This window comes from Haliotis rufescens, unplaced genomic scaffold, assembly GCF_023055435.1.
Source record: "Haliotis rufescens isolate VD_foot unplaced genomic scaffold, xgHalRufe1.0.p SCAF_13, whole genome shotgun sequence".
Taxonomy (NCBI): Eukaryota; Metazoa; Mollusca; class Gastropoda; order Lepetellida; family Haliotidae; genus Haliotis; species Haliotis rufescens.
Genome location: NW_025963813.1, coordinates 20,495,767 through 20,639,945, shown reverse-complemented (window position 1 = coordinate 20,639,945; position 144,179 = coordinate 20,495,767). Strand labels below are relative to the sequence as shown.

Here is a 144,179-nt window from a genome sequence, read left to right as displayed (position 1 = left end):
CACTCACGACACCACACCACACGTACATACACACATCACACCACACACGCTCACGACACCACATACACACACACACACACTCACCACACACGCTCACCAAACCACACACACTCACCACACTACACACACACACACACACACACACACACACACGCATACCACACCACACCACACACACTCACCACAACACACACTCACCACAACACACACACACACACACACACACACACACACACACACACACACACACACACACACACACACACACACACACACACACACACACACACACACACACACACTCACTCACTCACTCACTCACCACAACACACACACTCACCACACCACACCCGGAATATCCCATGGTCCGTTCATTATGGTATTTCTAAGCTGGGGTAATTAATTTTTTTTGAAAGAAACTCTTTCCTAAGTCAGTGCGACGTTTTGGTACAGATGCTAGTAGTTTCATCCAGAAAATGTCCAACAGCTGATCGGGACATGCTTCTGTAGTTAAGATTCCAATATTTACATTGTCTGACACTTTGTATTTGTGACTTATGACTTTCATAGCCTGAAGCCAATCGTTTACATTAGATCAATCCATCTGGCATTTGACTTCTGAATATATATCAGTGTTCTCAATTTGTCAATGCATGGATAGTTTAAATCGCCCTGTCTGATTGTGTTGCTGATGCCACTGAGATAGGCGAAGGCACTTGTTGCTAGATTTGTACGATGGTGGAAATACAGATATTCTCTCCAACTGTCAGTGTTGTGTGTGATCGTATCCACAAGCATATTATCAAACCTGGAGACGATGAGATTCACTCGCTGAAAAAAAGTCTCCTGGCTACATATTTTCACAGGTTATAAAATGGAATCGGCGTTGGAAGCTCAATACTTGTCACAGCAATGTATCAGAGATGAGGTTTTGAAGCAATGCGCGTGTATTTATAATACCATTGTTTCATCACTCATCATCCCGCACCAAGAGACCCCTGTACAGGCCTTTTGACCCTTGGAGGGATGCCGCCGCTTGTTACCTTGTGTCCACCTCGGGCACGGAGTTCAAATTCATTACGAGAGAGCACACATAAACCCAGTCAAACTCCGTATAAACAGCGAATCCCCAATGCGCCCTTCTATCATCCCCCAATTAGGAGAAAATAAAATGTCAATCATTATATTAACTTCAGAAGGCTACGGCTGTAGACACCAGCCTTTTGAAGCCTGGGTGTGGAGAGACTTGAGTAACATCCGTCCCTGCGGCCCGGGCATAAAAGAACCCTCAACTATTTATAGCACACATTGTATCAATGCTGAAATGGTGGGGGTGTTTGTGATATGTCGATTTACAGGTAGTCGTTAATTTATAAATATTGTTCACTTTCAATCATTATAGTATACTGAGTTATATAAATGATATGGCCTTAATAAAGTTATGGCGATATAATTTATTGGAAGTGAATTTTGGCAACTTCACTAGATTTTGAAATGCATGTTAAATTGGTCAAAATGCACCGCTGATTTTGTTCTTTGAAGTAGCTTTGAGTTAGAACATACTGCAGCTTGAAGATGAAGTTTAGAAGTATTTAAGATAGTTTACAAGTCACGTGGCTGAAATAAAAAGGGAGATAACCGCCTTCAATCGGGAATACATTAGGTAGATGGCGCACTTCTCTCACGTGGCAATGTACATATTTGTCAAGGAGATGAGACACGTCCCTCCTTTGATGTTACCGCCAACCTGTGAGTTACCTGCGTCGGTTGGCGCTGGAAACACTGTTTCATTTCGCAGAAATTAACTGTTTGATAAACAATTTCTCACGTCGCTTGTACACAAAAGGGAGTAGTGTGTGTAAATCCTATCGCTATTCGGTCGATCAAGAAACCTAATTATTTCTTCGAATTTGTGACAGAAACCGTATTGAGTTTTTATTGTTGTCGTTAAATGTCATGTACAAGAATGTAGTAAGATGATAACGATAACCTAGGTAATTCAAAGTTATATTCGGCATAACATTTCTCAGTCTACGCTGATATTGCAGGAGGAGGATGGAAGTCGGTACAAAACGTGATCTCACAGAACATTACCATTGATGGTTTGAAAAGTCATGCTGAACTTCTCCAGTTACAGTCGGGAAAGTGCTGACGAAAGCTCGATTCAATAGTTCATTGGGTTTTGATTCCGATACGCTAAAAAGTAGATGTTGTCTAACACTTCAGGGTCGTCTGAACACTCTGAAGTAAATCTGTCACGTTCCCAGTAGATAGTTTGCATGAACCGCACTGAAGAGAGGGTGTAATGTAATTAGATTATTAAAGATTCCAAACCCTCACCATCATCTACTGTCTCACATAACTACCCCGTCCCCAGTCTTATCGTTTCTCCCCGTCTCACCCCTACTATCATTCCAACCCTGTCCCCTGTTTCACCCCTGTCCCGTCTCATCGCTTTCTCTCGTCCCCCCGATTCACCCGTCTCACCTCTGGCGCCCTGTCTCACCCGCTTCACCTTTTTCACCATTACCTCAATACCCTATCGGGTGTCACATTTCTACCCTGCCCCAATGTCTCACCCTTACATCCACTACTCTCACCCCATCCCCACCCCACCGCACTCCACCCCACCCAGTCATGTGCCCCAGGTAACCGACGTGAGCCTCGTGTGATGTAACAGACGAGCCGGAGATGTCGCCAGGTCGCACACGACAAGATGGCGACAGGGACAGTTAGCAGACGACACGTGCGGAGACAGACGACAGACAGATTTGACGTGAAGGAAGGCAGGTTTGGTCACGGACTGACCATCCACTGATCGCCTCACTGGTCACCGGTACAAGGGACGCCGACGATCGAAGGGAGACTTACGTAACAGTACCTCAAGGCTACGAGTCGTGACCTGGGAGCATGTGAAGAAACTAATTGACGCATACATACTAACGGATACAAACCAATTGACCGACAGACAGACAGACAGACAATAATTTATTTGCGTCTCACCCATAAGGTACATTGTACAGTATACATATAAATCAAAACATGTTTAAAACTTACGGCCAGTCGTAAAACGACTTATGAATGGATGTTCAACACTGGACACACATTAGACTCAACATATATAAGAAGTACAAAGATACGATTGAATTCAAGTTACACACGGTTACACCATCACCACCCCACACCCATGGCTCACACACAAGTGATAAGTTTCAGTATGCATTAAAGCAATTTGTTTGTGTCTAAAGAATCATATTAACCCGACAAAATATGTGTTCAACAATATGTTACTGGAGAAAGGGGGATTAGTGTTTGCACCAGTTCTGATGAGAGCTTAGTGACTTTGTCCGTACAGAATGATTCTCAGATGATAAGAATATAAAAGATCTTTTGAAGTATGTTTGTATTGCAGACATTAGCCCTGTGTGGGGGAGCCGGGATCAGCGCGTGAGTTTCTAACACCTACCCTGATAGCGAAATGGGCGCCCGCAGGTGACAATTGACACAGGACTTCAAAGAAGTCGGTCTGCAGGAATTCGCCAATCACGGGACCTACACACGCACATACGAAATTCTACAGATGCTTGGCTAGAATAATTTACGTGTCCGCCACACGAGTTTTGCCGGACGCGAGCTCCCAACAGTCACCACTTAAACCTGACTGTGTCGCTTCCATAGAATAACCACAGCACGCTGAGAAAGTGGCGTGGACTTGCAGTCCCTACAGTTGGAATAGTGCGGGGATCGCTCTGCAGATCGTAATATACCCTCTCAACACCAGATAGGTCGGCTGTCTTAATTTCTTCGTTTACGAATTCACTGGATCAACGTTAAAAACAATAAGACACAAACCTGATTGTTCTGAACTACTACTACTACTACTACCACTACTACTACTACTACTACTACACCTAGACTGGCAACAGATCGTGTTACGCGTATAGATTGTCAATAGACCATGTAATACGTGTAGACTGACAATATATGTTGTGGCGCCTAGAGACAATAGCTCGTGTGATGAGTGTAGACTGGCAATAGCTCGTGTGATGAGTGTAGACTGGCAATAGATCTAGTGATGAGTGTAGACTGGCATTAGATCGTGTATCGCATAGAGACTGGCAATAGCTAGTGTGATGAGTGTAGACTGGCAATAGATCTAGTGATGAGTGTAGACTGGCAATAGATCGTGTGATGAGTGTAGGCTGGCAACAGATCGTGTGAAACATGTAAACTGGCAATAGATCGTGTGATACATGTAAACTGGTAATAGAACATGGTATACGTTAAACAGCCATCAGATCGCGTGCGGCGTGTAGACTGGCAATAGATCGTGTGACGCAGGTAAACTGGCAGTGGGCCATGATATACGTTTAAACAGCCATCAGATCGTGTACGGCGTGTAGACTGGCAATAGATCGTGTGACGCAGGTAAACTGGCAGTGGGCCGTGATATACGTTTAAACAGCCATCAGATCGCGTGCGGCGTGTAGACTGGCAATAGATCGTGTGAAGCAGGTAAACTGGCAGTGGGCCATGATATGCATTTAAACAGCCCTCAGATCGCGTGCGGCGTGTAGACTGGCGATATATCGTGTGACGCGTGGAGACTGGCAATAGATCGTGTGACGCGTGTCTAGTGGCACTAGATCGTGTATCGCGTGCAGACTGGCAATAGATCGTGTGACGTGTAGACTGGCAATAGACCATGGGATGTATGTGGGCTGGCAATAGATCGTGTGGCGCGTATAGATTGGTAAACAGGCCATGTAACACCTGTAGACTGGCAATATATTTTGTGGCGCTAAGAGACTGGCAATAGATCATGTGATGCAGGTAAACTGGCAATGGGCCATGATATGCGTTTAAACAGCCCTCAGATCGCGTGCGGCGTGTAGACTGGCGATATATCATGTGGCGCGTGGAGACTGGCAATAGATCGTGTGACGAGTGTAGACTGGCAATAGACCATGGGATGCATATGGACTGACAATAGATCGTGTATCGCGTGGAGACTGGCAATAGATCGTGTGACGCGTGTCTTGTGGCACTAGATCGTGTATCGCGTGGAGACTGGCAATAGATTGTGTGACGTGTAGACTGGCAATAGACCATGGGATGTATGTGGGCTGGCAATAGATCGTGTGGCGCGTATAGATTGACAATAGACCATGTAACACCTGCAGACTGGCAATATATTTTGTGGCGCTAAGAGACTGGCAATAGATAGTGTGATGCATGTAAACTGGCAATAGATCGTGTGATACACGTAAACTGGAAATAGATCGTGTGACGAGTGTAGACTGGCAATAGATCATGTGATGAGTGTAGACTGGCAACGGATCGTGTGATACATTTAAACTGGCAATAGATCGTGTGATACATGTAAACTGGCAATAGATCGTGTGACAAGTGTAGATTGGCAATAGACCATGCAACACTTGTAGACTGGCAATATATTTTGTGGCGCTAAGAGACCGGCAATATATCCTGTGATGCATGTAAACTGGCAATAGATCGTGTGATACATGTAAACTGGCAATAGATCGTGTGAAGCGTGTAAATTGGCAATAGATCATGTGATGAGTGTAGACTGGCAACAGATCGTGTGATACATGTAAACTGGCAATTTATCGTGTACGGCATAGAGACTGGCAATAGATCGTGTGATGAGTGTAGACTTGCAATATTCGTGTGATTCATGCAAACTCCCAATAGATCGTGTGATACATGTAAACTGGCAATAGATCGTGTCATACATGTAGACTGGCAATACATCGTGTGATGAGTGTAGACTTGCAATAGATCGTGTGATGAGTGTAGACTGGCAATAGATCGTGTGATATATGTAAACTGGCAACAGATCGTGTGATGAGTGAAAACTGGCAATAGATCTTGTGATGAGTGTCGATTGGCAATACATCGGGTGATACAGGTAAACTGGCAATAGATCGTGTGATGAGTGAGTACTGGCAATAGATCGTATGATGAGTGTAGACTGACGATACATCGTGTGATACATGCAACCTGGCAATAGATCATGTGATGAGTGTAGACTGACAATAGATCGTGTGACGTGTAGACTGGCAATAGACCATGAGATATATGTGGGCTGGCAATAGATCGTGTGGCGCGTATAGATTGGCAATAGATCATGCAACACCTATAGACTGGCAATATGTTTTGTGGCGCTAAGAGACTGGCAATAGATCGTGTGATGGATGTAAACTGGCAACAGATCGTGTGAAACATGTAAACTGGCAATAGATCGTATGAAACACGTAAAGTGGCAATAGGTCGTGTGACGAGTGTAGACAGGCAATAGACACTGTGATGCATGTAAACTGGCAACAGATCGTGTGAAACATGTAAACTGGCAAAAGATCGTGTGACGAGTGTAGATTGGCAATAGACCATGCAACACCTGTACACTGGCAATATATTATGTGGCGCTAAGAGACTTGCAATAGACCCTGTGATACATGCAAACTGGCAATAGATCGTGTGATGAGTGTAGACTGGCAATAGATAGTGTGATGAGTGTAGACTGGCGATATATCGTGTGATAAATGCAAACTGGCAACAGATCGTGTGATACATGTAAACTGGCAATAGATCGTGTGATACATGTAAACTGGCAATAGATCGTGTGATGAGTGTAGACTGGCAATAGATAGTGTGATGAGTGTAGACTGGCGATATATCGTGTGATAAATGCAAACTGGCAACAGATCGTGTGATACATGTAAACTGGCAATAGATCGTGTGATACATGTAAACTGGCAATAGATCGTATGAAACACCTAAAGTGGCAATAGGTCGTGTGACGAGTGTAGACAGGCAATAGATCATGTGAAACATGTAAACTGGCAAAAGATCGTGTGACGAGTGTAGATTGGCAATAGACCATGCAACACCTGTACACTGGCAATATATTATGTGGCGCTAAGAGACTTGCAATAGACCCTGTGATACATGCAAACTGGCAATAGATCGTGTGATGAGTGTAGACTGGCAATAGATAGTGTGATGAGTGTAGACTGGCGATATATCGTGTGATAAATGCAAACTGGCAACAGATCGTGTGATACATGTAAACTGGCAATAGATCGTGTGATACATGTAAACTGGCAATAGATCGTGTGATGAGTGTAGACTGGCAATAGATAGTGTGATGAGTGTAGACTGGCGATATATCGTGTGATAAATGCAAACTGGCAACAGATCGTGTGATACATGTAAACTGGCAATAGATCGTGTGATACATGTAAACTGGCAATAGATCGTGTGATGAGTGTAAACGGGCAATAGATCGTATGATACATGCAAACTGGCAATATATCGTGAGATACATGTAAACTGGCAGTAGATAGTGTGATTGAGTGTAGACTGGCAATAGATCGTGTGATACAGGTAAACCAGCAATAGATCGTGTGATACATGACAACTGGCAATCGATCGTGTGATACATGCAAACTGGCAATAGATCGTGTGATACATGAAAACTGGCAATAAATCGTGTGATGAGTTCAAACTGGCAATAGATCGTGTGATACATGTAAACTGGCAATAGATCGTGTGATGAGTGTAGATTGGCAATAGATCGTGTGATGAGTGTAAACTGGCAATAGATCGTGTGATATATGTAAACTGGCAATAGTTCGTGTAATACATGTAGACTAGCAATAGATCGTGTGATGAATGTAGACTGGCAACAGATCGTGTGATGAGTGTAGACTGGCAATAGATCGTGTGATACATGTAGACTGGCAATAGGTCGTGTGATGAGTGTAGACTGGCAGTACATCGTGTGATGAGTGTAGACTGGCAATAGATCGTGCGATACATCCAAACTGGCAATAGATCGTGTGATTAGTATAGACTGGCAATAGATCGCGTGATACATGTAGACTGGCAATAGATCGTGTGGTGGGTGTAGACTGGCAATAGATCGTGTGATGAGTGTGTACTGGCAATAGATCGTGTGAAACATGCAAACTGGCAATAGATCGTGTGATACATGGAAACTGGCAATAGATCGTGTGATACATGTAAACTGGCAATAGATCGTGTGATACATGTAAACTGGCAATAGATCGTGTGATACATGTAGACTGGCAATAGATCGTGTATCGCATAGAGACTGGCAATAGATCGTGTGATACATGTAAACTGGCAATAGATCGTGTGATACATGTAAACTGGCAATAGATCGTGTGATACATGTAGACTGGTAATAGATCGCGTATCGCATGGGGACTGGCAATGGATCGAGTGATACATGCAAGCTGTCAATAGATCGTGTGATACATGCCAACTGTCAATAGACTGTGTGATACATGTAAACTGGTAATAGATCCTGTATTGCATGGAGACTGGCAATAAATCGTGTGATACATGCAAACTGGCAATAGCTCGTGTGATACATGTAAACTGGCAATAGATCGTGTGATACATGGAAACTGGTAATAAATCGTGTGATGAGTGTAGATTGGCAATATATGGTGTGATGTATGCAAACTGGCAACAGATCGTGTGATACATGCAAACTGGCAATAGATCGTATGATGATTGCAGACTAGCAATACATCGTTTGATACATGTAAACTGGCAATAGGTCGTGTGATGAGTGTAGACTGGCAATAGATCGTGTGATGAGTGTAGACTGGCAATAGATCGTGTGATGAGAGTAGACAGGCAATAGATTGTGTGATTAGTGTAGACAGGCAATAGGTCGTGTGATGAGTGTAGACTGGCAATAGATCGTGTGGTGGGTGTAGACTGGCAATAGATCGTGTACTGATTGAATACTGGCAATAGATCGTGTGATACATGTAAACTGGCAATAGATCGTGTGATACATGTAGACTGGCAATAGATCGTGTGATGTGTGTAGACTGGCAATAGATCGTGTGTTGAGTGTAGACTGGCAATAGATCTTATGATACAAGTAGACTGGCAATAGATCGTGTGATGAGTGTAGACTGGCAATAGATCGTGTGATGAGTATGTACTGGCAATTGATCGTGTGAAACATGGAAACTGGCAATAGATCGTGTGATACATGCACACTGGCAATAGATCGTGTATCGCATGGAGACTGGCAATAGATCGTGTGATACATGCAACCTGGCAATAGCTCGTGTGATACATGTAAATTGGCAAAATGTCGTTTGGTGAGCGTAGACTGGCAATAGATCGTGTGATGAGTGTAGACTGGCAATAGATCGTGTGATGAGAGTAGACAGGTAATAGGTCGTGTGATGAGTGTAGACTGGCAATAGATCGTGTGATGAGTGTACACTGGCAATAGGTCGTGTGATGAGTGTAGACTGGCAATAGATCGTGTGATGAGTGTAGACTGGCAATAGATCGTGTGATGAGTGTAGACTGGCAATAGGTCGTGTGATGAGTGTAGACTGGCAATAGATCGTGTGATGAGTGTAGACTGGCAATAGGTCGTGTGATGAGTGTAGACTGGCAATAGATCGTGTGATAAGAGTAGACTTGCAATAGATCGTGTGATGAGTGTGCACTGTCAATAGATCGTGTGATACATGTAAACTGGCAATAGATCGTTGGATACCTGTAGACTGGCAATAGATCATGTGATGTGTGTAGACTGGCAATAGATCGTGTGATGAGTGTAGACTGGCAATAGATCGTGTAATACAAGTAGACTGGCAATAGATCGTGTGATGAGTGTAGACTGGCATTAGATCGTGTGATGAGTGTGTACTGGCAATAGATCGTGTGAAACATGCAAACTGGCAATAGATCGTGTGATACATGCAAAAGGGCAATAGATCGTGTGATACATGTAAACTGGCAATAGATCGTGTGATAGATGTAAACTAGCAATAGATCGTGTGATACATGTAAACTGGCAATAGATCGCGTGATACATGTAGACTGATAACAGATCGTGTATCGCATGGGGACTGGCAATAGACCGTGTGATACATGCAAACTGTCAATAGATCGTGTGATACATGTAAACTGGTAATAGATCGTGTATCGCATGGAGACTGGCAATAGATCGTGTGATACATGTAAACTGGCAATAGATCGTGTGATACATGGAAACTGGTAATAGATCGTGTATCGCACGGAGACTGGCAATAGATCGTCTGATACATGCAAATTGGCAATAGATCGTGTGATACATGTAAACTGGCAATAGATCGTGTGATGAGTGTAGATTTGCAATATAAGGTGTGATGTATACAAAAAAAAACAGATCGTGTGATACATGCAAACTGGCAATAGATCGTATGATGATTGCAGACTGGCAATAGATCGTGTGATGAGTGTCGACTGGCAATAGACCATGTAACACGTGCAGACTGGCAATAGACCGCGAGATGATTGTTGACTTGCAATAGATCGTGTATCTAAAAGAGACTGGCAATAGATCATGCTACACGTGTTGACTGACAATATATGTTGTGGCACCTTGAGACTGGCAATAGATCGTGTGATACATGCACACTGGCAACAGATCGTGTGATGAGTGTAGACTGGCAATAGATCGTGTGATACATGCACACTGGCAACAGATCGTGTGATGAGTGTAGACTTGCAATAGATCGTGTGATACATGCAAACTGGCAATAGATCCTGTGATACATGCAAACTGGCAATACATCGTGTGATACAGGTAAAACTGACAATAGGTCGTGTGGTGAGTGTAGACTGGCAACAGATCGTGTGATGAGTGTAGACTGGCAATAGGTCGTGTGAGGAGTGTAGACTGGCAATAGATCGTGTGATGAGAGTAGACTTGCAATAGATCGTGTGATGAGTGTGTACTGTCAATAGATCGTGTGATACATGTAAACTGGCAATAGATCGTGTGATAGATGTAGACTGGCAAAAGATCGTGTGATGAGTGTAGACTGGCAATAGATCGTGTGATGAGAGTAGACTGGCAATAGATCGTGTGATGAGTGTGTACTGTCAATAGATCGTGTGATCAATGCAAACTGGCAACAGATCGTGTGATACATGTAAACTGGCAATAGATCGTGTGATACATGTAAACTGGCAATAGATCGTGTGATGAGTGTAAACTGGCAGTAGATCTCGAGATACATGTAAACTGGCAATAGATCGTGTGATTGAGTGTAGACTGGCAAGAGATCGTGTGATACAGGTAAACCAGCAATAGATCGTGTCATACATGTCAACTGGCAATCGATCGTGTGATACATGCAAACTGGCAATAAATCGTGTGATGAGTTCAAACTGGCAATAGATAGTGTGATGAGTGTAAACTGGCAATAGATCGTGTGATACATTGAAACTGGCAATAGATCGTGTGATACATGCAAACTGGCAATAGATCGTGTGATACATGCAAAGTGGCAATATATCGTGTGATGAGTGAGTACTGGCAATAGATCGTGTGATGAGTGTTAACTGGCAATAGATCGTGTCATACATGTATCCTGGCAATAGATCGTGTGATGAGTGTAGACTGGCAATAGATCGTGTGATGAGTGTAAACTGGCAATAGATCGTGTGATATATGTAAACTGGCAATAGATCGTGTAATACATGTAGACTAGCAATAGATCGTGTGATGAATGTAGACTGGCAACAGAGCGTGTGATGAGTGTAGACTGGCAATAGATCGTGTGATACATGTAGACTGGCAATAGGTCGTGTGTTGAGTGTAGACTGGCAATACATCGTCTGATGAGTGTAGACTGGCAATAGATCGTGCGATACATCCAAACTGGCAATAGATCGTGTGATTAGTATAGACTGGAAATAGATCGTGTGATACATGTAGACTGGCAATAGATCGTGTGATGAGTGTAAACTGGCAGTAGATCTCGAGATACATGTAAACTGGCAATAGATCGTGTGATTGAGTGTAGACTGGCAAGAGATTGTGTGATACAGGTAAACCAGCAATAGATCGTGTGATACATGTCAACTGGCAATCGATCGTGTGATACATGCAAACTGGCAATAGATCGTGTGATACATGAAAACTGGCAATAAATCGTGTGATGAGTTCAAACTGGCAATAGATCGTGTGATGAGTGTAAACTGGCAATAGATCGTGTGATACATGGAAACTGGCAATAGATCGTGTGATACATGCAAACTGGCAATAGATCGTGTGATACATGCAAAGTGGCAATATATCGTGTGATGAGTGAGTACTGGCAATAGATCGTGTGATGAGTGTTAACTGGCAATAGATCGTGTGATACATGTATACTGGCAATAGATCGTGTGATGAGTGTAGACTGGCAATAGATCGTGTGATGAGTGTAAACTGGCAATAGATCGTGTGATATATGTAAACTGGCAATAGATCGTGTAATACATGTAGACTAGCAATAGATCGTGTGATGAATGTAGACTGGCAACAGATCGTGTGATGAGTGTAGACTGGCAATAGATCGTGTGATACATGTAGACTGGCAATAGGTCGTGTGTTGAGTGTAGACTGGCAATACATCGTGTGATGAGTGTAGACTGGCAATAGATCGTGCGATACATCCAAACTGGCAGTAGATTGTGTGATTAGTATAGACTGGCAATAGATCGTGTAATACATGTAGACTGGCAATAGAGCGTGTGATGAGTGTAAACTGGCAGTAGATCGTGAGATACATGTAAACTGGCAATAGATCGTGTGATTGAGTGTAGACTGGCAAGAGATTGTGTGATACAGGTAAAGCAGCAATAGATCGTGTGATACATGTCAACTGGCAATCGATCGTGTGATACATGCAAACTGGCAATAGATCGTGTGATACATGAAAACTGGCAATAAATCGTGTGATGAGTTCAAACTGGCAATAGATCGTGTGATGAGTGTAAACTAGCAATAGATCGTGTGATACATGGAAACTGGCAATAGATCGTGTGATACATGCAAACTGGCAATAGATCGTGTGATACATGCAAAGTGGCAATATATCGTGTGATGAGTGAGTACTGGCAATAGATCGTGTGATGAGTGTTAACTGGCAATAGATCGTGTGATACATGTATACTGGCAATAGATCGTGTGATGAGTGTAGACTGGCAATAGATCGTGTGATGAGTGTAAACTGGCAATAGATCGTGTGATATATGTAAACTGGCAATAGATCGTGTAATACATGTAGACTAGCAATAGATCGTGTGATGAATGTAGACTGGCAACAGATCGTGTGATGAGTGTAGACTGGCAATAGATCGTGTGATACATGTAGACTGGTAATAGGTCGTGTGTTGAGTGTAGACTGGCAATACATCGTGTGATGAGTGTAGACTGGCAATAGATCGTGCGATACATCCAAACTGGCAATAGATCGTGTGATACATGTAGACTGGCAATAGATCGTGTGGTGGGTGTAGACTGGCAATAGATCGTGTGATGAGTGTGTACTGGCAATAGATCGTGTGATACATGCAAACTGGCAATTGATCGTGTGAAACATGCAAACTGGCAATAGATCGTGTGATACATGCAAACTGGCAATAGATCGTGTGATACGTGTAAACTGGCAATAGATCGTGTGATATATGTAAACTGGCAATATATCGTGTATCGCATGGAGACTGGCAATAAATCGTGTGATACATGCAACCTGGCAATAGCTTGTGTGATACATGTAAACTGGCAATAGATCGTGTGATACATGGCAACTGGTAATAGTTCGTGTGATGAGTATAGACTGGCAATAGATGGTGTGATGTATGGAAACTGGCACCAGATCGTGTGATACATGCAAAGTGGCAATAGATCGTATGATGATTGTAGACTGGCAATAGATCGTGTGATGAGTGTCGACTGGCGATAGACCATGTAACACGTGTAGACTGGCAATAGACCGTGCGATGATTGTTGACTTGCAATAGATCGTGTATCGAATAGAGACTGGTAATAGATAATGCTACACATGTTGACTGACAATATATGTTGTTGCACCTTGAGACTGGCAATAGATCGTGTGATACATGTAAACTGGCAACAGATCGTGTGATGAGTGTAGACTTGCAATAGATCGTGTGATACATGCTAACTGGCAATAGATCGTGTGATATATGCAAACTGGCAATAGATCGTGTGATACATGTAAACTGGCAAAATGTCGTTTGGTGAGCGTAGACTGGCTATAGATCGTGTGATGAGTGTAGACTGGCAATAGATCGTGTGATGAGAGTAGACAGGCAATAGGTCGTGTGATGAGTGTAGACTGGCAATAGATCGTGTGATGAGTGTAGACTGGCAATAGGTCGTGTGATGAGTGTACACTGGCAATAGGTCGTGTGATGAGTGTAGACTGGCAATAGATCGTGTGATGAGTGTAGACTGGCAATAGGTCGTGTGATGAGTGTACACTGGCAATAGATCGTGTGATGAGTGTAGACTGGCAATAGGTCGTGTGATGAGTTTAGACTGGCAATAAATCGTGTGATGAGTGTAGACTGGCAATAGGTCGTGTGATGAGTGTAGACTGGCAATAGATTGTGTGATGAGAGTAGACTGGCAATAGATCGTGTGATGAGTGTGCACTGTCAATAGATCGTGTGATACATGTAAACTGGCAATAGATCGTGTGATACTTGTAGACTGGCAATAGATCATGTGATGTGTGTAGGCTGGCAATAGATCGTGTGATGAGTGTAGACTGGCAATAGATCGTGTAATACAAGCAAACTGGCAATAGATCGTGTGATGAGTGTAGACTGGCATTAGATCGTATGATGCGTGTGTACTGGCAATAGATCGTGTGAAACATGCAAACTGGTAATAGATCGTGTGATACATGCAAACGGGTAATAGATCGTGTGATACATGTAAACTGGCAATACATCGTGTGATACATGTAAACTGGCAATAGATCGTGTGATACATGTAAACTGGCAATACATCGTGTGATACATGTAAACTGGCAATAGATCGTATGATGATTGCAGACTGGCAATAGATCGTGTGATGAGTGTCGACTGGCGATAGACCATGTAACACGTGTAGACTGGCAATAGACCGTGCGATGATTGTTGACTTGCAATAGATCGTGTATCGAATAGAGACTGGTAATAGATAATGCTACACGTGTTGACTGACAATATATGTTGTTGCACCTTGAGACTGGCAATAGATCGTGTGATACATGTAAACTGGCAACAGATCGTGTGATTAGTGTAGACTTGCAATAGATCGTGTGATACATGTAAACTGGCAATAGATCGTGTGATATATGCAAACTGGCAATACATCGTTTGATACATGTAAACTGGCAAAATGTCGTTTGGTGAGCGTAGACTGGCAATAGATCGTGTGATGAGTGTAGACTGGCAATAGATCGTGTGATGAGAGTAGACAGGAAATAGGTCGTGTGATGAGTGTAGACTGGCAATAGATCGTGTGATGAGTGTAGACTGGCAATAGGTCGTGTGATGAGTGTACACTGGCAATAGGTCGTGTGATGAGTGTAGACTGGCAATAGATCGTGTGATGAGTGTAGACTGGCAATAGGTCGTGTGATGAGTGTACACTGGCAATAGATCGTGTGATGAGTGTAGACTGGCAATAGGTCGTGTGATGAGTTTAGACTGGCAATAGATCGTGTGATGAGTGTAGACTGGCAATAGGTCGTGTCATGAGTGTAGACTGGCAATAGATTGTGTGATGAGAGTAGACTGGCAATAGATCGTGTGATGAGTGTGCACTGTCAATAGATCGTGTGATACATGTAAACTGGCAATAGATCGTGTGATACTTGTAGACTGGCAATAGATCATGTGATGTGTGTAGGCTGGCAATAGATCGTGTGATGAGTGTAGACTGGCAATAGATCGTGTAATACAAGTAAACTGGCAATAGATCGTGTGATGAGTGTAGACTGGCATTAGATCGTATGATGCGTGTGTACTGGCAATAGATCGTGTGAAACATGCAAACTGGTAATAGATCGTGTGATACATGCAAACGGGCAATAGATCGTGTGATACATGTAAACTGGCAATACATCGTGTGATACATGTAAACTGGCAATAGATCGTGTGATACATGTAAACTGGCAATACATCGTGTGATACATGTAAATTGGCAATAGATCGTATGATGATTGCAGACTGGCAATAGATCGTGTGATGAGTGTCGACTGGCAATAGACCATGTAACACGCGCAGACTGGCAATAGACCGCAAGATGATTGTTGACGTGCAATAGATCGTGTATCGAATAGAGACTGGTAATAGATAATGCTACACGTGTTGACTGACAATATATGTTGTGGCACCTTGAGACTGGCAATAGATCGTGTGATACATGTAAACTGGCAATAGATCGTGTGATGAGTGTAGACTTGCAATAGATTATGTGATACATGCAAACTGGCAATAGATCATGTGATATATGCAAACTGGCAATACATCGTGTGATACATGTAAACTGGCAATAGATCGTGTGATGAGAGTAGACAGGCAATAGGTCGTGTGATGAGTGTAGACTGGCAATAGATCGTGTGATGAGTGTACACTGGCAATAGGTCGTGTGATGAGTGTAGACTTGCAATAGGTCGTGTGATGAGTGTAGACTGGCAATAGATCGTGTGATGAGTGTAGACTGGCAATAGGTCGTGTGATGAGTGTAGACTGGCAATAGATTGTGTGATGAGAGTAGACTTGCAATAGATCGTGTGATGAGTGTGCACTGTCAATAGATCGTGTGATACATGTAAAGTGGCAATAGATCGTGTGATACTTGTAGACTGGCAATAGATCATGTGATGTGTGTAGGCTGGCAATAGATCGTGTGATGAGTGTAGACTGGCAATAGATCGTGTAATACAAGTAAACTGGCAATAGATCGTCTGATGATTGTAGACTGGCATTAGATCGTGTGATGAGTGTGTACTGGCAATAGATGGTGTGAAACATGCAAACTGGCAATAGATCGTGTGATACATGCAAACTGGCAATAGATCGTGTGATACATGTAAACTGGCAATAGATCGTGTGATACATGTAAACTGGCAATACATCGTGTGATACATGTAAACTGGCAATAGATCGTGTGATACATGTAAACTGGCAATACATCGTGTGATACATGTAAACTGGCAATAGATCGTATGATGATTGCAGACTGGCAATAGATCGTGTGATTAGTGTCGACTGGCAATAGACCATGTAACACGTGCAGACTAGCAATAGACCGCAAGATGATTGTTGACTTGCAATAGATCGTGTATCGAATAGAGACTGGCGATAGATCATGCTACACGTGTTGACTGACAATATATGTTGTGGCACCTTGAGACTGGCAATAGATCGTGTGATACATGCACACTGGCAACAGATCGTGTGATGAGTGTAGACTGGCAATAGATCGTGTGATACATGCAAACTGGCAATAGATCGTGTGATACATGCAAAGTGGCAATAGATCGTGTGATACAGGTAAACTGGCAATAGGTCGTGTGGTGAGTGTAGACTGGCAATAGATCGTGTGATGAGTGTAGACTGGCAATAGGTCGTGTGATGAGTGTAGACTGGCAATAGATAGTGTGATGAGAGTAGACTTGCAATAGATCGTGCGATGAGTGTGTACTGTCAATAGATCGTGTAATACATGTAAACTGGCAATAGATCGTGTGATAGATGTAGACTGGCAAAAGATCGTGTGATGTGTGTAGACTGGTAATAGATCGTGTGATGAGTGTAGACTAGCAATAGATCGTGTGATTAGTGTAGACTGGCCATTGATCGTGTGATACAAGTAGACTGACAATAGATCGTGTGATGTGTGTAGACTGGCAATAGATCGTTTGAGACATGTATACTGGCAATAGATCGTGTGATACAAGTAGACTGGCAATAGATCGTGTGATGAGTGTAGACTGGCAATAGATCGTGTGATACATGCAAACTGGCAATAGATCGTGTGAAACATGTAAACTGGCAATATATCGTGTGATACATGTAAACTGGCAATAGATCGTGTATCGCATAGAGACTGGCAATAGAACGTGTGATACATGTAAACTGTCTTTCGATCGTGTGATACATGTAAACTGGCAATAGATCGTGTGATATATGTAAACTGGCAATAGATCGTGTGATACATGTAGACTGGTAATAGATCGTGTATCGCATGGGGACTGGCAATAAATCGTGTGATACATGCAACCTGGCAATAGCTCGTGTGATACATGTAAACTGGCAATAGATCGTGTGATACATGGCAACTGGTAATAGTTCGTGTGATGAGTGTAGACTGGCAATAGATGGTGTGATGTATGCAAACTGGCACCAGATCGTGTGATACATGCAAACTGGCAATAGATCGTATGATGATTGTAGACTGGCAATAGATCGTGTGATGAGTGTCGACTGGCGATAGACAATGTAACACGTGTAGACTGGCAATAGACCGTGCGATGATTGTTGACTTGCAATAGATCGTGTATCGAATAGAGACTGGTAATAGATAATGCTACACGTGTTGACTGACAATATATGTTTTGGCACCTTAAGACTGGCAATAGATCGTGTGATACATGTAAACTGGCAATAGTTCGGGTATCGAATAGAGACTGGTAATAGATAATGCTACACGTGTTGACTGACAATATATGTTGTGGCACCTTGAGACTGGCAATAGATCGTGTGATACATGTAAACTGGCAATACATCGTGTGATACATGTAAACTGGCAATAGATCGTGTGATACATGTAAACTGGCAATACATCGTGTGATACATGTAAACTGGCAATAGATCGTATGATGATTGCAGACTGGCAATAGATCGTGTGATGAGTGTCGACTGGCAATAGACCATGTAACACGTGCAGACTGGCAATAGACTGCAAGATGATTGTTGACTTGCAATAGATCGTGTATCGAATAGAGACTGGCAATAGATCATGCTACACGTGTTGACTGACAATATATGATGTGGCACCTTGAGACTGGCAATAGATCGTGTGATACATGCACACTGGCAACAGATCGTGTGATGAGTGTAGACTGGCAATAGATCGTGTGATACATGCAAACTGGCAATAGATCGTGTGATACATGCAAACTGGCAATAGATCGTGTGATACAGGTAAACTGGCAATAGGTCGTGTGGTGAGTGTAGACTGGCAATAGATCGTGTGATGAGTGTAGACTGGCAATAGGTCGTGTGATGAGTGTAGACTGGCAATAGATAGTGTGATGAGAGTAGACTTGCAATAGATCGTGCGATGAGTGTGTACTGTCAATAGATCGTGTAATACATGTAAACTGGCAATAGATCGTGTGATAGATGTAGACTGGCAAAAGATCGTGTGATACGTGTAAACTGGCAATAGATCGTGTGATACATGTAGACTGGCAATAGCTCGTGTGATCCATGCACCCTTGCAATAGATCGTGTGATACATTCAAACTGGCAATAGATCGTGTGATACATGTAAACTGGCAATAGATCGTGTGATAGATGTAAATTGGCAATAGATCGTGTGATACGTGTAGATTGGCAATAGATCGTGTGATACATGTAAACTGGCAATACATCGTGTGATGAGTGTAGACTAGCAATAGATCGTGTGGTGAGTGTAGACTGGCAATAGATCGTGTGGTGAGTGAAGTCTGGCAATAGATCGCGTGATACATGTAAACTGGGAATAGATCGTATGATGAGTGTAGACTGGCAATAGATCGTGTGATGAGCGTCGACTGGCAATAGACCATGTAACACGTGTAGACTGTCAATACATATTGTGGCGCCTAAAGACTGACAATAGATCGTGTGACGAGTGTAGACTGGCAATAGACCGTGCGATATATGTAAACTGGAAATAGATCGTGTTTCACAAAGAGACTGGCAACAGATCGTGTGATATATGCAAACTGGCAATAGATCGTGTGATACATGTTTACTGGCAATAGATCGTTTGATAATGTAAACTGGCAATAGATCGTGTGATACATGTAGACTGGCAATAGATCGTGTGATGAGTGTAGACTGGCAATAGGTCGTGTGATGAGTGTAGACTGGCAATAGATCGTGTGCTGAGTGTCGACTGGCAATAGGCCATGTAACACGTGTAGACTGGCAATACATGTTGTGGCGCCTAGAGACTGGCAATAGCTCGTGTGACGAGTTTAGACTGGCAATAGACCGTGCGATATATGTAAACGGGCAATAGATCGTGTATCGCAAAGAGACTGGCAATAGATCGTGTGACATGTAGACTGGCATTAGGCCATAGGATGCATGTGGACTGGCAATAGATCGTGTGACGCGTATAGATTGGCAATAGACCATGCAACACGTGTAGACTGACGATATATGTTGTGGCGCCTAGAGACCGGCAATAGCTAGTGTGATGAGTGTAGACTGGCAATAGCTCATGTGATGAGTGTAGACTGGCAATAGATCGTGTATCGCATAGAGACTGGCAATAGACCATGTAACATCTGTTGACTGACAATATATGTTGTGGCACCTTGAGACTGGCAATAGACCGTGTGATACATGTCAACTGGCAATAGATCGTGTGACGCGTGTAGACAGGCAACAGATCGTGTGACGCGTGTCTAGAAATAATAGATCGTGTATCGCATGGAGACTGGCAATTCACACTGTGTCGCGTGTAGACAGGCAATAGATAGTGGGTCACGTGTAGACTGGCAATACATCGTGTGACGCGTGTGCAACGCTTGTATATGTCGGCGCAGGAATATTCGCACTCACCACATGCTTTCGTGTTGTTCATTACATACATTATATCAAGTAATCATCACTAATAACAGCAACAACACAAACGCCCGATCTGTATTTAATTATGAGACTGATTTAACAACATGATACAGATTGCTTCAAGTCCTCATTCCTCAAGGGGTTCAATGTTTGTGTTATATATACAATGTATCCAAATGTGGCGTTCCAGGGCGCGCACCCACGTCTGTGTACACTCATGATACATGGAGACATTTCATCTGATTAGAAGGTAAGGTGCATTGCTAGTAGGGGATATGTTGTTCTTTGCTAATTCAGGTAGAAACAGCCCATCCACTCCAGCTTAAGAACACACGTAAGGTCGTTATTGAAACACAATATATACGACAGAATTCTATTATTTCTCTTCCGTTGAATTATATCTCGCTCTACAATGTCGTAGGCACATTGTAGACAGCTGTCGATTATAAGCAATCAATCAAGAAAACAGCATGTATGTACATTCTTCTAGAAATACTACACGGCTTCTGGATTTGAGAACAATAAATGGCTGGATTAAATACTTGCTATACAAACATTTTTTAACTCTAATCCTCCGAAATGTGAACACTGGAAAGGTGAATATTTGTGGAAATGATTCGTTGCACTGAGGGGAGACATTGAAAGCATGTGATATTATCTGTCACTTGTGAGTGGACAGGATGACATTAAGGTGTTACAAGTCTCACGTTTCGCTAACGGGGGAAAAGGAGATGCGTCTCCTGTTGACAAGCCTAACGTTGCCACGGAGATGATGTTGCAAGAAGCCGGCGTTACGCCATGTGACGTCATTGAGGTCTTCCTCTACTTGACACGTCACGACGTCAGGTTTTGGTATTGACTTGGAAAACTACAGAATACAGCAGTATGTACACAACAACAGCAACATCACTCTGTTGTCACAGCAACGGACTAATTTATTTGGCACGCTTTCCGCAATTGTATATGACACTTTGACAGGTACCATAAAACAATGCTTTGGCCCAGAGGAACATATATTACCCAACAGAGGGAATATAGATGGCACAGTCATTTAACCCAACTAGTGCTGGATGACACGAGGTATCTACATGTTTACTACACTTGACATTGGCGATCTATTAGCCCTCAAAATATCCATGCAGAGGTGCAGGACAGTTGATATCCCCTCGTCACTACTATTGTCTCGAAGTAAATTTCATGAGGCTGATTCGAATGATCCCTATTGAGGCCCTTCCACACCTACCTCGGTCAATTGACAATACAGATATAGATCATATGCAAGTTCGACATAGGTATAGCACAGTTAGACAGGATAATCTGACAGTAAAGGATATATCCTTGATATTCCATCCGTGTGTCTCATGTACTTACACGAGATCTAAATAGGCGATCTTAGGTATTTACTTGAAATCTATATAAAAGATCTGTCTCAACAAGATTAGTGACCTCATATATTTACGTGAGATGTATATAAGAGATCTCAGTCTCAACAAGTGACCTCATAATATATTTACTTGAGATGTAAATAGGAGCTCTGTCTAAACAAGTGATTTCATATATATTTACGTGAGATGTATATAAGAGATCTTAGTCTCAACCAGTGACCTCATATATTTACGTGAGACTTATATAGGATACATCAGTCTCAACAAGTGACCTCATATATATTTACTTGAGATGTATATAAAAGATCTCAGTCTCAACAAGTGACCTCATATATTTACGTGAAATGTATATAAGAGATCTCAGTATCAACCAGTGACCTCATATATTTACGTGAGATGTATATAAGAGATCTCTGTCTCAACACGTGATCTCATATATTTACGTGAGATGTATATAAGAGATCTCAGTCTCAACAAGTGACCTCATACACTATATAAATATGAGATCTCTGACAGAGTCTCAACAAGTAGTCTGGACTACTATTCGTGTGTTACAGAATTCTAAAATCTGGGCGCAGGACATATATCGCTTCACGTAGATAACGGTGTCCAGTAGTGATTGGATACCTGACCAGCTAATGGGAGCAGGGAGGTTCGCTGTAGGTGTGCGGAACTCGAGACTTGTGCCGGGCAGCACACTGGACATATTTTACTGTCGTTTCAACAGATTTACGCGACCCAGGGGCTCTAATTGTACATTCTACTAACAGTTAAGAGCGCCCCGTTTCAATGCATGCTGTCTTTATTGTTACCGGGTGATTTCCAAATTGACACACAAAGAGTAACCACAATATGGGGACGTGCAGAACTAATTTGTGAAATCAGACCACACAGGATCAATAAATAATCATTAAGTCATATCAGAACACACAGGTTTACGTTAACAATCACAAAAGGGTAATGGGTCAAATAACTGGCAACAGCAATATATGACATGTCCTAGAATACAGTGAGTGCTTTAAGGAATGTCCGGAATCAAAGTCATTTTTCTTTGCCACGAGAGTCAGTCGACGCAAAGGAAATAACTGTTTAGCGTGACACAGGCACAGCATATGACTGGCGCTGTTTTCCGTGCGCACAGTTACATATCTGTATGATTCACGCACCATTTCGAAGAGAGAGCACCCAATACCTGAATGATTTTGACACAACACAAGCTGCTGGCAGTCTGTTATTTTATGAAACACCATAGTATAATGTTTAAAATCGATATTGTTTACGTTTGATGGTAACTGAACTTAAGGTGACCTTGTCTGCCACTAAATGACGGTCTTATTCGACGCAGCCAGAAATATTTCGATGCAATACATATAATCGAGACAGGCAAACCAGTGATTGATAGCATGATCACCATCCACCGCCATCGGTGTCGTCACAGAGACTGGTCATCCGATCCCATTGAGAGTGAAGGCAAGGTGGACGACACAGTTGGGGAATCATCACTCCCACATAACAGCCTCCTGTTGGGAGGTGAGGTGAAATGGGGTTATTTCACATGGATGTGTGTGGCTGCTTGTACTAGTCCGTACTGATGCCTTTATATAGTGCTAGCCCACTGAGATACCATGCCGCAGTTTAATAATGATACCGCATCATGACACATGTGCTGATTCCGAGCCAACAAATCCTTGTTTTATCCCTGAAATGCCGAGCGCCAGGTAAGGAAACATCAAATTCCATTTCAATGCTTTTTGATACGATTCAGCCAGGGGATAGAACGACCGACCTTCCACTCTCTGGGCCGACGCTCTATCCACAACACCACGGAGGCGATCTCTGGGCCGACGCTCTATCAACAACACCAAGGAGGCGGTCTCCGGGCCGACACTCTATCCACAACACCACGGAGTCGGTCTCCAGGCAGACACTCTATCAACAACACCACGGAGTCGGTCTCCAGGCAGACACTCTATCAACAACACCACGGAGTCGGTCTCTGGGCCGACACTCTATTCACAACACCACGGAGTCGGTCTCCGGGCCGACACTCTATCCACAACACCAAGGAGGCGGTCTCCGGACAGATATTCTATCCAGTACACAACAGAGGCGGTCTCAGGGCAGATATTCTATCCAGTACACAACAGAGGCGGTCTCCGGGCAGACGCTCTGACCACTTGGCCACTACACATTTGGTGTCATAAATGCAACACGAGCTTAGTGATAATCTTTATTGCCAATATCGACACATATTACCATGAATACAATATTTTACTTAGTTAAGGAAAACTGTATTGCCGATATCGACACATATTACCATGAATACAATATTTTACTCAGTGAAGGAAATCTGGATTGCCGATATTGACATATATTATCATTTCCCTTTCATTGTCACGTCTGCTGTTCTGCACATCTCGTCAAGGAACTTCCTGACAAACCCCATGACGCGTGTTGATTTAACGACAACGTAACCATCTCCGTAGCTCCTGGAATGGTTAGAATGGCAATGTCTCGCCCCCGAACAGTGCGACTGTCCCTCGTAGAAAGTGACAGCTGCCCCCGCCCAAACTGCACTGTCACATCGTTATTTGCCGCTTTATAACCTGTTAGTTTGTTTGAAGACATTTTCTTCCAACTTGGTGAGTCCTTTCTCTATTGTTTACACAAGCGGTTGGACAGCTGTTTGAAAAAGGCGACTTTTCTTCTGTCGATACAAGTATTACTACACGTTATCAACTGTCGTAAATGTTGACTTGGTACAGTTTGTATGGTATCAAATATTATTCCAATTAATTAGAAATATGTTTGTCTTCAAAATGGCTGTATGAAATATGTTTTGCAACGTGTTTTGTTTGCTGTATCGTAAGCAAATACTCATGGACGTGGTTGAATGGATGTCGATTCGAGTAGTCATTACAAGAAGTAAAATCACGCAACAACTGCCTGACATATAATAAATATAATATCGTGTGATGGTTATCAAATATGCTGCTTACCTCATCTCGCAGCGCTACTCGCGAAAATATCAATTTTAACTACATCCCTCAACGAGATAAACAGCGTACATGATAACCTCCATTAAATATATACTGTAACAGAAAAGGGGGGTCATGAAATATAAATGTTAACACCAAGAATGAGAACCAAAATTACTACGGCAAACATCCTATTCAAGAATGTTTATGTCTGTAAAACTTATAAGACACCAAACACATCATATTGTATGCACGGGCCTCACGCTGTAGCGCCACACACGTGCGCAGAGTGTCATTCCTGATTCAGGCACTTTCAAGGAAGGTCGATTAATCTCTGTGGACTATTATTTCTGTCAGGATTGTACTTATCATACAGTTGTGATTTATTTCATTTCATTCATTGTTCGAAGCCTGACTAACTTTGAACTATTGGCCAGAACTTACTAAACTTGTCAATGTAGTACATTGTTTGAGTAGTTCATTGCAAGTGTATTTGGTCTGTTGAGGCCGTTTGTATATTACTGACAGCCAGTTGAACGTGATAGGGGTCCAAATGGTCACAGAAATGGTAAAGAACGAATACCGAACAGTCATCAAGTTTTTAACTTCAGACAAACGTACTCCCGAAGAAATTCATGACCGCATGTCACAAGTGTAAGGGGATAAGTCCCCTAGCTTTTCCACTGTTAAACGTTGGGCAGCTATGTTTAAGGCTGGGAGAACAATTCTAGGTATGGACGTCGCTCAACATCAATGAAGATTCAATCAAAGAAATAGAAAAACCTATACTGTCATGTAGACGTATTACCATTGCTGAACTTGAGAAAGACACAGGTCTAAGCCATGGGTCCATTGAAACTATTATTAATGATGAATTCAATGATAAAATGTAAAGATGAATACGATTTCTGCTCTTTGGGTGCCAACGTTTCTAAATTCTGACCTTAAGGAAAAGGGAACTGATATTGCCAGAGAAAATTTAGAGGTTATTGATGAGGATTTCGTCCAACTAAAAACGAGATTAGTAACGGGTGATGAAACATTGGTCTAAAACTATGATCCCGAGTCAAAACGTCAATCCATGGAATGGCACCACTCCACTTCTCCGGCACCAAAGCAATTCACGTCTTCAAGATAGGCGAAGAACGTTTTGGCCACTGTATGCAAAGGGCGTGATCCTTGATGATTACTTAGAAAGTCAAAAGACGATGACCGGTCCCTACTATGCTGATTTACTTCATCACCTGAGAGATTCTATCAAAGAAAAGCAGAGAGGAATGCTGACTGCTGGAGTTTTCCCACTTCATGACAATGCCCCCTCTCACACCTCTCGACTTGCAAAGGCTGCTGTGCGACAATCTGGGTTCGAAGAACTTCCTCATCCTCCATACTCGCCAGACCTGACACCAAGTGATTCCCACCTGTTTCCTAAACTGAAAGAATACCTTCGTGGAAAGCGCTATGACGACAACGATGACCTCAAAGCTGCCGTGAATGGGTTTTTCAGGGTGGCTTCAGAAAATTTATTCCTGACTGGAATTGAAAATCTTCACAAAAAAATCTTATTGAAAAGCAGGGAGATTACGTTGAAGAATAAAATTAAAAACACTTTCACAATTGTTTGTTTTGTTTGTTTGTTAGGCTTAAAACTTCATGACCAGCCCTCGTATGGACTAGCGATGCAGCGTCTACAACGCGCGGAGCGTCTGCAGGCTATTGGCATGCAGGAAACTGGCAGAAGTCAGCGTGCGGTGGCCATTATGTTCAGTATTTCAGTCTGTGATTAGACGACTATAGAACACGTACCAACAAATCCAAGAGGGCGTCCAAGGTCAACGACAAGAGTACAGGGTCGATTGATCCGAAACTAGGCTCTACGAAATCGACCTCAAACGGCGAACCAAATTGCTGCAAACTTCCATCAAGCTGCTGGAATACGAGTTACGTGTACATGTAGCTCATCTCCATGCTCGACGGCCACGTGTTGTGCCGCCCCTTGCAGATCGTCAGTATTGCCAACAGACGTCAATGGTGTATGCAACGTCGAAACTGGGTAATCGTCGCTGGTCACGTGACATGGGTTCAGATGAGTCCCGATTCACTTTGCACTTCCTTGATAGGCGTGGTCGTGTTTGGCGACGTTGATATGTCAAGCCAATGTCAACCTGAGTCCTCGTGACAGATTTGGCGGTGGATCGGTTATGGTGTGGGTGGCATCACTATTGCTGAGCGTACCATACTCCATATTGTGCAAGGCATGCTAGCTGGAATAACACGTGTTGGCAGGGAATATACAGTAGGAGACCTGTCAGCGGGGAATGGAGTGTATGAGACGTGTAGGCAGGGAACATACAGTATGAAACGTGTAGGCAGCGAACATACAGTATGAAACGTGTAGGCAGGGAACATACAGTATGAGACGTGTAGGCAGCGAACATACAGTATGAGACGTGTAGGCAGCGAACATACAGTATGAGACGTGTAGGCAGCGACATACAGTATGAGACGTGTAGGCAGCGAACATACAGTATGAGACGTGTAGGCAGCGAACATACTGTATGAAACGTGTTGGCAGGCATCATGCAGTTTGATACCAGTGAGTTAAGAGTGGCAATATTTAAGCCATATTAGACGAATTTATATATCAATAATAAAAACATTTTGACTATGTAAAAACCGGTCAACAAAAGACAGTAAAACAAACTAGATTATCACAGATATGTATATAAAACTAATATCGACCTATAAAAAGATGTAACGATACATAACAAGAACATGATAAAAACGGGCTTTTGATCGCCACCCTTGAAGGTAGATCACCATCCTGGGGACCATGGGCACTAACAGTACCTTTGCTACCTACATGGACCAAAGCAGAAAAGAAACCTTATCCTCAGTCGCTGGAGATTGTCCGCATTTTTAGCCAAGATTATAACAACAAATATTCTACGTCTACAAGACCTTGATGGTGGATAGAATCTAAACTTCTAAGATTGCTTTTGCAGGCTCCACCATAGATGATGGAGCCTTAATCGAGCTAAGAATAGATGAGTGATCTACACAAGTGAAGAAGGGCTGTCTGGCCCCCTCCCCACTTGTAATTAGAAACATTAGATAGACCCAGACCATTCAGACAATTAGCTTTAAGATATTAAATATGTGGTAAGAAAGTGGAGATTAAAAATTGTTCCTATAAACTTAGCTTCCTTTGAACTTTACTTGATGTGCCCGCTAGATGTAAAACAGATAGGTTTTTTTATTTAGGAAAATATAAAGCCATTACGTTCTGACCAATCCTTGATATGGCTGAGACAAAGCTGCAGCTGTCTCTCAATCGTGTGCATATGTTTACCTCAACATGATACATTAAAATCATCAACAAATAATAACCCATCAACAATCACTTAAGAACTTAGATAAACTATTTATTTTGATATTTAACTACGTTACTGATAATATGCTACCTTGTGGGACACCTTGATCGCGATCATGAATATCTATATAAGGTAGAACCCACACGAACCTGGAATGCCTATATGATAAAAATTGTGATATAAAATTATGTCCTTTCAATCCCGTCTCGTGAAGATCTTTTAAAAAGGTGTCATAAACATTTTCTAATTCGAAAAATATCGATAGGACATGTTGATTTTTAATTAATATATAATTTTTCACAAATGTCTCCAATCTAATCAAATGGTCAACAGTACTTCTATTTTTCCTAAAACCACATTGAATATTTGTCATAAGATTATATGTTTCAAAGTACCATATTAACCTGTTATTGACCATTCTTTCCATTGTCTAACAAACACAGCTAGTAAGTGATATTGGCCTATAATTAGATGGATTAGTATGATCCCGACTAATTGAAGGGAAATTTCAAGAAGTCCATATATTGTCAAAGAGACTTAACAGTACTTCGAGACACGTGTCAGGTAAATGTTTTAGTAGCTATTAAAGGATATTATCAGCCCTCGAGCAGTATCACGTGCTTGCCCTAAAGCAGTGTGCGGTTCCTGTAGGGAGAAAAGTTCATTATGGTCTTCACCATTGTCAGAATTAAAATACACTTTCCTTTTTTATGTTGTTGTTTACATTTCTGGAATTTCGATGTATAATGTGATGAGGAAGAATGGTTAGCTGATGATTCTCCGAGTCTATTTGCTATATCAGATTATCTGTTAGTAATGTGTCGCCTTCCTTCAGATGGTGGACACTAAATCTTCCTTTACGTTGTTGTACCATGTTCCAAACTTTTGACATTGAATTCATTTCAGGTTCATACGTTTGCCAAGAATAAAGTTTAGTTTGCTTAACGACGCGTCGGGCTTTAGCATTTGATATCTTAAATTCGTTTAAATTGTGGACTGTGGGATGTTTGCGGAAATACTCTTCAGCCTTCTTCCTAGCCTTTCTAGCTTGTTTATAGTCATCAATTTACCATGGTTTCCGTATATGTGAATTTGTAGAGGATGTAGGAATACATTCCTCAGCAATTGTCTTTAATGCAGCTGTTTTGAAAGTACTTTTGCATTATGTTTCAAACAAAGCCCAAGTCTAGGTGAAGTAAGGGTCAAAGTGGTGTATTGGGCAAAGGAACGCTATTCCTGGCTCCAGTCTCAACCATGTCTCCCGTCCTCCACCGACACAGAGGCGCAACCCACGGCAAAGAGGTTGCTCAACTCGGTCGCCTCTTACGACAAGCAACAGGATGCAGGGGACACATTCTACCCCGGGTGCCCACGGGGCACTTACAGTATGACACGTGCATGATGCCAATATACAGTATAACACGTATAGCACGACACATGTAGGGTGACCGCATACAGTATGGCACGTATTGGTAGGGAACATACAGTATGAGACGTGTAGAGTGTCAGTATGAGACATGTAGTAGGCTATGAATATGCAGGACGACGTCTTTAGAATAGGAATGTACATTATGTCACGATGTCGTGATGGTAGAGAATGAATGAATGAATGAATGAATCGGGATATATAGTATGACACATGTAATAGGAATGTACATAATGCTACGATGTCGTGATGGTAGATATATAGCATGACATGTGTAGAATATGAATGTGCAGTGTGTCACGTGTATGTTGGGGATATATAGTATGACACGTGTAATAGGAATGCACTATATGGCAGTGTATGTTAGGGATACTAGAATATAGTATGACACGTATGTACAGTATGAGACGTGTATGTTGGGAATATATAGTATGACACCGTGTAATGGGAATGTACATTATGCCACGATGTCGTGATGGTAGATATATAATATGACATGTGTAGAATAGGAATGTACAGTATGACGCGTGTATGTTGGGAATATATAAAATAACACGTGTAATAGGCATGTGCAGTATGACACGTGAATGTTAGGGATATAAAATATGACACGTGTGATGGGAATGAACAGTATGACGCGTGTATGTTGGGAATATATAAAATAATACGTATAATAGGCATGTGCAGTATGACACGTGAATGTTAGGGATATAAAGTATGACACGTGTGATAGAAATGTACAGTATGACGCGTGTATGTTGGGAATATATAAAATAACACGTGTAATAGGCATGTGCAGTATGACACGTGTATGTTGAGGATATATAGTATGAAACGTGTAATAGGAATGTGCAGTATGACACGTGTATGTTAGGGATATATAGCATGATGCGTGTCATAGGCATGTGCTGTATGACATGTGTATGTTGGGATACATAGTATGACATGTCTACTAGGAATGTGCAGTTATGACACGTGGGGATATATAGCACACCACGTGTAATAGGAGTGTGCAGTATGACACGTGTGTGATAGGGATATGTAGCATGACACGTGTAATAGGTATGTGCAGTATGACACGTGAATGTTAGGGATATAAAGTATGACACGTGTGATAGGAATGTACAGTATGACACGTGTATGTTGGGGATATATAAAATGACACGTGTAATAGGCATGTGCTGTATGACACATATATTTGGGGATATATAAAATGACACGTGTAATAGGCGTGTGCAGTATGACACGTATATGTTGGGGATAAAATAAATGACGCGTGTAATAGGAATCTGCAGAATGACACGTGAATGTTGGGGATATATTGTATGACATGTGTAATAGGAATGTACAGTTTGACGGCTTGACCGCCCTTGATTGTAATTACCATGGTGACTATATCAGTGATTGTTTATAATTTCTGTAGTAGTGGTTGTGTACTTTACCACTGATTTACATGACGGTAGCCGGCTGGCGCTATCATATTCGCAGTTGATACCGATACAGGACGTGGATCGACAGTGCTGTCACGCCCACCTGATCAAATCTACCGCCATGTCATAGGTTAAGGTCATCAAAATGGCTTCCACTAGTTGGCCCGTCGGTGCGAGGGATCGACTGCGGACTGATGAGAGTGGCACGGCCGACACTGAGGAGAGGGTAGGTTACTCTCACTGTCACTTACTCCAACACCAACCATTTCATCTTGTTAGTCCTATGTGTTTTCACCGTCAATTCATGAAGTATCGAGTTATGCCAGCACCCAAACGGCACGCCCCCTTGACTTCTGACCTACTTGGTAGGATGTCGTCTGCATCTGTAATCAATGAACACTGATATCATAACCATAGCTGATTTATATTAATTAAAACCGAGTTTACAAACTCGTGGGTAGCAAAGTCTTCCGAGGCTATGTTTCATGATTATTTCCGGTTTTCTAGACATATAATTGAATTATCTTTACAGTACAAATCCTGCCTGATTGCCGTTGTCTATGTTAAGGTATTGGAGTTACGATCACCTTAGTGATAAGATCGCTTTGTACAACGGCACCGTGGACATATAGGGAAACGAGTGCACTTAGATGTCTGCTTGGTTTTTAGGGCATTGATTAGGTGTGAAATGTTCTTTTGTTCGTTCTATTGTTCAACGCCACACTCAGCAGTGTGCCAGCGATATGACGGCGGTCTATAAATAATCGAGTAATGTCAACATAATTAACTGAAAAGAGTGAATTGCCTTTATCATACTAAAAATAATTATCTAAAAGCATAGAACTGTTTAATAGTTTATTCAAATACAATACGCTCAAATGGGATTCGCTTTGAACTAGGTGCAATCATGTCGCTAAATGTAACAGAGGGAATCTAATGTAAACACTAAAAAAGCATTTCGGCAGCTTACAACTCTTGTAAACAGTAATCTTTATGTAACTTAACGATAAACGATATTAGAAAGAGTGCTTCGAAATAATTGGTTTAATGTGCTGTAATATGTGGTTTAGCCCACGCGGTTATATTTTTTTCGTACAAACATACAAACCCACTCATCGAAATTATTTCATATTGTTTCTAAAATCGGGAGTATGATTAAGACACTTTTGATTAATTATTTCTCTGCTTTAACGTGTTTGTGTTTCAAAACGATTATCATTAGTGTGATATAGTTAGAGTTGATATGAAACGGTACACATGTATAAATGTACATGTGGAATAACATAAGCGACATGTATGCACACAATTAACGCTTATCTGTCAATACAGACCCCACTGTTGCCGTCTCGTCAGCCCACCCTCCTGACAAAGGACTTTGAAGTAAGTTTGTTTATTTTCCAGTTAAAACTATACAATTTGTCGATGACAAAGGTCACGTTAATTGACAGGTGTGTTCTTCATTAACGTTTAACACTGACAACCTTTGACTGCTTGGGGGGCGTGGGTGACCCAGTCGTATGTTTGATTGTTTGTTGTTTAACGCCGCTAGCAGCAATATACCAGCTACATGACGGCGGTCTGTGAATAATTGAGTCTGGACCAGATAATCCAGTAATTGACATCTTGAGCATCGATCTACGCGATTGGGATCGATCTGAGGACCCCCTGAGCAGACGTGCGTCCCTTGGACACGCCAGAAACCTATAATTCTGGGTTCGAATACCGGTTCGCCCCGTATATGTTTTTAGGTTCGACAGCATCATATTCGTGCTCGTGGTTTTCAACTAAGTGGTAGATGTCTAAGACCTGCATTACTTCGGGCTTTCCTCCCACGTGAATCTCACACGCCGTGATATAACTGAAAATTTGTTCAAATCGACGTTAAACCTAACTCACTCACTGTGTGTTATTCACGCTAGTGACCTTTGACTCAGGATGTCCGGCGATGATCTTCGAAGATCAGTCTGCTTGTGTAACTGTTATGATTGTATGTGCGCTTCAGAGGAATAGTGTGACAGCTCGCGTCAGGTGACAGGATTCATTGTGTGTTGTGTAACCCGCACTCAGTCGTGTTGCCGTTGCCTGTGTGGAATCGAGTCTGGACCAGACAAACCACTGATATTATGATAAACGTCCTACGCCGTCAAAGACACGCAATCAACCAAGCAACCGAGGTTGAAACCCCGACCACTTTGTATCAGGCCCCTCTTACAAGCAGCTCACTCTTATCCTCCAGACACCCGTGAAGATCCGGGGAGAGAATAGGTCTTTAGCAACCCATGTTTGCCGTTAAAGGCGACTATACTTGTCGCAAGAGGCGACTCACGGGATCGGGTGGTCAGGATCGCTGACTTGGTTGATGTATGTCATCGTATCCCAACTGCGTAGCTCGATGCCTATGATGTTAGTCACTGGATTGTCTGGTCCAGACTCGATTATTTACAGACGGCCGTCATATAGCTGGAATATTGCTGGGTTCGGCGTTAAACAACAAACAAACAGAACTTGTTCCTCAGTTCCAACCAGGACGTCCACGAACTTACGAGATAATGGTGCGGTTATTTGTGTTTACATCTGGTACTCTCTCAGTTTCTAATCTACCGTCTTCCTCCAGAGTTTGGATTACGACAGATGTTTCAACGAACCTTACGAGCTCCTCCTGAAAAGACAACAGCAAGAGCACGTGAGTGTCACACACGTTAACTCCAGACGAGACGCTGACTGTTATGGTAACGTTTTGATGTATGACTCTGAAGTGATCATTTTATTGATGTTTGTGTTAAAAGGTACAGATCGGAAACAGAATAGAGTATTAATATTGACAGTGGTATGCGTTTATGTTCCTTACGTCAAGACCGCCTCCGTGGACCAGTGGTAGAACGTCCAACAGGAGAGCGGGGGGCCCGGAGTTCGATCCCCGGCCACGTGGGTACTTGCTGTTACCATGCCTGGCGCCCGACATTAAGACTGTGTCTGAGTTGGGTATTCGTGTCAAACTGCGGCATGATATCTCAGTGGGCTAGCACTATAAAATCGGCATTAATACGGACTAGTACAAGAAGCCACACACACACACACACACACACACACACACACACACACACACACACACACACACACACACACACACACACACACACACACACACACACACACACACGTTTAACCCCATTCACCTCTCCTCACCTAACGTCAAACTACCATCTGTTTATCTAAAGCTAGGTGTCCTGTCTCTTGACAATGGTCTGATGTATGAATGTATACATATATGGGCTTATATGGAGTGTTAGTTTCACAGTTGGCAACTACGTCATTAAAATAAAATAAAACATGTGATAAAACAAGATAGAGGGTTATTTTTTTCAGTCCGACAACAAGATTGAGGCTATAAAATGGATTATTACGTTTTTGGTTGGACTTTTGACTGGAATGGTGAGTATGCATTCTCCACATTGCCAGGAATATGGAATAAGATGTATCTCAAATCATCAATTTCCTGTGATCATAGGAATGTATGTGGTTATAAAGCGCAGACATTGCAAGTCGGTGACCCTGACAGAGAAGCTAAGACTGAAACATAGGGAACATATATAATATAGCCTTCCTGGTAGCGATGCGTCTGTGTGTGTCCTGTACGTCATGTCGGTCTCCTGATAGTGTGTCTACTTCTTCTTTCAGGTTGCCCTGTATATAGACAGCATTGTCAAGCTCTTGTCTCACTGGAAGTTCAACACTATCGATGTGTGTATCCTTCACTGAAATGAGGCCGCTGCACGTGCTGTTTATGTGGCTGTGGCCGACGTCTAAGGCTCCGTAATTCTTGGTCGTAGTCCTGCCATGTTCCAGGGTTCGAATACCAACATCGCCATGGGTATCATCATTACTTGCCCGTGGTTTTCACCGCACAATGTAACGTAACACACTGACACATTCATGACATGGAAATATATCCTTGCAAGTTGTTCTCCCATACTGAATGGTCACATTGAGGCTAAGGTCCCCACAGATGAGATTAGAGAACACTTGGGCAGAGAGTCTGCAAGGAGGCTGGCTGTCTGTATTGGTGTATTTTCGTGACCGAACGTCATTATAGAATATATGGTTACACCATACAAACACGTAACACATGACACACAGGCTGACATTGATGAGGTATTCCTCATATCTAATATGTTCCGTACACACACGGTATCTATATTTGTCAGGTAAATTGTGTTTAGAAGTAAGCTGGTCTGTGCAATTTGTTGCTCAAGACTAGGTTAGACCCCAGACCGACAAGTATATCATTGACCGGCCGTTGGATTACCTTTAACGCACATGTTGGCGTGTGGAGCGTTCTGTGCCTTGACATGTCAGCCATACAGAAGTGTTCCAAAGAGGGGTGTCTGGTGGAGTCGCTGCTGTTCCTGCTGATGTTCAATGTGGGCTTTGTCATCATCGCCGCCTGTCTGACCGTGTATGAGGTAGGTGCACCCTCACAGTCACCGTGTACATCCACCCTCACAGTCACCGTGTACATCCACCCTCACAGTCACCGTGTACATCCACCCTCACAGTCACTGTGTACATCCACCCTCACAGTCACCGTGTACATCCACCCTCACAGTCACCGTGTACATCCACCCTCACAGTCACCGTGTACATCCACCCTCACAGTCACCGTGTACATCCACCCTCACAGTCACCGTGTACATCCACCCTCACAGTCACCGTGTACATCCACCCTCACAGTCACCGTGTACATCCACCCTCACAGTCACTGTGTACATCCACCCTCACAGTCACCGTGTACATCCACCCTCGCAGTCACCCATGTACATCCACCTTCACAGTCACCGTGTACATCCACCCTCACAGTCACCGTGTACATCCGACCTCACAGTCACCCGTGTACATCCACCCTCACATTCACCGTGTACATCCACCCTCACAGTCACCCGTGTACATCCACCCTCACAGCCACTGTGTACATCCACCCTCACAGTCACCGTGTACATCCACCCTCACAGTGACCCGTGTACATCCACCCGCACAGTCACTGTGTACATCCACCCTCACATTCACTGTGTACATCCACCCTCAAAGTCACCCTTGTGCATCCACCCTCACAGTCACCGTATACATCTACCCTCACATTCACCGTGTACATCCACCCGCACAGTCACTGTGTACATCCACCCTCACAGTCACTGTGTACATCCACCCTCACAGTGACCCATGTACATCTACCCTCACAGTCACCGTGTACATCCACCATCACAGTCACCGTGTACATCCGACCTCACAGTCACCCGTGTACATCCACCCTCACAGTCACCCGTGTACATCCACCCTCACAGTCACCGTGTACATCCACCCTCACAGTGACCCGTGTACATCCACCCTCACAGTCACCGTGTACATCCACCCTCACAGTCACCCATGTACATCCACCCTCACAGTCACCGTGTACAACCGACCTCACAGTCACTGTGTACATCCACCCTCACAGTCACTGTGTACATCCGCCAACACAGTCACCCTTGTGCATCCACCCCCAAAGTCACCGTGTACATCCACCCTCACAGTCACCCATGTACATCCACCTTCACAGTCACCGTGTACATCCACCATCACAGTCACCGTGTACATCCGACCTCACAGTCACCCGTGTACATCCACCCTCACAGTCACCCGTGTACATCCACCCTCACAGTCACCCGTGTACATCCACCCTCACAGCCACTGTGTACATCCACCTTCACAGTCACTGTGTACATCCACCCTCACAGTCACCGTGTACATCCACCCTCACAGTCACCCCCTGTACATCCACCCTCACAGTCACCGTGTACATCCACCCTCACAGTCACCGTGTACATCCGACCTCACAGTCACCCGTGTAATCCACCCTCACAGTCGCTGTGTACATCCACCCTCACAGTGACTCGTGTACATCCACCCTCACAGTCACCGTGTACATCCACCCTCACAGTCACCCATGTACATCCACCCTCACAGTCACCGTGTACAACCGACCTCACAGTCACTGTGTACATCCACCCTCACAGTCACTGTGTACATCCGCCAACACAGTCACCCTTGTGCATCCACCCTCAAAGTCACCGTGTACATCCACCCTCACAGTCACCGTGTACATCCACCCTCACAGTCACTGTGTACATCCACCCTCACAGTCACTGTGTACATTCACCCTCACAGTTACCCGTGTACATCCGACCTCACAGTCACCGTGTACATCCACCCTCACAGTGACCCGTGTACATCCACCCTCACAGTCACCGTGTACATCCACCCTCACAGTCACCCATGTACATCCACCCTCACAGTCACCGTGTACAACCGACCTCACAGTCACCTGTGTACATCCACCCTCACAGTCACTGTGTACATCCGACCTCACAGTCACTGTGTACATCCACCCTCACAGTTACCCGTGTACATCCGACCTCACAGTCACCGTGTACATCCACCCTCACAGTGACTCGTGTACATCCACCATCACAGTCACCGTGTACATCCACCCTCACAGTCACTGTGTACATCCACCCTCACAGTTACCCATGTACATCCACCGTCACAGTCACTCTTTTCCCACAACGATGTGTCCGACTGATGTTAAGCGCTGTTGTTGATTGTCATTACCCTTAAAATACACTTCTTGAAAGCCCATAACGGTAATTTCCAAATCATCAAAGGAAACATGCAGAGATTTTTACAACACTGCATTATGAACATTATGTTTACAAATGACGCTGAAGCGTGAAGCCGTGCGTCATGTTTTATTTATCGTGTTCACCTTTTTTAGTTGACATGTTTCAAGGCCGTGTTTCTCTGTTCTACTGTACTATTTAGTCGTCACTATGTGCTCTCTTTCCAGAAGACAATAACTGACAGTAATTACTTTTGAAAATTGTCCATTAACAGCCATCTATGCCTCCCTGCTCTGGAGACACACGCCGCTAGAAATATGCACACATTTAGGAGAAGTTAAAGTAGAAGTGAAACGCTACACTTAAATCGTGACATATAATTTTATTACATTTTTCCCGGGAGACGATGTTATAACGACTCACTGACTTAGGTGTATATCGTGTTTATCGTGAAGAGTAAGATGTGATCATGTAAAACAAGATACAGATTATTGTTTAATCTCCGATTTAAAACGCTCGTTCCCGGGATCCAGTACTCTACACAGCTCAAAAGCACTGGGAACTCAGAGACAAATGCACATTATGACATGTACACCTGCCTTCTGTGTTGTTTGTGTTCATTTCTACCTGCAAATGTACGCAGTTGTTGATCACTTGATACACCAATGTATAGATACACTGAATCTGTACCCTAACTATTGCAAGATACAGGGGACACAGATGTCCTACACTGTAAAATGTGTTTACAATATATGCAAATACAAGACATGTTTAGTGATGTTTAGGAATGTGTTTAAATCCCAAACGGAATACATGTTTTGTATGACTGTTCTATCTAAACACAGTTTGTGACATCAGTTGTCTGACAGTCTGAACACCACTTTAAACACAACATCCGCTTTATCTTAATATGTTTAGAATGTAAACTTATGAGACAAAGATTACACTAAGCTCTAAACATGTTTAAACACTAAACATAATTCATTAGGAGTGTATTATTAATTGTATTTAAACATGTTAAAATTCAAAACATGTTTAGGTTATGGGGATGTTGTGTGTACAAACGTGCCCATTGCAGGAGGGGGGTGGGGTGGGTGGGGGTAATCTAGTACCCCAGAGATCAAATGCTGTCTGACTGTTTCAGCCCGTCGCCGGGGGGTCTGGTATACCTGAGATCAAGTGTTATCTGAATGGCATCAAGGTCCCGCGTGTCGCAAGGTTCGCCACACTTCTCGCCAAGTCCATTGGAGTCCTCTTCAGTGTAGCAGGAGGTACGTTCCACCCGTCTAGTCCAATACCAGTACCTCGCGGTGTGAGATTTGTCACAGACGCAGACAGACGGAATACGCACGTAGACCGTGATATACAACGAACCCTCATAGTTCAACATACATAAGTTACGAAAGAACGACTCGAAACAGTCACTGACCAGTGATGTTTCCTGATTCTATCGGTGTCTTCTTCCAGGTTTGTTTGTTGGCAAAGAAGGACCGATGATCCATAGTGGCGCCATCATAGGAGCTGGCGTTCCACAGGTAGGTCAACCCCGCTGACACGCACTGGAGTGGTCTTTGTTTCAGACATTACAGCCGCATTACTTCTTGTCAAATCGAAATGAACAAAAACATTGAAACTGCAAGTAAATAATAACCACGTCAAGATTACTTCTCCACAAATTAGATCCCAGACAGTAACTAATGTATCAATTTTGATGTATAACTGTTTAGACACATCGGTCGACTGAACTATCGACGTGTGTCTTAAGGCGGGGAGCCGCTGCCGATGTGTGTTCAGTGTACGTGTTTAACGTGTTTGTTGGGATCTGACGTTTGTGTTCCAATATGCAATGTTCATTAAATCTTTAGAACTTAATATGAATTTTAATTAAGTTTTAACGTTCCTGCGACATTACTTGGGTTCTGTTCCTCTGATGGAGTGGCTAATCGACGACCTAGTTTTTCTGTTTCGCGGACGCCACATGGGTCTGCTATTGTTGAATCCTATACGACACTGTTACTACCTGAGCGAAAGCATCTATTCATATTCTGCCCTTGATAAAATAAACCACATTCATTCCTTCATTTAATAAGTCCAGGTACAGAAATAGTTTACACAAAAACCCATCAAGACCGTTTTAACTACAGATTTTGTATGGGAGATGGGGCTATGAATCCATGCAGCGATGCGAGAAAACGATTGACTAATGCGATGAAACGATGAAGCTATGCAATAAAACGATGAATCGATGTGATTAAATGATAGAGCAATACGATGAAACGATGAAGCTATGCAATGAAACGATGAATCGATGCGATTAAATGATATAGCATACGATGAAACGATGAAGCTATGCAATGAAACGATGAATCGATGTGATTAAATGATATAGCATACGATGAAACGATGAAGCTATGCAATAAAACGATGAATCGATGCGATTAAATGATAGAGAAATACGATGAAACGATGGAACAATGCGATGAAACTATGAAGCGATGCGGTGGAGCGATGATGCAAAATGATGGTGCGTTAACGCGATACGACGGGGCGATGCAATGGAACGATGAAGCGATGACTCCGTATGCTTTTTTTAATGAAAAGTGGTTTGGAAAGGGAGGTGACAGCAAATTCTCTCGACAGTATGACAGATAAGAAGACATTTTCTGCTTCCGAGTTATTGCTGAAATTCCGCCTAAAACGTTTTTCGTTCGTAATATATTAAGTCACGGAACACATTTTGTTCTATGATGTATTGAGGTATTGTACATTACGCGAGTGGCATAACTACCAGGTATCACAAAAAGCGAGTGCTTACACTTCGAAATCGTCACAAACATAAAATAAAATAAATAATTAAAAAGATGTACTTTGGTGTGGTCTTCTTTCAGTCGTTTGTTATAGTTACATGATCTTTTGTTAATTTACAGGTTGATCCGCCTCCCAGTGACACAAGTGTCGTTGATGAGTTGGTTTGATGTTGTTGTTTGCTTGTTACATTTCCTTTACCCATTTCGCGAACACCTGGTGTCATAACTGATTTTCAGTGGTCTATTCATTTAATTTTCACAGCTGGTTTACCTTTTACGCCAAATGTAATTTGTTCCTGTGGTTATTATTCATTTAATTTAATGAGGATATCTTGGTTTGATCACAAAAATCAAACTGTTTTATACTTAAAATGTGTTATGTACAGAACGTGGTGAGGACATTGCGTGATATCTCTGTTTTAGATATGCTACACGGGCCTGCTTGGGCTCGTGTTTGAAGCGTTATGAGAGTTCAAGAAAAATAAGTACTGCAATATGACTGCTTACATTTTATTTTCCCCAAGCTAAGCCCCTGAATGCCAACGTTCAAGCAGATGCCGATAATACTCTACGCTAGTGTCATGATAACCGAAATAACCCAAACTACTGTTCTCCACTGTAACCATATCATTCACGCCTTGCACACATGTATGTAAGATACTCTGAAAATAATCATTGGCTTGTAGTAATTTTGACAATCGGTCATATTTGAATTACTTATTTATCATTATTAAGTTGCATAGTTAGCAAACGTCCCCTGGTACACCGATTCCTGATAGTTTGAGTGAAGAGGTTGGGTGTAGCACTGCTCTGTACATTGGGTGGGGAAACACTGCTCTGTATATTGGCTGGTGTAGCACTGCTCTGTTAATTTGGTAGGGTAACACTGCTCTGTATATTGGCTGGTGTAGCACTGCTCTGTATATGGGTGGGGTAACACTGCTCTGTATATTGGCTGGTGTAGGACTGCTCTGTATATTTGGTGGTGTAACACTGCTCTGTATATTGGCTGGTGTAGCACTGCTCTGTATATTTGGTGGGGTAACACTGCTCTGTATATTGGCTGGTGTATCACTGCTCTGTATATGGGTGGGGTAACACTGCTCTGTATATTGGCTGGTGTAGCACTGCTCTGTATATTTGGTGGTGTAACACTGCTCTGTATATTGGCTGGTGTATCACTGCTCTGTATATGGGTGGGGTAACACTGCTCTGAATAATGGGTGGGGTAACACTGCTCTGTATATTGGCTGGTGTAGCACTGCTCTGTTTAAGGGTGGAGTAACACTGCTCTGAATAATTGGTGGGGTAACACTGCTCTGAATAATGGGTGGGGTAACACTGCTCTGTATATTTGCTGGTGTAGCACTGCTCTGTATATTGGCTGGGGTAACACTGCTCTGTATATTGGGTGGGGTAACACTGCTCTGTATATTGGGTGGGGTAACACTGCTCTGAATATTGGCTGGTGTAGCACTGCTCTGTATATTTGCTGGTGTAGCACTGCTCTGTATATTGGGTGGGGTAACACTGCTCTGTATATTGGGTGGGGTAACACTGCTCTGTATATTGGCTGGGGTAATACTGCTCTGTATATTAGGTGGGGTAACACTCGTCTGTATATTGGCTGGTGTAGCACTGCTCTGTATATTGGGTGGGGTAACACTACTCTGTATATTGGGTGGGGTAACACTGCTCTGTATATTGGGTGGGGTAACACTGCTCTGTATATTGGGTGGGGTAACACTGCTCTGTATATTGGGTAGGGTAACACTGCTCTGAATATTGGGTGGGGTAACACTGCTCTGTATATTGGGTGGGGTAGCACTGCCCTGTATATTGGGTGGGGTAACACTGCTCTGAATATTGGGTGGTGTAGCACTGCTCTGTATATTGGCTAGGGTAACACTACTCTGTATATTGGCTGGTGTAGCACTGCTCTGTATATTGGGTGGGGTAACACTGCTCTGTATATTGGATGGTGTACCACTGCTCTGTATATTTGGTGGGGTAACACTGCTCTGTATATTGGCTGGTGAAACACTGCTCTGTATATTTGGTGGGGTAACATTGCTCTGTACATTGGCTGGGGTAACACTGCTCTGTATATTGGGTGGGGTAGCACTGCCCTGTATATTGGGTGGGGTAACACTGCTCTGTTTATTGGCTGGTGTAGCACTGCTCTGTACATTGGGTGGGGTAACACTGCTCTGTATATTGGCTGCTGTAACACTGCTCTGTTTATTGGCTGGGGTAACATTGCTCTGTATATTGGCTAGGGTAACCCTGCTCTGTATATTGCTTGTGGTAACACGAATCTGTATATTTGGTGGGGGAACCCTGCTCTGTATATAGGGTGGGATAAAAATGCTCTGAATATTGGGTGGGGTAACACTGCTTTGTGTATTGCCTGGGGTAACACCTCTCTGTATATTGGCTGGTGTAACACTGCTCTGTATATTGGCTGGGGTAACACTGCTCTTTATATTGGATGGGTGTAACACTGCTCTGTATATTGGTTGGGGTAACACTGCTGTGTATATTGCGTGGGGTAACACTGCATTGTATATTGGGTAGGGTAACACTACTCTGTATATTGGCTGGGGTAACACCTCTCTGTATATTTGCTGGGGTAATGCTGCTCTGTTTATTGGCTGGGGTAACACTGCTCTTTATATTGGGTGGGTGTAACACTGCTCTTTATATTGGTTGGGGTAACACTGCTCTGTATATTGGCTGGTGTAACACTGCTGTGTATATTGGCTGGGGTAACACTGCTCTGTATATTGGCTGGGGAAAAACTGCTCTGTATTTTGGGTGGGGTAACACTGCTCTGTATATTGGCTGGGGAAAGACTGCTCTGTATATTGGCTGGGGTAACACTGGCCTGTATATTGGGTAAAATAACCCTGCTCTGTATATGGAGTGGGGTAACACTGCTCTGTATATTGGGTGGGGTAACACTGCTCTGTATATTGGGTAGGGTAACACTGCTCTGAATATTGGGTGGTGTAACACTGCTCTGTATATTGGGTGGGGTAACACTGCTCTGAATATTGGGTGGTGTAGCACTGCTCTGTATATTGGCTAGGGTAACACTACTCTGTATATTGGCTGGTGTAGCACGGCTCTGTATATTGGGTGGGGTAACACTGCTCTGTATATTGGATGGTGTACCACTGCTCTGTATATTTGGTGGGGTAACACTGCTCTGTATATTGGCTGGTGAAACACTGCTCTGTATATTTGGTGGGGTAACATTGCTCTGTACATTGGCTGGGGTAACACTGCTCTGTATATTGGGTGGGGTAGCACTGCCCTGTATATTGGGTGGGGTAACACTGCTCTGTTTATTGGCTGGTGTAGCACTGCTCTGTACATTGGGTGGGGTAACACTGCTCTGTATATTGGCTGCTGTAACACTGCTCTGTTTATTGGCTGGGGTAACATTGCTCTGTATATTGGCTAGGGTAACCCTGCTCTGTATATTGCTTGTGGTAACACGAATCTGTATATTTGGTGGGGGAACCCTGCTCTGTATATAGGGTGGGATAAAAATGCTCTGAATATTGGGTGGGGTAACACTGCTTTGTGTATTGCCTGGGGTAACACCTCTCTGTATATTGGCTGGTGTAACACTGCTCTGTATATTGGCTGGGGTAACACTGCTCTTTATATTGGATGGGTGTAACACTGCTCTGTATATTGGTTGGGGTAACACTGCTGTGTATATTGCGTGGGGTAACACTGCATTGTATATTGGGTAGGGTAACACTACTCTGTATATTGGCTGGGGTAACACCTCTCTGTATATTTGCTGGGGTAATGCTGCTCTGTTTATTGGCTGGGGTAACACTGCTCTTTATATTGGGTGGGTGTAACACTGCTCTTTATATTGGTTGGGGTAACACTGCTCTGTATATTGGCTGGTGTAACACTGCTGTGTATATTGGCTGGGGTAACACTGCTCTGTATATTGGCTGGGGAAAAACTGCTCTGTATTTTGGGTGGGGTAACACTGCTCTGTATATTGGCTGGGGAAAGACTGCTCTGTATATTGGCTGGGGTAACACTGGCCTGTATATTGGGTAAAATAACCCTGCTCTGTATATGGAGTGGGGTAACACTGCTCTGTATATTGGGTGGGGTAACACTGCTCTGTATATTGGGTAGGGTAACACTGCTCTGAATATTGGGTGGTGTAACACTGCTCTGTATATTGGGTGGGGTAACACTGCTCTGTTTATTGGCTGGGGTAACACTGCTCTGTATATTGGGTGGGGTAACACTGCTCTGTATATTGGGTGGGGTAACACTGCTCTGTATATTGGCTGGTGTAGCACTGCTCTGTATATTGGGTGGGGTAACACTGCTCTGTGTATTGGCTGGTGTAGCACTGCTCTGTATATTTAGTGGGGTAACACTGCTCTTTATATTGGCTGGGGTAACATTGCTCTGTATATTGGGTGGGGTAGCACTGCCCTGTATATTGGTTGGGGTAACAATGCTCTGTTTATTGGCTGGTGTAGCACTGCTCTGTACATTGGGTGGGGTAACACTGCTCTGTATATTGGCTGGTGTAACACTGCTCTGTTTATTGGCTGGGGTAACACTGCTCTGTATATTGGCTAGGGTAACCCTGCTCTGTATATTGGTTGTGGTAACACGAATCTGTATATTTGGTGGGGGAACACTGCTCTGTATATAGGGTGGGATAAAAATGCTCTGAATATTGGGTGGGGTAACACTGCCTTGTGTATTGCCTGGGGTAACACCTCTCTGTATATTTGCTGGTGTAACACTGCTGTGTATATTGGGTGGGGTAACACTGCATTGTATATTGGGTAGGGTAACACTACTCTGTATATTGGCTTGGGTAATACCTCTCTGTATATTGGCTGGGGTAATGCTGCTCTGTATATTGGCTGGGGTAACACTGCTCCTTATATTGGGTGGGTGTAACATTGCTCTGTATATTGGGTGGGTGTTACACTGCTCTGTATATTGGTTGGGGTAACACTGCTGTGTATATTGGCTGGGGTAACACTGCATTGTATATTGGGTAGGGTAACACTACTCTGTATATTGGCTTGGGTAACACCTCTCTGTATATTGGCTGGGGTAATGCTGCTCTGTATATTGGCTGGGGTAACACTGCTCCTTATATTGGGTGGGTGTAACACTGCTCTGTATATTGGGTGGGTGTAACACTGCTCTGTATAGTGGGTGGGGTAACACTGCTCTGTATATTGGCTGGGGTAACACTGCTGTGTATATTGGCTGGGGTAACACTGCTCTGTATATTGGGTGGGGTAACACTGCTCTTTATAATGTCTTGGGTAACACTGCTCTGTATTTTAGGTGGAGTAACCCTGCTCTGTATATTGGCTGGTGTAACACTGCTGTGTATATTGGCTGGGGTAACACTGCTCTGTATATTGGCTTGGGTAATGCTGCTCTGTATATTGGGTGGGATAACACTGCTCTTTATATTGGGTTGGTGTAACACTGCTCTGTATATTGGCTGGGGTAACACTGCTCTTTATATTGGTTGGGTGTAACACTGCTCTGTATATTGGTTGGGGTAACACTGCTCTTTATAATGGCTGGGGTAACACTGCTCTGTATATTGGGTGGGGTTACACTGCTCTTTATAATGTCTTGGGTAACACTGCTCTGTATATTGGCTGGGGAACAATGCTCTGTATATTGGCGGGGGTAACACTGCTCTGAATATTGGGTGGTGTAGCACTGCTCTGAATATTGGGTGAGGTAACACTGCTCTGAATATTGGGTGGTGAAGCACTGCTCTGTATATTGGGTGGGGTAACACTGCTCTGAATATTGGGTGGTGTAGCACTGCTCTGTATATTGGGTGGGGTAAGACTACTCTGTATATTGGCTGGTGTAGCACTGCTCTGTATATTGGGTGGGGTAACACTGCTCTGTATATTGGCTGGTGTACCACTGCTCTGTATATTGGTTGGGGTAACACTGCTCTTTATAATTGCTGGGGTAACACTACTCTGTATATTGGGTGGGGTAACACTGCTCTTTATAATGTCTTGGGTAACACTGCTCTGTATATTGGCTGGGGAACACTGCTCTGTATATTGGCTGGGGTAACACGGCTTTTTTGTTTTTTTGGTGTAACACTGCTCTCTATAATGGGTGGGGTAACACTGTTCTGTATATAGGGTGGTGTAACACTGCTCGGTTACTCGGCTGGGATAACACTCCTCTGTTCATTGCTTGGGTAAAACTGCTCTGTATATTGGGTGGGGTAACACTGCTCTGTATATTGGGTGGGGTAACACTGCTCTGTATATTGGCTGGTGTGGCACTGCTATGTATATGGGTGGGGTAACACTGCTCTGAATAATGGGTGAGGTAACACTGCTCTGAATATTGGTTGGTGTAGCACTGCTCTGTATATTGGGTGGGGTAACACTGCTCTGTATATTTGCTGGTGTAGCACTGCTCTGTATATTGGGTGGGGTAACACTCCTCTGTATATTTGGTGGGGTAACACTGCTCTGAATATTTGGTGGGGTAACACTGCTCTGTATATTGGGTGGTGTAGCACTGCCCTGTATATTGGGTGGGGTAACACTGCTCTGAATATTGGGTGGTGTAGCACTGCTCTGTATATTGGGTGGGGTAAAACTACTCTATATATTGGCTGGTGTAGCACTGCTCTGTATATTGGGTGGGGTAACACTACTCTGTATATTGGCTGGTGTACCACTGTTCTGTATATTTGGTGGGGTAACACTGCTCTGTATATTGGCTGGTGTAGCACTGCTATGTATATTTGGTGGGGTAACACTGCTCTGTATATTGGCTCGGGTAACACTGCTCTGTATATTGGGTGGGGTAGCACTGCCCTGTATATTGGGTGGGGTAACACTGCTCTGTTTATTGGCTGGTGTAGCACTGCTCTGTACATTGGGTGGGGTAACACTGCTCTGTATATTGGCTGCTGTAACACTGCTCTGTTTATTGGCTGGGGTAACATTGCTCTGTATATTGGTTAGGGTAACCCTGCTCTGTATATTGGTTGTGGTAACACGAATCTGTATATTTGGTAGGGGAACCCTGCTCTGTATATAGGGTGGGATAACAATGCTCTGAATATTGGGTGGGGTAACACTGCTTTGTGTATTGCCTGGGGTAACACTGCTCTGTATATTGGCTGATGTAACACTGCTCTGTATATTGGCTGGGGTAACACTGCATTGTATATTGGGTAGGGTAACACTACTCTGTATATTGGCTTGGGTAACACCTCTCTGTATATTGGCTGGGGTAATGCTGCTCTGTATATTGGCTGGTGTAACACTGCTCTGTATATTGGTTGGGGTAACACTGCTCTGTATATTGGGTGGGGTAACACTGCATTGTATATTGGGTAGGGTAACACTACTCTGTACATTGGGTGGGGTAACACATCTCTGTATATTGGCTGGGGTAATGCTGCTCTGTATATTGGCTTGGGTAACACTGCTCTTTATATTGGGTAGGTGTAACACTGCTCTGTATATTGTGTAGGGTAACACTACTCTGTATATTGGCTGGGGTAACACCTCTCTGTATATTGGGTGGGGTAATGCTGCTCTGTATATTGGCTGGGGTAACACTGCTCTTTATATTGGGTGGGTGTAACACTGCTCTTTATATTGGTTGGGGTAACACTGCTCTGTATATTGGCTGGTGTAACACTGCTGTGTATATTGGCTGGGGTAACACTGCTCTGTATATTCGCTGGGGAAACACTGCTCTGTATTTTGGGTGGGGTAACACTGCTCTGTATATTGGCTGGGGAAAGACTGCTCTGTATATTTGCTGGGGTAACACTGCCCTGTATATTGGGTAAAATAACCCTGCTCTGTATATGGATAGGGTGTAACACTGCTCTGTAAATTGGGTGGGGTAACACTGCTCTGTATATTTGGTGGGGTAACACTGCTCTGTATATTGGGTGGTGTAACACTGCTGTGTATATTGGCTGGGTTAACACTGCTCTGTATATTCGCTGGGGAAACACTGCTCTGTATTTTGGGTGGGGTAACACTGCTCTGTATATTGGCTGGGGAAAGACTGCTCTGTATATTGGCTGTGGTAACACTGCCCTGTATAATGGGTAAAATACCCCTGCTCTGTATATGGATAGGGTGTAACACTGCTCTGTATATTGGGTGGGGTAACACTGCTCTGTATATTGGTTGGGGTAACACTGCTCTGTATATTGGGTGGGGTAACACTGCATTGTATATTGGGTAGGGTAACACTACTCTGTACATTGGGTGGGGTAACACATCTCTGTATATTGGCTGGGGTAATGCTGCTCTGTATATTGCCTGGGGTAACACTGCTCTTTATATTGGGTAGGTGTAACACTGCTCTGTATATTGTGTAGGGTAACACTACTCTGTATATTGGCTGGGGTAACACCTCTCTGTATATTGGCTGGGGTAATGCTGCTCTGTATATTAGCTGGGGTAACACTGCTCTTTATATTGGGTGGGTATTACACTGCTCTTTATATTGGTTGGGGTAACACTGCTCTGTATATTGGCTGGTGTAACACTGCTGTGTATATTGGCTGGGGTAACACTGCTCTGTATATTCGCTGGGGAAACACTGCTCTGTGTTTTGGATGGGGTAACACTGCTCTGTATATTGGCTGGGGAAAGACTGCTCTGTATATTGGCAGGGGTAACACTGCCCTGTATATTGGGTAAAATAACCCTGCTCTGTATATGGATAGGGTGTAACACTGCTCTGTATATTGGGTGGGGTAACACTGCTCTGTATATTGGATGGGGTAACACTGCTCTGTATATTGGGTGGTGTAACACTGCTGTGTATATTGGCTGGGGTAACACTGCTCTGTATATTCGCTGGGGAAACACTGCTCTGTATTTTGGGTGGGGTAACACTGCTCTGTATATTGGCTGGGGAAAGACTGCTCTGTATATTGGCTGGGGTAACACTGCCCTGTATAATGGGTAAAATAACCCTGCTCTGTATATGGATAGGGTGTAACACTGCTCTGTATATTGGGTGGGGTAACACTGCTCTGTATATTGGGTGGGGTAACACTGCTCTGTTTATTGGCTGGGGTAACACTTCTCTGTATATTGGGTGGGGTAACACTGCTCTGTATATTGGGTGGGGTAACACTGCTCTGTATATTGGCTGGTGTAGCACTGCTCTGTATATTGGGTGGGGTAACACTGCTCTGTATATTGGCTGGTGTAGCACTGCTCTGTATATTTGGTGGTGTAACACTGCTCTGTTTATTGGCTGGTGTAGCACTGCTCTGTACATTGGGTGGGTTAACACTGCTCTGTATATTGGCTGGGGTAACACTGCTCTGTTTATTGGCTGGGGTAACATTGCTCTGTATATTGGCTAGGGTAACCGTGCTCTGTATATTGGTTGGGGTAACACTGCTGTGTATATTGGCTGGGGTAACACTGCTCTGTATATTGTGTAGGGTAACACTACTCTGTATATTGGCTGGGGTAACACCTCTCTGTATATTGGCTGGGGTAATGCTGCTCTGTATATTGGCTGGGGTAACACTGCTCTTTATATTGGGTGGGTATTACACTGCTCTTTATATTGGTTGGGGTAACACTGCTCTGTATATTGGCTGGTGTAACACTGCACTGTATATTGGCTGGGGTAACACTGCTCTGTATATTCGCTGGGGAAACACTGCTCTGTATTTTGGGTGGGGTAACACTGCTCTGTATATTGGCTGGGGAAAGACTGCTCTGTATATTGGCTGGGGTAACACTGCCCTGTATATTGGGTAAAATAACCCTGCTCTGTATATGGATAGGGTGTAACACTGCTCTGTATATTGGGTGGGGTAACACTGCTCTGTATATTGGATGGGGTAACACTGCTCTGTATATTGGGTGGTGTAACACTGCTGTGTATATTGGCTGGGGTAACACTGCTCTGTATATTCGCTGGGGAAACACTGCTCTGTATTTTGGGTGGGGTAACACTGCTCTGTATATTGGCTGGGGAAAGACTGCTCTCTATATTGGCTGGGGTAACACTGCCCTGTATAATGGGTAAAATAACCCTGCTCTGTATATGGATAGGGTGTAACACTGCTCTGTATATTGGGTGGGGTAACACTGCTCTGTATATTGGGTGGGGTAACACTGCTCTGAATATTGGGTGGTGTAACACTGCTCAGTATATTGGGTGGGGTAACACTGCTCTGTTTATTGGCTGGGGTAACACTTCTCTGTATATTGGGTGGGGTAACACTGCTCTGTATATTGGGTGGGGTAACACTGCTCTGTATATTGGCTGGTGTAGCACTGCTCTGTATATTGGGTGGGGTAACACTGCTCTGTATATTGGCTGGTGTAGCACTGCTCTGTATATTTGGTGGTGTAACACTGCTCTGTTTATTGGCTGGTGTAGCACTGCTCTGTACATTGGGTGGGTTAACACTGCTCTGTATATTGGCTGGGGTAACACTGCTCTGTTTATTGGCTGGGGTAACATTGCTCTGTATATTGGCTAGGGTAACCGTGCTCTGTATATTGGTTGGGGTAACACTGCTGTGTATATTGGCTGGGGTAACACTGCATTGTATATTGGGTAGGGTAACACTGCTCTGTATATTGGCTTGGGTAACACCTCTCTGTATATTGGCTGAGGTAATGTTGCTCTGTATATTGGCTGGAGTAACACTGCTCCTTATATTGGGTGGGTGTAACACTGCTCTGTATATTGGGTGGGTGTAACACTGCTCTGTATATTGGGTGGGGTAACACTGCTCTGTTTATTGGGTAGGGTAACACTGCTCTGTATATTGGGTGGGGTAGCACTGCCCTGTATATTGGGTGGGGTAACACTGCTCTGTTTATTGGCTGGTGTAGCACTGCTCTGTACATTAGGAGGGGTAACACTGCTCTGTATATTGGCTGCTGTAACACTGCTCTGTTTATTGGCTGGGGTAACATTGCTCTGTATATAGGCTAGGGTAACCCTGCTCTGTATATTGGTTGTGGTAACACGAATCTGTATATTTGGTAGGGGAACCCTGCTCTGTATATAGGGTGGGATAACAATGCTCTGAATATTGGGTGGGGTAACACTGCTTTGTGTATTGCCTGGGGTAACACTGCTCTGTATATTGGCTGATGTAACACTGCTCTGTATATTGGCTGGGGTAACACTGCATTGTATATTGGGTAGGGTAACACTACTCTGTATATTGGCTTGGGTAACACCTCTCTGTATATTGGCTGGGGTAATGCTCCTCTGTATATTGGCTGGTGTAACACTGCTCTGTATATTGGTTGGGGTAACACTGCTCTGTATATTGGGTGGGGTAACACTGCATTGTATATTGGGTAGGGTAACACTACTCTGTACATTGGGTGGGGAAACACATCTCTGTATATTGGCTTGGGTAATGCTGCTCTGTATATTGGCTGGGGTAACACTGCTCTTTATATTGGGTAGGTGTAACACTGCTCTCTATATTGTGTAGGGTAACACTACTCTGTATATTGGCTGGGGTAACACCTCTCTGTATATTGGCTGGGGTAATGCTGCTCTGTATATTGGCTGGGGTAACACTGCTCTTTATATTGGGTGGGTGTAACACTGCTCTTTATATTGGTTGGGGTAACACTGCTCTGTATATTGGCTGGGGTAACACTGCATTGTATATTGGGTAGGGTAACACTACTCTGTATATTGGCTTGGGTAACACCTCTCTGTATATTGGCTGGGGTAATGCTCCTCTGTATATTGGCTGGTGTAACACTGCTCTGTATATTGGTTGGGGTAACACTGCTCTGTATATTGGGTGGGGTAACACTGCATTGTATATTGGGTAGGGTAACACTACTCTGTACATTGGGTGGGGTAACACATCTCTGTATATTGGCTGGGGTAATGCTGCTCTGTATATTGGCTGGGGTAACACTGCTCTTTATATTGGGTAGGTGTAACACTGCTCTCTATATTGTGTAGGGTAACACTACTCTGTATATTGGCTGGGGTAACACCTCTCTGTATATTGGCTGGGGTAATGCTGCTCTGTATATTGGCTGGGGTAACACTGCTCTTTATATTGGGTGGGTGTAACACTGCTCTTTATATTGGTTGGGGTAACACTGCTCTGTATATTGGCTGGTGTAACACTGCTGTGTATATTGGCTGGGGTAACACTGCTCTGTATATTCGCTGGGGAAACACTGCTCTGCATTTTGGGTGGGGTAACACTGCTCTGTATATTGGCTGGGGAAAGACTGCTCTGTATATTGGCTGGGGTAACACTGCCCTGTCTATTGGGTAAAATAACCCTGCTCTGTATATGGATAGGGTGTAACACTGCTCTGTATATTGGGTGGGGTAACACTGCTCTGTATATTTGGTGGGGTAACACTGCTCTGTATATTGGGTGGTGTAACACTGCTGTGTATATTGGCTGGGTTAACACTGCTCTGTATATTCGCTGGGGAAACACTGTTCTGTATTTTGGGTGGGGTAACACTGCTCTGTATATTGGCTGGGGAAAGACTGCTCTGTATATTGGCTGGGGTAACACTGCCCTGTATAATGGGTAAAATACCCCTGCTCTGTATATGGATAGGGGGTAACACTGCTCTGTATATTGGGTGGGGTAACACTGCTCTGTATATTGGGTGGGGTAACACTACATTGTATATTGGGTAGGGTAACACTACTCTGTACATTGGGTGGGGTAACACATCTCTGTATATTGGCTGGGGTAATGCTGCTCTGTATATTGCCTGGGGTAACACTGCTCTTTATATTGGGTAGGTGTAACACTGCTCTGTATATTGTGTAGGGTAACACTACTCTGTATATTGGCTGGGGTAACACCTCTCTGTATATTGGCTGGGGTAATGCTGCTCTGTATATTGGCTGGGGTAACACTGCTCTTTATATTGGGTGGGTATTACACTGCTCTTTATATTAGGTGGGGTAACACTGCTCTGTATATTGGCTGGTGTAACACTGCTGTGTATATTGGCTGGGGTAACACTGCTCTGTATATTCGCTGGGGAAACACTGCTCTGTATTTTGGGTGGGGTAACACTGCTCTGTATATTGGCTGGGGAAAGACTGCTCTGTATATTGGCTGGGGTAACACTGCCCTGTATATTGGGTAAAATAACCCTGCTCTGTATATGGAAAGGGTGTAACACTGCTCTGTATATTGGGTGGGGTAACACTGCTCTGTATATTGGATGGGGTAACACTGCTCTGTATATTGGGTGGTGTAACACTGCTGTGTATATTGGCTGGGGTAACACTGCTCTGTATATTCGCTGGGGAAACACTGCTCTGTATTTTGGGTGGGGTAACACTGCTCTGTATATTGGCTGGGGAAAGACTGCTCTGTATATTGGCTGGGGTAACACTGCCCTGTATAATGGGTAAAATAACCCTGCTCTGTATATGGATAGGGTGTAACACTGCTCTGTATATTGGGTGGTGTAACACTGCTTTGTATATTGGGTAGGGTACCACTGCTCTGTATATTGGCTTCGGGTAACACTGCTCTGTTTATTGGGTAGGGTAACACTGTTCTGTATATTGTGTGGGTTTAACACTACTCTGTATATTGAGTTGGTGTAACACTACTCTGAATATTGGGTGGTGTAACACTGCTCTGTATATTGGGTGGGGTAACACTGCTCTGGTTATTGGCTGGGGTAACACTGCTCTGTATATAGGGTGGGGTAACACTGCTCTGTATATTGGATGGGGTAACACTGCTCTGTATATTGGCTGGTGTAGCACTGCTCTGTATATTGGGTGGGGTAACACTGCTCTGTATATTGGATGGTGTAGCACTGCTCTGTATATTTGGTGGGGTAACACTGCTCTGTTTATTGGCTGGTGTAGCAATGCTCTGTACATTGGGTGGGTTAACACTGCTCTGTATATTGGCTGGGGTAACACTGCTCTGTTTATTGGCTGGGGTAACATTGCTCTGTATATTGGCTAGGGTAACCGTGCTCTGTATATTGGTTGGGGTAACACTGCTGTGTATATTGGCTGGGGTAACACTGCATTGTATATTGGGTAGGGTAACACTGCTCTGTATATTGGCTTGGGTAACACATCTCTGTATATTGGCTGAGGTAATGCTGCTCTGTATATTGGCTGGAGTAACACTGCTCCTTATATTGGGTGGGTGTAACACTGCTCTGTATATTGGGTGGGTGTAACACTGCTCTGTATATTGGGTGGGATAACACTGCTCTGTTTCTTGGGTAGGGTAACACTGCTCTGTATATTGTGTGGGTTTAAAACTGCTCTGTATATTGAGTGGGTGTAACACTGCTCTGTATATTGACTGGGGTAACACTGCTCTGTTTATTGGCTGGGGTAACACTGCTCTGTATATTGGGTGGGGTAATACTGTTCTGTATATTGGCTGGGGTAACACTGCTCTGTATATATGGTGGGGTAACACTGCTCTGTATATTGGCTAGGGTAACACTGCTCTGTATATTGGGTGGGGTAACACTGCTCTGTATATTGGGTAAGGTAACACTGCTCTGTATATTGGCTTGGGGTAACACTGCTCTGTTTAATGGGTAGGGTAACACTGTTCTGTATATTGTGTGGGTTTAACACTACTCTGTATATTGAGTTTGTGTAACACTACTCTGTTTATTGGCTGGGGTAACACTGCTCTGTATATTGGGTGGGGTAACACTGCTTTGTATATTGGCTCGGGTAACACTGCTCTGTATATTGGCTTGGGTAACACTGCTCTGTTTACACGGTGGGTGTTACACTGCTCTGTATTTTGGGAGGGGTAACACTGCTCTGTATATTGGGTGGGGTAACACTACCCTGTATATTGAGTTAGTGTAACAGTGCTCTGTATATTTGCTCGGGTAACAATGCTCTGTATATTGCGTGGATGTAACACCTCTCTGTATATTGGCTCGGGTAACACTGCTCTGTATATTGGGTGGGGTAACACTGCTCTGTATAATGGGTGGGGTAACACTGCTCTGTATATTGGCTGGGGCAACACTGCTCTGTATTTTGGCGGGGTAACACGGCCCTTTTTTGTGGGTGTATCACTGCTATGTATAATGGGTGGGGTAACACTGCTCTGTATATTGGCTGGGGCAACACTGCTCTGTATTTTGGCGGGGGTAACACGGCCCTTTTTTGTGGGTGTATCACTGCTATGTATATTGGCTGGGGTAACACTGCTCTTTTACATTGGGTGGGGTAACACTGCTCTGTATATTGGCTTGGGTAACACTGCTCTGTATATTGGGTGGGGTAACACTGCTCTGTATATTGGCTGGGGTAACACTGATCTGTATATTGGCTGGGGTAACACTGATCTGTATATTGGCTGGGGTAACACTGCTCTGTATATTTGGCGGGGTAACATTACTCTGTATATTGGTTGGGGTAACACTGCTCTATATATTGGGTAGGGTAACATGCTCTGTATATTGGCTTGGGTAACACTGCTCTGTATATTGGGTGGGGTAATACTGTTCTGTATATTGGCTGGGGTAACACTCCTCTGTATATTGGGTGGGGAAACACTGTTCTGTATATTGGCTGGGGCAACACTGCTCTTTATAAGGGCTGGGGTAACACGACTCTTTTTTGTGGGTGTAACACTGCTCTGTATAATGGGTGGGGTAACACTGCTCTGTATATAGGGTTGTGTAACACTGCTCGGTAACTTGGCTCGCATAACACTGCTCTGTTAATGGCTGGGGTAACACTGCTCTGTATATTGGGTGGGGTAACACTGCTCTGTATATTGGCTGGGATAACACTGCCCTGTATGTTGAGTGGGTGTAACACTGCTCTGTGTAATGGCTGGGGTAACACTACTCTGTATATTGAGTGGGTGTAGCACTGCTCTGTATATTGGCTAGGGTAACACTGCTCTGTTTATTGGCTGTGGTAACACTGTTCTGTATATTGAGTGGGTGTAACACTGCTCTGTATATCGGGTGGGGTAACACTGCTCTGTTTATTGGGTGGGGTAACTCTGCTCTGTATATTGAGTGGGTTTAACACTGCACTGTATATTGAGTGGGGAAACACTGCTCTGTTTATTGGGTGAGGTAACACTGCTCTGTATATTGTGTGGGTTTAACACTGCACTGTATATTGAGTGGGTGTAACACTGCTCTGTATATTGGGTGGGGTAACACTGCTCTGTATATTGGCTGGGGTAACACCGCTCTGTATATTGGGTAGGGTAATACTGTTCTGTATATTGACTAGGGTAACACTGCTCTGTATATTGGCTGGGGCAACACTGCTCTGTATATTGGGTAGGGTAACACTGCTCTGTATATTGGGTTGGTAACACTGCTCTGTATATTGGGTGGGGTAACACTGCTCTGTATCTTGGCTGGGGTAACACTGCTCTGTATATTGGCTGGGGTAACACTGCTCTGTATATTGGGTGGGGTAACACTACTCTGTATATTGGGTGGGGTAACATTGCTCTGTATATTGGGTAGGGTAACATGCTCTGTATATTGGCTGGGGTAACACTGCTCTGTATATTGGGTGGGGTAACACTACTCTGTATATTGGGTGGGGTAACATTGCTCTGTATATTGGGTGGGGTAACATGCTCTGTATATTGGCTTGGGTAACACTGCTCTGTATAGTGGGTGGGGTAATACTGTTCTGTATATTGGGTGGGGTAACACTGCTCTGTATATTGGCTGGTGTAACACTGCTCTGTATATTGGCTGGGGTAACACTGCTCTGTATAGTGGCTTGGGTAACACTGCTCTGTATATTGGGTGGGGTAACACTGCTCTGTATATTGAGTGGGGTAACACTGCTCTTTATATTGAGAAGGGTAACACTGCTCTGTATATTGGCTTGGTAACACCGCTCTGTATATTTGGTGGGGTAATACTGTTCTGTATATTAGCTGGGGTAACACTGCTCTGTATATTGGCTGGGGTAACACTGCTCTGTATACTGAGAAGGGTAACACTTCTCTGTATATTGGCTTGGGTAACACTGCTCTGTATATTTGGTGGGGTAATACTGTTCTGTATATTGGCTGGGGTAACACTGCTCTGTATATTGGCTGGGGTAACACTGCTCTGTATATTGGCTGGGGTAACACTGCTCTGTTTACACGGTGGGTGTAACACTGCTCTGTATATTGGGAGGGGTAACACTGCCCTGTATATTGAGTGGGTGCAACACTGCTCTGTATATTGGCTGGGGTAACAATCCTCTGTTTATTGGCTAGGGTAACACTGCTCTGTATATTGAGTGGGTGTAACACCTCTCTGTATATTGGCTGGGTTAACACTGCTCTGTATATTGGATGGGGTAACACTGCTCTGTATATTGGCTGGGGCAACACTGCTCTGTATATTGGCGAGTGTAACACGACTCTTTTTGTGTGGGTGTAACACTGCTCTGTATAATGGGTGGGCTAACACTGCTCTGTATATAGGGTTGTGTAACACTGCTCGGTAACTTTCCTGGGATAACACTGCTCTGTTAATTGCTGGAGTAACACTGCTCTCTATATTCGTTGGGGTAACACTGCTCTGTATATTGGCTGGGATAACACTGCCCTGTATGTTGAGTGGGTGTAACACTGGTCTGTGTAATGGCTGGGGTAACACTACTCTGTATATTGAGTGGGTGTACCACTGCTCTGTATATTTGCTAGGGTAACACTGCTCTGTTTATTGGCTGGGGTAACACTGTTCTGTATATTGATTGGGTGTAACACTGCTCTGTATATCGGGTGGGGTAACACTGCTCTGTTTATTGGCTGGGGTAACACTGTTCTGTATATTGATTGGGTGTAACACTGCTCTGTATATCGGGTGGGGTAACACTGCTCTGTTTATTGGGTGGGGTAACTCTGCTCTGTATATTGAGTGGGTTTAACACTGCACTGTATATTGAGTGGGTGTAACACTGCTCTGTATATTGGGTGGGGTAACACTGCTCTGTATATTGGCTGAGGTAACACTGCTCTGTATATTGGGTGGGGTAATACTGTTCTGTATATTGACTGGGGTAACACTGCTCTGTATATTGGGAGGGGTAACACTGCTCTGTATATTGGGTAGGGTAACACTGCTCTGTATATTGGCTTGGGTAACACTGCTCTGTATATTGGGTGGGGTAACACTGTTGTGTACATTGGCTGGGGTAACACTGCTCTGTAGATTGGGTGGGGTAACACTGCATTGTATATTGGCTGGGGTAACACTGCTCTGTATAGTGGCTGTGGTAACACTGCTCTGTATATTTGGTGGGGTAACACTGCTCTGTATATTGGTAGGGGTAACACTGCTCTGTATATTGGGTTCAGTAACACTGCTCTGTATATTGAGAAGGGTAACACTGCTCTGTATATTGGCTTGGGTAACACTGGTCTGTATATTGGGTGGGGTAATACTGTTCTGTATATTGACTGGGGTAACACTGCTCTGTATATTGGGTGGGGTAACACTGCTCTGTATATTGGGTAGGGTAACACTGCTCTGTAAATTGGCTTGGGTAACACTGCTCTGTATATTGGGTGGGGTAACACTGCTCTGTATATTGGGTGGGGTAACACTGCTCTGTATATTGGCTGGGGTAACACTGCTCTGTATATTGGCTTGGGTAACACTGCTCTGTATAGTGGCTGTGGTAACACTGCTCTGTATATTGGGTGGGGTAACACTGCTCTGTATATTGGGTGGGCTAACACTGCTCTGTATATTGGGTGGAGTAACACTCCTCTGTATATTGAGGAGGGTAACACTGCTCTGTATATTGGCTTGGGTAACACTGCTCTGTATATTTGGTGGGGTAATACTGTTCTGTATATTGGCTGGGGTAACACTGCTCTGTATATTGGGTGGGGTAACACTGCTCTGTATATTGGGTAGGGTAACACTGCTCTGTAAATTGGCTTGGGTAACACTGCTCTGTATATTTGGTGGGGTAACACTGCTCTGTATATTGGGTGGGGTAACACTGCTCTGTATATTGGCTGGGGTAACACTGCTCTGTATATTGGGTGGGTTAACACTGCTCTGTATATTGGGATGGGTAACACTGCTCTGTATATTCGGTAGGGTAACACTGCTCTTTATATTGGCTTGGGTAACACTGCTCTGTATATTGGGTGGGGTAACACTGCTCTGTATATTGGGTGGGGTAACACTACTCTGTATATTGCGTGGGGTAACACTGCTCTGTATTTTGGTTGGGGTAACACTGCTCTGTATATTGGGATGGGTAACACTGCTCTGTATATTGGGTGGGGTAACACTGCTTTGTATATTCGGTAGGGCAACAGTGCTCTGTATATTGGCTTGGGTAACACTGCTCTGTATAATGGGTGGGGTAATACTGTTGTGTATATTGGCTGGGGTAACACTGCTCTGTAGATTGGGTGGGGTAACACTGCTCTGTATATTGGCTGGGGTAACACTGCTCTGTATAGTGGCTGTGGTAACACTGCTCTGTATATTGGGTGGGGTAACACTGCTCTGTATATTGGTAGGGGTAACACTGCTCTGTATATTGGGTTGAGTAACACTGCTCTGTATATTGAGAAGGGTAACACTGCTCTGTATATTGGCTTGGGTAACACTGGTCTGTATATTGGGTTGGGTAATACTCTTCTGTATATTGGCTGGGGTAACACTGCTCTGTATATTGGCTGGGGTAACACTGCTCTGTATATTGGGTAGGGTAACACTGCTCTGTAAATTGGCTTGGGTAACACTGCTCTGTATATTGGGTGGGGTAACACTGCTCTGTATATTGGCTGGGGTAACACTGCTCTGTATATTGGCTGGGGTTACACTGCTCTGTATATTGGCTTGGGTAACACTGCTCTGTATAGTGGCTGTGGTAACACTGCTCTGTATATTGGGTGGGGTAACACTGCTCTGTATATTGGGTGGGGTAACACTGCTCTGTATATTGGGTGGAGTAACACTCCTCTGTATATTGAGAAGGGTAACACTGCTCTGTATATTGGCTTGGGTAACACTGCTCTGTATATTGCGTGGGGTAATTCTGTTCTGTATATTGGCTGGGGTAAGACTGCTCTGTATATTGGGTGGGGTAACACTGCTCTGTATATTGGGTAGGGTAACACTGCTCTGTAAATTGGCTTGGGTAACACTGCTCTGTATATTGGGTGGGGTAACACTGCTCTGTATATTGGGTTGGGTAACACTGCTCTGTATATTGGCTGGGGTAACACTGCTCTGTATATTGGGTGGAGTAACACTGCTGTGTATATTGGGTAGGGTAACAGTGCTCTGTATATTGGCTTGGGTAACACTGCTCTGTATAATGGGTGGGGTAATACTGTTGTGTATATTGGCTGGGGTAACACTGCTCTGTAGATTGGGTGGGGTAACACTGCTCTGTATATTGGCTGGGGTAACACTGCTCTGTATAGTGGCTGTGGTAACACTGCTCTGTATATTGGGTGGGGTAACACTGCTCTGTATATTGGCTGGGGTAACACTGCTCTGTATAGTGGCTGTGGTAACACTGCTCTGTATATTGGGATGGGTAACACTGCTCTGTATATTGGGTGGGGTAACACTGCTGTGTATATTAGGTAGGGTAACAGTGCTCTGTATATTGGCTTGGGTAACACTGCTCTGTATAATGGGTGGGGTGATACTGTTGTGTATATTGGCTGGGGTAACACTGCGCTGTAGATTGGGTTGGGTAACACTGCTCTGTATATTGGCTGGGGTAACACTGCTCTGTATAGTGGCTGTGGTAACACTGCTCTGTATATTGAGTGGGTTTAACACTGCACTGTATATTGAGTGGGTGTAACACTGCTCTGTATATTGGGTGGGGTAACACTGCTCTGTATATTGGCTGAGGTAACACTGCTCTGTATATTGGGTGGGGTAATACTGTTCTGTATATTGACTGGGGTAACACTGCTCTGTATATTGGGAGGGGTAACACTGCTCTGTATATTGGGTAGGGTAACACTGCTCTGTATATAGGCTTGGGTAACACTGCTCTGTATATTGGGTGGGGTAACACTGCTCTGTATATTGGGTGGGGTAACACTACTCTGTATATTGGCTGGGGTAACACTGCTCTGTATATTGGGTGGGGTAACACTGCTCTGTATAGTGGCTGTGGTAACACTGCTCTGTATATTGGGTGGGGTAACACTGCTCTGTATATTGGTAGGGGTAACACTGCTATGTATATTGGGTTAAGTAACACTGCTCTGTATATTGAGAAGGGTAACACTGCTCTGTATATTGGCTTGGGTAACACTGGTCTGTATATTGGGTGGGGTAATACTCTTCTGTATATTGGCTGGGGTAACACTGCTCTGTATATTGGCTGGGGTAACACTGCTCTGTATATTGGGTAGGGTAACACTGCTCTGTAAATTGGCTTGGGTAACACTGCTCTGTATATTGGGTGGGGTAACACTGCTCTGTATATTGGCTAGGGTAACACTGCTCTGTATATTGGCTGGGGTAACACTGCTGTGTATATTGGCTTGGGTAACACTGCTCTGTATAGTGGCTGTGGTAACACTGCTCTGTATATTGGGTGGGGTAACACTGCTCTGTATATTGGGTGGGGTAACACTGCTCTGTATATTGGGTGGAGTAACACTCCTCTGTATATTGAGAAGGGTAACACTGCTCTGTATATTGGCTTGGGTAACACTGCTCTGTATATTGGGTGGGGTAATACTGTTCTGTATATTGGCTGGGGTAACACTGCTCTGTGTATTGGGTGGGGTAACACTGCTCTGTATATTGGGTAGGGTAACACTGCTCTGTAAATTGGCTTGGGTAACACTGCTCTGTATATTGGGTGGGGTAACTCTTCTCTGTATATTGGCTGGGGTAACACTGCTCTGTATATTGGCTGGGGTAACACTGCTCTGTATATTGGGTGGAGTAACACTGCTGTGTATATTTGGTAGGGTAACAGTGCTCTGTATATTGGCTTGGGTAACACTGCTCTGTATAATGGGTGGGGTAATACTGTTGTGTATATTGGCTGGGGTAACACTGCTCTGTAGATTGGGTGGGGTAACACTGCTCTGTATATTGGCTGGGGTAACACTGCTCTGTATAGTGGCTGTGGTAACACTGCTCTTTATATTGGGTGGGGTAACACTGCTCTGTATATTGGCTGGGGTAACACTGCTCTGTATAGTGGCTTTGGTAACACTGCTCTGTATATTGGGATGGGTAACACTGCTCTGTATATTGGGTGGGGTAACACTGCTGTGTATATTGGCTGAGGTAACACTGCTCTGTATATTGGGTGGGGTAATACTGTTCTGTATATTGACTGGGGTAACACTGCTCTGTATATTGGGAGGGGTAACACTGCTCTGTATATTGGGTAGGGTAACACTGCTCTGTATATAGGCTTGGGTAACACTGCTCTGTATATTGGGTGGGGTAACACTGCTCTGTATATTGGGTGGGGTAACACTACTCTGTATATTGGCTTGGGTAACACTGCTCTGTATATTGGTTGGGGTAACACTGCTCTGTATATTGGGATGGGTAACACTGCTCTGTATATTGGGTGGGGTAACACTGCTGTGTATATTGGGTAGGGTAACAGTGCTCTGTATATTGGCTTGGGTAACACTGCTCTGTATAATGGGTGGGGTAATACTGTTGTGTATATTGGCTGGGCTAACACTGCTCTGTAGATTGGGTGGGGTAACACTGCTCTGTATATTGGCTGGGGTAACACTGCTCTGTATAGTGGCTGTGGTAACACTGCTCTGTATATTGGGTGGGGTAACACTGCTCTGTATATTGGTAGGGGTAACACTGCTATGTATATTGGTTTAAGTAACACTGCTCTGTATATTGAGAAGGGTAACACTGCTCTGTATATTGGCTTGGGTAACACTGGTCTGTATATTGGGTGGGGTAATACTCTTCTGTATATTGGCTGGGGTAACACTGCTCTGTATATTGGCTGGGGTAACACTGCTCTGTATATTGGGTAGGGTAACACTGCTCTGTAAATTGGCTTGGGTAACACTGCTCTGTATATTGGGTTGGGTAACACTGCTCTGTATATTGGCTAGGGTAACACTGCTCTGTATATTGGCTGGGGTAACACTGCTGTGTATATTGGCTTGGGTAACACTGCTCTGTATAGTGGCTGTGGTAACACTGCTCTGTATATTGGGTGGGGTAACACTGCTCTGTATATTGGGTGGGGTAACACTGCTCTGTATATTGGGTGGAGTAACACTCCTCTGTATATTGAGAAGGGTAACACTGCTCTGTATATTGGCTTGGGTAACACTGCTCTGTATATTGGGTGGGGTAATACTGTTCTGTATATTGGCTGGGGTAACACTGCTCTGTATATTGGGTGGGGTAACACTGCTCTGTATATTGGGTAGGGTAACACTGCTCTGTAAATTGGCTTGGGTAACACTGCTCTGTATATTGGGTGGGGTAACACTGCTCTGTATATTGGGTGGGGTAACACTGCTCTGTATATTGGCTGGGGTAACACTGCTCTGTATATTGGGTGGAGTAACACTGCTGTGTATATTGGGTAGGGTAACAGTGCTCTGTATATTGGCTTGGGTAACACTGCTCTGTATAATGGGTGGGGTAATACTGTTGTGTATATTGGCTGGGGTAACACTGCTCTGTAGATTGGGTGGGGTAACACTGCTCTGTATATTGGCTGGGGTAACATTGCTCTGTATAGTGGCTGTGGTAACACTGCTCTGTATATTGGGTGGGGTAACACTGCTCTGTATATTGGCTGGGGTAACACTGCTCTGTATAGTGGCTGTGGTAACACTGCTCTGTATATTGGGATGGGTAACACTGCTCTGTATATTGGGTGGGGTAACACTGCTGTGTATATTGGGTAGGGTAACAGTGCTCTGTATATTGGCTTGGGTAACACTGCTCTGTATAATGGGTGGGGTGATACTGTTGTGTATATTGGCTGGGGTAACACTGCTCTGTAGATTGGGTGGGGTAACACTGCTCTGTATATTTGCTGGTGTATCACTGCTCTGTATATTGGGTGGGGTAACACTGCTCTGTATATTGGGTGGGGTAACCCTGCTCTGTATATTGGGTGGGGTAACACTGCTCTGAATATTGGCTGGTGTAGCACTGCTCTGTATATTTGCTGGTGTAGCACTGCTCTGTATATTGGGTGGGGTAACACTGCTCTGTATATTGGGTGGGGTAACACTGCTCTGTATATTGGTAGGGGTAACACTGCTATGTATATTGGGTTGAGTAACACTGCTCTGTATATTGAGAAGCGTAACACTGCTGTGTATATTGGCTTGGGTAACACTGGTCTGTATATTGGGTGGGGTAATACTGTTCTGTATATTGGCTGGGGTAACACTGCTCTGTATATTTGGTGTGGTAACACTGCTCTGTATATTGGATAGGGTAACACTGCTCTGTAAATTGGCTTGGGTAACACTGCTCTGTATATTGGGTGGGGTAACACTGCTCTGTATATTGGCTGGGGTAACACTGCTCTGTATATTGGCTGGGGTAACACTGCTCTGTATATTGGCTTGGGTAACACTGCTCTGTATAGTGGCTGTGGTAACACTGCTCTGTATATTGGGTGGGGTAACACTGCTCTGTATATTGGGTGGGGTAACACTGCTCTGTATATTGGGTGGAGTAACACTCCTCTGTATATTGAGAAGGGTAACACTGCTCTGTATATTGGCTTGGGTAACACTGCTCTGTATATTGGGTGGGGTAATACTGTTCTGTATATTGGCTGGGGTAACACTGCTCTGTATATTGGGTGGGGTAACACTGCTCTGTATATTGGGTAGGGTAACACTGCTCTGTAAATTGGCTTGGGTAACACTGCTCTGTATATTGGGTGGGGTAACACTGCTCTGTATATTGGCTTGGGTAACACTGCTCTGTATATTGGCTGGGGTAATACTGTTCTGTATATTGGGTGGGGTAACACTGCTCTGTATATTGGCTGGGGTAACACTGCTCTGTATATTGGCTGGGGTAACACTGCTCTGTATATTGGCTGTGGTAACACTGCTCTGTATATTGGGTTGGGTAACACTGCTCTGTATATTGGGTGGGGTAACACTGCTCTGTATATTGAGAAGGGTAACACTGCTCTGTATATTGGCTTGGGTAACACTGCTCTGTATATTGGGTGGGGTAACATTGCTTTGTATATTGGCTGGGGTAACTCTTCTCTGTATATCTCGTCTCCAGGTCAGTAATCCCTGTTTTGAAGAAGGTTGCATCATGGTCTGTCAACCATCCTTCCACAGCAGTAACAAAGTCTTGTTCTTCGTTAAATCTCGGTCCACACAAAGTTTTTATTTCATAATTGAAACCAGGTGACAGTCCTGAAGAGCTAGGTCGTGTACATAAGGTGCAGCTGCAATCCACAGTCCCGTACGTACAGCAGCCAGTGCATCACGACTGTGTCAACTGGAGCAGTGATCTGATAGTTGCTGGATAGTTTGGGGAGAATGAAAGAGACTGAAACATGCATTCTTGTTTGATTTTCGGACCAAGAACTAAATATCTCCAATAAAGACAAGTGTGGATTGATGCGGAGTGATGTGGATTGATGGCCTCGTATGTGTTCATGAACTCTTATAGTTTACAACATCGGTTTTGTACCTGTCTGTACAGGTAACAATGCATTTGCAATATTCTTTGAAATTCTGATATAATATATTTTCGGGTGTACCGTTAATTTCAAGACAACGTATGGACTTCGTTTAGTTGTCTCTAATAGTTTACACAATGACAAGCACATAACTGTATGCGTTATTATCTTCTAGTGAACACAGATTGGATATATCTAAAACTAAACTCAAGTAAAATATGCATGGGGGCTCGTCCTTAGTATATGTTTATGAATGTGTTAAATTTAAAAAAAGTTAAATACAGTTAACTGCATGTCGGTAACGTTTTTGGATGTTCCATGACAACGATTCTTCTTTGTCGAGTAGTAAACCTGTAGGCCCACGTATTTAATTTATATTTCAGACGTAATGTAACCGATGGCAACTAACATATTGTGGGAAGTAGGCCTTTTTGCAGTAATCATCATCTGCCTCGAAGAAGAGTCGTATTTCACGAAAACCTGACCTCCACTTATTGACTTAACATGTTTTCTTTATTTGAATCGGCTATAATTACAATATAATTTACTTTTGTCTTGTTCATATTGCGTGTAATCGTTATCGTACATATTTACAGCAAACTTTTGATATACTGTATGGGAATCACTACCGGTCGCGCATTTGAGATTTTAACATTGAGAATATACACCTGTCTTTTGACGATCAATTTGAATGTTTGTGAAATATATATAATATTTTTCATAAACATATTTACACCTATTGAGAATCTGTCCATCCCATCGAGTCATCGCTCCATCGTTTCATCGCAGCGCTCCATAATTTCATAAACATCGTCCCATGGGATATTGTCCATGTCCCATGTCAAAACTTGTCTGTCGTGCGACCCGGGGGAAGATCCGGGTAGAGAATAAAACAATCCATTCTTGTCGAAGGAGGCGACTATGCTTGTCGTAAGAGGCGATTAACGTAATCAGCTCGCAGACCTGGATGATGCATGCCATCGTATCCCAATTGTGCAGATCGATGCTCATGATGTCAATCACTGGATTGTCTGGTCCAGATTCGATTATTTACAGACCGTCGACATACAGCTTGAATATTACTGAATGCGACGTTAAACACCGAACAAACAAATAACCACAACAAATGTCTCTCGTGCTCACATGACCAAAACTGACATACATGTTTTTGTTGAATGCACGCGTTTCATTTGTGATGATATTTATAGTTCGAACATGTTTTTTAGAATCTGTATCTTATCGTGTCGTAGCCTTGATCTCGGAGAAACCTGCTCTCTTCATTGCCAGGTCGTACATGGAAAGAACAGCAGTCAATGGGCGAAACGCACCAATTCCAAATCTTGTATTAATCCGTCACCTTTAAACTTGTGATATCCTTTTTCAACGTTGCATAAGATGATGTTAAATATTGTCTGGAATAAAAATTATATTACTCGTCGTTACACACCGTCGTGTGCTTGAAACACATAAGTTTCCATACAAAGAATATCCAACGTGATCAATATACATCAACATGTTTCTTTTGGCTTCAGTTTCAGAGTCTGGCATTTCGAAAGATCAACATTAGAAAATATGCGTTCTTCAGGACGGATAGGTAAGATAAACGATTCACGGTTTTATTGTTCATACTGTTTGACGTTACATGACGTTGATACAATGTGACGAAATGTGAAACGGGATAACAACAGCATTCTTCAGATGGTATCATCGTAAAGATACAAAGTACCATTGTCATCATCAGGAAAATTTCGTACAGGTTGTAAATACGTCTTAAACATAAAATATAAAGAATAACTCAGACAACTATGTCACTTAAGCTTACACGATTTCCCCCAAGTCTTCAACAACAGTGACTCACGACAGACCTAGTGTGAACAGTGTCCCCAAGTGTAGTTCATTACCTAGAGTGACACACTTTACAGACCTAGGTACAGTGTGCACGTGTTCCCAAGTGTAGTTCATTACCTGGAGTGACACACTTTACAGACCTAGGTACAGTGTGCACAGTGTCCCCAAGTGTATTTCATTACCTAGAGTGACACACAGAACATATCTAGATACAGTGTGCACGGTGTCCCCAAGTGTAGTTCATTACCTAGAGTGACACACTTTACAGACCTAGACACAGTAAGCACGTGTTCCCAAGTGTAGTTCATTACCTGGAGTGACACACTTTACAGACCTAGATACAGTGTGCCCGTTGTCGCCAAGCGCACTTCATTACCTAGAGTGACACACTTTACAGACCTAGACACAGTAAGCACGTGTTCCATAGTGTAGTTCATTACCTGGAGTGACACACAGAACATATCTAGATACAGTGTGCACGGTGTCCCCAAGTGTAGTTCATTACCTGGAGTGACACACTTTACAGACCTAGATACAGTGTGCCCGTTGTCGCCAAGCGCACTTCATTACCTAGAGTGACACACTTTACAGACCTAGACACAGTAAGCACGTGTTCCATAGTGTAGTTCATTACCTGGAGTGACACACAGAACATATCTAGATACAGTGTGCACGGTGTCCCCAAGTGTAGTTCATTACCTGGAGTGACACACAGAACATATCTAGATACAGTGTGCACTGTGTCCCCAAGTGTAGTTCATTACCTGGAGTGACACACAGAACATATCTAGATACAGTGTGCACGGTGTCCCCAAGTGTAGTTCATTACCTGGAGTGACACACAGAACATATCTAGATACAGTGTGCACTGTGTCCCCAAGTGTAGTTCATTACCTGGAGTGACACACAGAACATATCTAGATACAGTTTGCACGGTGTCCCCAAGTGTAGTTCATTACCTAGAGTGACACACAGAACATATCTTGATACAGTGTGCACGGTGTTCCCAAGTGTAGTTCATTACCTGGAGTGACACACAGAACATATCTAGATACAGTGTGCACGGTGTTCCCAAGTGTAGTTCATTACCTGGAGTGACACACAGAACATATCTAGATACAGTGTGCACGGTGTTCCCAAGTGTAGTTCATTACCTGGAGTGACACACAGAACATATCTAGATACAGTGTGCACGGTGTTCCCAAGTGTAGTTCATTACCTGGAGTGACACACTTTACAGACCTAGACACAGTGTGCACGTGTTCCCAAGTGTAGTTCATTACCTAGAGTGACACACTTTACGGACCTAGATACAGTGTGCATGGTGTTCCCTTGCTTCCTTGTTGTTTAACGCCGCACTCTGCAGCTATTTGGCGGCGTCTGTAAATAATCGAGTCTGGACCAGTCAATCCAGTGATTGATATCATGAGCATCGATCTACGCATTTGGGATACAATGACATGCATCAACCAAGTCAGCGAGCCTGACCACCCGATCCCGTTAATCGCCTCTTACAACAAGCATTGTCCCCTGTTACGACAAGCATGGGTTGCTGAAGACTTCGTCGAGCCCGGATCTTCACGGCTCTCACAGTGTTTCAGAGTGTTAGTGTCCAGGTCGGGCGGCCATGATATGTACAACTTGTTCTATTGTTTTCTAGCACCTTTAGATGTCATTATGAACGATGCAAACAGTTACAAAAACATACACTGAACTATATAACATGAGAAAATTAAACACAACACGAAGTTTCTATGTACTGCTACTTAGAGTGAGTGTGCCAGTGAATTTAAACTTAACGTCGCATCGGCGATTGTTACTCAGATGTTTATGAATCATTCAATCACATCATCATCAACATCATTAATTTTACAGAGACAAGAGGGACTTTGTATCGGGAGGAGCGGCGGCGGGTGTGGCAGGTATGACGGGGTAAAATGTGATGGGGTGTGGCGAGCAGGAGGGTGTGGAATGTTCGAATATGTAACAGGTAGGACGATGAGGCAGATAGAGTGTGTCAGGAAAGATCGTGTGGCATGTAGGAGGGTGTGGCATGTAATAGAGTGTGACAGGTAATAGGGAGTGGCATGTAGGAGGGTATGGTAGGTAATAGGGTGTGACATGTAGGAGGGTGTGGCATGTAATAGGGTGTGGAAGGTATGACGGGGTAAAACGTGATGGGTGTGGCGAGCAGGAGGGTGTGGCAGGTAATAGGGTGTGACATGTAGAAGGGTGTGGCAGGTAATAGGGTGTGGCAGGTATCACGGGGTAAAATGTGATGGGTGTGGCGAGCAAGAGGGTGTGGAATGTTCGAATATGTAACAGGTAGGACGATGAGGCAGATAGGAGGGTGTGGCATGTAATAGAGTGTGACAGGTAATAGGGAGTGGCATGTAGGAAGGTATGGTAGGTAATAGAGTGTGACAGGTAATAGGGTGTGGCATGTAGGAGGGTATAGTAGGTAATAGGGTGTGGCAGGTAAAAGGGGGTGGCATGTAGGAGGGTATGGTAGGTAATAGGGATGTGGCATGTAGAAGGGTATGGTAGGTAATTGGGTGTGGCAGGTAATAGGGTGTGGCATGTAGGAAGGTATGGTAGGTAATAGGGTGTGGCATGTAGAAGGGTATGGTAGGTAATAGGGTGTGGCATGTAGGAGGGTATAGTAGGTAATAGGGTGTGGCAGGTAATAGGGTGTGGCATGTAGGAAGGTATGGTAGGTAATAGGGTGTGGCATGTAGAAGGGTATGGTAGGTAATAGGGTGTGGCATGTAGAAGGGTATGGTAGGTAATTGGGTGTGACAGGTATGACGGGGTAAAATGTGATGGGGTGTGGCGAGCAGGAGGGTGTGGAATGTTCGAATATGTAACAGGTAGGACGATGAGGCAGATAGAGTGTGTCAGGAAAGATCGTGTGGCATGTAGGAGGGTGTGGCATGTAATAGAGTGTGACAGGTAATAGGGTGTGGCATGTAGGAGGGTGTGGTAGGTAATAGGGTGTGACATGTAGGAGGGTGTGGCAGGTAATAGGGTGTGGCAGGTAATAGGGTGTGGCATGTAGGAGGGTGTGGCAGTTAATAGGGTGTGGCATGTAGGAGGGTGTTACATGTAGGAGGTCGTGGCGGGAAATATGATGTGACAGAATGGGGCTTGGCAGGTAGGAGGGTGTGGCATGTAGGAGGCTGTGACAGGTTAGAGGATGTGGCATTTAGGAGGAAGTATGTTAGCAATAGTTTGTAACGTTTTACTGTGATTGATACACAATCGTTCGTTGTGGCTGAAAGGTGTGACATGCCACTGTCGTGTCTGGTGGTGGATATAAACTGCATGCTGCCTCCATGTGATGTTTGTTACTATCTTGTACCATCTTTTGTGTATTCTCTAAGTATGATAACTGTATATGGTCGAATGATATAATGACAAAATGTTTTGTTCGTTTATTTTCAGCTGCTTTTGGAGCCCCCATTGGAGGTGTTCTGTTTAGTTTGGAGGAAGGGTGTTCGTTCTGGAACCAGAAACTGACGTGGAGGACGGTAACTTGACTTCACGTTGCCAATGATGTTATTGGTCTTAGACAACGGCTAAACAAGGATTGAAGATATGTCAGTCGAAATGTGGAAAGTCAACTGAAATTGGGGAAAGAATGACATGATGAGATTACATCGTGACGGATGTGGACAGGATATTCAAAATGCGATAAATTCTCACCCAAAACATGCTCAAAACGCGCAACATTATTACTTTGGTCATTGGATTCATTACCCTCTTCCTCTTTGCTCTTCTTCTTTGCTCTTTCTCTTTGCAAGGCAAAGGCTCAACAAGTCGTATAAGTTCGTATTCAATAAGCTTGTAATTTATTAAAATATATTGTTATTTCTTGTTTTTCCAATCTTAATAAAATTGTTTTTTTAACTTTTTTGTGTTCTGATTGTGACTCATTTTGTCTACTCCTAGTTCTTCTGCTCAATGGCCGCCACGTTCTCTCTGAACTTCTTTCTGTCAGGACTTGACAGTAGAGACTGGGGGTACTTCTACCTACCGGGACTCATCAACTTTGGAGAATTCAAAGTAAGTAATTTATAAAATACACAGCACTTCAAGACAAAGTGGGCATTAATACAAAGCTTTCAACATAAAAATGGGTAAACTGAACCTGTCACCGCGCATCTGTCACAATGAGAAGAAAAAATGCAATTGTCAAGGCAAAACATAACATGTGACTTTACTGGCTTTCTCTCCCGAGACGTGACTGTCAAATTGCCTGGATATTTAATAAAAATGTGTGTTTTGCCAACAAATATCTTTTTCAGGAACGCTGTTTTGGAATGCATTAATAATTAAGAACATTCTTTGATTCACGCTCCAATGAATGGGTTTACGTGTGTGTGGACGTGTGACCTTTGTTGTATTATCCGCGTCAACCAGAGCGTCATAATCTTTGGTTATCATAACGCAATAATGTTTTTTCACTGCTGGTTGACGGATGTTTAGTTTGATAAAACAATAAATTCCGTTGTGAGAGGCTTTGTATATAATCGATATGAACTTTTTTATTATCAATCATTATATTATATTATACGCTTGTGAATGTTGGGCGGAGCGTGTCATATAGTTTGTTTTACGCCGCTTTGAACAGCACTTCACATTAAGACTTGATGTGACACGAGAGCCAAATGTCTCAGGCATTCACCAGTTTGGTGAAACCAACGCGCACGGGCAGAACGCTGACAAACCCGCATGTTAATAGAGACAGCAATGAGAGTTTCCGGAAGCAGTGACAAGTATATGTCTATTCACCACAGTGCCAGAGCGAGGAAAGTGGAGGATGCCACTTGTGGAACGCTGTCGACCTGCTCATCTTCATCGTGATGGGTTTTGTTGGAGGACTTCTTGGTGCGCTCTTTAACGTCTTCAACAAAGCGTTGACTGTTCACAGAATAAAATATTGTCACACCAAGCATAAAATATTCAAGTATGTACCTACTCTACTTCATGAAGGACACACGCAATATACGAGGGTAAATCGATAACTTCTTGGCCTCACATACAAACTCGTTCGGAATACAAATTGTTTGACGTCAATACAACTGATCCAGCGATGCTCCAGCTATGTGATCTAAATCTGCATCTTGGTACTCCCTAACATACCCAATATACCTCACCTCGTCGTTAATGATAAAAACAATACCATACAGGTTTGATTTGAGATTAGGGAAGAAGTAAAAGTCCGAGGGTGCAAGGTCAGGAGAGTGAGGGCCATGGGGAAGTAATGTAAAGCCGTAATCTGCAGCTGGCAGCCACTGCCACTTGTGCCTTGTACAGAGGAGCATGGCCTACAGGGTATAGTACTTACGAACTGGCTATTCCTCGACGTTCTTTCCTTGGTTTCTCTCAACCGACGTTATTCTGTTGTATAGTAGTACCTATTGATGGTCTGGTCTCGTTGATCATATTCCATAATAATTGTCCCCTAACCTCCTTATAAGACCCACATGTCGGATTTCTATATCTCAAAAGCGAAGTCAAGCGGCTTGCTGTGAATGTAAACGATAAATGCCGCCATATTATGTTGTGGTGGATACGTTATGCACCCTGTCGTAGGTGGGCGCCATGGCATTTATACCCCACAACGGGAGAACCACAGGAGGAATAGTCAATATTCGCACTGAATGTCTTTCATCTCACAAGTATTTGGGTATAATATTTTCTGGAAAGTTTACCTGGAATAAGGACGTTACGAATTCTTCGTTGCAATCCAGAAAGGCATTATTTGGTATCTTAAAATAGCTGTCGAAACTTAGACCTTTGTTTTAGATAGTAAAGTGATGTCGATTTTATTGTAGGGTGCCGAAATAATGGGACAAGAAGTTGACTCAGATTGTAAGCTTAGCAGAGTTATTGAAGGCGTTCATGTTCAGGCATGCAAATATTTTCTTGGTGTGTAGTCGTCAACTCCAAATCATGTTGTACGTGGTGAATGTGGGAGATACCCTGATTATATTTATGCCAACAAGCGGTGTATAAAATATTGGTATAAATTACTATCCATGCCAGACTCGCAACTTCCAAAGAATCATTCATTTTTATCAGAATTTATGATGAGAGCAAAATGTATTTATCAGCAAGACTGGCATGCATCCTTGTCACCTGGTGCAAACACATTCAATTACTCTGTGTATAAACCTATAGTGTGTCAAGAGTATTATATTAAGTTTATTTCTATCCATACGTTTCGTGTAGCTTTAGCAAAGCTTAGATGTTGCTCTCGCCAACTAAACGTTGAGACTGGCAAGTATGCAAATGTTCCAAGAAATGAAAGGTTTTTCAATGTTTTAAAAAGGTTTCGTTCAGGATGAATACCATTTCTTGTTTGTATGCACGGTGTATGCCGTATTGCGTGAACAGTACATTCCAAGAAACGACACTGTACTATGCATTTCACAGATTACATAAATTAAATGTCTCGATCCCAATTGATAAATGTAATGTCATAAGACATTTATCTTTGTATATTTATAAGTCTATGCAATTAAGGACAAAAACTGCTGATGTAAATTTCAATCACAATAATGGCTGCTGTGCAGCTGTTGTGACATGGGCCGATGGCCTACGTTACCTTGCTGAATAAACATAATAATAAACATAATATTTATGTTCTGTGCAGTGGGGCAGGAAACACTCACCTTTTCGCGAACACCTGGAATCATCAATAATTGCAAGTGATTGAAAGACAAATGCTTATGATATAGTCGGAATCGTTATGTAAATTGTTTTGTCGCTTTAATTTATTATTGATATCTTTTTGACATCGAAATTTCCGAATCGAGGTGGAAAAGCTGACTTCTGATTGGCTAAAGAACCCACACATCCTTCATGTAAATTTAGGGCTTCACCTGACACGACCTTGTATGGAGGTGTGCTGAGATCGTTAAGGAGAGAGGTGTAGTTTAGGAGTAAAATATTTCCTTTAAATAACATTGATTTCTTAATGGAATAGGGATGGCAGCCATCCCCATGTGTGTATATCTTTGCCAGATGCCCTTTCCATGGCTCGTTTCTCAATTTTCTTCATTTTCGCAGCTCCTCAAACCTTTCAAACCCGCTCGCTGACTTCTCGACAACAGATGCACTCCGAAACGTGGTGTCGTCTAAAAAGAAATGATACTCTTCATACGCGTGTTAAAACCTCACATTACAAAATGCAATATCTCCAGAAGGCCACGAAATGTTCGAATTACTCTCGTATAACAGTTGATTGGTTGTTAGTTCCTGACAAATAGCACGACACCAGATATGTGCCTGATGTATGTACTGCTGATTGCATGGATCGCCATCACAGTATACGGTTCAATTACTGATCACATAATTCGTTTGCTTTATTGTATTTATAAGTATGTAGAATCACATTTACTTTTTGAGAACCGAAAATGAATTGTCCTAGGCTTGTCCCGCTGCATCTATACATTGACACAGTGTCACGTTTACACGATGTTCTTCTTCCAAACTCGATGTAATCACTCAGACCACAAGCATCCGCAACTCTGCACTGGAAGGTGGAGCATGCAATCTTATCAATTTTATGACATACAAGGGTATTTGGCCTTTCTTGTCTAATGACATGTTTATCTGATGGAGTGACCTGGCAAGATTGATATTTTCATGTGGCGCAGATTTTCCGGTCATAGGATGAGATATACAGGTTATTTGACGTGAAAAGACAAATGTTCTATTTCTTGTGTGTTGCTTTACTGATTTTTTCACGATCTTGCCCATAAAATCAGCGTGACGCTGACGCAGACTGAAAGCAGTGTCAACGCGAATAAAATATCAGTTTGATTTTTTTCATCAAAACATACACAATAAATACAGTTAATTTGGTGTCGTTGTTTGGTGATGAAGAAGATGCAAGCTCTTTGTATTGATTCAGTTACCCACAATGACGTATCTTAAAAACTGTATCCGTTATGTAGTAGACGACTGGACCAGACATCAACTGTATCCGTCTACTTCACGGTGTGGTAGACCGCTGGACCAGACATCAACTGTATCCGTCTACTTCACGGTGTGGTAGATAGCTGGACTAGACATCAACTGTATCCGTCTACTTCAAGGTGTGGTAGACGGGTGGACAAGACATCAACTGTATCCGTCTACCTCACGGTGTGTTAGACCGCTTGACCAGACATTAACTGTATCCGTCTACTTCACGGTGTGGTAGACGGCTGGACTAGACATCAACTGTATCCGCCTACTTCACGGTGTGGTAGACGGCTGGACAAGACATCAACTGTATCCGTCTACTTCAAGGTGTGGGAGACGACTTGACCAGACATCAACTGTATCTGCCTACATCACGTTGTGGTAGACGGTTGGACAAGACATCAACTGTATCCGTCTACTTCACGATGTGGTAGACGACTGGACAAGACATCAACTTTAACCATCTACTTCACGGTGTGGTAGATAGCTGGACCAGACATCAACTGTATCCGTCTACTTCACGGTGTGGTAGACGACTGGACAAGACATTACTGTATCCGTCTACTTCAGGGTGTGGCAGATGACTTGACCAGATATTAACTGTATCCGTCTACTTCACGGTGTGGTAGACGGCTTGACCAGACATCAACTGTATCCGTCTACTTCACGGTGTGGTAGACGACTTGACCAGACATTAACTGTATCCGTCTACTTCACGGTGTGGTAGACGACTGGACCAGACATTAACTGTATCCGTCTACTTCACGGTGTGGTAGTCGACTGGACCAGAGATTACCTGTATCCGTCTACTTCACAGTGTGGAAGACGGTTGGACAAGACATCAACTATATCCGTCTACTTCACGGTGTCGTAGACGACTGGACAAGACATCAACTGTATCCGTCTACTTCAAAGGGGGGTAGACCGCTTGACCAGACATCAACTGTATCCGTCTTCTTCACAGTGTGGTAGACGGCTGGACAAGACATCAACTGTAACAGTCTACTTCACGGTATTGTAGACGACTGGACCAGACATCAACTGTATCCATCTACTTCACTGTATGGTAGACGGCTGGACAAGGCATTAACTGTATCCGTCTTATCCACGGTGTGGTAGACGACTGGACAAGACATTAACTGTATCCGTCTACTTCAGGGTGTGGTAGATGACTTGACCAGATATTAACTGTATCCGTCTACTTCACGGTGTGGTAGACGGCTTGACCAAACATCAACTGTATCCGTCTACTTCACGGTGTGGTAAATGACTTGACCAGACATTAACTATATCCGTCTACTTCACGGTGTGGTAGACGACTGGACCAGACATTAACTGTATCCGTCTACCTCACGGTGTGGTAGACGACTGGACCAGATATTACCTGTATCCGTCTATTTCACAGTGTGGAAGACGGTTGGACAAGACATCAACTGTATCCGTCTTCTTCACAGTGTGGTAGACGGCTGGACAAGACATCAACTGTATCCGTCTACTTCACGGTGTGGTTGACGGCTGGACAAGACATCAACTGTATCCGTCTACTTCACGGTGTGGTAGACAACTGGACCAGACATTAACTGTATCCGTCTTCTTCACAGTGTGGTAGACGGCTTGACCAGACATCAACTGTATCTGTCTACATCACGATGTGGAAGACGGTTGGACAAGACATCAACTGTATCCGTTTACTTCACGGTGTGGTAGATGGTTTGACCAGACATTATCTTCATTCGTCTACTTCACAGTGTGGTAGACGGCTGGACAAGACATCAACTGTAACCGTCTACTTCACGGTGTGGTCGACGACTTGACCAGACATTAACTGTATCCGTCTACATCACGATGTGAAAGACGGCTGGACAAGACATTAACTGTATCCGTCTACTTAACGGTGTGGTAGACGGTTGGACAAGACATTAACTGTATCCGTCTACTTCACGGTGTGGTGGACGACTGGACAAGACATCGACTTATCCTTCTACTCCACGGTGTGGTAGACGGCTCGACCAGACATCGAATGTATCCGTCTACAAGACACCAACTGTATCCGTCTACTTCACGGTGTTGTAGACGACTGGACCAGACATCAACTGTGTCCGTCTACTTCACGGTGTGGTTGACGGCTGGACAAGACATCAACTGTATCCGTCTACTTCCTGGTGTGGTAGATGGCTTGACCAGACATTAACTGTATCCGTCTACATCACGATGTGGTAGACGGCTGGAGAAGACATTAACTGTATCCGTCTACTTCACGGTGTGGTAGACGGTTACACAAGACATTAGCTGTATCCGTCTACTTCACGGTGTGGTGGACGACTTGACAAGACATCGACTGTATCCGCCTTCACCACCATGTCGTAGACGAAAGGCAGGAAAGTAGGCCGACATACGTATCATAACACATGATGCACGGTGTCTCTTAGCGAGCTGTTTCTCCAGAGGATCATTTAGAAATATACTTCAAATACAATGATTTCCAAACATATTATTGACAGTGTCTCATAATCAGACGCCATGACGTCCGAAATATTTCACAGTCTTATATAAGAGAACTTATTGTGAGATTCCAGTATGAATTAATGGAGGGGAGGAGGAGAGGGTGGGGATGAGTATCTAGTGTGTCATTTACTTTACATTTAAAACACTGGCCATGAACGTTTGGAATATCATTTTAAGCAATGCTTATGTTACCACATACCTCCTGGTTATTAACCCCAGTATGGAGGAACAGTGCACGAGGAGAAGTCAGTGCTGTTGTCAGTGGTGTTTTCACTTTAGGGAAATTTTGTATCTGTATGATAAGAAATCTTGACTGTATTACATGGAATTAAAAGAACACATTTTCACCATACTGTCGTACGCAAACCCCCTGACACATGGGCCAGTTTCCTAGATAATATGTCTAACAACTGTCTCGTCTATTTAGAATTCTTGAGGCTGTTTTGGTTGCTATGGTAACAACAACGGTTGCATTTACTGCCGCCATGACCCTTGGGGAGTGCAGTCCTTTAACCGTAAGTTCAACAGCAATAGTCTGGAGAGTATTTATATTTTATATTTTGTTGAGTCGCGACCTCTTGCATGATACAACCTTGGACAAAAACACGCAGTATATGCCACAATGTAACTAAACTGTGACATAGTCTTGCTATCCCTTATGATCCCTGTTTTGCCTTGATTATGATCCCTGTTTTGCCCTGATTATGATCCCTGATTTGCCCTGATTATGATCCCTGATTTGCCCTGATTATGATCCCTGATTTGCCCTGATTGGGATCCCTGATTTGCCCTGATTATGATCCCTGATTGGCCCTGATTATGATCCCTGATTGGCCCTGATTATGATCCCTGATTTGCCCTGATTATGATCCCTGATTTGCCCTGATTATGATCCTTTTTTTGCTACTAGGATGCAACAAAAGAAAAATAAACGTCTGATACCTACATCACTTCGGATTTTCCTCTCACATTAAGCTGACATGCCGTGATATGAAATGTTGTTAACGTGGCTATTAGCTAAACTCACGGCGATGATCGTGAAGGATCGTGTCCATAGCATATCTGTAGTCAGGAATCCAAGCTGAGTAGAAGCATTACACTCTGACTCGTAACTTGGACGGAGACACCATTCAGCCAGAAGCCAATTTACTTCTTTTATCACATTGGTAATTTTGTATCCTCTTGTGTACAGATGCGATCTTTGTTACTTTAAATCAGCCATATATTACAAAAAAATATTTAAGCATTCATGGTTTGCTATTTTCCGTTATCTGGAAGGTGATATTGCTGACTGAGGACTGCTTGTGTTGCTAGGGTGATACTGAGGACTGCTTGTGTTGCTAGGGTGATACTGAGGACTGCTTGTGTTGCTAGGGTGATATTAAGGACTACTTGTGTTGCTAGGGTGATACTGAGGACTGCTTGTTTTGCCAGGGTGATACTGAGGACTGCTTGTGTTGCTAGGGTGATACTGAGGACTGCTTGTGTTGCTAGGGTGATATTAAGGACTACTTGTGTTGCTAGGGTGATACTGAGGACTGCTTGTGTTGCTAGGGTGATACGATGGACTACTTGTGTTGCTAGGGTGATACGGAGGACTACTTGTGTTGCTAGTGTGATACCGAGGACCGCTTGTGTTGCTTGGGTGATACTAAGGACTGTTTTTGTTGCTAGGGTGATACTGAGGACTGTTTTTGTTGCTAGGGTGATACTGGAGAGTGCTTGTGTTGCCAGGTTGAGGGCCATCTGAATGTATCTCTAGAGGAGAATGTGGAGACCACTGTCCGAACCTACTTCTGCGAGGACGGCTACTACAACGACATGGCAACGTTGTTTTTTAACTCACAAGAAGTGGCAATCAAACAGCTTTTCCATCAAGCAGGTACATGTACTGCAGATTACACGTATTTCGCTGATCATGAATATTTATCATAAAGGGTTTGGGATTTCACATGTCCCGTTAAAGTTACGTGCATTGTGTTGTTCATTCTATAGCTCAACAGTTAGAAATAGTTCTGCCTCGATTGATACTTACGTCACTGAGTCACTCTTAATACGAAGACGCAGTTACAAGCGTAGAATCCCCACCAGCACGTCACATGGCCCCATTTGGGGATAATGTGGGCCGTGAATAGGGCCCCAAATGGGGAGCCCTTCGGGGCTCGGTTCAGATTTGTCTGAGGGTTTTAGAATATGGTCCTGAGTTGACGTACGTGTATAGCCCACATGGGCCTCAAATGGGTGTTTGTGTTTTACCGTGCCTGAACCCTTTTGTGGCATCACTATCTTGTATCTTCACATACATATAACATTGTAGGTATATATTCCATATTGCATGTATATTCGAGTTTATAAATTGAAACCATTCTACAATTACTGCGCAGCTCACTTTATAATGTATTTTTAGCAAATATTATGATTCAGCATTACAATACTGTGGAAGAATGTATACTGGCTAACTAAAACGGCCTAATATATACCATCTTTCAGATAAACAATAAAGTTGTGCACAGGAACAAAAGGAGTACACTTCACCGTACCGTTATAATTGAGATGATTTATTATGAACTTAACAATATATATTGGTCAAGTTAATGTTCAATAAACACCCAGAGATTCATTCTAAAAACACCAACATTCAGGACAAGAGTTTGCAGTCCCCACAACTGTTTTGGTTGTAGTTTATTGAATTCCTTTATAACAATATGTTTTTTTAAAGATATTTTAAACTACTCCATGAAATGAAATATTGCTGGAATATTGCTAAAAGCGGCGAAAAACCATAATCACTCACTCACTCACTCATTCTATACGTTATATTAGCTTTTAACTGTACTTGTCTTCAATGTCAAAATTATAGTCTTACATTTGATGCCGAACGTCAGGGGCGTAGCTGAGCCCTCTTGCAGGTGTACAAGCAACGAATACATTATATGAGGTCGGTCTGGTTATCAGTTCCCATAACTGTGATTGTAGACTTCTGCGACTTGGAGTCTTTTCTCGAATATACGACAGTTTACTTCATTTAGTGGACGGCTACAAAACATAGAAACCATAACTGAGGAAGAGGTTCGTGTACATTCCATACCGAAATGAGACCAAAATGGCCGAAGGTGTCTGGTAAACCGCATTTATATATGGAATAATAGAAGGGATATTGTCGCGTTGTCGCCCTTCCAACAACAAGCAAAAAGTGTCAAAATTAACCAAAGCGCGCAATTCTTGCTTTGTATCACTGTGTCGGTGTAGGGGACATCGGACTAATTTCGTAACACAATAACAATGTAAGGATCAGGCAGACTCAAAACAAACGGACCCGCGAATATCCGGGCTAGAATAGGTCCTCAGCAACCCATGCTTATCGTAACAGGCGACTAACGGGCTCGGGTGGTCAGGATCGCTGACTTTGTTGATGCATGTCATTTTATCCAAATTGCGTGGATCGATGTTTATGATGTCAATCACTGGATCGTCTCGTCCAGACTCGATTATTTACAGACTGGCTGGGATGTTGCTGAGAGCGGTGTTAAACAACAAACAAACAACTTAAACGAACCTCATTCACTGGGATTGGACCCCAGGACGAGTGACCGCATGAACCAGATTACACATCTCATTGACTGGAGTAGCTTCCACTCAAAAGATAATGAAGGTACAGAAACTCCAGCCGGTGGTCCTTTACCTGAAAGGAAGATTCAGTCGAAACTATTTTGTCACTGTCCGACTGACTAAGCATTGACCTTTTGACGCAATATCTTAATCGCACATTCCAGGAAAATGTGCAATGTTTAGGAACCGTTTATGGCGTATGAATTAAAGAATAACATCATATGATACATGGATTATAACGCTCGTAAATTTTGTGATGACAAATATCCTGTATTAGGAATAAACACACTGTATGTGGCTCATCAAGGCTCACTTATTACAATGTTTATTCACACTACATTACGCTAATAAACAACATCAAACAAATATTCATAACATGACACTTGCCTCCGGAAAACACACTTTTTTCGTTATGGGTAAGACTTGTTGGGACCCATGGGGACCCAGTGCTCAAGTTGCGTCACCTGGACCTCGAACAACCAAAGTGGGGCCAGTGTGTACATGCTGGCGGGGATCTGACAATTTAAAGCAGTTCACATTTTGGAAAGGTGGGTAGCTATAAATGGAATTTATTTAATGCCAAGTAAGTTGCACGTTAAGAAACGACCGACAGACAGAATGTGTATTTACGTCTCATCCTAATTACATTAAAATATTGTCTACAGTCCATGGGTAAAAGTACACTCTTAAAAAAAGAGGATACAGTTCTATTGTTTGTTATATTAGTAATATTAGAAACGATTATACGGGTCTTTCTCTGTTTTAAAATAACACATCAGGTTTTGGCCGTTACACTTTACATGTCACATGATGATAAAACAAAACAAACTTGTTTTGACATCACACAGATAATTAAAACTACAATACACCTCGTGGCATTTTGTAGTCAGTGTGGCACATTCCCTATTGTAGACAGGGCAATATAGGAGGACATGAATGTCGTCTTCCAAGTTTCTGTACAGTTAAAACACTTCAATTGGGAGGTTGCTGTATCGCCCTGTCTCCACGTGTATTGGAGCAGTACCACACCTGACATCAAGCCAGTGCGCTTCTGTGGGATCGGGGGATAAGTCATGGGACATAATCGTCTGTGGCATATACATTTTTAAAATTACAATTCAATCTGGGTTTATTGCCGCCATAGAGGGAGTTACCATTGGGTTGTGGACTAGGCGCATTCCTTTATCGTCACATGCTTCTTCATGAACACCGGGTTCTAAATGACATGATCAGTGTATCCACAGAAAGGCATCCCTATCTTGGCATACACAGTGGTATAATACCTTTGCGTTAACGAAATATATACACACCGCCAAAAGAAACGCGAACCATTGAAACGTTTAGAAAAGTTTGTACGTTATGAAGAGATGTTTCAAATGTGGACCACTTTATGACAAAACTAACAATCACTCATGTGGTACCATAATGTCTTTATTCTTATCGCGATATGCTGCATGTGATTTCCAAACTTTACAAGCTAATACTGCACGAGACAAATGGTGCATCTGGAGTCATGGGTCTATCACGTTCATGAGCGTCGATTCACACAACATACCAGTATGTTCGTTTGTGCCTCGAACAAATCTAATATCTCTTGAATTTTAGCCATTCTTCATATATTAACCAACATGTATGGTATTCGCGTTTCTTTTGTCGATGAGTATACACCAATACAACAACAGTAATACACTCATACTGCAATAGTAATCGGAATAGCAGCAATGTTGAAAGTGACGGTACACTGTCTAACCAGGCCTAGACGAGGAGAGCAGCTCAAAGTCGTTTTGCTTACCACTCATCGTACACCATACACTTAAGTCCATGTTGTCCCCTTTGTAATATTGGTAGGAATTATATTAGACATCAGGTTGTGGAACCATTCTATTGTTACATTGTCTTCGTTCTTTGTCCTCCGTTATCCCGTGGATGCCTTCCTTAATTGGGCCTCACCTTGTGCTTTCTCAGAGTGTGTCGCGGATTCCCTCGTCCTGATGGCTTACCTTGTTCTTCCTCCCCAGGACTCGCCATGTGTTTCCCCCCGAGGTCTTCAATAGTATTTTCTCGTGAGATCTAACCGAGTGCCTCCTCCTAGGGTTTCGCCTGCTAGACGGATTGTTTACTGCTAAGTCCAGTCTTAAGATTTTTAACTGAAAATTACTTCACTGACATGAGGTTTATAAAAATACTAAATCTGCTGATCGTGCTTGCAATTACTCTCATAATGTTTCTTTCCTTGAATTGTCTAAGCTGACAAAGTTGACATGAATGTTACTGCAACATGTATTAAAGAAATGTAAAACTTGGATGGTTCTTGTAATTATTTTGATTTTTGATATATCATGCGCGCCTTGTGTCTTGTAGTGTATAATTCAATGAAGTAACTGGGAGCCTTCAAGGATGTGACAGATTAAAGATGCTTACGCAACCGAAAGGTCAATATTGTTTCCACAAAAGTCATTTTTTGTATTTCTATCTCTTTTTAAGCGTCAGTTTAGTCTTCAAGTTGGGGACATGGAGGCGACAATGGCATGTTCTACGCTCCACTGCTGTGCGATTACCTGCTAAACTAAATGCTATAGTGTTCGAAGACAATCAGTGGAAACAGACTATTCATGCAAAACTTAATGGTTCCGTGATAATGGCGTTACGTAATTTGACCTTCCCCTGTGTGTGTTACAGTGGTCTGCAGTGTATTGAAGTCTGCTAGCCCCTTTACCTGTTAGTTTGTTTTGCAAATAGATAGAACCCATTAGTGCAAGATCATACTCATTGTGTCATTATTAAACAGAGATCCCTTATCATTGCGTGGAAGATTGTTTACTATTTACTATTGAACTTATCAGTGTATCCGCTTTCTTCTTTTGATTAGCATCTTTTGCATCTTCACCCTCGGATCCAGTTGTCTGTCCTAATGGTCATGGTGGTTGTTTTCGGACATCAAGCGCTGAACGAAATTCATTACTGATTATAATTGCAAATCAGGCGACAGTAAGATCGATCTAAAGATATTCAAAATAGTATTCGCAGTGAGGTCTCGTAATAGAAGCCGCCATTTGTATGTCATGTGTTTCGTATTTGGGTATTGTAATTTACTAACCGCAAGTTATATATCACGAACGATCATGCCGTCCATGTGGATTTTCTATACCTGATTCTTCATGCTGACGTTTTAGTGTTTCATGTTGATTCAGCGCAGTCTTTGTGGATATTCTTTATCTGTTTTATCATGCTGGCGTGTTGTTTTTTCAGGAAGATTCAGTGCGATCCTTGAGGATATTCTTCATCTTTTTTGTGTGTGTTATGCTGGCATGTTGTTTTCAGGAAGATTTAGCGCAGTCCTTGTTGATATTCTTCGTCTGTTTTTTGTGTGTTCATGCTGGCATGTTGTTTTTGCAGGAAGATTCATCGTGGTCCATGAGTATATTCTTCATCTGTTTTTTTTTTCATGCTGGCATGTTGTTGTTTCAGGAAGATTCAGCGCGGTCCTTGAGGATTTTCTTGATAATTTTTTCTATGCTGGCGTGTTGTTGTTTCAGGAAGATTCAGCGCAGCCCTTGTGGATATTCTTCGTCTGTTTTTGTTTTTTTCATGCTGGCGTGTTTTTGTTTCAGGAAGATTCAGCGCGGTCCTTTTAGATATTCTTCATCTGCGTGTTGTTGTTTTTCATGCTGGTGTGTTGTTGTTTCAGGAAGATTTAGCGCAGCCCTTGTGGATATTCTTCGTCTGTTGTTTTTTTTTTTCATGCTGGCGTGTTTTTGTTTCAGGAAGATTCAGCGCGGTCCTTGTGGATATTCTTCAACTGCGTGTTGTTGTTTTTCACGCTGGTGTGTTGTTGTTTCAGGAAGATTTAGCGCAGCCCTTGTGGATATTCTTCGTCTGTTTTTTTTTTTTTCATGCTGGCGTGTTTTTGTTTCAGGAAGATTCAGCGCGGTCCTTGTGGATATTCTTCAACTGCGTGTTGTTGTTTTTCATGCTGCTGTGTTGTTGTTTCAGGAAGATTCAGCGCGGTCCTTGTGGATCTTCTTCATCAGCGTGTTGTTGTTTTTCATGCTGGTTGTGTTGTTTCAGGAAGATTCAGCGCGGTCCTTGTGGATTTTCTTTATCTGTTTTTTTCATGCTGGTGTGTTGTTGTTTCAGGAAGATTCATCGCGGTCTTTGTGGATATTCTTCGTCTGTTTTTTCATGCTGTTGTGTTGTTCTTTCAGGAAGATTTAGCGCGGTCTTTGTGGATATTCTTCGTCTGTTTAGTTTTTTCATGCTGGTGTGTTGTTGTTTCAGGAAGATTCAGCGCGGTCCTTGAGGATTTTCTTGATAAAGTTCTTTCATGCTGGCGTGTTTTTGTTTTATGAAGATATAGCGCAGTCCTTGTGGATCTTCTTCATCAGCGTGTTGTTGTTTTTCATGCTGGTGTGTTGTTTCAGGAAGATTCAGCGCGGTCCTTGTGAATATTCTTTATCTTTTTTTTCATGCTGGGGTGTTGTTTCAGGAAAATCTAGCACAGTACTTGTGGATATTCTTCGACTGTTTTTTTCATGCTGGTGTGTTGTTGTTTCAGGAAGATTCAGCGCGGTCCTTGTGGATTTTCTTTATCTGTTTTTTCATGCTGGTGTGTTGTTATTTCAGGAAGATTTAGCGCGGTCTTTGTGGATATTCTTCGTCTGTTTTTTCATGCTGGTGTGTTGTTCTTTCAGGAAGATTCAGCGCGGTCTTTGTGGATATTCTTCGTCTGTTTAGTTTTTTCATGCTGGTGTGTTGTTGTTTCAGGAAGATTCAGCGCGGTCCTTGTGGATATTCTTGATAAAGTTCTTTCATGCTGGCGTGTTGTTGTTTTATGAAGATATAGCGCAGTCCTTGTGGATCGCCTTCATCTGCGTGTTGTTGTTTAAGGAAGATTCAGCGCGCTCCTTGTGGATATTCTTCATCTGGTTTTTTTTCATGCTGGCGTGTTGTTGTTTTCAGGACGATTCATCGCGGTCCTTGTGGATATTCTTCATCTACTTTTTCATGCTGGTGTGTTGTTGTTTCCGGAAGATTCATCGCGGTCCTTGTCGATATTCTTTCTCTGTTTTTTTCATGCTGGCGTGTTGTTGTTTCAGGAAGATTCAGCATGCCGTCCCTGTGGATCTTCTTCGTCTGTTTCTTCATGCTGGCGTGTTGGACATACGGTGTCACTGTCCCGAGCGGGTTGTTCGTGCCGTGCTTGCTGTGTGGAGCCGCGTATGGGAGAATAGTAGGAAACTTACTCGAAAAGTAAGAAAAGTTAACATGTACAATATATGACGGTTGCATTTAATTATAATGTCATAGCGTCTCTTTGTCTTATCAACAGAGAAATACTACTTCGAACCTGGACAGTTCTGTGACTCTCCTAAGGTGATTAGCCGAACGTACAGATCAAGTACTTTCATTTACCATTAACCAGTAGAACGAGATACTCTAAGCAGTTGAGTAAACACATTGCAACTAACACCTTCTTACTGAACAGATCGTCAGCCAAGTATATGACCGTTTAAGGAACTTAAATTATTTATACATTCTAAGTTATAGTCATTTCATTGTGCTTCCCCTTTTGGTCTTCACAGTGTTATATACGTTTTATATACTTTATTTCCAGTTATATAGGATATAAGACAATCTACTCTGGAACATTTGCTTTAATCGGAGCTGCATCGTTTCTTGGTGGCGTTGTCCGAATGACCATAAGCCTCACCGTTATCTTGATAGAGTCAACCAATGAGATCAGCTATGGAATGCCTCTCATGATAACACTTATGGTAAACTATCCTTCTCTGCACTGTCCCCACAGTCCTCATACACGTGTACAACATACCCTATATTATCACATTGTCACGTGGACCAGTTGACAGAATTCGTCAGGGAAGTATCACTAGCTTCATTAAGGTTATCTTCAATGTTTCACAGCGGCAGGAGTCTAGCACTACTAATTAATACTGTTCAACTGCTAATTAAGAGACTTTGTTAAAGCCGTCTAGTTCCTGTACTGGACTTCCACTGGACAATGGACAAATTTATAACGACCTCTGCCTTAACAAAATCTAAATCGTACAATCGACGCTGACTATAAAAAAAGGTTTTGTCGCATTTATTTACAACGGGTGCTAGCGAACCCCGGTTTGTCAGTAATTTATTAGGTTCAAATGAAGTTGTTTATTTAGTTTATTCATTTGTGAATCGAGAATGCAATAAAAAATGACTGAGTAGGTCCTCGTTCTTTCTTTGATGACCGTATCATACATTGAACGACTTGTGATCAAGACGGTCTTTGGTCCTTCCTGGACGGCACATCACTGTACGCACATGCATCGCTTAAACAGAGGCAATACACCGTTGTAGACTTTGACACTTGATATCAAAGTTACTTCTTGCACACCACGTTACAGACTTGATTACAACCGGTGTGGTGCATCAATACGAAACACATGAATCGGGCTCTCCATCTAGCCAGCTACGGTATCCTTGTATCGAGATAGAGAACTTTACCTTTACTTTCCAAAACAGTAGGATAGCTAACATGTCCGTTGACACGTACCGAGGTTTTGTACAGGTTTTAGCAACCCAATGAAGTATGTGAAGAACTGTGCACATACGTACTGACTTATAATCGGCCAATAATGTGTGAATGTCCTGTGGTGACTTCGTACTTATGTTTAGAACATCTCAATAATTCTAGTGTTTGTTCCTGGCTTTGTGTTCAGGTTGCCAAGTGGTCGGGGGATCTGTTCAACGAAGGCCTGTATGACATCCACATCAAACTACGAGGGGTTCCGCTCCTTGAGTGGGAGGCACCAACAAGGTCATACACGTAGGTTTGTTTGTTTGTTTGTTGTTTAACGCCGCACTCAACGGCGGTCTGTAAATAATCGAGTCTGGACCAGACAATCCAGTGATTGAAATCATTAGCATCGATCCACGCAATTAGGATACGATGACATGCATCCGCGAGCCTGACCACTCGATCCCGTTAGTCGGCTCTTATGACAAGCATAGTCCCCTTTTCGGCAAGCATGGGTTGCCGAAGACCTATTCTACCCCAGATCTTCACGGGTCGTACAGGTTGGAAGGGGTGAGACCGGACATAGCCACATCCTCTCCAGGCAGGTGGGTTATGTACACGGCATGTGCGCCGATAAACCGAATAGATAAAGAATATATATTCACCCTGCATCGTGTCCGTTTGCATTGGATACAACTAGACACGTTTATACTCTTAACGTCATTCCCATGAAGTTCTCCAGTTATCGTGATCATTCGAAACAGAGAAATAAGTCATGCGATATCCTGATAGTAATGGAGATGTTATTAATACTTGACCTTTTCTTTTTCTCTGTATTCCAGATTAAAAGCAAAAGATGTTATGAGCAAAAAGTTGTCAGTCATTTTCCCACATACGAGAGTGTCAACATTGATAAGAATTCTCAAAACAACTGTTTACAACGCCTTACCCGTCGTGACGATTCCTCGACCGTCTGACAAAATACATATAGAGTCCGACATTGAACAAGTCAGTATGCTGGAGCTGGGCGTTACAGCAGATATCATGTTTTGTTAAGTCTGTAGACATCTGGAGTGATTAACTTGAGTACTGACAAAAGCATATGACGTTGAAGATAAACTGCTCCTGATTTGCTTCCAAATGGTAGTTTTTGGCATTACATGATATGACGCAGATTTGGACAAAGGTTGTTTTATGTACCGTCATGGTCAACGGATTAATGCAGTTCAACTAAAGAGATGTCAAGCAAATGTTGTTTTGATTTCCATAACACAATTTTTTAAATTATGCTTCCACCGGTGTCGTTACGATTTGGCTGTGAATGATGGACCCACACAAATACATGTGTTCAACTTAAATGTAATACATACAGTTTTTGAAATATTTCTGCAGGTCTAAATAATAATGAGGTACCTCAAATAACCCCCGAACACTCGCACAGGACTGTTGTGACGCAATCTGTCTGTTACTTGTATTACAGGATGACAAGGGGGACTGCCTCCTCCAGCCTCAAGACGGGCACCGAGACAAGTAGGTCAACAACCGTTGGATGAAAACAACATTATTGTGCCGTTATTATGCTTGATATGACAAAAGTGACATCACTCAATGGTTGTAGGTGTGTCAGATGGCTACCTGTACTAAAGTATATGTTGTAAACATACGAACCTCATAAATAGGGTTGTGCACATCAGTGAAATGCACTGTACGTAATTTATAGCTCTTTACAAAAAGTATAGAAAGTTCACATCCTGATATGCAGCTGTGACGTATTATACTCTGCTGTAGTCCATCATGAGTTTGTGCAGTATGGGGGAATTAAGGGCTGTGTGAAAGTATCATGCGATTAAAACATTTTCAAAGACTATTTACGTACCAATCACACAACGCAAAATGGTCATCTGCAACAAACGGCATCTGGTTTAATCAATCACAGTCTAAGTGATAGCTTCATGCCAAATTAGTTCTTCAGATGTTCATTCCCACAGTGGACTGACTCGTACACTTGGCGATAAACGGAGATGTAAAGTTCGCGTGATTCCAGTTTATCGCTTTTTGTTATCGTTCTTCGTACGGTGTTCTTCTATCACATAAAACAAAGCACTTTTATTTAGAGATCGTCAGTATTATGGTTTATTTTAACTTGCACAACGACGATACCACATACACATTCAGACTTGCCCGTCACGAGCCATGTTCATATCAATTATGCAGAATGATTAATGCTTCCTGTCAAGGTCTCTAACAACCTCAGTGATGTTTATTCACATATGGAAATAGGTGCTTCAGGCATTAAGGACGTCACGTGAAAACTATAGCAATTCAATAGCACTGATACCGACTGAAATATAGGATGAAACACACACTCCTTGTGATTGATGAGTGTCGGCGATTTCAGTGTTGAATGTTTCCGTCCATGTTGTCCGGAGGTAATGACGTGCCAGCAGAGGCAGGTGTGGGATACACCCGCGATCTTTGGCACTGCACTCTCCATCTGAGAGCATCTCAACCTGCTGTTGGCAGGGCTGTGGGGTTGATAGTTGGTTGTCTTAGAATAGTATATTCTTCTCCAGCGAATGTCAGTCGGGAGTCATGAAGCTACTACAAGATATGGCATGTAGCATTCAGGATACAGGGCGGACACAGCTGGATTGGGCATCAGCAGTATATCTACCAACGTCAACAAATGAAGAAAAGTTGTGCATTCAATGTAAACAAACGATCTCCTGCCATGCTTCTTCGATGTTACATTGATACACTTAATATGAATGTACATATGGACGCGAATATAAACATGTCATACTACTTGTACTACTGCATCTAAATGTTACTATACTGTTAGCACTGCGTGTTGGCACGTGGTCCTGTGCACAGCGCGCAGATCACAAATCAGGTGAAGTTAAGCAAGGTCAGTCTCGGAGAGTAGTTGGATGGTTGACCACGTTAAGCAGCTATGGCTAGTTATCAGACTTATATCACTGCTTCTGTGTGTAATTATACTTATATCACTACTGCTATATGTTATTATAGTATGTCACTACTTGTAACACTATTTCTAAATGACACTCTGCACTGCATAGCGTTCGCTCTCTAATGGGTCCTAAACATGTCTGGTGGATGATGGTTACTATTCAACACATTCAACCTGACTGTATTTATGAAGTGGTACAAAATTGAAACAACGGCGTGTGGCTGCAGTGGCTTCCTGGGCGACGGATACAGCAAGGGAGTCATTACAACATACTCTCCTTGCATTGAATCATGTGGTTTCTCAAGTTGACTCTGCGAAAAATGAAATCCAAACGAGATCTCGTCACGACAAGTGTGCGAGTGTAGCCAGTGCAAGAGGTGGTGGAGACAGCCATGACGACAGCTCCCCGTCGCGTCAAGGCGAACTGTTGATTAGCAATGCCCTGTAATTAGAGTACAGCTGTACACAAACAACAGAGTAAAAGATGTAGGACCAGAACACGTGCAACTCGCAAACCAGTAGGCAAACAACATGCCCATACCTTTGTTACAGATAATTACATCACCACTTATAAATTCGACGAGATAATTTCCCTCAGTTTCCCCTCAAGTAAATATCTGTTCTCAATGTCATATCTCAACACGATAAACAGATTCAGCCTTTTTATGGATGTTGCCATGGCAAACTGCCTGTATCCAGAAAACAAAGAACATAAGCTCATGGCTGCAATAGCTACATATTATAAAGTAAGCTTCTTGTTGTTGAACCTGAATTTATATATAGGGTCTTCATTGTGACATTGACTTTGATTGAATCGAGGACACTATTATGATATTTAACCTGGTGACAATGTCATTTGTGAAACTTTATAAATTAGCTGCAGATGTATGTTTGCCATTACAAGTAATCTTAGCTTGTGTGACAGGTTGGTCATTTAGAATGACATATACATGGTTTATATGTTGCACGCAATGACTAGATGCAATAGAGTAGGGTAATGTGTCTCATGCACTGAAGACTTCAACATATTTGCAAGTCAGAACTCTGATATATTGATACACAGATTTAACAGGTTAAAAGCAAGTATTGTGGCACGTAACCTTTTAAACTAGGTTTCTTTCTTATCAGATAACATCGATTTCATTCATATTGTAGTCTTTGCTCTTCCATGAGATTTGTCCTTTTGCGACAACACACCGCACTTTCTGTTCAGTTAGGTGGTGAGCAGCGCCTGTGATGTAATTCCGAATATGTCGCATTCAAGGTTGCCTACAGTGTACCAGTTACATCTCAAGGTCACACGTCACAGTTACAAGGTGTACCTACACAGAACCTGATTAAATGCTACAGCATGAACATTCTGTCATCCTCAAAATACTTGACTGGAAACTATTTCTTTGTCTTATTCCAGTAACGTGACCTTGACAATAAACGCCGTGTTATCGTTGCCCATTCACTGACATTTGTTTGTAAAAAGTAGTGCGAGAGACATTTATGTATATTTTACAGTATGTACGAGATGGTGGGCAAAGTCATTCCTATGAAGTTTACTGGCATCATCCTGCGCTCTCAGCTGGTCATGCTGTTGAAGAAGGGAGGGGCTTCACCTGGAGGAGAAGACCAGGTAGGTCAATCCCTGCATCTCGCAACTCACTCATACAATCTATCACAGATACTTCTTGTGAATCTCCCATCACAGGACAACCTAAAAGAGTTATGACGCAACACAAAGTTTCACGCAAACTTGTGAAAATAAATTGTCACAAATCGAATCAGTTGAAGAGATGGCCCATATTGATGATTTTGTATAAGACGTCCCCTTTCTTTGCCCACACTCCTTCCATCCAGTGTATCTCAGTGGCGAGGGAATCGGGTGGAATTATATTTACTGTGTGACAGATATATAGGCCTTGATCTACATCGTCACGTAGAGTGAATTCGATGGGGTTTTTAATTTTAGAATACAGGCATGCTTAGCGAACTGTTCATGTAAGGAAGTTAGAGGATTTAAAAAAATAACGAAAGATTGAAACATCATTAATTTCTTGATTAGGTCACGTGTCATTGTACAGACATTAAGTATGTCAAAAAGGTAAACATATATAATATGTGCCCGTCCGAGCAAATCGGTTAAGGGACATTCTGAAAGCTGTATAACAAGTATTATGACTTGCCCCATTGTAATGACAATAAATATCCATAAGGTCTTCATGGAAATCCTCATTATGTTTTAAAAAGTGTAAATAATCGAAGATGTGGTTGAAATATAACATAATTCTCAGAGGAGATATTACCATGCTGCGAATTGATCAGACAGATGAGCTTCAATAAAAACTTGAAATATTTAGAAAAGCTTGACTTATTACCGCATCAGGGGCAGTGTATTGCCCAGGAATGATGCGAATTCTCGTTTTGACATCTCAGCACTATGACACTTGCGAATATTGTATACAAATCACGTCACATATCAAAGAAATTTTAATATGACATGCTTTATCTAGCCTGGGCGGGTGGGAGTATAGGTACCGACTGTGTTTTCTAGTTCCGGTACTGGACACGTGATAAAGGTTGAAGTTCATGTCGTCATCACACTGGAAGATGACGCTCAGCAGTTGCATCTGTTACAGTACACATCACGGGATGGTTATCTGTACTACTTCTCGAGGGTTAATTGATTCACATAACCACCTCTTGCATATGTTATAGGATAACCTACCATCTGCTAGCTGTATTTTGACAAACATCCTAAGCGATTGTACATGTTTCACATATAGTTGGAATGGAACTTGTGTTGGTGTGGTTTATTCCCAACATCTCTACATGACCCCACCACCACCGCTCATTTTTGGGAAATATTTACAGTTTACGTGAAACACGAAATAATATCACATATTCATTTCGCCTCGTCTAACCAATCTCCAAAATGCTATCATCAATGCCCTTTCTCGTTAGGGTTGGCTTCTATTACAAGCGTTGTTTAAAAAAAAAAAAAAGCCAAAGTCTATAAATTGCTTGAATAATCATGACGAGTTAGTACTCAACACACATTCCTCACGTTCTATAACCGCCTCAAGCTACTAGTTTTGATTTAAACCCTCTTTACGCAAAAGAATGTCAGCCGTATATATTGATGGAGTAAATTAAATCTTTTTCATGGAGGCTCGTACCGCAGAGTATTCTACTTATACACTAATATTCGAAAAACACGCAACATGGAGGCAGTCATCCGTAATATGATATTATGTCCGCGAGTCGAGGCATGTGGCATGTGTTTAAACTAGAAGGCACAATGCGGTATATGTGGCACGTCCTACATACATGCGTATTCTCAGTGCGCGTGGTCTGAGACAAGCACCTCGGGAGGGTCTTGCAGGTGACACTGTATCGCACCTCGGGTGGAACTGTTCTCAAGAGGTGTTTTTCAGCGTGGACAAAGTATGTTTTTGATGAGAATATAACATGAACTAAATAAATTACTAATGCTCGCCATTGACCTTTTGGTGTATTTACGTGATTCCTAATATAGCTGGTTCGTATGAATTACCCTGAGTTTCGCTCAGCGGTCATAATGAACTATATATACATATATCGTAGTATTACAATGACATCGATCAATGTGATCTGAGACATGTCATAACATAACAAGATGTAATTAAGAACTATTAACGAACATATGCAATAAAGTTTACTTTCCTCTGTCCCATGCAAGGAAAACTACCCGACTAAGCCTCGTGTCCTTGTATCGCGACATGTCCTTTCTTTGTATTTACAACCCTGCAAGTGTTGTGTTGTCGAAGAATGATGATAATAAGAACAGTCAGCATATGCTACAGATACACGTGAAACCTGTAGCTAGACAATCACGGGAAGGTTGGTTATCCATGGATTACTAGAAACAATGAGTATTACAAATCCAGGCCCAGGCTACTAAGTTTAGTTCAGTACAGCGTGTGTGTGTGTGTGTGTGTGTGTGTGTGTGTGTGTGTGTGTGTGTGTGTGTGTGTGTGTGTGTGTGTGTGTGTGTGTGTGTGTGTGTGTGTGTGTGTGTGTGTGTGTGTGTGTGTGTGTGTGTGTGTGTGTCTTGTGAGTATCTGAACATGTTGGTAATTTCAAGCAGTGTCTGAGTGTATGTGTGTGTATTGTGAGTGTGTGTGAACATTTTGGTAACTTCAATTAGTGTCTGAGTGTGTGTGTGGGGGGGGGTGTGTGGGGGGGTGGGGGGGGGGTGGGGGGGTGGGTGTGGGTGTGGATGTGTGGGTGGGTGTGGGTATGGGTGTGGGTGTGGGTGGGTGGGTGTATGTGTGGGTGTTGTGGGTGTCTTAGCATGTTGGAAATTTCAAGTAGTGTCTAAAGGTGTGCATGTATTTAATGAGTGTCAGAACATGTGGGTAACTCCAGCTAGTGTCTGGTGTGAGTGTGTGTGTGTGTATTGTGTGTGGCTGAACATGTTGGTAACTCCAAGTAGTGTCTGGGTATGTGTGTGTATTCTGAGTGTCTGAATATGTCGGTCACTCCAAGTAGTGTGTGTCTGTGTGTGTGTGTGTGTGTGTGTGTGTGTGCGTGCGTGCGTGCGTGCGTGCGTGCGTGCGTGCGTGCGTGTGTGTGTGTGTTTATATATATATATATATATATATATATATATTGTGAGTGTCTGAACATGTTGGTTGTTTCAAGTAGTGTCTGTGTGTGTGTATTGTGAGTGTCTGAACATGTTGGTCACTCCACGTAGTGTCTGAGTGTGTGTGTGTGTGTGTGTATGTGTGTGTGTGCGCGCGCGCGCGTGTGTGTATGTGTGTGTGTGAATTGTGAGTGTCTGAACATGTCGGTAACTCCACGTAGTGTCTGTGTGTGTATTAGTGTGTGTGTATGTGTGTTTATATATATATATATAGTGTGAGTGTCTGAACATGTTGGTTGTTTCAAGTAGTGTCTGTGTGTGTGTATTGTGAGTGGCTGAACATGTTGGTAACTCCAAGTGGTGTCTGAGTATGTGTTCGTATTCTGAGTGTCTGAATATGTCGGTCACTCCAAGTAGTGTCTGAGTTTGTCTGTGTGTCTGAGAAGTAGGTATACGTGTGATTAGGTTATGTCCATGTATTGATATGGGTGATGCTACATGGTGTTTGAGTATACGTATTACTCGGTAGTGTCAAAGTAATCATACATGTGAGCCCAGAATGCATCCGGGTATACCTGTGACTCTGAGGCGTCCAAATATACACGTGAATCTAGACGATATCCGGGTACATATGTGACCAAGTGATGTCCACGAACATATGTGAATCTAGGCGGTGTCCGCGTATACATGTGACCAGGCGGTGTCCAAATGTATCATGATTAATTTGTGTCTAAAGTGTATATGTAACTACATATGATATATCTTTTTGCATTTGCATGACGTCAGTTGATGTGAAAGTGTCCTGTCCGCCTTGCCATGTCACGAGAAATTGCTCTTTATCGTAAGTAGCGCGGGAGCTGGGTTGCAGTGTCACAGAAATCTCATTCTTCAAAGACGATTTCACTTTACCAAGTAGGAATGTATTGTGAAGCATACTATAACCCTCAGCGCAACACTTTTGTCATTGAACACTTGCTAGCTGATGTGTTGAACTAAAATTACTGCAACTCTCAACAAGAGACAAGAAGATTATACGTGGAAATGGCACTAGCTTCGGCGTTTAATGTATGACTTTTACACATGATTGCAGTTGAAACCTCATTAATCTCAGACGTCACTGCGATCATTTGGATACATTTTGTAACAGTGTCAAATGATTTCGTGACTGAATAATTGTTTGGATTTTTCAAGTCGTGTGGAATTTTCTACAGATGATATTTCTTCCGAAGAGTATGGAAATGTAATTATGAAAAAATGCCATCTGTACTTCAGAAAGTCGTTTATTTGTAAGATAGGGTTGCGTTAGCATATTTTGTGAATAAAACACGTTTGTAAGATAATCTTTCAGGAAATACTATATCTTGATCTAACACAGTATAGCATTACCCGTGGAGAAGGTGATATGTTTCTGTCACTGACACCATACATCACTGTCCAGTTCTGACTCGCCTACGTCCATGAATACTTTTAGTGCCTTTTCAAGATTAAGGATAAGGAATTGGTGCCAAAAAATAAACTTAGAGACATATACATGATCAACAGCGACATCTTCGCAAAGCCGGAGTGTATTGAAACATGTATTATTGTAATATATGATAGGGCTTAGCACTAGATTTCCAAGAAAGTTTTTTTTGTTACAAGTTAAACTAATATACCGTTGTCCTTGTCCACTTTTGTAACATTCTGTGCACAGTACTATTCAGAAATATAGGATTTGTTCTCTCTTGGTAAACACTATTTTGAGGTATATAATAGAGATATAGAGCGTGAGTGAGTGAGTGAAACCTCTTCAACGTCACATCACCAAATTACAGCTATTCGAACCACAAGGTAGAAAAAGAGTGTGTGAGTTAGTGAATCTTCTCTATCGTAACAGCAATTGGCCCAGAGTGGAGAGAAATATCTTGGAATGTGTCCATCGCACTGAACACTGGGATGTCATAGAATGTGCGTGTCCATCGTATTGAACACTGGGATGACATAGGATGTGCGTCGCTCGAAGCGAGCACCGGAATATCGCAGAAAGTATACCTCGACGAGCACAGGAATGTGTGTCGTAGAATGTGGGTCACTCGAAGTGAGCACTGGAATATCGTAGAAAGTGTCCCTCGACGATCACAGGAATGTTCGTCTTAGAATGTGTGTCCCTTAAAGCAATCACAGGAATGTTCGTCGTAGAATGTGTGTCCCTTAAAGCAATCACAGGAATGTCACAGAATGTGTGTTCCTCGAAGTGGGCACAGGAATATAGAAGTAAGTATTTTCGTAGAAGCGGACGCAGGAATGTTGTATAACGTGTGCCACGAAGCGGACACAAGAATATTGTTCAATGTGTGTGCCACGAAGTGGACATAGAAATACAGGAATGTAGTAGAAAATTTGTGTGTCGAGGCGTGTACATGAATGTAGTAGAATGTTTGTGTCTCGAGGCATGTACAGAAATGTAGTAGAATGTTTGTGTCTCGAGGCATGTAGAGGAATGTAGTAGAATGTTTGTGTCTCGAGGCGTGTACAGGAATGTAGTAGAATGTTTGTGTCTCGAGGCATGTACAGGAATGTAGTAGAATGTTTGTGTGTCGAGGATTGTACAGGAATGTAGTAGAATGTTTGTGTCTCGAGGCGTGTACAGGAATGTAGTAGAATGTTTGTGTCTCGAGGCATGTACAGGAATGGAGTTGAATGTTTGTGTCTCGAGGCGTGTACAGGAATGTAGTAGAATGTTTGTGTGTCGAGGCGTGTACAGGAATGTAGTAGAATGTTTGTGTCTCGAAGCGTGTGCATGAATGTAGTAGAATGTTTGTGTCTTCAGGCGAGCACAGGACTGAGAAGAATGTTTGTGTCTCGAGGCGTGTACATGAATGTATTAGATTGTTTGTGTCTCGAGGCATGTAGATGAATGTAGTAGAATGTTTGTGTCTCGAGGCATGTACAGGAATGTAGTAGAATGTTTGTGTCTCGAGGCATGTACAGGAATGGAGTAGAATGTTTGTGTCTCGAGGCATGTACAAAAATGTAGTAGAATGTTTGTGTCTCGAGGCATGTACAGGAATGGAGTAGAATGTTTGTGTCTCGAGGCATGTACAGGAATGTAGTAGAATGTTTGTGTCTCGAGGCATGTACAGGAATGTAGTACAATGTTTGTGTCTCGAGGCATGTACAGGAATGTAGTAGAATGTTTGTGTCTCGAGGCATGTACAGGAATGTAGTACAATGTTTGTGTCTCGAGGCATGTACAGGAATGGAGTAGAATGTTTGTGTCTCGAGGCGTGTACAGGAATGTAGTAGAATGTTTGTGTCTAGAGGCATGTACAGGAATGTAGTAGAATGTTTGTGTCTGGAGGAGTGTTCAGGAATGAGGTAGAATGTTTGTCCTTTGAAGCGAGCACTACTACTTGTTATGATGATACATGTATGCTGATAAGGGTGATGATGACATGCAGTATTTCTGTAGTTCATAAGATGATCGACCTTACAGTTATTTTGCAAAGTGATAAATATATCAAAATAGATCAGGTAATGTATTCGAACGCGTGACATACAACAGCAAGTCTGGTATTTATTGAAGAATGGGGAGTGTAAGTGTCAGCCAGTGTCATTTGTTTCCTAAACCTTTCAACTGACATTGTACTTACCGGAACAGTCAAGGCATATAAAGATCTAGAGTGTTACACACAAAACACCGTGTGCGAGATACGCTAAAGTGTTATTATTACACGCGGAAAGCGCACGTTAAATCTCCGATACACCACTACCACCACACAAAACATATGTGTTTCAGGTCTTTCTTGGAGAACGACTCATTTATTTCCAGAAGAAGATTGTCATTTCGGAATTTTGTCGACACATGCATTTTTTATAACGAGAGAAAGATGCTGCAGTTACCACCATTCGAATCCCATACTCTGACAAGACAGGGCATTTATTGTATCGTCAAGGGGTCCGCCCTTTCTGCTGGAACATAGTTTCAGTGCAGACGTTTCTTAAACAGCTTCTCACTGAATGTACAATCGTTTTATCTGTGCATGATAAAGTTGAGCACATAGAACGAAATAACCCTCCATGGGTATTGAACAAGGCGCATAATTCGAATTTGATAAACAGTTGATTAAGCGTAAATCTTATATAACATCGTTAACGTGACTCCAGTTGGCAGCATTAGGTTAAAATTAACTGTCTGGCGGGGATATGCTTGATGTGTGTAGCACCATTTATTGATAGTCAAGGTTTTGTGGAACTGATTGACAGCATCGTTGGAGACGAACGAGGACTCCCTGCTGTTATACAGTGATTGCAAGTAATACCGGTACAACGAGGATGAACTCACGAACCACGAAACTCGGCCTTGTTCAGTGGCTTCCCAAGTCACGCAGTGCACGTTCGCCCGACATAAGGACCCAGGTGTGTGTGTTCATGATGTCTTTACATTTACTTAACGTAACTCTGAATGTGTTAAGGTTGTTAAACCACGCATTAGCAATAGTTCAGGTATTCAGGGCCTCGTTCCACAAGCGATGTTATCGCTAAGGTGATTATTACTCCCATACTTTAACACAGGCTCACGATTATCGTGGCTTCAAGGTCGCTTTGTGGAGCCGTGCCTTGGTCGCTTCGTTTGTGCAACGCGTGTATTTGTGTCATAACATATCGTATGTAAACGGCTGTCGTATTTATATACGTAAACTGAAGTTGCTATATGCGACTAGAAGTTTCTACATCACACCCTACCACTCTTATTTATTTTCTTGATCATTTCTACCTGACTACCACAACGAAACGCAGTACACCATGCTGCAAAAATATTCAATATCACCTGCTGTGAATGCGAAACTGTCTGTCAGTCAAAGTTATTGATGTTATCAAGTCTTGCTGATAGGTCCATTCTGTTAAATGTCAGTAACCGTTGTTGCCGACTTTCAATTGAATGTCGTCTTCAGTCTGTGGTAGCGTTTAAAAATAATACAGTATTATATGGGGCGATGCAGTAAGTTTTTTGGGAGGTTAATATAATTATGGCACAGTTTCAAATATATCGATATTGCATTAGTAAATATCGTCAGCGGATTTCAGATATGTTTTTGCCATCGAATTCAATTGTTTGCTTCTTTATCGTGTCAGGAACATGTGAGGGAATAGTTATGATCAATGACATCGCTGATTTGATTTGTATTTCGCCAGTCATGAATAAAGCCACTAATTGAGTTTCACCGGTTTACATGCGTGTGTCCGCATGGTAGGCCGTCCTCTTCTATACGCAGCTGTAATACTATCAGGCGAAATATTAAGATTCTCTGGATGTCTAACATCTTCTCAAAACGCCCTAAAATCACCAGAATGCCCACCCACACTATGTTATTAGATTGTGTGTTCACACCTTGAAAGGAATCATGTCACGCCCAGTCTGACCCCTACAGAGAAGGGAACACCCTGCTACAAGGGAGCGTTTGTCAGGAATGTTCACCACTTTTAGTAAGCATGTGATAGTTCAACGCATTATCCGTTCCCTTTGTGTTCAATGGTGCTTGCTACTGACGGGCAAACCAGATGGAATATAAATTCATTTAAACCTTTCGGTAAAAGATAACAAAATCACAACGAATTAATTTGAATTTTTATTATTTCATTGAGTCCCCTTTGTAAAATGCATGACACACCAGCTTCCGAACAAAATAGAAATGTACAGTCTTGCATAATCCCTGTCAATGATGGTCCTGGACTTGTAACACTTAACAAAAATATGTGTGTTGTCATCTATAACATTCTGCTCTATGATGTGTATTGTGTGCGTCTACTGGCGGCAGAGGCGGGCATGCCCTGGATCAGGTCTTCGTACAACCGTCCTCGTAGATCCGATGCTTCTTCCATGAAACGGGTCCTTAAATCGTGTATAACATATTGCAAAAGGCGAAAGGTCAAATTTCTAGTTTTACTGAAGTTGTAGATCCCGCCATTGCCACGCGCATGTGCGTCAACTCGGCAGATACCAATACCAGTATTACTATGTAGTTGTGTTTATTGTGTTGAAGTAAACACCTTCGACAGGATGTAGAGGGAAGCGTCAATGTCGTCATCGTGGTCATATCCTCAGTGTCGCCTAGGCCGAAGAGTGTGGATGGAGGTTGAGCATTGGTACGTTCATGTGGAAACAGCATTGTCTCTAGGGTCAATAGAATATCACAAGGCCTACAACAGAATAAAACAATTCGTTACATGACATAAATATAGATTAGGGGATGACACACATATGGCCGGTTTATTGCACAATTCACAGCCTGCCTTGATATAGAAAGGTGTTGCGTTCCCCTAAAAGGAAGAACTTCTATACCTGCAGATACCCATGACGTATATGCATGTCTAGGACCTATCCGTGGCATTTCCTACTTTCATTCACCAAGTATTATATTGCCAAGGGATCAACATGAAGAGTGTTGTCAGTCGATCTTAAATGAGTATTGTTATTTACCAAGTACAGCCACAAATACCATAGGACCACCACCACACATGCATGTGTACCCAATGGCTGGTCTGATGTAGCCGGGAGCAAGGGGGCACCAACATTACACGTGTCATAGCACATAAAGATGCTGCATCATGTGAACGGCAGCGTGTCACGTTATTGTTGTCCATGGTTCAAAAACACATTAATGTTCCAATAGGACATATTTATTCAAGATGTTTGTCAGACTACGAAATGAACTACAAGAAGTTTACAACCGCCATCCTAGGTATTCGTCATTACGCCAAATGGCCGACTTTATCGTGTTGTTACTGCTGACGAGGCTGGAGGACGTGTAGGAAAGACATTGAAGCAAATAATACATTGTGTCTGATGCCCAGGCCGAGTTTACAACACAGCGTTAATCTTCAGGTCAATCTATCATGGTGGGGAAAGTTAGACATGTCTCCTAATTGTATGTCTGCTGAGCCGGTCCCCCTGTTGATTGAAGTGTCTTTTTTATGTGGAACGGGAGAGGCGAGCCTGTTTAAATTACTTCTCGACGTTTTTGCTGTACACTCCATTTTACTTTCTGTAAAAACTACCTTTTTCGAGAAATTTAAAAACATGTCTTTCCATGTGGAATATCATTGTCAGCTCCTTTGACGTGTTTATATCTTACTGGGATACACAAAACCTGTCTCGATTGATGTCAAATGGTAGAGCTGTGTGATGATGGTAGATGCGTCAAGTGGATACTTAGCATACATAACATACATGATGTAAAAGATTAAAATGTAGTAGAAACAGAGTTGAGATTAAATCAACCCTTCTGTTTGTAAACAACTATTTTCCTAGTAGACTTCCACCAAAGTAACCAACTATGCCGCTCGGGAGGCCAAAAGCGCCCCCCGCAGAATGACTCTACAATGAGAAGTATTTCACGGAGTTCCAGGCTCTCCTAGTCAGCTATTCCGAATACGGAACTTTACATCAAAGCTAACGCATGATGGCTGACGTAATGCTTAACACACTACATTAAAAAACTGCCTGATGTCAAGCATCACTTCCTGCCATTCCATCTCTATCACACATACTACTGCATATTTGTATCACACATTAAACATGGTTCGAGCTCTTTGAGTCCTCATGAAGGCTGCATAGCGAAAAAAGGAATTTACATAGACCTTTTTGTAATTACTGCTCTGCGCTATGACACAGATCCCAGCCCAAGGCACACAACAAGCTTTATTGAAATTCTAACAAACTCAAGAATTTCATTTGCTTTTGACTCGCGATTATTTGAGACGATTTAATGGTATTTAAGAAATATAACGTTGGGAGGACGTGTAAGATTAAATGGCTTCCTCTTTTACAGAAAATCGATTTGTTGCTTTATGTGAGCTGACGAGCGATTACTGGAACGAACACAGCATGAATATGTTTCCTTTTGTAACTGATACTGGTGCAAAAAGTCAGCGATCCTCCTCACAGACTATGGGAACTGTTACAACGACGGTTGTCGTATTCTGCTATTTCGTTAATAACAGTTTTCTTCAGAAAGAGACCGTCTTTGCCCTGCTAACAAGCCTGCGGGCCTACTTCAGCTTTTTGCCCAGTGTTAATACTTTTTCTGGCTTTTTTTCTCAGCGTAGATTCTCATATTTGCGTTTTTTACTGGTCGATAACCTTTGGTATCCAATGTAATTTAGACTACCGCCCGTGTTACAGATCTTGAACAACAGGAAACTGACGAAAATAGTGTAATTGTTTTCATGTTTTAACAGAGCGTTTAAAAAATTCATTTGGTAGAAGAAATGTTATCCTGATTAAAAAGTGTATTTAGTTTAGAGATCATCTACTTCATACACGAACTGTCAGTCAGTCAGTCAGTCGCGTTACAGGAAGGCGAAACGTACGAAGTGATTCAACTTACATCTAACACAACTCTATAGTTGATATATTTGATGTCTAGCGAAAATATTTTGCACTTTGGGCCCTAAAATATATTTAATCAAGAATGAGTGCTGATCCAGCCACATAGCAACTATTTAATAAAGAACGTTTAACACAAGGAGTAAATATCGTAAACAAATAAATACTTGAAAACAATTAAACGTGAACTTGACTGGTAACTGTAACATACAGTTAACTAACTTACTAACTAACTTGTCTTTTACTATACGACCCGTGAAGATCTGGGTAGAAAATAGGTCTTCAGCAAACCTTTGCGTGCCGTAATAGGCGACTATGCTTGTCGCAAGAGGCGACTAACGGGATCTGGTGGTCAGGTTCGCTGGCTTGGTTGATGCATGTCATCGTATCCCAATTGCAAAGATCGATGCTCATGATGTAAAAAACTAGTATGTCTGGTCCAGACTCGATTATATAGACCGTCGTCAAAAGCTGTGTGCTGCGTGCGGCGTTAAACAACAAACAATCAAACTTTAACTATATCTGTGGTTGACTGACCTTTGTATGATGATATAGTGGATGCTGTACGGGTCTATCTCCGTGCGGCTCTGTTGACGATGGGTGCGGCCTTCCTGCTCTCCCAGTCCTTGTACAGCTGGCCGATAGCGGCTAACGTGGCCTCAGCATCATTCAGGGGCATCCCCTCGAAACGGTGGCGAAGGAAGTTGCCGACAAGGTCTTCCTTCTCTCCTGGAAATAAAAGTTGTGTTTTGTAAAAATGTATATGACAAGAAGCGTGGAAACCCTTTCCCAAGTACCTTACAGAAGAAAAAGGATTTGATGGCAACAATTGAGTTTCTAGCATTATGGCGGATCTTTGTAAAAAGGGGGCAGTGGGGTAGCCTAGCGGTTAAAGCTTTCGCCCGTCACGCTGGTGGCCCGGTTCGATTTCCCACATGGGTGCAATGTATGAACCCAATTTCTGGTGTCAACCGTCGTTATCATGCTGGAATATTGCTAAAAGCGGCGTAAAACAATACCCACTCACTTTGTAAAACAGAACCGTCTGTGGTGCAGTATAGGTAATAGACGATGTTCAGGAGGACGGACCACCATAAGTGGATGTTCGGCATTGTTGTCAATTTGAATTGCGAAAATTTACATGAAAGCTTTCATTTATTATCTTCACCTACATCACCAGGCGTCATACAGGTGTCTTATCGTGCCGCACTGAAGGATGCTGTGTGACACAATGCAGTAGGTCCCGGTCTGCCGTCGGCTGTCTGCAGTTTGGTGCAGTCCGCGTGTCCATCGAGTAGCTGAAGCGTTCGTAACATGCAGTAGACAAGCCACTGTGTGGTGACTAGATAACGCTGGCCAGTAGGGGGGACGTTAATGACGTGCGTGTAAGAACAATGAGTTTATACAGTTCGTGTCGACTCAACGTACTTTTGGGTGACTGTGATCGTGTACAAGATGCTTTACTTTGTATATTGATAATACCATCGTGTGTGCATTCCGTGGTGTCAACGGTCATGTATGGCGGAAGGCAGTTGAAATATGACGCTAGTTTAAAGATTTCATAAATAATTATAAGAATCCGATGTCATAAAAATTGAATCAAATCGGAGGAAAGAACGATCAATATGAGACCCCGCTGACATACCCATTACGGAATTATGTACAGCATCTGTAACGTAAACCAACTAACAATTAGAGGCTAGAAAACGTAATTAAGAATGTATTTCAACGCCTTGAGCTTCACGATAAAGTGTTCTGAACATCCAACGTTTACGCAAACACCTCATTTACTTTGAGTAAAATATATGATTATCGAAGTAGAGCGTTCATCTACGGATATTAAAAGGATTCGCATTAGAGCTGCGCTTGTTTCATGTTTCATATATAACAAATTAGAATGGGAAAGCTGTTTAGTACCAGCACAAATAGCATATATCTAATTTTAATACAAGAAATATAAATCGCATGTTTCGATACCCTTTGAAACTGATTTGGATGTACGTTTCACAAGTGTATTCGTTTACATGAAACAGCGATCCCCTCTGCCACGACGGAGAAAGCAAGAAAGTTGCACCACTCAACCAGGACTTATTACATCATTGTGACAGACATACGTCATCCATTATAACTGAAACGAGCACACGGAACATCATTTTAAATTGCTTTTTATTGCAATCATCTTGGAGGCATTGTGTCGATGCTAATCGCTGTTATGATGACAGTGGTGTATTGACCAGTGTGACATGTGAGAAAAACGGCACGGTGAGGCGCGAAGGCACACCGCCAGCACGCGCAACCGTTGAGCAGAATTAACCATTGATCGCATATACACAATGAGTTTATATTGTCGTTGTACGGCGCATGGTCGGTGTTCGATATTAAGCGTGTAAACGGTAAACCAAGTGTACAGGAAGTTATATATAAACCGTGCTGTAAGAGGTTCATTCAGGGAGTACGAGAAACGATACCGAACGCGAGTTGACATGTTCTCAAGAGTAGGGTTCCGTCAAAGGAGGTTCACAACACCGGTGTGTTTCAATGTTTCTTACGTTGTCAAGTCGACAGTTCATAGTTGCACGACCACTCCTATCTTTAAACTTTAATAAACAATGCAGAAACCTGTAGGTAGTGGGCTGGGTGTGTGAAATCTAGCATCGTACAGGGGAGTACAGATGGGGAGGCCTGTGTTGAACCCCCCATGGACCAAGGGACATCCCTACCAATCCTCCTGTCGATATTAAGCAATTCATGATCCAGCGTGCGTGCATTGGGGCACCCCATGACGTTTAGCCTTAAATATTGATATGGTTCCACACTTGATAAACGGTCAGGCCAATAACGATGGGCAAGATGGCTCTCCAGGCGCGATGTTGGCAATCTTCTCCAACTTTAATGCCACATCAACCAGGGTGTAGCCGAATTATGTAGTCCCCGGGGTATAAGACAGCAACAGTGTGACCTTCGCGATGTTGTTTGCGTACCGCCGGGAGCTCATAGAACAATGTCCGGACTTAAATACCGACAAGACCTTAGTAGTATATCTCGTAGTAATGTCACAACTGTCTTTTAACTTATATCTTCTGTTGTAATTAATGTCTACGGTCAGAATGTAAATGTTTCATTTCCGCTTTTATTTCTTGACTTCTCTTTCGGAATTACATATTTCAAAATATCATATTGAAATCATTGAACTAAAATTCTGGTATTTGCACAAAGGTAAATTTACCACTTTCTGGTGCGACCGCATCACGGTTGACTGGTACGTGTACATATTGTGAGAGGATAGCTGAGAGCAGCTTACTGAAGGAGCTAAGACCAGCCGGAAATGAAACATTGTCCTTGTCCAATATAATCCTCGCTGTGATAAATATGCGAGACAGGCTGCAGGGATATACGAGAGACGATGGCAGTTTTTAAACATTCATCAAGGCTAATTTCATATCAGGATATACGGGTTTGTTTCCGGACTTAAGTAATTCTGCTCTGCAGGGAACGATATTCCGCGAATGTAAACTCCAAGAAACCCAAACCAAACCTGCATCAAACCATACGTTGGGAGTTCAGGTATGAAGTAAAGTATGTATATTTCAATGCCCTAGTACTGTTTATTTACCCTTGAACTGAGAGCTTTCTTTTAAAATAAAACAATCACTTATAATAACTTGTAATCAACATGACGTTTGAGGAAAATCTCCTAAATTCTCCTAACACTTTCATTTTTTATGATAATAAAAAAATAAATCCTTTCCATATTCAAAAGAAATTTCTGCCAATAGAGTCGATTGTACGATTCCGACTGTATCATGAGCATGTCTTTATGAATCACTATCAAATAGTGATGAAGCCAGACGTTCGCGAAAAAGGTGAGCATATCCTGCCCTACCTGTGGCACCCGTCAGAAACACATGCAAAGGCATGTCAATTGTTCACCTAAAACATGGGAACAAATGATACAAAAGTCATGTATACCATCCATGGGCCCCCTGTACATGACACACTCGCCTCTGTAGTGTATCGCTATAATTCAATCAACTCGATCTATAGGTACATGTATGTGTCGTCGTGAACGTATTGTAGAACTACACCACCAGCTGAAGCAATCTGGATAGCACATGGCGAGTACATGTCTTAGTTGTTGTATGTGTCTCCTGTGGGTACGAGGGCGAACGGTTGCAATGTCACATACGACGCTGTAATTCGCAATGCAGAGTCGCGTACCTTAGGTGTGTCAGAAAAAAATTGTTTGAATCCTAAATTCGCATTATTTATTGTTCTTGGTTTGTCAGAACCATACCCCTGCTCGCGGGTTTGACCAAAGTTGTACGGTCTGTATCAGCTCGGCACATTTAGCGGATAAGCCGCGACATAACGAATATCGTGTTCAAAGTGGCGAATTATTTGGATTACAATGTGTTAAGAATTAATAGAATAGATATCTCAAAGCCCGATTACATTTCATATATATGCTAAATCTGGGTTTCTCAATCGCGTCACCTTGTGAGAGAATCTTGTTACGTCAGTGACATTACCGACGTAAGTGTCATTGCAGCGTTTGAAGTGAGCTCCTTGCTGTTACTGAAACGTTTTAGTGAAGGACGGACACTGGAGCAAGGTGTATCTTATCAGAAGCTGATGATGATTGCTGACACTTCGAGTGGCCAACCGCCATGTCACTCGGCAGAAGGGACTCAAAGTACAATACATTGCCGCACGTAGTTAGCAGATGGAAAATCGATCTTAACTAATTTGTTTTTATGACAATCAATCCGCGTGTATGCTTTTCAAATGAGTGCATTTCGTTCAGCTAGAAACTAGTGCAGTTAAGACAGTTCTACAGATGTTGACTTATTCATATGTTAGATGTTTAGTCAAGCTATACCTTTCAACTCACTTATTAATAACAGAGCGACGTAGGAATGAATTCCTAACTTTCGTCAGCCCCAAGCTGAAATAATTGTTTGTGGACAGTTGTTAAAACTCCGTGGTTGCGCTAACAGCAGAATACGGTATCTAATCAATAGGCCACTGTGAGCTGAGGGGTCTGTGTGCTGGCTTTCTGTTGACTCAAAGGGTTTATTTTAACCTTGCTGAGATATGTATGTGCTATAGAATATACTTTGTGTGAAGAATTACGATTAAGCTGTCTAACGTGCAACGTTTACTGGAAACTCGAATTAAAACTGCCGTTTAGTTTCACTGTTTCCACCCAACGGTGTCTGTTGAAGACGGCCATTGTTATCGAAGATAAAATGTAATTTCTCTGTTATTTATAATATTTGACGTAGGTTTGTGGAATCACGACAACTATCAAGGTATTAAAAAAACATGTAGAAACACAGTAGATATTTTGATACTTACAGCGAGTGAATTTAGCTTCATGAGAATGTAATCCAATACCTCTCTTTTCATGGCATGATGTTTTCAGTATAACCAGTTTAGAAAAAAACCCATTCTACTTTGGAAATCGATAAAGGATGCAAACATTTAAGAATTTGATTTCCCTTCTCCTTAATCATTGCCACTGAAAGCGGACTTTCAGTTGACGGTTTAGTCGACACACTAAATATCAAAACTTTCTGCGGAGGTTTGCAAGGAAGTAAATCAGATACAGTGGCCGCGCCGTCAGGTCGCTACATAGACAAGCACATATACAACATGAGGTGTGCAGGGGATAACACAACAGTACCCAGCGGTACGTGATATCTTGTACATAATCCTATAACCACGCCATACAAACAATACTTGTGTAGCAGCGTGGACCGAGGTGTAGAGACATGTACAGGGACTACTGGCGTAACGGTAACAGAAGGTAGCGGTTGCCTGTGCATGTAGATAACGGTAACAGAAGGTAGCGGTTGCCTGTGCATGTAGATAACGGTAACAGAAGGTAGCGGTTGCCCGTGCATGTAGATAAAGCTCAAGCGCATGTATAGACACGGCAATATTGGATTTCATATCAAATTGCGAGTTCATTAATCATGGTTTTGTTTCACCCAAACCTTACAACAAAAGATTGTATAGATTGTAGATGGTATTTATGAATAATATTGTCATGTCAATTCATTGCGTGATGTGATTGCTTCATAAGACTGTAGCTATAAAACAGTAACTATAAAACAGTAACTACAGATGACAGTCAATATAGCCTGCAGAGAAGTACTGAATATTAAAACTGACTGGTAATCTACGAAATGTACCCAGCATTTTCGAGGTAACGTTATTCAACCTAACATAGAATTTGTTCATAAACTGGTTATAATGTGTTATGATATTACAAAGGCTAAATTTCAAACTACATAAAATCGCAATAAGCGATCTCAGTATTCAGATTAAGAGAAGAGTATTTCCGAATAGCGAGACATGTGTATGAAGTGGGGGATGGCACCCCTCATACAAACACACCGACTGAATGTCATGTGCTATACCATATTATCATAGCGGTGTTTTGGATATTCAACAAAATGTAGACCTTAAAAGACTTATAATTAAATCGTGTGACATTCGTTAACATTTTGTAACGACTGACTAATCTACTGAACTTGTAATGTTAGTACAAATGTATTACTAAAACCAAGATTTATTAAGTTGTACGGGTTACGAACAATGTTCCTCATGATAACAGGCTATTGCTTTTAACGTTAAACAACAGTTTCCAAGAACACAACAAGCAGTGTTGGGTGGGCATTGCTAACCAAGTTTTCATTTCACACACAGCCCCTCTGTCATGTGTATTATACTGAAGAACAAATTCACTAAACACTTATGACGCAGAGCATCAAACTAAACCTTATAGAGATACCTTGTGCATGTAACCTGATGAAGTTGTAAAGTCTGAAGTCCAAAGAGAGTAAAGTTTGACTTACCCCTCTTGCCGTACCAGTTGGCATTGGATGTAGAGATGATGGCGAAAAGAACAGTGCAGACGAGGAGAGTGACGCGCATCATGGTTCTGGTGGAGGTGTGTGGAGAACTGAAGTAAGCCTAACTTTGCAGGTGCGATGTAGCCTGTTGCAAGTCTGGACTCGGGGAGTTTGTGGCCGAGGGACACGCTTCCCTTCCTTTTATACCCACCACGAGAGGGTTCGCGAGTCGTAGGCGGGCTCAATGGCCAACTCAATTGAGTCTTGTCGCCTTGATTGGTGGAGTCCCTCTGAGTCGGCTAGGGAGCGATTCATCCTGCATCCCTTGTTTACATGTATTCGCTGGTTCCCATTCTCCTGTCATAATCGCCGTTTTGGATTATTGACCTTCAGTTTGCAGGGCACTTTCTTGATCTTTACCTCACTGTTCTTATCCGACTGAATTGTTGCAGTTGAATGTTATTGATTGCGTCAGCTTTTATTCATGTATATATTCTATACAAATAATGGAAAGGACAATTTTCGTGTCTCCTTTGTGTATTTAAGAAGCATTGTGCCTGTCGTATTTAAAGGAATATTATAGGGCCTGGTCTAGTATTTACATGAAATATATGCATGATGTCAGTCGTCTCCATAAATGTGAATGAATATTTACACCGGAGATGGCATATTCATAACACATGCCCTCACACTGATGTACCGGGGTATATGAATCATTCACAGGTGAAGCAATAATTTGTTTTTGATATATATTGGTTGAGGGAGGTGAACAATTCATTTCCACGTGCAGTAATACTTATAAAATGGTTACAACGTAAATGGTATTTCTTGTACAACATTTCACTGTGAGTGTATATATGTCTGAAACCAATCATGCTTTTAAAAGAACATCAATATCATGCAGATCAGTACTATAGCGCCTATTGTATGAATGTAATGTTGCTGATTCACTGTAAAAGTATTTTGACTCACTTAGTACCAGAACAAGAGTACTAAAAGTCGTCTGTTTAACGAATAGCATGCCTTTACCTGTTTATAATGTTACCTGACAATTATTCATTTATACAGCTGCAGGTAATGCTGAGACAACACTTTCACTTAAGTGTATAAGTCTAGAAAAACATTTACGCTAATAACTCCGAGATAAGGTTCACACATTACACCAACAATAGTTGGACACCAGACAGTGGCGCATGTTGTTTCGTCTCCAGGATTACCTTCAAAATTGTGCGGAATATTTGAGTTTTCTGTGTAAGCTCTTGTCTCTGAAAAGATAGTTTTCTGTCATAACATGTAGCATGGTATATATTAGAAGTTTTTGTTCACAGTCGGATTCACGGTACTGTAAACAGGGATGTTTCAGGTCTATATGCCCCTATAGAATGCAATGTACCTTGAAACAGTCAGTTCTCATAATAAAGTAGAGAGGCATCTGAGGTAAAATACAGACTGTTACTGACAAAGTCTTAATCGAAATAGTATTAATTTAGCTTCAGTCCATGGCGTGCCAAAGTCGATATGACGACCATATGCAATGCACGATATGTCCAAATCGGGGTAACCAGCAACCAGGCATACATGTTACATCCGGGATGGTATACCTTCATGGCATGACGTCACGCAGTCGGAATACTACCCCAACAGTGCATGACGTGTCTTTGTCTGGATAACAACCCTATATTACATGAAGTGTCTTTGTCTGGATAACAACCCTATAATACATGAAGTGTCTTTGTCTGGATAACAACCCTATAATACATGACGTGTCTCAGCCTTTATGAGAAGCCTTCGGTTTGGGGCGTGTTCTAGTCTGGAAAACAAGCCTTCAATTCATTACATGTCTCAGTCTGGATGACAATCCTTTAATGCATGACATGTCACGTACTTGATAACAACCCTACAGTGCATGACATGTCACGTACTTGATAACAACCCTACAGTGCATGACATGTCACGTACTTGATAACAACCCTACAGTGCATGACATGTCACGTACTTGATAACAACCCTACAGTGCATGACATGTCCCAGTCGGGATGACAAACTCTGCCATGTATGACATATCTTACCATGGATAAAAAGCCTTAAATGCACGAAGTGTCTCTGTATAAATACCAAACCTTCAATTAACAACGTATACAAGCCAACGTGTCAGCGTCGGGGTAACAAACCGTCAATGCATAACAGTCAAAACGACCATAATCATTAGGAAACTGACATTAAGAATAGCTTAGTAAGTTCGACAGCTACATATCTTTGCAGTATATGACCAATGTGTCTATAAGCAAGAGATATCAGGTAAATAGTAATATGCAAATTTCTTCTGCTGTGTAATGGCAAAATTGGTGTGGTATGTGCTTTTTTAACTAGCTCGTCTATGAACGATAACTTCAATACATTACTCTCATATACACATCTGACTTTACGGAAGCGACACGCCCAGATGAAGAACTTCGGTAAAAATTGCGTCGTATTATGCTTCTGGGATTATTTCTCGGATGACAAGTTCTTGTACTAAATTTATTGAATAACGGCGTCTGTTCAAACGCCGTTTATAGCAGCATTCCAATTTACCTGGCAGAGGAAGAACTGGTTCCTTGAAGAGAACTCTGGCCTCCCGCGCATGGTTCTTGATTAACAGACATCTCCGACCAAATTAAATAGAACATCAAATGTGAACATAATTAGAACATTGTGTTACGAAATACGTACCGATACAGAGTATTTTGTATCGTTGTGTTTAATACCGTAGTGATGTGGTGCACTGCTGAATCGTGTCCCAGTATCTTCTTCGCCCCATTACCTTGCCACAAATAACATTGTCAATCACATCTCTGTCAAGCAGGCGACTCCATTTCAACTGTAAAGCAGTCAGGATACATAACTTACTGTGTTACATGTATTTAATGTCAGTTTTCAATCAATCGCGACATATGTGGCCATGATTTAAAGGCCAAGTAAAATAAAATAAATATTGCGAATTTGTTTGCGAATATCAGTTTTTCTTGATACATGAAATCAATTTCCGAGAGGGAAAAAATCATAACATGCTGAAACCACCCACTCCTTAATCGGTTTCCAAAACAAACCTATTTGGGGGAGTGGCCTAAAACTGGCGCATCGGGGCAGCGATGCGTGACAAATGTTTTCCTTGTCTGATAGGTAATCCGGTGATTTTATAGCAATTACTCATTTCTCGCATTCGTAGGGCAAATACCCCAACTTGGGTTTTCGCTTTACTGATACTAGGGAAAATAGGATTTTCGCTAACCAGGCACGACACCGTCTGATATGTAGACTTGCTGCTTACAGCGTACGACATACTTTATGTCGTTGGCTGCTTAGCACCTATACCGATACGCCAAGAAGAGGTCAGACACAACTGAAACGTCAGTCGAGAGAAAACTGGAAAACCTTCAACCTATTCCAGTGAAACTTGGCTCTAATACACTTATTTCCAAGTATTCCAAATCATTGGCTTATATTTTCAAGTGTACCCAGTATGGGGATGTTGCCAGGAGTGGCGACACAAATCCAAATTAAAGACAGTTTCATGTGTGCACATATCATTTTTTAATACTTTGGTCAGTTTATATTTTCAAAGCATATTTCAAACGTTAAATTTTCAAGTACAGAAATTATTAGTAAATTTTACAATTTCAAATGCAAGTTTAGCATGTATAAGATATACGATTGGCACCTATACGCTTGGAGTACATAGCGAAGCACAAGCCGAATAAATGAGTTGTGTGTCATTTTATTTCCTTTCATGGCCATATACAGGCATCAATGCTCAATCAAACTTTATGAAATACATGGACACATATGGACATATAACTAATTTTATCTGCGGGCGCGCGGTATCCCCGCAGAGTCTGTTAACAAAGTCACAGCTCGTTGAGTTGAACAAAGGATGCTCAGTACATTAGCGAAGGATACTTGACTTCAAGTGGCCATGGGAGAAGATACAGCCTCAGCTTGTTTATAACATTAGCACAGAGAACATTTGACGAAGAAATATTACACTAGTAACGTTGTGCGTTAAATGCAAGTAAACACGCATATTTTAGTGCTTACTATTTGAACAACAATAATGATGGATTCTAGAAAACATTCACGTACACCTTTTGCTTGTACTATTAACTTCATAAACTATTTAGGCCTTCAATTTTAGTAAATCACAATCAAAGTATGCTCGGTGAACGTTACAAGAAATTCCGTCTGTTCATTTTGTACTTGCAGAAGAGGTGTTACATCAAGCACTGTCTCTCGCTTGTATATGAATGATGCAGCGACACTTTGATTCAGTGAACAGTCATGTATATAGCATGGCCATCTTTTTCATAGACATTCTTGGCAAACACTTTCAGAAATTTAGTTACAAAAATGTCTGGTATCATAAATCGTTTGGGCCACTGTACTCGGGCAAACAACAATGATATATTTACACGCTGAACATCAACGGAACACGTCATGAAAAATAGTATCCTTCCATGCCGATCGTCAGTCAAGTCAATACAAGTGGCAGTACCAAGCCAGTTGGTTATGATCATATGTGATCTAATCACTTTGGATGTCTCGGATCCAAATTTCTCCCCTATCATTTCAACAACCTCACATATGTTGAAGTGTCCAGTTAGGTAGTCAACAGATGCGGTAAGCTGTGATAACTACTGATAACAAAAATGTGTTGTGCACATCATCGATATTGTAAGGATGTTGCTGTCCGATCACCTCTGTGTCTGAGATATCGGTATTGTCTTTTGAGGTATTAGAAAACCAAGATGTAGACACGCATTTACGCTAAAGATATTTCTATCATTTTTTTTTGTTCAAGGGACGACTGTTGACAGGAGTTGAACACACAAACTCAGTTTTGTAACTATTTGTGTCTGACAATACTAGTATAGCATAACAAATATTTTCTTTAACACAAAATAATTCAACACATTGTTGGAAATGAAATTTGTTATCAATGATTAAGACAAACTGACTAGGCTGTTACAGACAGGTGTTCAGAAGTCCTAATGAACCCGGATACTCGTGACGTGTTTGTTCCTGTTCATGTACTCATTATGTGCCAAATAGATAGTCTTGGTAGCAATAATCGTGTATCTGCCCTAATAGTTTTCGTCTTCACATTATCAAAAATGAAAATTATCACGCCCATAAACGCCATCGTTCACTTCTGCCCCTTAAGTCTGTAGAAACATTCAGGTTCTACCAGATGGTTACTGTAAAATAACTTGGTTTATCAGGGTTATGTTTTGTACTATAAGTTGTGGGGATAACTGATGAGGTATAAGGTAAATATACTAGTAATGAAAGCTTGCTGATCCTTTGTTTGTCGTTGTACTAATGTCCAGGCTCCCTGATTGTGGTCAAATGGTGGACATAGACTAACATCAACACATGGAGGTAAGGACATAACGTGACCTTCAAAGCAGTGTGAGCCATGTGCTGGAAGGACTACCATTGCTGTGGACTAACCGACATGAGTCTTATTTTGTTAAACTATGTTTGTCCTATGCAGTAGGACGACCACGTCACTTTCCTTTACAAGCTTTGGGTAATCAGGCCACAATAGAAAGATCTCATGTGTTAACAATGAAGACCTTATACACGGAGACAATCCTTGGTTAACAACTAACACCAACTGTCTTTGTAAAGAACGGAACTGATATCCTTTGGCCCCTCTAAGGCAAATTGTGTGTAGATGTTTCTACCACTACATATTCGTTTTACAAGAGCATTTAACAATCATATCTGGAACATTATTTCGGCATGAACTGCATTTCTCAATGCTATTTGACAACATATGAAACGTCGTCAAGTTATGTGTGCGCATATAGTTAATCTAGTGCAATTTGAAACAATACAACAGACATTATTTACGAATTAAGTCTAGGTTGTTTATTTGTTGGAATATATGATCAGTCAGGCATGGTAAAGGGTTAAACAATAGGGAACAAGAATGTATTTTACTAGATTTAGTTTCCAAGATAATGAATATGATACAACACAGATATTGGCATAAAGGCACAAAGACATTTAGCCAAATAATCAAAGAGTACTCCATCTCAGCAACTGTCATGTCGGTGTTTATGTAACTTGTTCCAGTGGATTGGTATCAAAGCATGAACTCCACAGATGTATGATTATATTTCATCGTTGTTTTTACAGTTATTCAATATCGTGTTGCTTTTAAAACACACAAGATTCTTTTAAACACACACACAGGCACGCACGGACGCACACACACACACACGCCAAGATTTGGACACAGCGCAGCAACATTGTTGTTAGGTCCCGAACATGAGTTCAAGCACTCAGATGCTGTTGGTGATCATCAGGGAGAAGGAAACCTTACATTTTAACTCTATCCCTACAGTTAGTGAGCACAGGTTGGTTACCCAAAATTCCCATAGACAATCACATTGTAGAAATATTATTGGTTAGCGACAGTTTGATTTCAATCCTTTATTATTTGTATATAAAAACAACATTTTATTCGTAGACAGGCCGCCAGAACTGTTACATGGTAATCATTTGCAAGACATTCTAATTTTCAACAAACAATAAACGAATGTAAATGTTATATACTGAACCGCAAAAGAAACGTCACCATGGATAGATATATGAGAAACCTTATTTGTCCAAACACTGTAAAAATACTTTGAGACATATTAAAAAGATGAAACTTGGCAAAACTGATCATCAAGTGTCAAGTGTCTCTGAGAAAATGGCATCACAAGTCAGTATCTCGTGTGTCCGCCATGTGCATCGATGACTACCGTGCAACGTCGATACATGGAATGGATGAGGCGGTTGATGCAGGCCATAGGCACTTGAGCCCACACTCTGAGGAACGCCTGACTCAGTTCAGCTGCAGTTGTCGGCTTTGGTCGGACGTCATTCAGCCGTCTCTGAATCTCGTCCCACAGGTGCTCAATGGGATTTAAATCGGGACTGAGGGCAGGCCACTGCATGGTTCTGATGCCATTCTTCTGGAGGAAGTCTCTTGTTGCTCTCGCAGTGTAGGCACGGGCGTTATGATGCTGAAACTCGTGGTTGCGGCGACGTCCCAAATGAAGTATGGCGTGTGGTCTCAAGACTTGATCAATGTACCGAGCTGCCGTGACACCATTGCCTCTCCCTGGACCGATGTTCTGGAAGACCACAGGGCCGACCCTCTGTGCAAGACCAATTCCACCCCACACCATGATGCTCGGACCACCCCACGAGTCTCTCTAAACAACACAAGCATCCGAATAACGTTCCCCGCGGCGTAGCCAAACCCTCTCTCTCTGCCATCTGCTGTTAAGATACAGTAACGGCTCTCGTATGAGAAGAGGACTCTCCTCCACTGCTGGTGGCGCCAATGCTGGTGCTGTGTTGCCCACTGAAGACGGTTCCGGCGATGACGTGGTGTCAGAATGGGTCCTCAGTGTGGCCTGTGACAGTGGAGGTGTCTGCTCGTCAATCGTCGACGCACGGTGTCCGCACTTATGTGTCGCTGGTGTGTCTCCATGGTCTTCTGTCGAGCAGTTTCCGCACCAGTAACAAAGCGATCTTGAAGATGCTGTCGCACAATCTGACGATCCTGACGTCGAGTGGTGACCTTTGGTCTTCCACGCGGTCGGTCATCTGTAGCGTTGGTGGTCTGGTGGTCTGGTACCGTTGCTGGAGCCTGTATATGGTCCTTACGTGGACTTGAAATGCATCGGCAACTTGCCGGACGGTTTGTCCACCTTGCAATCTTCCAAGGGCTGGGAGTCGCTGATTTCTTGTCAATCTTGGCATGTGGTAGCAATTCAATAATGAAAGAATGTTATCCAATCTGGGTGGATTTTTATAGGGCAGGAAACGGGGGAACGCATGTGCATTTCAATTTGCACGGAACTCACGTACATCACGTTGCCGTGATGCGTTTGAGCGATCGGTTTTATTGTCATCTGCTTTATTTTTTTATCATCAAATTTCATTTTTTCGGACAAGGTATATTAAATTTTAGAAACTTTGACAAAAATAACCCAGATAATTAATTACCAAATTTTCATGCAATGTTACTTGGGTGTTTCTTTTGTGGTTCGGTATATAAACTAAATACATACTAATAGTGCATTAAATATATTTTTTCCGTTGCGTTAAGGTAAATGCAGCCAATATATATCACAAATACGTCAGTTGGACATGGGGTGCTCTAACAGGCCAGAACTTTGGTTAATGAAGATATGAGTTGACAATCTACGTATTGCTTGATCAAAACTAGCAAATATTGGCATTCGTCACCGATCTCTTTTAAACCACATAAAGTGCATATTATTTTACTATGTAGGATAAATTTCAATAACCTCCCCGAATTGGCATATAAAATCTAAATTTAAGACGATTACGCCCGTGGCATCTTTTTATATATTGATAAATAATAACTATTATTCAGCATTTTCAAAACAAATTGTTTTGCAATTATAAGTCGAATATTTTTATTTTATACAACCATTGGTGTTTTATATATCAGTGACACATTTGATATATGATTATAATTATTTATATTTCGCTCGAAATGAATATTCAATACTACAAGAAGCACAGAATCATAAACATTAAGGACTAAGTTATTGTACCTTAGTAGTGGTTACATTAGTGCCTCGTAGTAGACAGTAGAACAAAAAATAAATTAAATGGCAATTAAACGTGGAACAAAGACTCTCTATAAAAAAACTTCATTAATCAGTATAAAACACACACCTCGAGCTGACAATCCCTGCAATGAGTTCTGTAAGACATTAACACTGAATTCCCTTTGCAAGTCAAGAGAAAACATACATCCAAATAAACATTCCCTCGCTTCGCTTAGACCATATATGTCTGTGTCAATAGGCACGTGCATCTGATTAAGAACAAAGGAATCCAAGTAGCTGCTCATTAAAAGCCTTCATTCTCCAAGAATGTGAAACCAACATATAACTGATCACATAAAATGCATTCATTCCGTTATGTTTCAGCATCGTTTAGAATCGAGCTACATGAACAAACGGTATACCCATATCGAATTAAGTTTGGCCATACTGCCAGTAAATGAGCTTAGAAATGTCTGCAGAACAATCTGGCACATATAATTATTCTCGCAGAAATATTTGGCAGAATTTCCTCTTCATATATTTTAGATTATTTGTCTGTGGTTATGTGAGCCGAAACGTGCATCTGCCACGACAGTGACGTGCTGTGTAATGACTGCACGTTAAAACAGTGAGCACATTTCAGATTGGTTATGTTGTTTTCTTTAATAACTTCACAGCATTGTTGTGAAATCTTTAAGTGTCTTAAAAAAGAACACCTGCAGCCGCTCTGATGTTTGATTACAACAATCCAGATCGACGTTGCTCTCAAACTGTCACGTTGAAGAACAGCCACAACTTGGTGCACAAAATCCTGCAACTATGTTTTAAAACTGTCTGTTTGCAACGGACGTAATTTCTCATACCATGGGTACAAAAAGTTGATACTTGTTTTGCAAAAGTATCAATGTACGTGATCTATATACCAACGTGTCAGACAACTTTTTCAGCTTAGATCCTTGTGTTCATTCTGCCGACAACATGTTGTACAGATATTTGTTGAAATCTTGGACGAACACATGAGTACCAGCTGATGAGTGTGGATGTAAGTAGATATTGAAATTAAAGGGCGACGACGCATAGTCACATTACACACTAATGCCACTTACAAGCGGCGTTGGATACCTGTGATCTGTGACTGACATCACAGCGGCAGTGCCACTCAACACACCCTTTGCTGCCCTGTTCGAATGAGCCCAGAGCTTGATTTCCCCGGCTAACATGAAGATAACTAATTTGTCTAATGATCGCCAATTATATGTGCAAACCGGAATTTACTTACTGTGTTAATTCGGTGTGCTTTGCTAACTTTTAATATTGGAACTGTAAAAGTATGTCATGCCTTTAGGATCTGAAATTTGAAAAAATAGTTTTATGTTTTTATCGGACTTCAAAGAAATTCATTTTCATTTTCCTCCGCCTTGTGGTAATGCTTTTTTTGCAGTATTACAGGACAGCTACAGGAAGGACGAAACAGTTGTTTGCTTTAAGAAGACCTGCTGAACATAACAACATGCATATGGGAGCGGTGGAAATAGGTTTACCTTTATTAGAAACCTGAAACTAATATTATTCTTCGGGAATCAGCTGATGTTAACATGCCTCTGTACCAGATGATGCCCTCGACTCAGTTGCAGTTATTAACGTAATCATTCTTTGGTCCTATAATTTATAATAAATATTTACACATGCATTAAGCAAGACAAGGCAATGGTGATATATACAACGCACACACAGTGATGTGATAGAATTAGACGGAAATGAGTTGTCACGGGATATGTGTATGTTGGTGTTAGGAACAAATGAATGCTATTAACATGTTTGTTGTCATTTTAATATCTGGTAGTGCAGTGCAAAATTGTATTGATGTATTGATGTCCGGATGAAAAGAGGGCGAATAAACGAACTCCGAGTGTTATTGTCTATGTGAAACTCGATTACCGAAACGTGATATTGAAGTTCGACATATCCGGACTGGCCTGAAGGTAACACGTGATCTAACATGTCGACAGGACACGTGTGTTTGGTAGTGTATGTATGTATACGTTTTGTTCACTGTAGCTATGTATTTGTCCTAAATGATTTGTTGACTACTTCAGGGCTAGATGTTGCGTAATTTATAATTGACAGGAGTGTGTACAGACACTGTGTCCTCAGATGCCGTATACAACATGTCACAGTCTGACTCTCAGATGCCGTATACAGCATGTCACAGTCTGACTCTCAGATGCCGTATACAGCATGTCACAGTCTGACTCTCAGGTGCCGTATACAACATGTCACAGTCTGACTCTCAGATGCCGTATACAGCATGTCACAGTCTGACTCTCAGATGCCGTATACAACATGTCACAGTCTGACTCTCAGATGCCGTATACAACATGTCACAGTCTGACTCTCAGATGCCGTATACAGCATGTCACAGTCTGACTCTCAGATGCTGTACACAACATGTCACAGTCTGACTCTTGACAGTTTTTCATTTTTCAAGAAGTTAACTATTTCGGCACTTCGTGGTGGATTGAGTTGATGTGCTCTCGTTGCATCATTGAAACAATCCCCGCACAATCCATGTGCTTTGCAGTGTCAGCAGCCTGGAGCTAAGTGATTCTTTGAGGACTTCATTCGTCACATTAGTGGCTTGCGCTTGTCCTTTTACAGTCGATGTTTTCAGGCCAATCGCTTTGAATGAACAGAAAGACTCTGTTAGTGTAGGCGCTCGTGCGGCGACGTATCGAACGGGAGGCGCTGACGGCCATCTCAGGATGTTAGACAGAGACGAGTCATGCTCTACAACCAGTACCTTAAACGACCGTAAATGTGTGAAACTGTCAATGCATAAAGTAGCGCAGCCTGTGTGGCATTTGTGTAGCTTAACGTGGACGATGTAGAATTTGTAGCTCAGTGATAATAATGTCTTATTTTCTCTTACAAGTATGGGGGCGGTCGGGTAGCCTAGTGGTTAGAGCGTTCGCTCATCACGCCGAAGACCCGGGTTCGATTCCCGACATGGGTACAATGTGTGAAGCACATTTCTGGTGTCCCCCGCCGTGATATCGCTGGAATATTGCCAAAAGCGGCGTAAAACATACTCACTCACTCACTCTTACAAGTATGAAATATTCCCCAGCGTGCGGATAAGTGGTTAATTACCATTTAATATTTTCTCTTATAACTGATTAATTATTCTATGTACTATTGCCGTAGAATGCCCATTTTATGTTTCGAAAAGTGTTTTCGAGCGAAACCGCTTCATCTATTTCATATTTAGATCTATGCATACAGAATCAGAGTGCGATATCCATAAGACTGTATGACAAGAGGGATGACTTCAACTTTCCAAAAGTCATCCGTATGTCGAGTAATATTCCAACTAATTCACCCCTTGGTGTCCACATTTCATAACTTGTGATGTACAGTCGAGCTTGCTCTTTCTACGACGATTTCAAAGAGCGTTATATACGACCCTTTTCCCAACGTTATTTGATGAAAGTTACAACATTCAAGGTCCAAGTGAAGCTTTCAAAAAGCTGTATGGTAGATATGAGGAGGACATTTGCAAGTTTGACGCATCAGTGACCAAAATTTCCGATTCTCAATCGACTTCTGACTTTCCATATGTGAACGTGTTTGTTCACGTGTATATTTGACTTGGCGGTGCCTATGCCTGTGTTTGAGACGGTGCCACTGGTGGGACATCCTTTCAGCGAACTAGTTGAGTGCGATTCATAAACACAAGCGTTCCCAAAACCCTTTCGATAATCATAAGACATCTCTGCTGAAAACATAGTTAATTGTGCATTCGCATGTTTTTATAAATCACTATCAATAATGTGTTCGCGAAACCGTGTGCCTTTCCTCACCCATCGGTGGTAGGACATACACATGTTAGTATTTTCGGCTAAACAAACCATTGACTCTTAAAGATAGATATTTTGACAAGGCGTTCGTTCATTATTTGAATGGAGAAAGACCCACACTGTCGTGTAAATTGCAGAATTTTAAACATTTCACCAGCAATATTTGATCAGGATGTGAACACTATCTGTCTTGGTTCAGAAAATAGAACATAGATAAATTATTTCCTCGTTGACTTTATTTGACATTAGCTTTAGTGCATGCAGTGTCTTCAGTATTGAGTATTGCGCTAAAAAGCTGACAATGTATTCGCAAGCGCGAATATGGAGAAAAGAACAAATATGTGGAAAAGGCAAATTGCATTTCAGGATCAAAATTTAGCATGCAAGTGCTCGATGAATTGAACTAATCCTCAAAGCATCTCCGTTTGCTAAACGTGTTTTCATTGCAGAAGAAGCATTACAATAGGATCTAGTTATGGAGCATCTATTGCTAATTATGTTAAAAAGTTGATCACATTACGTCAACAATAGACTTCAATGAAGTTTCTTTTCAGTATTGATATTTCGTGTTTTCCTTAATTTCTTTTTTAAAAGACAGTGAGAGTAGAATAAAGGCAAAGGCTCAGGGCTGATACCTTTCATTCAGTCGCAACATATAAGTCGTGATTCGAAGCTCGTTGTTTATTGTCTGTGTACACCCTGACGACTCAGGTATACTAATTGATCGATCCTCTGTCTCATGTGACGTCACTCTACCAGGAGACTAGTATTAGAGCCTCTCTGTATTTTGCATACAACAGTCTTATCCGAGGTACACTGTAGTCACGTGTTGCACGTGAAGCCTCTCTTCCAAAACACAACCTACAGAGCTTCAATGTGTGTCTCATTATACACCCCTTTCATCCAAGGTAAACAAGGTAGTCCTGTGACTCATGTGACGCCTCTCTTCCAGGAGACTAGCTCCAGAGCTTCACTGAATATCTCGTAAAACAATCGTGTTATCCAAAGTGCAGTAAGTTGCCCTGTGACTCATGTGACGCCTCTCTTCCAGGAGACTAGCTCCAGAGCTTCACTGAATATCTCGTAAAACAATCGTGTTATCCAAAGTGCAGTAAGTTGCCCTGTGACTCATGTGACGCCTCTCTTCCAGGAGACTAGCTCCAGAGCTTCACTGAATATCTCGTAAAACAATCGTGTTATCCAAAGTGCAGTAAGTTGCCCTGTGACTCATGTGACGCCTCTCTTCCAGGAGACTAGCTCCAGAGCTTCACTGAATATCTCGTAAAACAATCGTGTTATCCAAAGTGCAGTAAGTTGCCCTGTGACTCATGTGACGCCTCTCTTCCAGGAGACTAGCTCCAGAGCTTCACCGAATATCTCGTAAAACAATCGTGTTATCCAAAGTGCAGTAAGTTGCCCTGTGACTCATGTGACGCCTCTCTTCCAGGAGACTAGCTCCAGAGCTTCACCGAATATCTCGTAAAACAATCGTGTTATCCAAAGTGCAGTAAGTTGTCCTGTGACTCATGTGACGCCTCTCTTCCAGGAGACTAGCTCCAGAGCTTCACTGAATATCTCGTAAAACAATCGTGTTATCCAAAGTGCAGTAAGTTGTCCTGTGTCTCATGTGACACAGAGTGTCACTGTATATCACATTATACAACCGTGTTTTCCAAGGGGCACTATAATCCCGTGTCTCATGTGACGCCTCTCTTCCAGGAGACAACGTTTAGCTTCAGAGGTTCACTGTGTGTCTCATTATTCAACACCTTTTTACAAGGTAAACTAGGTTGTCCTTTGTCTCATGTGATGTCTCTCTTCCAGGAGACACCATTCAGCTATGAAGAGCTCACGGAGGATTACCCAAGGTACCCGGATGTGCAGGACCTCGACATGTCGACTATCAACCCTGAGGATATTCTGGTACGTATAACCTTAGTCACAAGTACATTTTCTCATTACAAACACCTAATAATCTGGTAGGATGAGTATATGTGTAGAAGCTTTGTGTATATATCGGATGTAATATTAACGTCAAAACAAGAATAGTACATATTCATGTCAGTTTTCATCGCTTCTCTGACGTAAACGTTACCTTAACGTACCTGAACTTACGACTTGTCATGGTGCATAAACACAAGTCGTATTTGTATCAATGATCAGAATGTATTTCGCCGGAGTGCTCTGTGTTTTTGGTTTATAGATTTTCTTCAGATGTATTGGCACAATTAAGTCAATCATTTAAAGTATTTGTTTCAAACGTGTCACGAAGAATGGTATTATTCTAAATGTTATACCACGAATCTGCCACACTTATGACGCTGATGAGCGTGTTTTATCACACATCTGATTGATCCTCCCTTTGTCCCTGTACCAATATCCTCCGCATCACACGTCATCATCCACAGTGTTATTTATTGTTTCTATTTTTATTACACGTATCAGAAGGCACAGCTCAGTTGCTTCACTTCTTTGGAATGAGCTGCATTCCCGTCCTTTCTCCCACACAAACCTGAAGCCGCTCGTCATTGATTATTAACGTGACCCATGTGATCACGTCGACCACTCCTCGTATGACTTTGTATCTAGGTGTTTGTTTAGATAGATTTGAAAGTATGACCAAGAAGGTGGCACAATCACAGCTGTATAAGGTGGCGTTTGTGGAGGAAGACTCTTCTTGGCGGGACACGATCCAGCAACAACTCATCGGGCGGCTTATGTTGTATGAGTGTATATAAGCACGGTTACTCTCATGGTGAATAATGCTCACAGCAGAATAGTAGGACTCAAGTCAATATATATTACAATTATATAAAGACTGTGGTCTTTGATAGTAAATCTCAAAGTATGAATATGTTCTGGTCTCCATGTGTAGCTGTCCTCCTGCTGCGGGAACAAGTAACTGTCCTCACGCGGTTCAACAAAGCAGTCTGCACGGAAACACACAACAAGAGGGGACAGCTGACATCTTATCCCTTAAAATTTGACTATTCCCTGCATGGTTGCAGTCTTACAGTGTGAAGCTGTTGATAGTCACCAAGTCCTTGGAATACTGTGAAGTCCTATTTGTTTACTCTTATGAAGCTGTTGATAGTCACCAAGTCCTTGGAATACTGTAAAGTCCTATTTGTTTACTCTTATGAAGCTGTTGATACCTTACTCTGTATGAAGGTGTGGGTAGTCAACCAGTCCTTGGGATACTGTATATTCCCATAGTATACACTGTATAAAGCTGCAGATACTTTACTCTGTATGAAGCTGTGGGTAGTCATCCTGTCCTTGGGATACTGTATATTCCCATAGTATACACTGTATAAAGCTGTAGACAGTCATCAAGTCCTTGGGATACTGTATATTCCCATTTGTTTATACTGTATGAAGCTGTAGATACCTTACTCTGTATGAAGCTGTGGGTAGTCACCAAGTCCTTGGGATACAGTAAAATCCCATAGTTTACACTGTATGAAGCTGCAGACAGTCACCAAGTCCCTGAGATACTGTATATTCCCAAAATATACACTGTGTGAAGCTGTAGACAGTCGCCAAGTCCTCGGGATACTGTATATTCCCATAGTATACACTGTATGAAACTGTAGACAGTCACCAAGTCCTTGGGATACTGTATGTTCCCATAGTATACACTCTATGAAGCTGCAGACAGTCGCCAAGTCCTTGGGATACTGTATATTCCAATAGCATACACTGTATGAAGCTGCATACAGTCACCAAGTCCCTAGGATACTGTATATTCCCATAGTATACAATGTATGAAGCTGTAGATACCTTACTCTGTATGACGGTGTGGGTAATCACACAGTCCTTGGGATACTGTATATTCCCATAGTATACACTGTATAAGGCTGCAGACAATCACCAAGTCCTTGGGATACTATATATACCCATAGTATACACTCTATGAAGCTGTAGATACCTTACTCTGTATGAAGCTGTGGGTAGTCATCCAGTCCTTGGGATACTGTATATCCCCATAGTATACACTGCATAAAGCTGCAGACAGTCACAAAGTCCTTGGGATACTACATATTCCCATTTGTTTACACTCTATAAAGCTGCAGACAGTTGCCAAGTCCTTGGGATACTGTATATTCCCATAGTATACACTGTATGAAGCTGTAGATGCCTTACTCTGTATGCAGGTGTGGGTAGTCATGCAGTCTTTGGGATGCTGTATATTCCCATAGCAAACTCTATATGAAGCTGTAGACAGTCACAAAGTCCTTGGGATACTGTATATTCCCATAGTATACTCTTTATGAAGCTGTAGATACTTTACTCTGTATGCAGGTGTGCGTAGTCATCCAGTCCTTGGCATACTGTATATTCCCATCTGTTTACACTCTACGAAGCTGTAGATACTTTACTCTGTATGAAGCTGTGGGCAGTCATCAAGTCATTGGCATACAGTATATTCCCATCTGTATACACTGTATAAAGCTGTAGACAGTCGCCAAGTCCTTGGGATACTATTTATTCCCATAATATACACTGTATGAAGCTGTAGATACCTTACTCTGTATGAAGGTGTGGGTAGTCATCCAGTCCTTGGGATACTGTATATTCCCATTGTATACACTGTATAAAACTGTAGACAGTCACCAAGTCCTTGGGATACTGTAAATTCCCATTTGTTTACACTGTATGAAGCTGTAGATACTTTACATTGTATGAAGCTGTGGGGAGTCATCCAGACCCTGGGATACTGTATATTCCCATTTGTTTACACTGTATGAAGCTGTTGATACTTTACTCTGTATGAAGCTGTGGGTAGTCATCTAGTCCTTGGCATACTGTATATTCACATCTGTTTACACTCTATGAAGCTGAAGACAGTCACCAAGTCCTTGTGATACTGTAATCTGCCATTTGTTTACACTCTATAAAGCTGCAGACAGTCACCAAGTCCTTGAGGTACTGTATATTCCCATTCGTTTACACTGTATGAAGCTGCAGACAGTTGCCAAGTCCTTGGGATACTGTATATTCCCATAGTATACATTGTATGAAGCTGTAGATACCTTACTCTGTATGCAGGTGTGGTTAGTCATGCAGTCCTTGGGATGCTGTATATTCCCATAACAAACTCTATATGAAGCTGTAGACAGTCACCAAGTCCTTGGGATACTGTATATTCCCATAGTATACTCTGTATGAAGCTGTAGATACTTTACTCTGTATGCAGGTGTGCGTAGTCATCCAGTCCTTGGCATACTGTATATTCCCATCTGTTTACACTCTATGAAGCTGTAGACAGTCACCAAGTCCTTGTGATACTGTATATTCCCATCTGTTTACACTCTATGAAGCTGTAGATACTTTACTCTGTATGAAGCTGTGGGTAGTCATCAAGTCCTTGGCATACTGTATATTCCCATCTGTATACACTGTATAAAGCTGCAGAGAGTCACCAAGTCCTTGGGATACTGTATATTCCTATAGTATACACTGTATGAAGCTGTAGACAGTCGCCAAGTCCTTGGGATACTGTTTATTCCCATAATATACACTGTATGAAGCTGTAGATACCTTACTCTGTATGAAGGTGTGGGTAGTCATCCAGTCCTTGCGATACTGTATATTCCCATAGTATACACTGTATAAACCTGTAGACAGTCACCAAGTCCTTGGGATACTGTAAATTCCCATTTGTTTACACTGTATGAAGCTGTAGATACTTTACACTGTATGAAGCTGTGGGGAGTCATCCAGTCCTTGCGATACTGTATATTCCCATAGTATACACTGTATAAACCTGTAGACAGTCACCAAGTCCTTGGGATACTGTAAATTCCCATTTGTTTACACTGTATGAAGCTGTAGATACTTTACTCTGTATGAAGCTGTGGGGAGTCATCCAGTCCCTGGGATACTGTATATTCCAAAAGTATACACTGTATGAAGCTGCAGACAGTCACCAAGTCCTTGGGATACTGTATATTCCCATTTGTTTACACTGTATGAAGCTGTGGGTAGTCATCCTGTCCTTGGGATACTGTATATTCCCAACGTATACACTGTATAAAGCTGCAGATACTTTACTCTGTATGAAGCTGTGGGTAGTCATCCTGTCCTTGGGATACTGTATATTCCCATAGTATACACTGTATGAAGCTGTAGACAGTCACCAAGTCCTTGGGATACTGTATATTCCCATTCGTTTACACTGTATGAAGCTGTAGATACTTTACTCTGAATGAAGCTGTGGGTAGTCATCCAGTCCTTGGCATACTGTATATTCCCATCTGTTTACACTGTATGAAGCTGTAGACAGTCACCAAGACCTTGTGAGACTGTATATTCCCATCTGTTTTACACTGTATGAAGCTGCAGACAGTCACCAAGTCCTTGGGATACTGTATATTCCCATTTGTTTACACTGTAGGAATCTGTGGGTAGTCATCCAGTCCTTGGGATACTGTATATTTCCATAGTATACACTGTATAAAGCTGTAGACAGTCACCAAGTCCTTGTGATACTGTATATTCCCATTTGTTTACATTGTCTGAAGCTGTGGTTAGTCATCCAGTCCTTGGGATACTGTATATTCCCATAGTATACACTGTATAAACCTGCATATACCTTACTCTGTGTGAAGCTGTGGGTAGTCATCCAGTCCTTGGGATACTGTATATTCCCATAGTATACACTGAATAAAGCTGTAGACAGTCACCAAGTCCTTGGGATACTGTATATTCCCATTTGTTTACACTGTATGAAGCTGTAGATACTTTACTCTGTATGAAGCTGTTGGTAGTCATCCAGTCCTTGTGATACTGTATATTCCCATAGTATACACTCTATGAAGCTGTAGACAGTCACCAAGTCCTTGTGATACCGTAAATTCCCATTTGTTTACACTCTATGAATCTGTTGATACTTTACTCTGTATGAAGCTGTGGGTAGTCATCTAGTCCTTGGCATACTGTATATTCACATCTGTTTACACTCTATGAAGCTGAAGACAGTCACCAAGTCCTTGTGATACTGTAATCTGCCATTTGTTTACACTCTATAAAGCTGCAGACAGTCACCAAGTCCTTGAGGTACTGTATATTCCCATTCGTTTACACTGTATGAAGCTGCAGACAGTTGCCAAGTCCTTGGGATACTGTATATTCCCATAGTATACATTGTATGAAGCTGCAGACAGTCACCAAGTCCTTGTGATACTGTATATTCCCATTCGTTTACTCTGTTGGAAGCTGTGGGTGGTCACCAAGTCCTTGGGCTACTGTAAATTCCCATAGTTTACACTGTATGAAGCTGACGGTATAAGTTGCCTTCAGCATAAGTGTATGAGACTCAAATGGAGTCACAAGTGTTGGTTCTTACCTGTGTAGCTGTGATGCTCGGAAATAGATAATTCACAACAAAACACGACAACTTCTAAAGGTTGTAGACAAAACTTACGTTGAACAGAGAACGTTCCTAGTTACATCCAGATTGGAGGAAGAAGCCAATAACGTTCGAGTTACGAGACAAACATGAATACTCTCCCGCGTGAAATACCTGTTAAACGCCTACCCCTTTAATCTGAACACCCAGATAATGAAGGTACATCGAAACATCGACCTTCTCCGTAGTTGGGCACTACTTTGGTGTAAATGTGAGCTAATGTAATTTGAATACGCAATTATTTTGAACTAACCACCGCAGCATGTTTTAAGCTTGTTTAGCAGATCTAAACGGTTTTAGGCTGCGTTCACACAGTGCCGATTATCGCTCCCGTTTGAGATCAGACAGCGCTACGGCATGAAAAGTGAAAAAGTCTGATACTACCTTCAATGATCTGGAATGTACTATCATTGTCTGAACGCAGTCGTATATGTTCGTAACAGAGTCCTACGGATCGGAAAGGTCCAGAGAGGTCGGCCAAGCACTCACGACAGTATGGTGCATCCCGTAACATTCGGGAAACTCAGCCGATTTTGTCTAGTCGGATTACAATCGTGACTATGTCGTGACAGATTCTACTGTATCGGATCAAAATTGTAACAATGTCCTGTGTTGTCTGGACGGGATCCTGTGGATCGGGACGCTGTCGTGATGAACGTGCATGATTTGGAGAAATTGTTCGTTGCCGTTTCTTGTCGATTGAGTCCAGATTGCGTCCAGATCTTGTCGAATACGAATCGTCTTTGTCGGTTCACTGTCCGGTCATTGTCGGATCCCTGTCGGATCCCTGTCGGATCGCATTCGGGAGAATCGGGACGCTATCGGGAGAGATTCGATCATTTTGTACAATGCTGAAGATACAAATCGGATCAGATTCGGATTGAGAACGGGAGAATCGGGACGAATTCGGCTGGAAACGCCTTAATCGGGACGCTTCCTGAACAATATGTGATTGTTTTCATGACTCAATAAATGTTTTTACAAATTTGTGAATTTCCCGCCACGAATCACAGGATCTTGATCAGACTTTTGACAAATTTTAATCAGTATTAGTCCTATCAAGGACGGCAGTAGAAATCCTGAATGTGTGACTGTGCCCAGTTTTGTACTGCATATCACACACTGGGGTACCTGCGTGTAGGTTACTGGTTTCGTCATGCAACTAGCTGGGGGACTGATCACAGGTTGCAGCTGCTGAGGGGCGGTATATAATGTGCGACGGTACGCCCCATCAGATCTCGTGCCTTTGGTATGTTCTACGACGGACAGTCGCGGGCAAATTAGCCTAAACAGGACAAGGATGTTATTCGTCTCCTCTTGATTGGAGTCCCTACATCGATCTCAGCCTCACAATCCTGGCGCGGCTTTGTACATCATTCGTATTATGTCATAGCCTCTGACTCCCCGCGTCGTTGTTCACTGTTGACGTGATACAGAGAGTGCGACTACTTTCTGCAGATATCTTGCTGAAAGGGCCCCGTGCACCCGCAGCGACGTTAAACGTCGGGAATATGTATGTGAGGGAGTGTATGAGAGGGAGTGTATGTGAGAGAGTGTATGAGACGACGTGTATGAGAGGGAGTGTATGAGACGACGTGTATGAGAGGGAGTGTATGTGAGGGAGTGTATGAGAGGGAGTGTATGAGAGGGAGTGTATGAGACGACGTGTATGAGAGGGAGTGTATGAGACGACGTGTATGAAAGGGAGTGTATGAGAGGGAGTGTATGAGAGGACGTGTATGAGAGGGAGCGTATGAGAGGACGTGTATGAGAGGGAGCGTATGAGAGGACGTGTATGAAAGGGAGTGTATGAGAGGGAGTGTATGTAGGGGAGTGTATGAGAGGAAGTATATCTGAGGGAGTGTATGATAGGACGTGTATGAGAGGGAGTGTATGAGAGGGTGTGTATGAGAGGACGTGTATGAGAGGGAGTGTATGTAAGGGAGTGTATGTAAGGGAGTGTATGAGAGGAAGTATATCTGAGGGAGTGTATGATAGGACGTGTATGAGAGGGAGTGTATGAGAGGGTGTGTATGAGAGGACGTGTATGAGAGGGAGTGTATGTAAGGGAGTGTATGTAAGGGAGTGTATGAGAGGACGTGTACGAGAGGGAGTGTATGAGAGGGTGTGTATGAGAGGGAGTGTATGTAAGGGAGTGTATGTAGGGGAGTGTATGAGAGGGAGCGTATGTGAGGCAGTGTATAAGAGGACGTGTATGTGAGGCAGTGTATGTAAGGGAGTGTATGTAAGGGAGTGTATGAGAGAGAGTGTATGAGAGGATGTGTATGAAAGGGAGCGTATGAGAGGGAGCGTATGTGAGGGAGTGTATAAGAGGACGTGTATGAGAGAGAGTGTATGAGAGGATGTGTATGAAAGGGAGTGTATGAGAGGGAGTGTATGTAAGGGAGTGTATGAGAGGACGTGTAAGAGAGGGAGTGTAGGAGAGGACGTGTATGAAAGGGAGTGTATGAGAGGGAGTGTATGTAAGGGAGTGTATGAGAGGACGTGTATGTGAGGACGTGTATGAAAGGAAGTCTATGAGAGGGAGTGTATGTAAGGGAGTGTATGAGAGGGAGTATATCTGAGGGACTGTATGAGGGGACGTGTGTGAGAGGGAGTGTATGAGAGGACGTGTATTTGAGGGAGCGTATTTGAGGTCGTGTATGAGAGGGAGTATATGTGAGGGAGCGTATGTGAGACAGTGTATGTGCGAGAGTTTATGAGAGGGAGTGTATGAGATGGAGTGTATGAGAGGGAGCGTATGTGAGGGAGTGTATGTGAGGGAGTGTATGTAAGGGAGTGTATGAGAGGACGTGTATGAGAGGGAGTGTATGAGAGGGTGTGTATGAGAGGGAGTGTATGTAAGGGAGTGTATGTAGGGGAGTGTATAAGAGGGAGCGTATGTGAGGCAGTGTATGTAAGGGAGTGTATGAGAGGGAGTGTATGAGAGGGAGTGTATGTAAGGGAGTGTATGTAGGGGAATGTATGAGAGGGAGTGTATGTGAGGGAGTGTATAAGAGGACGTGTATGTGAGGCAGTGTATGTAAGGGAGTGTATGTAAGGGAGTGTATGAGCGGACGTGTATGAGAGGGAGCGTATGTAAGGGAGTGTATGAGAGGGAGCGTATGTGAGGGAGTGTATAAGAGGACGTGTATGAGAGAGAGTGTATGAGAGGATGTGTATGAAAGGGAGTGTATGAGAGGGAGTGTATGTAAGGGAGTGTATGAGAGGGAGCGTATGTGAGGGAGTGTATAAGAGGACGTGTATGAGAGAGAGTGTATGAGAGGATGTGTATGAAAGGGAGTGTATGAGAGGGAGCGTATGTGAGGGAGTGTATAAGAGGACGTGTATGAGAGAGATTCTATGAGAGGATGTGTATGAAAGGGAGTGTATGAGAGGGAGTGTATGTAAGGGAGTGTATGAGAGGACGTGTAAGAGAGGGAGTGTAGGAGAGGACGTGTATGAAAGGGAGTGTATGAGAGGGAGTGTATGTAAGGGAGTGTATGAGAGGACGTGTATGTGAGGACGTGTATGAAAGGAAGTCTATGAGAGGGAGTGTATGTAAGGGAGTGTATGAGAGGGAGTATATCTGAGGGACTGTATGAGGGGACGTGTGTGAGAGGGAGTGTATGAGAGGACGTGTATTTGAGGGAGCGTATGTGAGGTCGTGTATGAGAGGGAGTATATGTGAGGGAGTATATGTGAGGGAGCGTATGTGAGACAGTGTATGAGCGAGAGTTTATGAGAGGGAGTGTATGAGATGAAGTGTATGAGAGGGAGTGTATGTGAGGGAGTGTATGTGAGGGAGTGTATGTGAGTGAGGGTATGACAGAGAGAGTGTATGAGAGGGAGCGTATGTGACGGAGTGTATGAGAGGACGTGTATGAGAGGGAGTGTATGAGAGGACGTGTATGAGAGGGAGTGTATGAGAGAGATCGTATGAGAGGGATCGTATGTGAGGTAGTGTATGAGACGACGTGTATGAGAGGGAGTGTATGAGAGAGATCGTATGAGAGGGATCGTATGTGAGGTAGTGTATGAGACGACGTGTATGAGAGGGAGTGTATGAGAGAGATCGGATGAGAGGGATCGTATGTGAGGTAGTGTATGAGACGACGTGTATGAGAGGGAGTGTATGGGACGGAGCGTATGAGAGGGAGTGTATGAGAGGGAGTGTATGAGAGGACGTGTATGAGAGGGAGAGTTTGAGAGGACGTGTATGAGAGGGAGTGTATGAGAGGACGTGTATGAGAAGGAGTGTATGAGAAGGAGTGTATGAGAGGGAGTGTATGAGAGAGATCGTATGAGAGGGATCGTATGTGAGGTAGTGTATGAGACGACGTGTATGAAAGGGAGTATATGTGAGGGAGTGTATGAGAGGGAGTGTATGAGAGGGAGCGTATGTGAGGGAGTGTATAAGAGGACGTGTATGAGAGAGAGTGTATGAGAGGATGTGTATGAAAGGGAGTGTATGAGAGGGAGCGTATGTGAGGGAGTGTATAAGAGGACGTGTATGAGAGAGATTCTATGAGAGGATGTGTATGAAAGGGAGTGTATGAGAGGGAGTGTATGTAAGGGAGTGTATGAGAGGACGTGTAAGAGAGGGAGTGTAGGAGAGGACGTGTATGAAAGGGAGTGTATGAGAGGGAGTGTATGTAAGGGAGTGTATGAGAGGACGTGTATGTGAGGACGTGTATGAAAGGAGTCTATGAGAGGGAGTGTATGTAAGGGAGTGTATGAGAGGGAGTATATCTGAGGGACTGTATGAGGGGACGTGTGTGAGAGGGAGTGTATGAGAGGACGTGTATTTGAGGGAGCGTATGTGAGGTCGTGTATGAGAGGGAGCATATGTGAGGGAGTATATGTGAGGGAGCGTATGTGAGACAGTGTATGTGCGAGAGTTTATGAGAGGGAGTGTATGAGATGGAGTGTATGAGAGGGAGTGTATGTGAGGGAGTGTATGTGAGGGAGTGTATGTGAGTGAGGGTATGACAGAGAGAGTGTATGAGAGGGAGCGTATGTGACGGAGTGTATGAGAGGACGTGTATGAGAGGGAGTGTATGAGAGGACGTGTATGAGAGGGAGTGTATGAGAGAGATCATATGAGAGGGATCGTATGTGAGGTAGTGTATGAGACGACGTGTATGAGAGGGAGTGTATGAGAGAGATCGTATGAGAGGGATCGTATGTGAGGTAGTGTATGAGACGACGTGTATGAGAGGGAGTGTATGAGAGAGATCGTATGAGAGGGATCGTATGTGAGGTAGTGTATGAGACGACGTGTATGAGAGGGAGTGTATGGGACGGAGCGTATGAGAGGGAGTGTATGAGAGGGAGTGTATGAGAGGACGTGTATGAGAGGGAGAGTTTGAGAGGACGTGTATGAGAGGGAGTGTATGAGAGGACGTGTATGAGAAGGAGTGTTTGAGAAGGAGTGTATGAGAGGGAGTGTATGAGAGAGATCGTATGAGAGGGATCGTATGTGAGGTAGTGTATGAGACGACGTGTATGAAAGGGAGTATATGTGAGGGAGTGTATGAGAGGGAGTGTATGAGAGGGATCGTATGTGAGGGAGTGTATGAGATGACGGGTATGAAAGGTAGAGTATGAGAGGAAGTGTATGAGAGGGAGCGTATGAGAGGGATCGTATGTGAGGGAGTGTATGAGAGGACGGGTAAGAAAGGAGTGTATGAGAGGGAGTTTATGAGAGGGACTGTACGAGAATGAGTGTAGGAGTGGGAATGTACGTGATGGGGCGCATTTGTGCGGAACCTGACAGCTAGGAGATAAACCTTCATCACCGAGCCGGTTACACCGCACACAACACGAGCACACACGCACCCACAAACGCGAACAGACGCGCGCGCACACAAACACAGACACACAACACGCGCACGGATATACACACGTTCACACGACACACACACACTCGCACGCACAGATGCACCTCTCCTTACGAAACATATGTTCATTACATGCATGACCAAACATAAGACACAGGATACCTTTCCTATTTTAAAAGATGTAGTCTAAAAGGCAAGGCGTTTTGTGACATAATGATTGACTTATCATGTAGATATAAATGTCTATTTTTTACGTTTATATTCCTCTTGGATCAGGGTCAATACAAGTCATGAACGTTGCCCTACCACAATCTCTACGACATCACCAGCAAATAACAAAATTAACGCAAATTTACATAATTCGACACAAGGTTCAGGAAGTAAATCTTTTCACAGTCACGGGTGGATGTACTTTCTACCTTTCATTGTTGACTTTCCATTGTGTGCCATGCTGTCAGTTGTTTACAGCCAATACAGTAAGCCATTATTAACATCCTCATTGTTTACCAGTCGTTTCCGACTTCTGAATGTCTATGTGTTTCTGCATAACGATATAGCTTATACGGTGATCTCCGAGAGGCGACATCGACGGTTGTAGTAAGCAGGACAATGATGCAAAATCCCAACACAGACTGAGAACAGGTTATTTGGATAACTAAATTATAGCAGGGGGGATTTCCAACAGAAATAATGTAAGTGTATTTGCAGTGACCCAAGGTCATTTACCAGAGACGCCATGCGCCGTGTCACACGGGATGGTTGGAAGTGACCGGGGACCTGCCCACAGTACAGACAGATTACAGACAATAGAAACAGCGTCAGCGTTGTGGTCAGTCCATACGGACCTTGAAGGGGGACCCAAGTCAATGAGGACGAATGAATGTTTCGTGGAGAAGGGAATAACTTGAGATGCAACTCTCGGATCTTAGTTTTTGTATCATTGTTGTTTGGTGGCAAGGTGAAGCAAGACAAACATCGTGAACGTCGGCGTCATGTCATTGCGACACTATCATGGCTGGTGTATAATATGTACAGGATGTGCATTTTTCTTGTCAAACAACATGTTTACCCAATCGGGTGACCTGATACAATATATATTCCAGTGAGTGTTGCAGCCAAGGGAGAAAAGTTATGTTTTTCGCGTCACGAAATGAGATAAACATGTCGTTTGACATTAAAAGACAAAAATTTAATACATTATGAGTCCTCTCGCTGATCTTTAATGTCTCAGATTGAAAACCACAGTGTATATACGGAGAACAGTGCATTGTGTTCTCCTGTGTCTAGGTGAATGTGTGAATTATTTCTTGTATGTCTTTCAGGACGTGCGCCGCTACATGAACACCTGCCCCTACACAGTGTTCGCCGACACAGCCCTGCCTCAGGTGTTCAACTTGTTCAGAAGCATGGGGTTACGCCACCTACCGGTCATAAATCACCAAGGAAAGGTAACGGCATCTGACGGTATTGCCTATAGTTAATCCTCGTATGGAGGCAACGTATTCAGGGCATGCATGTCGATACAAATCAACATTGGAAAACAACTGTGCAAACATCTGAACACTTCAAGCCTGGGTTCGGTAACTGATGGTCAGTCGGACAGTCAAGGCTATCCTGTTACAAGCTTGGTATATCAGTTCCTTAGCGTTTGATCGTAACATCGCCATACGGCTTCCGTCGTTGTCTTGTTGAAAGCACCCTTCCATCTGAATGTCCACACGCGGGCCCTTTTCTGTTGAGGCATGTTAAACATTTATACATGCGGCAGTGTTATATAGATGCTCGGGTACATTAAAAGTAGACACTTTGACTGAGTATTTGAGGACTGCCGGTGAGCCCTGATACCCGGAATGCAGTATGCTTGATGGACAGGGTAGCGAACGTAACGCACGTTGCGAAAGAAAATAATGGGGATTGCGTTTAGTAGGAACATCAGCTTGTATGTTCGCCCTGAAGAAGAGAACAGGGTGTAGAATGCACATGCACTGCGACATCTTGTCTTGTCTAAATACAACGAGATCATGTACTTCTCGCATGCCGCGCTGCATTTGATGGACAAGAGTGACTTGCGTGCTTCACGGATGATTCAGCAAACGGAGGATGTGCTGAATTAACTATGATTAGCAACAGTTCCAATGAAACCGCATGATATCTGTTATTGACTCAAAGCCATTAACATCAGAATGTAACTCATGCTTTAGTTCTCCTGTAAATTATAAATCAATTCTCAACCTAAACTAGTTGATTTTAGGGAAAACACCGGTTTATGTGTTTTAGTGGGGTTTTTTTTAAATTTCTGTGACTAAGGGTTTGAAAGTGTACACGATTTGAGTTGATGTTGAGTTAACGTGCGGGCTGCTGTTGACTAAACGATCAATACGATCGCGAGCTTCTTCTACTGTTTAAGTCCCGGCATTCAGTATACTTGGAGGTGAGATGAGGTGAGGCGAGGTTTAACGTCGCGTTGAAGATTATTGCACTTATATAGCGACGTAAATGCACGTATGTTAGTGTGTTTGTATGTCTGTTTTCACTTGTCCGGACGAATGCAGAATTTATAGTGTTAGTCCACTGAGATACCATGCCGCAGTTTAAGGTGAACAGACCACTCTGTCACAGAACACTTACTCACATCACCAGCTGAGCCCAACACAGGTCACATCAAGAAACCAACACGCATCACACCAAGAGACCAACACATTTCACATCAAGAGACCACCACATGTCACCAGCTGAGCCCAACACAGGTCACATCAAGAAACCAACACGCATCACACCAAGAGACCAACACATTTCACATCAAGAGACCAACACATGTCACCAGCAGAGCCCAACACACGTCACACCAAGAGACCTACACATTTCACATCAAGAGACCAACACACATCACCAGCAGAGCCCAACACGCATCACACCAAGAGACCTACACATTTCACATCAAGAGACCAACACACATCACCAGCTGAGCCCAACACAGGTCACATCAAGAGACCAACACACGTCACATCAAGAAACCAACACGCATCACACCAAGAGACCAACACATTTCACATCAAGAGACCAACACATGTCACACCAAGAGACCTACACATTTCACATCAAGAGACCAACACACATCACATCAAGAAACCAACATGCATCACACCAAGAGACCAACCCACATCACATCAAGAGACCAACACAGGTCACATCAAGAGACCAACACACGTCACATCAAGAGACCTACACAAGTCACAGCACTATGGGGCCAACTGGGGGCCAACACACAATTAAATCACACTCCAATACAATATGCAAGGCAGCACAATACAACACTGAGCGGGTGTTGTACAACACAACACAAACACTACATCTTTGTACTCAATACCATAAGACACACTCCAGTACAAATCACTGAATCGATTCACCACGTCCAACTAAATGTAGGGGTTTGTTTCTATCAAAATTATATATTATCAGAGACTTCGCGTTAGTCTACAAAATGGTTGGCTGGGCATGTTAACTCGTAACGCACGCTTTGGAGGGGTTTGGACGTGTCTTTGTCAGTATTTGCGTATTCTACTTACAGCTTGTGGGGATGATAACACGACACAACCTCACTCACCACTACCTTGAGGAGGAGCTGCATCGCCAAGGCAACAACCGCTGAGGAGATGGGTGGAAGATGATTATCATTCATATCAGCCTCAGTATCACCATAAGAGCCTCAGTATCACCATATGAGTAAACTGCTATCCACATTGAATTCTTTGCCATATTACTGTTTGTCGGAACGTTAAAGTATGGCACATTTTTTAATGAATTAAAAATGGACAGCAGTTTTGAAAAAGAACTCATCTAATGATGATAATTCAACGTCAAAATACTTCTGGTTTAGGCGCTGGTTCCGGTTGAAGGTATCGGGCCCATTAAAGAGAACAATATGCAAGCGGTCCAGATGTCGTCATCGGGTGTACCTGGCTTTGAAGCAGTGAATCATGGAGCATTAAATAACTTTATTAGATTGCATATTACCCAGTCAAAACACATATTATGGAAATGATTATTATAATTGTTCTATGTTTTTACGTTTGTTGTTGTTTTTTTTGTTTCATCACAGTCAGGTCTATTTTAGCTATACCACGGTGACCTGTAGAGAGTTTGGGGCAGCAAATCATTGTTTGACAACACGAGCAACGAACCAAGTCCTCGGGGAACGAGGTCACACACTCGGGCGGTGATACAATGGAACCACGTGCACTGTACGTGGTCAGTGGTCTTGCGATAAGCATGGGGTATTGTGGAACTATTCTGATCCAGAATCGCACGCATTGAGAACTTACGTAACAAACTGAACGAGGGCGTGTATATCATATATTCAGTCGCTGATGATATTGACCGACAAAATGGTATATCAAACTAAAGTTTAATGGCACAGCGAAAGGATCAGGTTCTGGAGCCCGCGACAGGATTTGGGGTTCTCATCCCTGATACGCCCGATTATGACAGTGAGTTGGTCATCAGCGCTTGTCATCTGCGTCTGGTGGCAGTAATGCGACTACCTGACACAGAGCTCCCCTGGATACCCATCTCCTGCAATCATGTTCAAGCCTGCTGTCTTTTCACAAACCCCATGAGGGAGTATTTACAATGATTGCTTTTCAAATAAGATTGACAAAAACGAGAAGAAAGACGTTTATTTAGAATGACTGATGGCATTAAATGGATGTTTTTCACTACATAAAAGTTTAACTTATTTTTGAAAAGGTCTCATTAAAGAAAGCTATACATACTTCATCCTGATTTAATTTACTACTATAGTTAATTTTGGTGAATTGTGACTGTAAGTTCATATACACTGTATATATTCATGTGGCAGGATGTGAACATCTTTGTATGTCCTGGTGTGTGGGATTGACTGCCCAGTTATAACACATAATGCCATGAACAAAGACACTGGCCGCTTGATTCAGACACGTGTTCATGAAGACTTCGACTTGTATTCATGATGCCAGGTCCCCCGGCTTCCAATACAATATAAACCAAAAACTCTTCTCACAGGGTACACCAGGGAACAATTCCAGTATTATAAACTGCGGGCAAACTAAAGTGTACACTTGAAAACTGGATGGAACTAATTATAAACGTTAATCCAAAACGTTAATAGGCTGAAAATAGTCACCTAAACTTTGCAAATTTAAGGTCCAAAACACAACTATGATACCCGTATCCGAGACATCCCCATCTAATAATCATTTCTTGATTGTGTCACTTTTAGCCACCGGCCCAAAAGGATGTATATTTTTTTTGGCCATGGTAGCTTTCCTGCGAGGGTTGATTGATAAGTTATAAGCCTCACATAGAAACAAATGCGTATCTCTGGTTGCGAACAAAGAGGTATATCCACAAACGGCAACTGGACAAGTTGTTTCGCTGTAACAAATCAGTAAAATAAGCAGTTCTGTGACCTTTGGAAAATTGACAAACTTGAGGAACGTGTAGTGATTTCTTCGGAAGTTCATCTAAATGAACCGTTACTTTTTAAAAATAATGTGAGAACACTCAACGATATGTTACTCACGTCTGATCGACCTTTCTGTGGAGTATGCTATCCACATGTTTAACTGCATTATTTTCCCATACAACAAATGATACGAAAGTCTATTTTTCCTACACTGTAGAGCACTGTTCATGAAATGAATTGGCTTTTGCAACAGTGACGTAACAAGCGTACACGTTAAACCCCCAGCATCACGCTCATCCACCGTAAGATGAGGCTAGACGTTGTTCAGGATTTGGTTCACGCGAGGCATGCCGGGAGTACTAGATGAAGAAGACTTTAGTGTTCTTCCACTGGTGTTTGTTTTGGTGCTGCCATATCAACACTAACGAGGAGAATCTAAATATCTTTCCTATCAAAAGGTACACGATGACATGCGATTAATGGGGAAGTAAGTTCGATTTCAAAGTCCTTGTACCAGAAAACCCCGCTTGAATAGAGTGAGATGTATCTTGTCCATTAATTACACAGCCCAGGCGAGGAGTCCGGGTTATGTGTACGTTGCTTTCCACACGATCTTCCCGAGGCATTCACCTCAAGCGTTAATCCTCTCCTAGCCTTGGTGCAGCTGGATGAAGGGCCTATTGCTTCTTCTCTGTGGAAACAAACCGCCAGTACTAATGCCATGCATGCGCAGAAATGTGTGGCGGGTGTGTATACTGGGTTTCTTTAATATCACAAACAATAAGAGTTTAATTTGGGAGACAAGAGCAGCAAGTAGAACTGTAATATGAAAATAGAATGTGTTTGTTTATGACTGAGTTCCGTATTGACATAAAGCCATGCTCAATCAATTACCTAATCTCTTAAAGGAATGCCGTCTGCCCATACTATCTGTGACAACGTGTGGTGTATCATTTGAATTGCTTGCTTCCATAAGCCTCAATAGTACATAGTTCTTTATGACAGCAGTGCAGAGACATCCCATGAGAGATGACATTGATGTACCTGGACCTATTATCATGTTTATACATCAAATAATTGTAATTTCTTTTACATATGTGCTTCAACGTACATTGGTATACATAGAACATAACATTTTGTGTTTCTGTTTTGTTCTGTTTTTACTGAAAAGATCACACTCGCCAGCTATATTAAAACTGACAATATATAATCTGACATTGCTCACTGAAACCAAAGTCCCTTGGGCACGCGACAAA

The 144,179-nt window shown here is 42.6% G+C and overlaps 1 protein-coding gene across 1 annotated transcript; it reads left to right on the top strand.

Moving 5' to 3' along the window:
- The first annotated feature begins 31,440 nt into the window (after positions 1-31,440).
- On the top strand, positions 31,441-141,543 carry LOC124132281 (H(+)/Cl(-) exchange transporter 6-like). The gene is made up of 24 exons (XM_046496131.2): positions 31,441-31,531; positions 32,635-32,685; positions 33,920-33,988; positions 34,672-34,737; positions 34,984-35,050; positions 35,662-35,768; positions 39,103-39,229; positions 39,426-39,493; positions 68,005-68,066; positions 70,196-70,242; positions 71,765-71,850; positions 72,272-72,385; positions 73,120-73,289; positions 79,230-79,317; positions 80,537-80,684; positions 87,508-87,661; positions 88,026-88,185; positions 89,128-89,234; positions 89,768-89,933; positions 90,406-90,455; positions 93,406-93,520; positions 126,048-126,146; positions 138,803-138,928; positions 141,049-141,543. The coding sequence occupies exons 1-24, from the start codon at positions 31,451-31,453 to the stop codon at positions 141,127-141,129; spliced, it is 2,409 nt and encodes an 802-aa protein (XP_046352087.1). The 5' UTR covers positions 31,441-31,450; the 3' UTR covers positions 141,130-141,543.
- Positions 141,544-144,179: the final 2,636 nt, after the last annotated feature.

Coding starts and splice junctions, on each gene's coding strand:
- LOC124132281 (XM_046496131.2), top strand. CDS start 31,451: ATGGCTTCCACTAGTTGGCCCGTCGGTGCGAGGGATCGACTGCGGACT. Junction 33,989..34,671: donor AAAGACAACAGCAAGAGCAC/GTGAGTGTCACA, acceptor TATTTTTTTCAG/TCCGACAACAAGATTGAGGC. Junction 73,290..79,229: donor ACCAAGCATAAAATATTCAA/GTATGTACCTAC, acceptor TCGTCTATTTAG/AATTCTTGAGGCTGTTTTGG.